Source organism: Falco rusticolus, chromosome 1 (genome assembly GCF_015220075.1).
Source record: "Falco rusticolus isolate bFalRus1 chromosome 1, bFalRus1.pri, whole genome shotgun sequence".
Lineage (NCBI taxonomy): Eukaryota > Metazoa > Chordata > Aves > Falconiformes > Falconidae > Falco > Falco rusticolus.
Genome location: NC_051187.1, coordinates 58,255,232 through 58,399,410, shown reverse-complemented (window position 1 = coordinate 58,399,410; position 144,179 = coordinate 58,255,232). Strand labels below are relative to the sequence as shown.

Sequence of the window (144,179 nt, the reverse complement as noted above, 5' to 3'; positions counted from 1 at the left end):
TGAAAGTGGCTTGATTTTATTGGTCATTTCACACCCCTTCTGTGAAAATGCAACAATTTTAGTGCTTGTTTGACATATTTGTACTAAAATATCCTTGATTTATATAAAAGAGAGTATTTCCAGTGAAATATCTTCTGTCCAGGAGCTATGATTTCCTTCCTGCTTGCCAGGGATGACATTTGTTGACATCTATGCTTTGTGGAAACCTCAATCTTTCATCCTTCTATGAAATATGAGGATGTATGGTTCTCCTGCATTATGCAGGAGTGCTGGGCTAGGATAAATCTCTGAAATGTATGGAACCTCCTTTTATGTTTTCTTGATGAGCTGTATTTGTAGCTTTAGATTAGCACTGTATTAAATAGTTCCCGCAGTCCTGAAAACTGCGATTAAGAGTCAGCAAGGTTTAAAATGATAAATACAACAAAAATTGGTATTCTTACTGAATGGATGTTGGAGTTTTCCTAGGAAATATTAAACATGGTATGTGTGTGCACTGGAAATGAAATTTAAAATGTGTGTTGGAAATTTTAAAGCAGAGGAATTGGGATTTTTGATGCATGTGAGATGAAAGCTGAATGAACCTTGGGGAGAGTCTTTCATCAGCACTTTCATTAGCAGTCCCTCAAATGTTAAATACTCACCCATTACCTTAGATGCAAGCGCTCTGTAGATCTTTAAAACAGACCTGAACAAATTTGTAACAAGCTTTCTGCTTTCCTGTGAGGCAGTAGAAAGAAAATGTATGGAGACAGTAAGAGAAGTTGCGTGAACGTTTGGGGGAACCAGAGTCCAAAGGAGCTTGGGCTTTCTGAGTGTGTCTAAAACGTGCTTGGTGTGCGGTCAGCTAACACTGCTGGTGCCTACCCCCAGAGCCAGACCATCCTCTGTAATCCTACGACTGCCTTCCAACCTGGGTGGTGCTTGTAAAAGTATGTTGGCCAAATCACCTTTTTGCTAGAAGATGTGTGCCTTTCAAAAATGCAGAGGACAAACACCTAAAACTTTCCACCTAAAGGACATGAATTTGTGGTTTATCCAGTTAAACCTCAGATTTCATAGCAAGCTGATGTCTCGCTATACTGCCTGGAGCAGTCTTTGGTTCTGTCAGCATCACAAATGACCAAAATATTTTCAGCAATAGAATTATCAAATTTTCTTTCCTCCTTTTTTTACTTTATGAAGACTTTCATGCTGAAAACTGAGAAACTTTCTGCTTGTGTATTAGCCTTTTCTCCCATCCGTGCACTGGCCGGTATGACCCCCCTAAAGGGAAAAGCTACCTCTGCCTAGTCAAAAGCTCTCTTTGGGGCTAACTCCCAGCCTTCATATCGCTCTCCACCACCAAAAGTTCACACACAACAGGAATGTTTCCTGTAGTCACAACATGACTCTGGCAAGATTTAATGAGGCATTTAACTTTTTTCTTCTCCTGAATTGTTTCTGTCTGTTTCTGTACAGTAACTGTGATTTGCTAAAACTAAGGGAGGTTATAACCCTTGGCAAGTGTTCTCCTCTCATTATTTGAAGTTTTTGGATTGGTGTCATTTTAATAGGAGTTTTAGAGGGCCCAGCCTTGAACATGGTGATGCTTTGGAGCAATTGACCACTGTAGTCCCACTATTGTCTTAATGGTGTTGCCTTGAGGTCTGTTACAACAGAATCCAACCAGCTGTTTAAAAAAAAAAAAGTTCTTAAATTCAAATGAAATCATGCCAGCTCTTTACAAGTCTTCAAGGGTTTTATGGCTTTATGTAGAACCCTTAAAGTGTGTCTTTGAGAAGCAGCCGCATTTGCCACACTTAAAAATCATTCCTATAATTTCCCTACTCAGGTCAAGCTAAAATAAAACACCTCTGTTGCTCTTTCTGAAACTTTCCACTCTGGATAAGGCCAATAAGTATTTTTGGAAATGTTTCTTAGAAAGGTTGGTATAATTAGGCTTGCTTTCTTTCCCCCCCCTCTGTTTATTTGTTTGGCAGAAGACCATTTTTCTACATTGATCTGAAAGGGCAATATTCCATCTGGCCTCAGACTTGGCATTCACCCCTTTCATCAGTCTGGTCTTGAGAAACTGTCTTGTACTGAATGTGAAAAATGAGCCTAATTCATCTCTCCGCTTATAAATAGCTACTTTCCAAGTACTGAGTTGTAGTGCATGTACTTATATAGCAGGTACTTGCTTGAGAAACAGATTTATTGCCAGTTCCTCTTTTCCAAACTCTTGTTGTTGGTCTTGTTTGCTGGTTACACTTGATATTAGTGGAGCTGAGTCTTCCACATGGTGGTGTGAGCGTCGGTCTTGATGCAAGTTCAGCTGGTGTCAAATGAGAGTCCTTTTAGTGGCACATCTGCTTTGGTGAAGCAAAAGGGGAGAGTGAATGTATTCCAGACAATACAAGAGAGTATATATCACATCAAGGTTTCCCATGAAGAGACTCTCAGAGCTGAAGTCTTCAGAAAGCATAGGTTTTGGGTAATGGCAATGAATCCTTGTGTTGCTTGACAGTAGCCAGGAAAGTGACTCAAAAAGTCAAACTCTGCCTTCTAGGCTGTTCTTGCTCTGTGATTACTGCACCTTGTCCAGAGCTGGCTTTTGTGCAAGCTAGGCTATGCCTCGTGAAGTGCTGCCTGTTCTGTATCAGAAGATAGATCATGTCATGATCCTGGCTGGGTTTCCCTAAGGCGATAGGGTAGTATGATATATAATTAGTACAAATGGATGATAGCAGATCTTTCTTTCCACAAAATATCGGGAGGGAGCAGGGGGAAGGCAAGTTGAAAGTCAGACTTTGTTTACTTCTATTACTTCTAGTGACCTGGGTAATTCATTTGCCTTCTGCATGCTTGCGAATTTTCTGTGTTCTCCAAATTTTCATTGAGCACTTTGCACTGTTCTATATAACTGTTTCATTTTCTTCTGTGAAAGAATAACTCTCAGAATAACTTTTTAAGAGAAAAGAATAAATGGTGGGGATAGTGAGGGAAGTAGTCTTATAGCAATGTTACTGAAAGGCTAGATTGGTTAGATTGGTGCCTGGTGGGAATCAGTGCATTTCACCCCTAGCTTTGATTTCTCTACTCCAAAGTTGCTTCTGTTCCTTTTTTTTTTTTTTTCCTGGAATGTGACTGGCTAGCCAGTTCTTTCCACCCTACCAAGTAAAGAGATGAAAACAAGGAAAGGAAAAGCTAGTGAGAAAAGTAGAGGCTGAACAGCAGAACTATTATTGAAATAGTAAAGGGCTTTGTACCAAACTTGAAAGTTGCCTGAACTCAAGGTTTCAGGCAAAAGGTTCTCCTAAAATGGCATTTTGGATAGTAAATGGGAATTACCCTCCTTATTTCAGTTTTCCTGGAAAAACATATGGAAAGAGGTGGTCAGTCATATTTTGGATCCAAGTAACTGCTTTTCCATATATATTTACTTCCAGCAATTTGAAATAATTCCACTTGGTAGGAGCTGCAAAGGAAAATCCGACCTTTGATTTGATGCCTTCATGCAGCTAGAGGTGTCTAATTCAGTTGCCAAGTCTGAATATTTTGGATGAAGGATTTGATTTTTGTAATTTGAGACTGAATCTCATTTTTTTGGCAGACATTAAAAAATTCTCAAATGAAAACCCCCAAGTTTATTCTAATTGCCCCAAGCAACACATCGCCTCTTAAGCTACCACATCAAATGCTCTCTTTTTTTCTGTCCCTCTCTGTAACTTAAAGAATTCCTCACTGTCATTTTGTTCCCCTTCTCAAATGCTGCAAAAACATCTGCACTGTTTCCTCCTCTTTTCTCCAGTTTCTCATTCACGCACTGCTCATGCTCACCAGAATGCATTGCAAAGTGTGCAGCGAGCAGGGGATGTGACCAGTTGTGCAACACTGGAGAGTGGAAACAGCTGGGAAGACTTGACAGTTCAGTTTCCTTGTCTTTGCAGAACTGAGTGATATTATAATGAATAATGCAAGTCACTCATGTCAGCATTTAGGCTTTTCTGAAATAGCACTGCCACTAGTGAACAGTAAGCTTTCACAGAACTGAATTCACGCTTCTGTTCTTCCAGATCTGTCTTGGCTTACTCTGCACGGTAACATCTCTTTCTTACACATTAGCCTTACCTAGTTTATACTGAGAGAGAATAATACCATGACTTACCTGTATTCATTGAAGGGGCATAATTAAAATAAGAAAACAAACGACCAACAACTCTGATTTTTGTTAGCATTTGGATAGTTGAAGTAATGCTCAAGATTTGATAAGTCCTATAAATCTTACTGAGCTAAGTCTCTTTGACTTATTTACCTTTGTAGTTGTGGCTTTGTTCTTTTCTTTTGTGAGCTATTTTCTACATCATGCACTCGGTTTTGGCACATGAATTCATTCAAAGATACTCTCCATTATAAGTGCAGCAGCTGCTCTGCAGATACCTATTTGACCTGGCCAAAGTGAAATCACCAGTTGTGAGTGAGTAGCATCAAGTCTGGTTGTTTTACAGACAACATGAAACTCTTTCATATTCAGTGGTCATACACATGATTGATAGACCTCATTATTTTTAAAGAACTATTGCACTGTAATGTTTCCAGATGTTCTCCAATAGAAGCTCATGTTATTACTATAGAGAAGTATCAATCAGTAAATAACCCGTGTCACTCATTGCCCTTCTATGCAATCACAGTGTTCTGGTCTTGTGGTTTGGCTTCCTTTGTAAAGGAATTGTCAATTCAAATAGATTATCATTCTGTATGTTACACTGCAGACCAGCAGAGGGATGGTTTGCGTGCATATGATCAGCCTCCTGTGAACTAAGTGGAGTTAACTGTGATCAGAATTCAGGTGAAAAATTATCAAGTAAAACTCAAATGCTGCAAAAATTTGTTATAATGAATCAGTAGAGGACATTAGACCACCTGTTCTCAACTTTGGCTCCACTGTTGTGCTAGAAGGTACTCTGCTGTCAAGGGCTCTTCCTCTCATGAAGCAACTTTAGTGCTTGTAACTAGGGGATGCAAGTTTGTTTGCAACAGGCTTTCTTTCATGTTTGCTAAAGCTGGCTTCAAAAGTATGATAGTAATTGTAACATGATAGTCAGACAGTTCTCATGTAAGTCAGGAAAAAGCAGAGGTGCGTTGATTCTTAGTGTAAGAACCAGAGGCTTGGAAGGGTTTTACTGTTTGTGGGCCCTCCCAAACTAATAAAGTCTTCTGTGTTGCAATTAATTTAAATAAAATCATCTAAAGCTGTTGCTTTGCAAATTTTTGTTTAAGAGCATGTAAAAAAACCTGTAACACCAAACCTAAACGACTTTGTCCAAATTGATTGAAAACAAGGATTGGTAACCCTTGTAATGTGAAATTTAGTGATACTGGTTTTTAACCGTTGGTCTTTAGGGTTGTTCTTTAAAAGACAGTTCAAGATATGTTGTAGGAAAAAGTCAGTCTATGGCATAAATGAAGGATGCCACTTGCATTTTCCAGTTATAATCAGGTTCAAAACCTAGAAAAATAAATTAAATGTGCTATGGTGAAAAATCAGATTCATTTTATGGGTCATACAGTTCAGAGGGACCTGGCCCATGAAGTTACAGCCCTTGGAAAATCCTGCCCATAGAAACTGTGTGCAGGAGAGGGATCTTCATGGACTCACAAAGCTTACTGATGCAGCTGTTTCCAGGCTTCATCTGTTCTAATGGTTCAGTGCCAGTTCCAATAGTTACCGTCCTCTCCAAGGCACAATGAGGCACAAGTAACCACTCTGGTAATTTCTATATTACCTGTGATAGGATGCTTTGCAGCCTTTGTTTACCATTGGGCAGTACTTGGAGTTTGTTCAGATTTCAGTTACTCCCTCTTAGCAGGATAAAGGGTAAACAAGTACATCTATTCAGTATCTCTGGAGTCACGATGTGAGTGGCAAGTATTGATTTGTCATGAGGCAAAGAACTTTGCCAGAAAGTTTAGATTTGTTCGGAATCTGGATTAGGGGTCGGACTGCTTTACCATAACTACATCACTGCTGGATATTTGGGGACTTCCCAAAGTAAATAGTATTTGGCAGCCATGAAGACCTGTTGTAAAAGAGATGTTTTGAGTGTATAGATTTTTATGTTACTATTGAGGGTCTCTAAGCCAAGGAATCTGTAGCTGCGATTGCCAATCTGGATGAAATGAATGAAAAATTTAATGCAGAGCAACTGTGAATCTTTTTTTTTTTAAACAAGTGTTTGTGTGGTTGGGTTTTTTTAATTCACATATTTTTATTTTCATATTTAATAATGTATGTTTAGCATACATTGTTTTGTGTACTGGTCTTGTATATATTTCTTTAACATTGTTAGCATAACTTTACCTGTTTGCACAGTTTCTGACTAGAAACAACCTTTTTGATCGTTGTCTTTTTAAATGCCATTATGTCAAATTTCCAGGTGTCTGAAATTAATACAGTGATTATATTTACATAGGCTTTTGGAAGGTCCATTTTTGATATTAATCTGTCTTCCTTTATAATTTCAAACATACCTGTACTTTGGAGGATGCTGGCAAGCAGGAGAATGACATACTCAATCTAGTATCCAGGTGCAGTGGGTATGGATCGCATCCATAACAAATAAACTCAGATGGGTTTGGGTATAAGGCCCAAGGGATATATATGTGTAGTTGGAGGATGACATACTCTAAATCCATTTGAAGACTATACTAGTGGGGCAATGGGGAAAGTAGACTATTTGGTTTTCCAGATTTGTAGTCGCCACCCTATTTGTCCCAAAGCTTAATATTTTTCACAAAACCAATTAAATATACTGTTGACTCTGGTTCATTGATGGTATCTATTGCAGATTCCTACACTTTCTAAGCTCCCTTGACTGATAAGATGTTATCTTTATCATTTATCTTTTATCATTCAGTAGACAAAATTACACTCCTGCCTTGTCTGCCCTTCACCAGTCTTTGTCAGCTTGTCATTGCACTTGGCTATCAAATGTAGAATTTGTTACATGACATTTTCATGAAGGAATGAGAGCTGCTGTTGCATATGCTGGGGATGGTGAGTTAATGGGGGAGTGCTTGGGTATTTGGACCATGTAAAGTACGAGTGTGTGAAATCTGGGTTTTTCTTCATTGCTTGTTACTATTTACCTGAAAGGAGCTCAACTTCTTGTGCATAGGGAAACAACTGGGACAAGAACAACGTGGCTTGAAACACACAGAACTGAAATGGTTGAGCTGATGTGATTCCCACCCCTGGGGTAGTCAGTTCCAGGTATATTGAACACCCCTCCATGTGAAAATAAACTGTGGCCTGCGCTCTGCCAAAGGAATTGAGAAAAATGCATTGGCAATGTCAGCTGTAGCACACCACTTGGCTGCCTTCAACTCCAGTTCATATTGGAGCTCTAATGGGTCTGATACAGCAGCACTCAGTGGTGGCATCACTTTGTTGAGGCCGCAAGAGTCTACTGTTAACCTCCACCCTCCATCATACCTTTGCATTGGCCATATGGGACTATTAAAAGGTGAGTGAGTCTTGCTGTTCACTCCTTGACTCTCCAGTTGGTGAATCAGCTCACGTGAATGGGAGCCAGGGAGTCTTGGTCTGTGCAATATTGCTGCTGGTGCACCGTCCTGGTAGCAATCAGCACCTGCTGTTCTTTGGCTTGCAGCAATCCAACAACGAAGGGGTCTTGTGAGAGGCCAGGCAGGGTAGATAGCTGTTTGATCTTCTCTGTATTCACACGGGGTACACGAAAAGCCCATCGGTACCCTTTCGAGTCCTTGAAGTACCCTCTCCTGAGGTTTGTATCTAGGATACAAGAGACCTCTGGGCCAGTCACAGAAGTGCTTTTCCCACTTGTCCCCTGTTAAGCTCACTTCAGCTTCCAGTACAGACAATGCTTGGCACTCTTCTGTCACTTCAGAGATCCAGTTGGGTTCTGGGCCCCTATAACTTCATGGTGCCAGGGTACACTGTGCACCAGTCTCTACCAAAGCCTTATACTTCTGTGGGTCTGATGTTCCAGGCCATTGAATCCACACAGTCCCATATACCTGGTCATCCCTTTCCTCCTCCTGGCTGAAGGCAGGGACCCTCTATTCCTGCTTCTGGTCAGAGGATTCACTGTCTGACCCTTGCAGTGCCAGATCAGAAGTCCCCTCACCAGGATCAAGGGAGGTGATTTTGGTTCTTCCAAGTCTGAGAGAGCGTTCATTGCTGCCTTGTCAGCATAGTTGCTGTAGAGAGACAGCCTTCTTGGGTGGCCCCTTCTTAACAGCTGTCTTCCCTCTCAGTTCACATACACAGGCTTCCAGCTTAAAGGTGGGTTCACCATCCCACTTCCTCATGTCCTCCCCCTGGTCACGCAGGGAGAACCACAGTGCACCACACAGCATGTGCCTGGAGATCCCTTTCTTTCTGGCTGGGGCAGGATAGGATTGATTTCTTGCTGTGCCTCTGACAACAAGGCACTGGCCTGTAGGGGTAAGGAGGTACAGAGATTTTCTTCAAAGTTTTGGAGCCAGGAAAACACTCTCTCCACAGCTGGTGCATCCATATTTGGGCTATACATCACTGCCAAGCTGTCAGAATATGATGCTGGGGCACTTTGAATCAGCTTCCTCCACGTGGCCCGTGTGCACAGGACATCCTCTGGTTCTCTGGAGATATCATTGTCTAGATTACTGTAGATGACTTCCAGCACAGCTAGTTCTCTCGGGTACTGAATGCCTTTATCTGTGGTAGTCCACTTTCCTGGGGAGTTTGCAAGCTCTTCCTTGAATGGACATCTTCCCTCACACTTGAGAGGAGCCATCTCCAGAGACTGCAGATTGCTGCCTCTTTTCCAATTCCTCTCTCAATTCCGTGGTTTCTAGTAAGGGATCCCAGCTGCTGGGCTTCCTTACCTTCCAACTGCTGTCGGCCCTGTTATCCCAGCATTGGAGCAGCCAGGCAGCAACCTGCTCACCTGGCTGGCAGCTGTAATCTTTCCATGTGTCTCAAAGTTCTGATGAGGTCGGGGACCGGGTAGTTTCCACTTCCCGTCTGAACTCCCTCACTTCTTCCTTCAATTTCTTTGTTGAAGGACCTTCTTCTCGGTCAAACCTTTCCTCTTCTTCCTCCTCCCTTACTGATTGATGATATGGATCCGTTGTTTTCCTTGTCCGCTGTTTGTTTTTCATGGCTGGGACAATTACTGTAGTTGTTGTTTGGGTCCCTGTTGCATCCATGGTGCCTTCAGGTGCGATTTGGGTCCCCGCTTCAGCCGCAGCCTGGGAGAGGACCAAGCTGCAGCTCGATGGTGCAGGCCAGGCCCCAGCACAGCGCCAGAAGCTGTTGGTTTCACTGGGGTAGGCAGGGCACCCTTCTGTTGGGTGGTGCGTCGGTGTGCCAGGTTGCTTGTCTGTTCGAGTGTAAAGTCCCAGGTTATGGGAGGTGATAACCATCCTAGGAATCTGTCCAAATCCTTCCACACACCCTCCCACCCCGGGACCAGCTGCCTGAGGGCACATTTCAGTATCACCTCACCCAAAAGTTGTCTTCTCTTCCGCCAGGATGAGACCGAATTCCACAAAACCTGCAATATGCCAACAGTATTAATTAGTAGTATTAAACAGCTCATGTAAGGGTGAACAAAGACCTCTGGAGCCTGCATAATAAACCCATTCACATCAGTCCTGGGTGGGGAGAGGGACATGTATTCCCTCATCTTCCCCACAAGACACCTCCCCCAGCACAGCACAGCCATCAATGCCAGGGCAAAGCGCATAGTTGTTTGTATTAACATGTTCCCAAGCTCAGCAAAATAAAGATAAGCAGCATTCTGTGACCTGCACAGCAGCTTGCCACTTAATAACTACCATAGCTGTAGCACACAATACAAAACTGCCATTGTCTCAAGCCCCATGCTGGGCAGCAAAAAAGACTGTGGTGGGTTGACCTTGGCTGGATGCCAGGTGTCCACCAAGCTGCTCTATCATTCCCCTTCTCAGCAGGAGAGAGGGGAAGAAAATTAGATGAAATAAAACCCTCACCGGTCAGGATAAAGGCAGTTTAATAAAGCAAAAGCAAAGGTCGCATGTGGAAGCAAAGGAAACCAAAAGATGTTATCCTGTACTTCCCAGCAGCAGGTGATGTTCGGCCACTTCCGAGGAAGCAGGGCTTCACTACATGTCCCAGTTGCTCTGGAAGGCAAATATAAATAGTGAATTCCCCACCCCCACCCTTTGCTTTTATTTCTGAGTAAATGTCATATGATATGGAATATCCCTTTGGTCAGTTTGGGTCAGCTGTCCTGGCTATGCCCCCTCCCAAGATCTTGCCCACCCCCAGCCTGCGGGGGTGTGTGTGGAATGTTTGGGAGACAGCCTGGAAGCTGTGTGAGCGCTGCTCAGCAGTGGCCAAACCATTGGTGTGTTATCACCACCTTTCTAGCTACCAATGCAAGCACATCAATGTGAGGGCTGCTATGGGGAAAATTAGCTCCCATCTCAGCCAGACCCAGTACAGGTGACCTTACCTACAAGACATCTGTCTGCATCATAAAAACACTACAACATCTGGAGTGCTTGTTTTGCTGGATGTGGCTAACTGTAGGAAAACTGAAAGATGTTACCAAAGCTGAACTCAATAAGAATTTTCATTAACAATAATCCCTGAACAAATATTTGTATATGGGCACAAACTACTTGAAACACTACATAAATGTTCCTTTTCATTAGACCTTTTCCTTTTCATATTTCCTTTGAAGTTTCTTAATAAGTTTAGAACTCTGTTCCCTCTGAGCCAACTGGGGGCAAATGCTGATTTCATTTGCACTGATTTACTAACGTTACTTTGAACAAAACTGATACATTATGTTTCTTCTGCAAGAAGCATTTTCCTACGGTACTTCACTACTTCCAGTATGGCTGTAAGCCAAAAATTAAAGATGTGTGTGTGTTTATGCACACACACAAACAGCCCAATTGACTACACAAATATATGAGAACCTCTCAGTGTTTTAGCTTGACAAAAACAGTGTGGGCTGTTTCTTAGAAATAATACAGATTTATAAAGTGCTTTCATTTTACCTAAGTTGATGGAAGTTTCTGTAAGGAATCTCTTTGTTGTAGACCTGCACTGGGTTATCGACCTTCACTTGCCTCTTGTGAAGGCTTTTTCTGTTCGTTGAATTTGCTCCATGGTTGTTTTTCAGAAAGCAAAGAATTTTAACTTTCCTACCACTAGAACCTGACTGGATCTGTCCCTGATTTTCTTAGCTATCTTTCCTTTCCTATATTAACTTCTGTATTCCCATCTTGTCGCAATCTCTTTGGTCCTTGGCAGTGGCAATATCTTTTCTTTCAGGCATGCTGACCTCTCCCATTCCCTTTGAAGCACTTATGATCATATCCAAGAGCTGCATTCCAGCTGTGGCGCCTTCTGAGGTACTGAATATATTAAGATAAAAAGAAATAAGCTCAGCTATATTAGCAAGAAGCTTAAGTGTTTATGCAGGCATAAGCTTTGAGAAGTTAGATACCCCAAAATAAAACTTTAATAGGAATGATGAAGTAACTATGCTGAAAGTTTGAAGAACGATGCTCTTTTTCATCATGTTCTGGTCCAGTCAGTGGTTGTATAACATTTATTACTACTGTAATTATTTTGATATCTAAGTGGAGGACACTTTTACAGAATGTAACATGAAAAAATTGCAAATTCTTTAGAAGTGCTTTGTCTTATTTTTTAAGTTCATTGAAATAATTGGAACTAACATCTATTGTCATACATCATTTCTCTTCTGCTTCAATATAAAAACCTTGGGGGGGGCGGAACTTTTTGTATAATCATAAAACAAATGCAAGGGGAATTTTTTCCCCCCAATTTGAGCATTACAAAGACTAGTCTGCTCACAGTCATACCTGGAAGCAAAACTGAGATGTGTAGGAGACCAAGGAGGAGCAAAAATGAGGAGGGATTAAATAAGACGGCAAATCCAATTTTAGGGTGCCCAGTATGGGCTCAGGTATGTCATTTGTAAGCATTATAAAGGCTCAGAATGATCCATAATAATTTTGCTAGTTGAAATGTGTTTGGAGAGGGTAACTTTGCCTTGGTGGGTTTCACTTCCTGGCAGAATAGGTGAGATCATGGAGATCACACGTTCGTTGTGCCTGTTAGTACTGACTCTTTGAGTCCTACTTGTGTGTTCAGAGAGAGAGGGGGAAAACTGCCCATGGCCCCATTTTGCTGTGGCATCCTGGGTGGCTAACAGGAGGCTCTCAAACACTCTTCTTCCAGCACACAGTAGCATTCAGGACTCTTTCTCAAAGCCGCATATAAAATCTCAATTTCTTTCTACAGCATAGGTAAACAGCTTACACAATGAGGAATGCTTCTGTGCTGTGGCTGATTTTACCTTCTTTGGCTGACTGCGAGGGTATCATCCTTAAGCACATGTTTACTGTACCTTATTAAATCAGAGTCAAAGAAGGTGTTTTTCTAACTCACAGCAGAGGAAAGATATATATACCTAAAACTCCAGCTTGGGGATAATCTTGTTTAAAACCAATACAATCAACTCCTATCCTTAAAGTTATGCACAAGTTTAAGTGCCTCAAAGAACTGAAAACTTCCAGTGTTTTCAAAACGTGTAGTTGGAACAGTTTTCAAATTGCTGGTGTTTAGTTTCTGTACTTAAAATTGGAACTGTTGTATTTTCATCATGACAGGAATGAACAAAAACCAGAAGTAAAGACTCCTCTGAAATGACTTCAGAAGTGATACGCAGAGCAGTGGGACTTGCCAAAGTTGTATTCTAACTCTATTTTTCTTGAGGGAACATGATTTTCACTGTTGATACTCAGAAAAATAAAACCAATCCTGTTTATAGATACCTAATTAGATTTTATTTTTCCCAAAACAATTCTTCTGGGAGGTCAGGGAGTGAGAGGGTTGTTAAGACGACTTCCTTCTATACAAGGATCATAAACATATAAGCAACAGGTGAAATTCCTGTGGTGTATAGGCCAGTATGTACCTACGCATTGTGTTAGCTTTAGGTAAACCCTGTTTTGGGGATATGAGGAATGGAAATGGCCTGAACATTTATGTGACTTTTCACATAAATGAAGCATGAACAAACAGATGAGCAAAGTAAGTGGAGAACATTAAACTTAATTAGAAATAGGTTTACCTATCACAAAACAGGCTTATATGGTTTTTGTCTAAGGGATGCGTAACTTCTTTTTTTTTTTTAATTCTCTTTTGGCCACAAAGGACTACTTTTTTTTTTTTTTTTTTTTATCTGCTATGCAAGAATGAAGACCTTAGACTTCAGATGTTGCCTTCTTTATTTCATTAATGTTAATACAGGAAATAAAAAAAGATCACAAAAACACTATGTCTCATTATCAGGATGTTTCTTTTGATTCTGAACATGCCAGCAAAGAATGCTTGATCCAGCAACATCAAAAGATGAAGGCATTTGTGCTTAGTCGGTTTGCCTTAGATATTTTTTCTTCAAGACAGAAGGTTTAGCTTTTTTTCCTAAACTCCAGAGCATGAGACTGCAAGTGTACATCTCTTATTGCATCTGTATTTTATGGGAATATCTTACTTGGAGCACAACAGATGGACTCGTTTTAGCCAAGACTCAGAATCTTCAAATGTATAGTATTAATGTGTGGATACACAGGCCTATACTTTTATTGTTGAGAGGCAGAGGCTGCTGATTTTAGTGTCTCTATGCTGAGGAAAAATAGCCAACAGCAGAAGGCTTGCAGCATTAATTTTTTATGTTTTTTTTTCTTTCAGTAACAAAAATCACTAAATAAGAAATAGTTGCTGTATCAATTGTTGACTATTTTTATATAGCTACTGTATTACAGTTTTTTTCCAACTGACCATACAAGTAATTTAAAATTGTTTTGGTGATCCTAGCTGTGCAGAAGTTGTCAAAAATTCCCTGCTGGGTTTCAGCTAATGCACGCTCCACCGCATTAAAACAGAAGAAAATATTATAACTAACACATTTTTAATTACAGCAATGCCTATGTTTTACTTCAGACCAGAAGCCCATGTCTGTTTCAAGTTTTCAGAGAGCAGTCTTGATAGTACTGTAGATGAAATAGAGTAGGTTTTTGTGTGGATGACCCAACAGACCTGAGAAGTTCTGTTGTGCAGATTTTAATGGTGCTTGCAATTAATTTGTATCTTAGAAATGAGCTGATGCAGTTCAGTAGCTTTAACTGTCCATACTGTATTGAAAGATGCACTGTGGGCTAAGTGTATGTTATATACACAGGCAGCAGAGTCTTACTGCTAAAATATATATTTTATCGCACTGTAATAATATTGAAATAATCAGATTTTTTGTTTGCGTGGCTTTGAGCCTTGATAAAGCTTAAAAGTCACCTGACAGGATTACTGTAGCTAACTTCAAGTCAGTGACAGCTAAATGGTATAGGGAGACACCTGAGAGCCAGTTAAATATGATGAAGTGTTGTTTTGCTTATTTTGCCAGTTTGGAGGGTATATATTTCACCTCTTGAAAGTTCTGCCATAATATTCCACATCTGAGGACAAATCCAAGGTGACAGTTGGAAGGCTCTTTCTATTGTTTCATGCTTTCCAGTATTCTTGGAGTGGATCAAGGTTGTAATGAATTCCAGAAAACCAAGAGAATTTCCATCATGCACAGTATCAAAATGTGGATCTGTACTCAACAAGAAATGCAATAATGGGATAGTCTGTGGGACTGGAGAGCATGGAGGGTTCATGATAGGATATGGACCCTCTTGTTCACCTTTTAAAATATGGACCAGGTGAGGAGCAGCTAGTAGATTTTCCTGTTAGTCAGCTCCGGGGTGGCCATTGTGAGAAGAGAGTCGCATGAAGCAAATACGCAGGCTGAGGGATGGAGGATCCAGCTGATCTCAGACACATGCCACATGCTTTTCCAAAGGTGGACCAGGGGGTCACAGGTGGTTTTGTAGGAACTGATACTACTGTACTACACCCCTCTCTGCCAGAAATGGCTGTGTGAGGAAGCAGCTGACCTTTTTGTCTCTCATACAGCTTGGCAGGGCTGGTTCCAGGTGCAGACAAGGCAAGCAGAGGCATGACTTTCAGCAGCTCCAGTGTGTCTTATTTCCCTGCGCCATGCCCATGGAAACCCCGAGGGTGATGCCAGAGCGTGCAGGAGGCAGCTAGAAATAGGGGTACGGAGGGAGCAGCACTTCTTTGGTGCAGCAGTTGGGTGCAGCTTCTACCTCCCACCTCTCTGTGGAAGCAGGACCTGCCATCTCGGCTGTCCAAATGGTTTTTGTCCCAAATTCCCCATTTGTGGCCACTGCCCCTCCCTTTTTTGCTTTTCTCATGAGTGTTTTTGGTACTGATCATTTGCTTTACCTCTAAGTAAATTCCATTTCAAAATATCAGAATGAAATGCCTCTCAGGCTTTGAAATAATGTTTATCGTGTCTCGTGGCTGTTTAAGTTGCCTCCTGAGAAGAGAGTAGGCCGGCATTTTAATACAACAGTACTACAGATTAAAAGTCAAAATATTTATTAATTCAATTAATTTATAATGTTAAAAATTCGGGCCACCATTTTTACACATCAGGCATGTGTAAAAGTTTTCCCAGTTCTTTTGTGAAGTTGCTGAAGATTTGCACCTCAATACATGGCTTCTTATCCCTCAGGATGCACATTTGCAATCTTTCTGTTCAGGGAGCAACAAAAGGATGGTTTTCAGGCCATTTTTTCTTCCTCTAATGAACATTATTTACAGAAACTGTGTGAATTATTCAAAGAAAAGTCTGAAATACTGATGTTTTAACATGTGCTGCAGTCTGAAAACTGAGGTAAATGAATCTATGCTGTGAATCTGAAGCATGGGATTGACTCCTTGAGGACCAGGATAGACAAATGCTGCCAACTGTATATCTCACTAGGGATGTGGGACCTGAAAACAACATGGTCTTGTTATTATGTGCTGATGAGTTTTAGTTATCAATACAACTTTTTTTAAGGGATTGTCCTGCTTGGACTTAACTGTACTTTTCTGAAGCCAGTTCTGTTGCAGGGAGCTTGGGAACCCTCGCACAGTGTTTTCATGAAGACACCCTAAGATGAAAAACACCCAACATTTTAGTTTATTTTAGTGATTTTGGATTAGTCTGTGATTCTACATGAAATTGTATTAAGTTCACATGATTAGGTAGCTTGAACACAACTACAGAAGACCTGATATCATAGCATTTTGAATTTATCAGGGTTAAACTCTGAATTGAAACTTTCTGAAGGGGCTGAAGGAAGGTGTGGGGTTGTGTGTGGAGTAATAAAGTCACTTTGGCAAAGAAATGACCAGAGAAAATGTTTGCCTGAGTCTGTAGACCATCTTGTACAGTTGTGATTGCTAAGCCTTCAACAGATCTCACTGTAAGTTTAAGATACAAATGGTTACCAATTCAATTTTTCTGTTTATACACTGAACTTTTTCTCCATCTCCCCCCCCCCCCCCCCCCCCCCCCCGAAATGTCTTGATAAGAAGTAGTAAATGCAAGTTGGGGTCACAAACATTATATTTTGGCAGGGAATAGCAGAGTGAGAGCAAATTTGAAAGAAAGTGTTAAGCTTTAAAGGTCTGCAGTTTGACAGGCTGTTATCTTTTATGCTTCCAGCACAAATCTTTATGCTGACTTCTCATGTATCCTTCCATTCCCTGGGGGAACTGGGGTTCACTTGCCTGTTGCTGGACAAAAGACAAAGAAGATCTGTTCAACACATGTAGAACAGATGCTCAGGGGAGGAGGGGGGAATTTTCCAGCACAGTTACTGTAATATCCATTGCTGCTGTCTTGCTCCCAGTGTAAGCACTGCTGGCCTCTGCAGAACTAGTCGTGGGGATTTTCCCATCTTGGAGATGGCCCACCCAGAAAGCTGCCCCTGCAGGCATTTGCATATCAAAAATACTGTTGTAGGGTGTCACCTGCTTCCTCACTGAGGGACCACTTTTTAAGAAAGAAGAATAAAACAGGCTGAATGGCTGGTTTCTCGGAGGCACAGCTTAGGGTATGCAAGAATATGAGGTCAGGAGAGAATACTTGCTACTTGTGGTCACTCATAGCAATGGGGATCAACAAGCAGGCATCCCTTTTTCATGCTCTGTGAGCAAGCTGTGGACAGCAGAAGGTAACAGAGGAGGTATTAAGAGTCAGATACTCATCTGAGGCATGTATGTATATAGTACAGTAGGTATATAATGTAGGCAGATGGAACTAAAAATATAGCTATATAAGAAATATAGTAACTCTTAGGGAAGTACTTGATCCTGGAGTGTGGAAAGGCATTGTGATTGACGCTGAGAGAGAGGAAAAGTAATGGGTTTTATAACTTGCCTGGCAACTCTTGTGCAGATCTTTAAAGGAATTTTCTGCCAGCGTGGTCAAACATAGGTTGAATTGCTGAAGATGCAAGGCATGGAGAAATTATCTGAGGCATAAAACATCAGCCAATTATGATGCATTTTTATTCTGCTGTTTATGAGGCCACATGGGAGCACAAAAAAAGTGGATGTTGAACAGAATTTGCCCTTCCTAATTAATGTGTGTAATGTTAGATTCCAGCCCAGCCTAGCTAAAGCAGCAAATACACACTCTGCTACAGATCACCAGAGGATCAAAAATGAAGTAAAAATGAAAATATAGTCTACATCACTGTTCCCCAGGCTCAGCAATTGCATCTGACCAATGGAACAAGCAATCACACTTAAAAAAAAGACGTACACCAGGCTGCTACAGAGTTGTAAGACTACTGAATGGCTTTATCGTAGTGCAATATGGCTTACTTAATGCTTGCATAAATCAAACTTTGGGACCCCCAATTAGAACTGGGATTTAGGGATTTGCAAAACACCTTTTCAGGTAGGACACATGTTTCAGGTAGAGAAATATTTGCAAAGATCCCAGAGCAGAGAGGTGTTTCCCTGAACATAGAAAATAAAGCAGAAAAAAAACCCAAACCACCCCAACCAAAAAACCCCAAAACATCTGGCCTTGACAGAAAACAGAAATGTTATTGTGACATGTAGCAACCTGGCAATACTGAGGAGTGTGAAACCTTACCACCCAGCCTGGAAAATGGTCCAGGCTGCTTCTCATCTCTCTGAGGAAAAAGCTGTGCACAGCTGTATTTTTGTATGTGTACAAATATATACAATAGGTTAATGAGTCTATTTTGTTCTCAAGAAATGACAGAATGATCTGCTCAACAGCATGTTTTCGCTCCCCTAGATGATTTGGGTTCATGAATGTCCTGGGACAATTGAGGCATAGGCTAAGGTGGATGAAGCATTTCCTTGAGGTTATTAGTTGCAGCATATGATTTTGTTTAGGTATTTAGGACCAGGAAAAAAGCATTCAGAGTACTTTTCAGGTAAACAGTGTCTTCCTACATGGAGAATATCTCAGCCAGCTTGAAAGAATCACTTGTTTCTCCCTCAGTAGTCCTGCCTTTTTACAGTAGTTTGCTATGCAATGTTGACTAAGGGGAATAAATGGCATGTGCTCAACAGTTACATTCATTTCTCTCTGAGATATCACAGAAGGCAATGTTGGATCCTTGCTCCTCTACCTCTGTTCTTATTTGCTACCTGGTTCTGTCTTGTTACAAGCAGAGTTACTATGGGAGGTGACGACTTCTGCAAAGTAAGTACAATCTGGCCATCTCTTTCCAGTAGGATGGAAGGGGTGTTTGCTGGGATATGCTTTGAGGTGCAATATCATCCACTTGTGTTGGATTAATTATTTCAGCTTCCTAATTGATGTACTGGAGCACCAAAGTGCTCTCAGTTCTGAATGAATATTGGGGTCAGAGGTGCAAACAGCAGGCTGGCAGTGCTGTCAGATCTCAAGTTAAAATTGTAGCTGTAGTATGCACAGTTTTGTACTTTTTGTGGAAATGAATTTAACACAACCTGTAACCAGTTAGGCTACAGCCATTTGTTTCATCAAAAACAGTGGAAAGTTTTCAAGAAATAGGTTGTATTCTGGTTGGGTTTTTTTTGTTAAGATGAGGGCATTAAACGTGATACTGAACAAAACATTTACTTTTTTCTTATGAAATGCTTTAAAACTGCTAGGCTCAGGACAGCTGAGTTGTAGTTTAAGATATTTTGATGAACCTCATAAATACGAACTACCTTTACACTACTACAGTGGCCAAACAACAAACCAGAATCTTCTTTGAGTGCTAAATACCTTTAATGACCTTGATAATTTTCACTCACTTTCAGTGAAATTGTTTATCACCTTTATTACTGAACCTGCTAGTCATTAAATTAGGGGGTTTATGACCTTTCCTAAAAAGTTTACAAAAATGGGATTGTAAATGGAGCTGATAACAAGCAGAAAACCCCAACAACTCACACCGGGAAAAAAGCTGTAATGTAACAATCATCTCAAAATTTAGTAAAACAAAATGGTGGGAAACTCAAATTTTGTAGAACATAAAGGATCTTTATGGCATGGAAATGTGTACATGTCTGAGTTGGGGGCTTTCTGGAACATATTTTCATAAAATTAATAACATGGTCAAGTGGCTTTACTCTCATGTTTTCCTGAGGCTATTGCTATTTTATAGAGATTAGTCCACCAGACATCCCAGGTTTCTTGTTATTCACACTTTACACTGTGGTTTAGACTAAACTACCCCTTGCCAGTTTTAGAAGACATTCTTTTTACTGTTTTGCTGCATCCTTATGTTATTACTCTATTAGATATCATGGTGAGTTTAATTTTTGAGAGCAATAACCTGCAAATACAGGGTTTTCTTTTTATTAGTCTGGCCTCCTGTTTAAGTGCATGTTCAGTTGCTGCTTTTTTTTTTTTATCACAGTAGAATTACAGTGCTTATCAGTTGTACAGTCTGCTTTCAAAATAAAAGTTACTTTAGATGCAGAACCTGCCTTTGAATCAAACTGGCAAGTTATCGTGGTTTAACCCCAGCTGGCAACCAAGCACCACGTAGCCACTTGCTCACTCCCCTGCCCCGGAGAGGTAGAGAGGAGAATCAGAAAGGAATGTAAAACTCGAGGGCTGAGGTAAGAACAATTCAATGATTTAAACAGAATAAAAAGGTAAGTACAATGATAATAATAACAACAACAGTTGTAATGGAAAGGTGGGGAAAAGGATAAAATCCAAAGGAAGAGGGAGAGAGGAAAACAAGTGATGCACAGTACAAGTGCTCACCACCTGCTCACCGATGCCCAGCCAGTCCCTGAGCAATGACACCCCCCCCCCCAACTAACCCTCCAAGTTTATATACCAAGTGTGACATCCCATGGTATGGAATACCCCTTTGGCTAGTTCTGGTCAGCTGTCCTGGCTGTGCCCCCTCCCAATTCCCCGTGCCCCTCCAGCCCTCTCCCTGGCAGGGCCTGAGAAACTGAAAAGTCCTTGACTTAGTGTAAACATTACCCAGCAACAACTAAAAACATCGGTGCCTTATCAGCATTGTTCTCACATCAGAGCCAAAACACAGCACTGTACCCCCAGCTACTAAGAAGAAAGTTTACTCCATCCCAGCCGAAACCAGGATACAAGCAAAGCACTTGCCCAGTTTTAATCACATCAGCTGAATTTCAGCCAAATCTTTCAGTGCTTAAAGTTCCTGTGTTTGAGCATCTTGGTTGTGATTCCGAGATCAACTTAATATGGTCCAGAAAGGCCTTGCATTTAAGTACCAGCTAGTTTTGGTTAGAAAGGATCATTTGGATCTTCTGTCACTTCAGCTGCCTTTCTGAGGGGATGATGTTCCTAGTTCGTATAACGCAGTGAAAATAGGCAGGTCACACAGCTGTGGTTCATATAAAGGATGCTGCATTGCCAATACTTTTACAGGATGTTTTTTGAACTTCTTGTTAGTCTAAGCCTCTCTGCCTTTTCCTGTGCTCCTGTGGTTGGATATTAATATATATATATTAAAATTTAGGAATTACTTTAAAAGTTATTTTTGAGTGTGATGTGAATACATATTCCTTAGAGGAAACTTGGTATTCTCATGCCTTTGGTATTACTACTTTGTCTATCTTGCCTATAAAAAAGGGGAGAAGGAAGAAAGGTTCATTTGACCCTGAAATTCCAGATGCTTGAGATTAAAAGAAAGGACTGGGTTATCCCATAATCTATACTGGCACTATAGCTGCTAAGTAATTTAATGTGAATGCTGTGGAAATGATGATGTATGCCATCAATTGCTGTGAACACAGCTGTGTTTCATCAATCTTTGTTTCCCGTAATGAGACAGAGAACTATCAATGACTTTTACATATTTGATGTCAGTATTTGGGTAAGTCTGAGGTTTAATTATTTTATGGAGTTTTGTTTCAGTCATTTTGGGTCTTTGTGTTTCTTATTGTTTTTATTCAGTAGCAAGTGAGGCGTCATTACTTTAATGGCTAACTAAGAGACTCAAATGAAAAAGTCTGCTTTGTTCATGGGAATGGAGATAGAAGACGACAATATCCCACTTTCAGACTGACTTTGCTGGTCTGTCATTCATCAGATGACAATTATCAGTTCCATTCCTGGCTGACAAGATATTCCAAGTCTGGGATGCTCAGCCATTGCATCCTTCTACACTAACGTTTGCTTGGCTGTGGATTTCTACTTCTCTAATTTTTTTTTCTCTCTCTGCTTCTTCTGTTTTCCTAAGGGATATTTATTTCCAACTCTTTATGCCTTCATACCATATTAAGTTAATTTCCAGTAATAACTCTCTTTTCCGTAATCAAAATTCTCCTAATCCTCACCTCAAGCTGTGGGGAGAAGCTCCCTTTAGCATTAGCTGACTGACAGGTAATAGTCCCAGTGGCAAGGGTGTCATGGTGCTGCAATAAATTGATGGAAAAATCCAAAATGATGTGGTTCTGGCGTCGCTATATTGTGTGTTTCAAAGTCACAGAGCCAAATATGGGGTTTGATTTACTGTGATGACATGGAACAAAAGCCTTGATCCAAATTGTTGTAAGGCAGTGGATGGTAAACTACCCTGTTCCCATGTTACTGGTTTTATGTAGGAGCTGCTGCCAGGTTGTAGTACAGATGCAATGTCTAGCAGAACTCCTGTTATCTAGATCAGGCAGTGATTTATCTTTGGTAGATGTTTTAAAGCATTTTTTTATATTTGTATATATCACCTTATTACAGACTAGCTCTATTTATATATATCAACTTCTCATCCATAAGGAAATAAAACTATCATATACTTCTCGTAACACCTTTGCAATGTGTATCATGAATGTAACGTAATTTCAACTGAAGTCAAACATGGCCCTCCTGTGTTTTATTTATATCTATCTATCAGAGGGCAAAGTAGGTACGTATGTTCATATACGCTTCATCATATTTTGGCTTCATATTAGACTGCATAAGCAACATGAAATCTCCACAGGTAAGAGAAAAGGTGCAAACTGTGTGTATAAATTTGTTCTCAGTTTAATATTAAAGATCCTTATCTGAAGCTGTCTTTTCAGGGGAAAAAAATGTAATACTCAGGTAATATTTAGGCATATTTAAGATCAGTGCGGGCAGAAAAAACCTCAGTTCTGCTATCTTGATGATAATTTGCAAAACTGATTCTTCTGTTTACGGAAGAATGACAGTTTCTGCCTCTTTTTTTTGATCACTTATACCTTAATCTCCCTCCCTCTTTGTCCAGAAGTGCCTAGTTTTGTTTACTATATAAGTGAAGAATGCTTTTCATTTTAATTCATTCTATTAGGCTGGATATTAGGCTGTAATATTTAGTATCCTGGTGCAAACCTAATGTACAGTACTGGTGGGATGATACAATGTACACAAACATAGTTTGGTTTTGAATCTCGTCATGAATTAATCTAAGTAAACATCATAATGTAGGTGACTCCACAAAGCACATCATAGTTGACAGTTGTCATGTTATAGCACATTGATGGACTATATGAACTTAGAGGTGGATTTTTTAGTAATAGCATCACATTTTGTAGCATGAATTATAGGCTTGAAAAAAGACAAAAAGGCAATAAACATTACATTATTTGTTCTTGTATGTTTTTGGTTTAGTACCTTTTTTTTTTCTTTTTTTTTTTTTAAAGTATTGCTGGGCTTCAGTCCAAATACTAGGTATGATTTTACCAAGCTCTTTGTAAATATGTGCCTCAAAAATAATTTCTTCTGCTTGTCTTTTGCTGGAGCATAGATATAAGTCTCCCCAAGTAAGCCCAGAAAGAGACACAGAAATCTCTATAATATGCTAGGATTTGACTTGCAAGGAGAAGTGAGTTATTAAAAGAAATAGATGAAAAATGAAAGAAAACCTATGCCTTTAATGAACAGAATAAAGGAGAAAAGAGAACGTTGATTTAATCTATTTATTTGCTGTGAAGTAAAAGAACAGATGTTTTCTGTTAGGTCCCTGGATAAAATTCGGTAGGCGCCACTAATACTTAAGGACTGGTGACTTCTGATAAGATTGAAAATTGATGTCTCTTCTATTGTTACCAAATGGATATGGCAGGTTACGCTGCTGTAGGTGTCTCATTTCAGAGTACTTCAATATAGAAACAATATCTTATTTTCCTAGACTGAGACAAAACCAAGAAATGTTTTGCCAACAGATTTCAGATCCAAAGACATGTCAGCCACGAAGAGTTTAATGCTTATGGTAGGCAGTGGAACACACAAAGCTCCTTTGTTGTAGGTATGCTTCCCTTTGCATGCCTAGAAAAAGGATAGATTATCTTTATTTGCCTTATTTCTCTTTTTCGGTCATCTCTTTGAATGTCTAATTCAATAATTAGCTACAGAAGTGTTTAGGGAGATGTGATAAAACTGTAGAGCTGTTGGAAGCAAGTCATTTTAACATTGGCCCAGTGTATCTGACTGCCTCTCCTTCGACAGATCCAAACATTAAACAGATCACATTTAATGGAAGTTCAAAGGCTTACCCAAAAGGTTCAGAAGGCTCTGTGATCAGGGGGGGGGGAAAAAAAGTTTCTTGTTTGCCTTCTTGGAAACCTCTTGAAGCAACATAATTCTGGAATTCAGATTGTCCCTTGGTGCTTTTTGAGAGGCCTGAGCAAAGTTTGCTGAGGTCAGGGTAGAGGGTCCCAGGTGTCTCATCAACTTTCAGGCAAGGAGAGCAGAAAATCCATGCAGAACACCAGTGAATTTAAATGAAGAACACAGGTTATCCATATGTGTTATACATGCACACACATCCACATGCCTATATATATGTAAGGCAAAGAATCTGAAATCTTGCTTTGAATGTGAAACCCACCTCGGATAATGCACTACTAGGCAGAATCTTTCTACGAGCTGACTGGAGTCTTTTCTTCATGCTTCTCTTACAAGGAAGGCTAGAAGGCCTTCCTTCTCAGCCTTCCTGAGATTTTGGATGTGGGACTTCAATGTATTTAAATACATGCACCCACCCACCATACTGTCTTGCCTTCCTGCTGTTCCTGTACTTCCTGGAAGGTGCTATAAACTGCGTAGGGAAGTATTTAGCTTTGCAGTCACTTTTGCGTGCAGTAGCAGGTCATTTCATACAGTGTGCAGTGTCCTAAAAGAACAGATTATTCAGATTTTGGTACCATATGCAGAAAGTCACTGTGGCAACTATGGGACTCATCTGCAGGACCTGAGATCTAAAACATGGTACTTGGACTCCAGCCTGGGGCAGATTAGTTCCTACTTAGGGGTGCAACTTGTGGAGAATCCAGAAAATCTATAAAAGGCTCTAAGACTCTTAATGAGAGACTTATGTAGCATAAAATGATTTTACTCTTTTAAAGACTTTGAGAAAGAGCATGGCATAGTTTTGATGTGATGTCTTAGGTAGTCAATATTTTTTATAAATCTTCCTTCTGTGATGCATTAGGTCAAAAATTATATTGACCTCCAGAACATTGCTTACTACTTAAAACGAGTCTCAGATATAACCCAGTTGACATATAATAGGCATTACAGAGTTGGAATGAAGTCAGATGAATGGAAATGTAATTTAACTTTCCAAGCTTCTTTTACTTTCAAAGTATTTTAAATGTTTGATTATAACAGATTCTGTAAAGAGTAGTTGATTCTCAGCTGTTAAGCAGATCCAAATCTCTAAAGAAGTTTTCCTGATGGGAAAGAAAAAATGTCAGGGAGAACTGGGCAATGTTCCCTATTCTTCTTGAGCATGCTGTAGGATTTTTAGCTGCTGTATGATCAAATTTACTTAGAGGAACATCTGTAACCTCCTATAGATTCTAATCACGGTCTTGTATCAGTATTACATGTAATCCCATCCTCAAATTTAAGCCATTCAGTTGTCACTGAAATTAACAAATAGAGAAGGAATTATTCACATGTTCAATTTGATACCAAGTATTCATAAATTTTTAAGGCCAAAAATTGCTAAAATCATCTAGTCAGGCTCTTTGCACAATTCAGGCTGTAGGTCATTAATCCACATTTTCTACAGTGTTTCAGGAGCTGTCGGGGACACAATATGTATTTTTGAAGAATATCCAATCTTGAATTAAAGGTTTCAAGTGACGGACAGTCAATGATAGCGGTGTGTTGCCTGGTTGAATGGTTAACCTTCACTCAGAAAAAAATACACTTCTGATTTCTAACCTGGATTTTTACAGGTTCAGCCACTGGGTCTTGTGTTTTATTTGCTTGGTTTCAATAGCCTTTTTGAATCTCCTCCTTTTCTTCTCAGATAGGTATGCAAGGACAGCAGTCTACTCCTCCTTTTGAAGAAAGCAAATGAACTGAATTTCAGTGAGACCTTGAATCATTCTTGTACTTGTTTTGATAGCCCCTCTCAATTTTGTTACGCTTCAGATGTGTTTGCTCAGTCTTCTAAATTGGGAGCAACGTGCCTTGTCTGGAGAGACAACTTTCTGATGAGCAACAATTGTGTGATGCTCGGAAGCATGAGCAGCTTGGTTCAGATAGGGACATAAAACCCCAGACTTGTAAACAAGACTCATTCCAAACTCCTTATGCGATTTCAAATATGCGGTATCCATCTAGAGTCTGCATGAGAAAAGCTCCCTGGTGTTGCAGCAGGGATGCAATGGAATGTACTCAAACCGACGATGGAATACATGGAACTGACAATAGTTGCACACACAAACCCTTACTTCTTTTCAAGAAGGAGAGTAGGCCTTACTGTGCAAGGTTTAAGTCCTGTTGATGTCCGTGTTCAATAAGCCTTTGAGGCTGCATAAAGTCTTGCGAGGCTGGGCCCTATGCTTACAAAAAATTGAACTAGAAACAGTTGTCTTAAGCGCTAGCTAGGAATTCACTGGAAAGGCACGTGCTGATTTGTGAGCACTTGTTTATAGCCTAAATCTGTGTCAACAGAATAGCTTTATACTGATGGTATGACGCCAGTCATATGACTGAGCTTTGGTCTAAGACCAATCTAGGACAAATTGCAGCACCCTCCAAATTCCAGCATCCAGTTTTCCACATGCGGAAGCCCTGCCCACCTGTCCTATCTTTAGAGCTTTTCCCCTGGAGTTCACGTCAACCATTCATACGAGGCGTGCACTAGAACCTGACTGAACTGGCTCGAGTTTCCTGCCAGGAATATAAATGTATTATCATGAGGGCCTTGCAAGGCTGTTGATATAGCTGATGGTCACAGTCAGAGGTTTGGTTATCTTCCCACTGGATATCAATTCACGCGGATGCTACTGTCTTTAAAGGGACAGCCGTGCCCGTGCCCCTTGCCGTGCCCGCGGGAAGGCAGGCTGCGGTTCTCCCGGCTGCCGCCAGGTGGCAGTGTTTACTGCACGTGATCCCAGCGCGCCCGGGCCAGCAGCACGGCAGCGAAACAGCCGGGCTCTCACAGGAGCTCCGTGCCCTTCAAAAGTGCGTTCCTCTGGTTTTGGGTGAGGATTCGGACCTGCTGTGGTGATAGAGCTGAGATCTTCTGGTAATACACAGAAAAAGAATCGCCTCCCTCTGATGTGTTAAAAGCAGGTAGCATCCCGCTGCCCTTCTGCGGAGTGGAAAAACTGGAGAGCTTGCACCCTTCTCAGATGATGTCCACGATAGCCACTGGTACCGCCGGGATCCTGGGGGCTTCCCCAGCGCAGGGAAAGGTTTGGGGGGAGTGGGAGAAGGTGTCTGGCATGCTGATCTCTTGGCAGGCAGGCCAAAGTAAGATAACCCAGACCCAATGGGAGACATGCAAGAGCTGTAAGAGAGCTTTGTAGTCCTAGAAGTGCCAGAATTCAAACTAACCCACTGGCTTGTAGAACCAATTCCTATTTAAAGAACTAAAACCTAAAAACCCTAAAATAAAATTGCAGAATGGAGACGTTATTGATGAAATTAAGGGTCAGTTTCCCCATAAGGTAGAGGTGTTCACTGTGTTTGAGTGAAAAAAATTGCAAATTTGGTGTCCAAATAAGTACTTAGAGGAGGAAAAAAAGGTATAAATGTAGCAGATGTCAATTATCTTTAGGCTGTGCACTTGAAAGGTGGTATGTTTTATCCATGAGGAGTGAATGCGTCTGGCTTTGCGTGGCTCTGGTCCCTCAAGCCAGTTTGGGAACACCTACATTGAATTTCAAGATATGATGTGGAGTGAGTGAACAGCTGAAGTTTGAACTTTCACATTTCCTTTATTTTATGGTTGAAAAACTATTTACACTGCACAAAAATCCATAGCATTGTTTCAACAAAATCTTTGCTCTAGGAATATTTTTACTAATAAAATATAATTTATGATGTCTTGTACTTCTGATCAAGGAAGAATATGCACCAGACCATAACCGTGGAGGTGACTAACTTACTATTTGTTTTAGAAAAATACATGAATACTTGTCTTTCATTGTGATCTGTCAAAAATCTATTTCTATTGAGAAGAAAGACCTTTCACATTGTAATTGCAGCAACCCGTGGGCATACATTTTTCTCAAAGGTTTTCATCCGTCTTTTTAACCCATGAGCCATTCCTGTATTTTTTGGTAGGCATATTCCACGTGAAGTTAGATGCAAAATTGTACAGCTCCTTTGCATATGAACCTTGGACCTCTAAAAGTATTTTTTTAAAAAAAAAAGAAAAAAAAATCCAAAACACTGTCTTTTGGGTTCATATTGTTACGGGATATAATATAGATTAAAAAATCAGAATATAGTTGCATTGTTGTAGTACAAAACAGGCAAAGAAGGTATTTTCTTCTGCTTTGTTCTCCCTGAAGGCCAATAGTATGAAATGTGCAAAGTCCCAGCTCAGGCTGGGTGCCTCTGCAACAAGTTACTCTTGTCAGCAGGGGAAAAAAAGAAAGCAAGAAGACATCTATGGTATAAAATATTCACAGAAAGCATGCAGGCTATGTGTAGAAGAGCTAATTTTATTGAATTCTTTTCTCATAAGTAATCTAGGGTGGTATAAAATGTTAAATGTTATTTCCTATTGTGATGCTTTGAAGTTGTTCATGTAGGAATGGTATAGGATGGGAATCACAGCTTTGAGCGGTAGCTGCAGCTGGGTGGGAGCATTATCACACGGGAATTTTACACAGGCAATCTCCTGATACTTGTCGCCCTTCAGAAGAAACGTCCACAGGGCTAAGCTTTAAAAAACAGTTCAAAATCGTAATTCATTGATTTATAGGTCTGGCTTAAGGGCATATTGAATTTGTCTTGCAGTCTTTTTCTGAAAGTAAAATAGGCTTAATTTCAAAACCCAAAGATACTTTCCAAATATCCTATCAAATCAATTGTAATTAACCATAAAATCTTATGCAGAGAACATCCTTAGATGTGCTTTCAATTTGATAATGTGAACGAGCACAACTTTTGGTTTAAGCTGCTTAATCCATTTAATGAAATACTATGAGCAAAAGGGAGAGCTGACTATTGTGATACATTTTTTGTCATTGATTGTGATGGGTTAAAATGGAATTGCTGGCTGTTCCTGAGTATCACCCTCTCAGGAGCCACATATTTGCCCTCAATCTTTGAGCTCTTAGTAAAGAAGATGACACATTCCTTTCTAACATGCACTTTAAATTAGTCGCAGCTCACACTTAGAAGAGGAATATTTGCAACTGAAATTTTTTGTTTTATTATTTCTTTTACTGATTTGTGAGGGCTTTGATTGAAGACTTCCATCGTTTTGCTTTGTGCTTTAGCAATGGTAATTAACATTCCTGTGTGATTAATGTAGCAGTCAATCTGAAAGAGGGTGGTGATTAGAATAATTAGATTAATGTCTTTTCACAGAGACCAGATAATTTGCAAGAAAAAGCACGATAAGAACAAGAATTAGAACCAATTTTCATCCCGATGGAAATTTCTAAAGGGTATCTTCTGCAGGTGGCCAGGCCATTGGGAAGGGGCTGTGCATGCAAGCGTGAAGGCAGATCCTAGGGTCAGTCCCTCTTGATGCATGTTGCTACTGACTGGCTTTGTCGTCCTCAGCAGGCACTACTGATCCAAGTTAGTGTTTTATGCTCTCCTGTTGCTACTGCACGGAGCTTTGAAGTATCACAACTTGAAATACCATGAAGCTTTTCTACGCCAGCCCAGATTACTTATGGGAAAAGGATCAAATAGAAAGCATATAGGTACTGCAGTTAGCAACACTGACATCATCACTGGTCCCCTTTCAATCCCTCTGTCAGCTTTGATTCTCCTACTTTGCTTTATTATTTGGAAATGGTATTAAATGCTGATGAAGCAGCATATATTTCAAGTCATGAAAGCCCAGTCAGTCGCTTTTAGGCAATCAAACCTTTCTTTGGGGTACCTGACATTAACTGCTCATGATATGGTGCCTGATCATGGCCTGGAACCTATTTCAATACTGCTACATTCCTGCTCTGAGAAGTTGGGTAAATTGCCATATCTTTTATTCCTCTCTCATAACTGGATCATGAACTGGGTTTTTACAGCTGAAGGACACTGAACAGAACTATAATATTGGTGTGTTCTTCTTCAAAGTGAAGGGTGTCATGGCTTTAAGTTTCCAAATTTAAATCTCATTGAAGCTGAGAAATGAAAGGTTCAGTGATCTGGATACTCCTCCACATTCTCACCTGCACTTCATTCTTAACTGAAGCTGCATTTTTGTACATTAGGGGGATAGCTGATGATTGCAGCAAGTTAAGAAAAAACGTTACAGAAGGCAACAATTGTTCTTCGTGTCCCTTTATCCATAGTAAGGGTACAGATGTCTGTTAGTGCAAATTGTTTGCTAAATCCATTTCCATTCACAGAATCTTGCAATAGGCTTAATGAGTAGCAACTCTGAAAATATTTGCTGAAAAAATTTATTACACTACCTCCCATACATGACTCTGCCTTCACTTGAAACCTATTTTGAGCTGGATAAGAATATTTTCTTAAGACCTGAGAAGAAATTTGATGAAAAAGCAACAGCATGAAACAGATTCTCTAGCCCTTTTGTAAAATTAGTGTCTAGTAGCAGACACCAAGTTATGAAATGATAGGGTTTTAAATTATGTCTTTGCATTATTGCTGCTGCTTTGTGTCTGATTTTCTGAACCAGTAGCACTATTTCTTGGAAATAAACAGTAGGGAAAATGGTTATTATGTTTCTTAAACCATACCACACCTGACTTGCTGATCTGTACGCAACACTGGAAGAATATAGGAGAATAAGTCCAGTCCAGGTACATTCATATTATATCTTCTATTCAGTATAAGGCTCTAAGATATTGTTTAGCTTTTCCCTACTCACCTAGCCATACTTTTGATTGTGAAGCCCAGTCTCCTTTACGTCTATAAAACTGGCTTGGATCAGTAATTTCTTTAATGACTGTTACACTACCTCCCATGGCAGTCTCTTAGCAGAAAGCAAGAGAACTTCAGCAAAGATGCTATATAAACCCCCTTATTAAGAAATAAGACACTTTTATTCAGAAATATCTGTCCCAAGGGAGACTTTAATCAAGGCAACAAAAAGCATGGAGAGAAATTGATTTTGGAAACTAAGTGCAAATTTTGTCTGCAACTAGTTTTGAATACTTTGGGAATACGTTGCCTCAGAAATCACCTCATTCCTTCAGTGGAGTGACCGTGTTTGTTACGTACGTCTGAAAAGACCAAAAGCCATTTTGGATGTGGAGCACAGGCGTGCAGAGATCATCACACCCGTCAGCACCAGGTTCTTGTTGTTTTATGTTACAGCTATGTAATGTTTAAATAAAAATAAATTAAGTGTTAAGCAGAAAGTCTTCCTGCCTTAGTACAAATAGCAACATACTCCTGGCATGACAATATAGCAGTTGTTTGCTCTGTGCTGGAGATGATCTCATAGCTGGTTTAATCAAAAAGGGACATACTCGGTTAGTAGGCCATAGCTATGGAAATTGAATCTTTTATCGTTTTGCCAAGAACTTCCTTTGTTGTCCTTTGGGTCACATTGCAAGGCTCATGCTGTTGTACGAGGATTTTCTGAGTGAGAAATCTGCAAAGTTTTGATTGTAGCGTCTCAGAAGGCTTTTCTCACGCAAGCTGGGATGCATTAAAGAAATGAGTGGACTGGTGTCGTATACATGCCTACTCTCTCTGTTGGCTCTCTGCGCCTTTTTCCCCCTTGCCCCCTTATCTTCTTATCTACTCAAAATTCATTACGTGCAACAAGCAGCTGTGCCTTCATACAGTGTGTGTTGGAGCATATACTACAGTATATTTTGATATAAGATATGTCTGGAGTACGTTTTGATAGATGAGACGAATATTGTCTTTATGTGGTTTGAGCACTATTACTTTCCTTTAAAGAGTTAAAAAGTGTTCAGTAATTTTTATTATTATTTTCTCAATATTGGAAAGCCACTGAGGAATCCACAAAGTCAAAAGCCTGCTTGTAAAGGTCTCTAGTTCCTTTACCCATGTCTTTGTAACTCAGAAATCCTGTGCGTTTTTAGAACAACTGCTGTTCATGAGCAGGATTTTCCAATCAATTATGAACAGAATGTTGAAACATGAAAGATACACTGTAGTTGCATCAACTTTATTAATTCTTGTATTATTATTTTTTTTTATACTGCACTTTTCAAGTAGTTTTCTGTTTCTGTGTTTTCCAGGAAACAGATTACATTCTATGAAGAAAAGGCTGTTACTGCAGTTTAGAATAAACTTTTCTTACATGAAAAGGGAAAGAAGCCTGAGGTGTCTGATGTGGGAACCTCTAATACTCTTACCTGGAAATATAAATGGAAAGTCAGTGTGATCCAGCAGTTACTACCAAAGAAACTAGAGAGACAGGAAAGAAAGAATCCCTCTGACCACTGCCAGATGCAGTCTTGGGACCTAACATGTATTGCAGGAATTAAAAACATCCACAGGTGTTGTAGAAAATCCCCTCATTTGAGTTCAGATCCTATTTGTATGGTGTTCAATAGCAAGACTCCAACAGATTTTGAAGGTGCCATATCGGAGCCTTATTTCATAGCCTGTGGGGGTGAATCCTCTTCCTTAAACCAGTTTTTATGCATATCTGGGTATGACCTCAAACCTTCCCACACGACTTTATGGAACAGCAAAATCTTGCACAAATGGCAATGTAAAGCCACACACTGCAGTTTTATTTTGCTAGGATATGCAGTTCTGTTTGGTGTTAAAAGAGTCATACAACAATTCAGCAGACTTATGGCTTCACTGAAAACCGCGATGACATACCCTTGTACTGCATAGCTCTTGGTCCAACATCTGGGCCTGTGTCCAGTACTTGATAACCAAGTTATCTGCAAAATTATACAAACCTCATTTTGATTTAATGCAAGAGGACATTCTTCTGTCAATTAGTATAAGTTAAAGGTCCATAGGTGCCTGATCCAGCCAGACGCTTAGGCGTGCTTATATCTCTGGGCGTGCAGCCTGGGCAAGCCCCTTGCTTGCAGTCCCACTGACATCCATAGGACTCAGCACTGGTGCATATCTCCAGAGCTTATTGGTGCTTTCAGAAGGTGTAAATCAAAAACAGACATTCAGACAAACCATGCTCAATTCCAGTTTCATGAGCCACACCTTATCTTTATTCCTTGTTAATAGGTTTCTTCCTAGGTATTGGCTGTATCTCCTGATAGCAAAGGACCATATTTCACTTTGAGAGAGTTGGGACTATAACTGCGTCTCTTGGCCATACTTTTTCCCCCGAATGCCACGCTAGGAATGTATTAATATCTCTTTGATAGTCCAGAGGAATGTGGAATGTGCATACTGACAGGGAGTTTAGAGCCTGGGGAGGGCAAGTGAGGAGAGAGGCTGGGCCGATGGAAATCCTCTTCCTCGCGGGAGGTAGGAGCGGTGGAATTTGCTGTGCCACGCTTTCATACCGAGACTCTTCTCCGTTTTGCTGGTGGCATCCCTACATAATGTTATATCATCTGTTCCCAACCCTTTGCCAACATCACCTTTTGTGTGACCTTGGGGCAATCCTGGGTGAAATGTAACTGGAACTGGGTGATACGGTTTCCTCCTGAGCTTGCAAGATATAAAACCAAGCTTAAAAACAAAGAAGCAAGAAAGAAAACACAGATATCTGTTTTATGCCCGTTTTCTTTATATAAATTTAGCTGTGATTTATACTTTTATGTTTGCGTTTCTCTAGTCCTGCTTGAAGAGCCATGGGTTGTTACACGTTCTCACTGATTTAAAATGTGATGTATTTTTCTGACAACTCTTTTTAGGCTCCTTACACTTTGTGGTCTAACTGTGGGTGGACTCTTATCAGCTGTATGTTCCTTCACGTGCCTTCTATTTCTGCTAAATGAAACAAAGGTATATTGATATGTATCTTGTACTCTTTAGTCACAACCCCACGTGGCTGTTGGTTTTTTTTTAAACATGGATTATTTCTCAATGTTATCAGTATTGTTATGAAAAATAGTTGCTGTCTTCGTTGTCCTTGTAGCTCTTTTCCACTTAGAGCATTTATTCAATTCCATGGACAGTGTTACAATTCAAGCCATTATTAATACTGGAAACACCTAACTGAGGACAGGCTCCTTCAAAATGTCTGTATATATATACACATACATATATATGTATTTCCAATTAGTGAGCCATTAATAAGAACTCCTTGAATACGGTGTTTCATCTAGTCTGTGTCTCCCTTGGTGGCTTATGAAAATGTCAAGGGAGACAGTACTAAAAGGCTTGCTCTGCTCACACTGTACAACATTTATTACATCTCTACTATTCACTAGGCATGTATCTTGTTACAGGAGAGCAGTTTGGTTTGATGTGACTTGTACTTATCTTTTTGTCTAATTTAATTTATTTCTGTAAAATACCAACATTTCCATTTAGTATCATTGCATCCCTCCTTTCTCCAGTTCATGTTAAGCCTTCTACTTCAAACTCTCAAAATTTAAAGCTATACATGTGATATTTGATCATGCTGGAGAGTGTCCCTGTTATTTTTCAAATGTCTTTATCAGTAATAATCAGCAGTAACTCAAAGCCTGAAGTCCTTGCTAACATAGACAGAATCTCACTAGTGTCCTTGGGTATTTTGTCTTCAAAAATGATCAAGCAATAAATGTCAGGATTTCTATCTTTAGACAGTAGTTGAATGAGTACTGGGGCAGAGTACTATTTAGGTTGTCAACTCTTAAGTTTCTCTCCCCGCCCAAGTCAGAGAACTGTTTGCAATTGCTGCTACATAAAGGGCTTGGCCAACTGTGGGATGCTGAACACTCAAAAATCCCATTAATTTGAGAGGGAATTGTCGCGCTCAGCCTTTCTCTGGACTAGGCTGTATATGTTTCTAGCTGGATTGCTCCAGAGACCTGGCAGAGTCTGGAGGGTATTTTCCTAGGCGGTTACACAACATTTTGCTCACAAATATGCAGAATATTCCCAAAGAACTAAATGTTGTTGGTAAGATGACACACCCTCCCACCCACCCCCAAAGAATAATTTCTATTAAACCCTTTTTAATTTGTTATGGTATTATAGATCCTGAACAGTGCATATTCACAAAACAGTTGTGAAGCCACTGTCCTATCCCATTCGTCCCTCAGAGGGCTTTGATGCTCTTGGTCCTATTCCGTGGCTCACTAGTGTTATTCAAGTCATTATTTAGGCTTTGCAAAACCTGCCCTCAGGCTCTCAACTTCTTTGAACATGCCTCAGCTTTTCCAGTCTCCAAGTCCTTTCTTCATACTCTGTACCATGGAAGACTGTTGTGAAACACATTTTCTGCATTCTTGCCCCTTCAAGGGCTTCCATATTGAAATGTTCTCCAAACTGCTTTATTTGAGTGTAAAGCTCAAAAGTTCTGAAAACTCTTCGAGGGGAAAACCAAGTAGGACCTTAAAGGGGATCATCCTTTGCAGAGTTTTTGAAACAGCAGGTTTTGGGGGTGGTTTAGTCAAAAAACAGGTTTTTCAGTTAAATGGCTGTTTTAAATGAAGTGGATAACTCTTGTGACATTTGCAATAATTCATTGAAAAATAGTATGTTTCTAGTGCCGTCTTATTTGGGGCTTTTAGACAAATACATGAAGATATTTTTCTGAACAACTGTCATTCAGCTTCTACATATTTGATCAGCCCTAGTATTGTTGTCTTGGCAAGAGTGAGAAAAGGAGAGTGGCATTTTAGAGAGGGAGGGAAAATTGAGTAGCTGAAACTATTTTTTTAGTGGAAAAGAAGGTGAGGCAATGGATGGTTAGAAGAAGAGTTGTTGAAATTGTCAAAACAATTTGACTTGTTTCAGCTACAGAAGGCTGAAAATTGAGGGAATCATCTTCAGCTGGAACAGCTGTTAAAAAGACTGGGGTTCAGAGTAATTGGAAGCAAGACTTGAGGACTACATTAGCTCTTCATTGGTGAAAATAAAGTACATTTAGTGTTTATCCTTAGTGTTTATTTTGTCCTCTGCATTTCCCTCCCTTCACACAACAAAGTTAAATACAGTAGATGGAAGCAGAATTTACCTTTAAAATCTGGTTTGATGGAAGGATCTTCTGACTGAAGAACGTTTAGGCTGTTGATCCCTTTCTCTGTACGTATTTAGTGGTACAGGATGCATAAGTATAAATGTTGGGCAGCTGGGAGCTGTTTGGTTTTGGAGAACTGGAAGCTCTTTGAAAACTGCAGAAGTAGATATGTTTCTGAAGTTTTATTTCATTGTTTGGCTTTCTGTCATCCAGAAGTGCAGTGTTTACTTAAATGTTATACAAGCTCAGTGTTGTAAATTAATAAGTACTGTTGTAAATTAGGAGTCTTGGCTTTAAGCTGTTGGACTAAATGTTATAATTGAAAACAGTTCTACAAATGTTCAGCTGTTGAGTCCTAACTTTATAGAAATACCTTGATTTCAGAATGTGACATTCCCAGGCAGTTCTAATTGTGTGTTAGGCTAAACCTGAGCTTTATATTTGAATTTTTGTGATCAAATGAAACCTGCCACATAAATCTGAGATATCCACACAATCCAGCAAAGTATGCCTTCCTTTTGGGGCATAGCTCCTGTGTAGCTGCTGTGTAAGATCTTGTTATTAAATGTGTGTACAGTCCCAAGAAATAGATTTTAATCTACATGGCATAATTAAGACTAGTTTTTCTTTCTGAAGGAAAATTTGTCACATTGACCTTTGAATTTCAGGTCATGTTTCTCTATCATGCCCCATGAAAACACAGTCACAGTAAAAGATGGAAGCTCAGAGCAAGAGAGAGGAAAATGTTGGGGGTAAGGTAGCTCTATGAGTGCCCTAAATGAGTTAAGTTCTCCCAAAGAAGTGTGATATGCAGTTGAGATGTGATGGAGTAGAAGGAACACGAACAAGTCAGTATACTAACACTGTTTCAAAGAGTACAGCTGCAGGCAGAATCAAATAGGTAAAAACTATAAATAAATAAATAAATAAAATCCAGGAAGATCTTAATAGGTAGGAAAGACATCAGTGTGCACTCTTCATACAATGATCCCTGTTCTCACTTCCCTTTAAAAAAGGATGTATACATTTTATCCATAGCTGATGGAGGTATTTATTCGAGAGGACAGCAGAGCATGAACAACGGTAGTGGAAATGATTGAGCAGTAATAAGACAGACATTTACCATATGGAGTATGGAGATCCTTACAGCAGAGGAGGCTACATGTTTTCTGTGAAGAAAGGAGATTTCAAATAAGGGGTGTAAATCAGAGGTTGCTTTAGATAATGTAGCCTTTGTGATGGTTTTCCATGCTGAACTCATCACCAAAGAAGCAGGAAAAAAACAAGTGAGTTAAAAAAGCAAACCCCCTCTCCTAAAAGGTCTCCAAGGTAGGCAGAAAGTGTTCATTGGTGGACCCTGCCAGAAAGAGAGAGCTCCTGTAGTCATCAGATTTGGTGAGGGATGGTAGTCAACAGTTAATAAGTTTTTAATTCATCACTTTAGTAAATGGAATTCAAATTTTGCCTTGTCAGTTCTCCAGTGTACAGCTGAGAGTAATACTCTCATCAGAGGCATTAAGTGTGAGGCATCACTTGATACCCAAGATGTTTCAAAAAGTAAACAAATGTGTTCCTTGTTTCTTTCCCCATTATGCTAGAGTGTTAGATTTTGAGGTTACTGAGTTTGGGAAGGGATGTTAGGAGGGGAACATGCCATGTGTTGCTTTGGTTAAAGAGAATGGCTCATGCATTTTACCTCCAATTCCTGAAGAGATGAGTTCCCACAGTTGCGTACATCCTGTAATAAGCTGGGGCTAAGCTCCAGGCAAAATTGCTGGTATTGCTAGTGTTGCAATTTCACAAATCATGAGACAAATATAATTCATTTTTGGGGTTTTATTCTGATATTTGAAATTACAGAGACAGTTTCTGTGCTGTTTTTCTGTTTGTACATTAAAAAACAACCAGTTTACACACATGCATGGTAGAACATGCAATGTGGTGTTACTTCTGGGTTTTTTCCTCCCTTGTAGGAAAGATGGTATGTTCCCCAGCTGGCTCCTGCTTTCCTCTCTACAGGAGCTCTCAGCTCCCATCCCTCCCATCCTATACCTTGGAGCAGGATGTGGCTGAGGCCAAAACCACCAAGGGTGATTTTGCAGCTTGGAATTTCCTCGTGGCTGTTGTGTCCATCTCCGAAGTATAGCAGGAAAAAAAGTGTTTGTCTCAGCAATTGCTTTTGTTAAGGGATGATTATAAATGGTGAACACTGCTGCTGTGGACTCAGCTTCATGACATTAAAATGATGCACCACGATTTGATTAATGAGCAACTGCTCACTTTGTTGGCTTATGCAGAGAATTTTTTGTGTCACATGTATCTTCAGGAGACAAAAACACTCTGTGTGAGCTGCCGTGCGCTATCCTTCAATTTTTCATAGCAAATAAAATGCTTGTTAAACCACAAGTACCTCTTACAATGAAGTTACATGTGGACTTAAAGGGCAGTATTTACATGACTTCTTAATGTGAATGGATCTGTTGGTGACTTTATTCCAACACCAAATAGTCAAGTGTTAGTCTTCACATAGAAACAGGCCTTTTTACATTAGATTGTAGAAGCTTCAGTGTTGAATTCTTGCAAGTAAGGAGGCAAACACATTTTAAAGAAGGTTAGAAGAAATCTGCACTTTTTTAAAGCCTCTGTTTAAGTAGGCTTCTTACTAAGAGAAATTATGTAATTCTTGGCCTCATTAGAGGGAAGTCTAGTCAAGTAATTCTACTTTAGTAGCCAAGTAAAAAAAAAAAAAAAAAAGAAAAAAATATTTAAATAATGCGATTACTGTTGGTGAAGTTGTTCAGGTTCCAGAATTGTTCATAATGCCAGCCTGGCAAATGACAGCGCTCGGGTATGGTCAGTTCTGGTGCAAGTTTAATACACCTTAAGAAATGCATTTAAATATTTTTCCTGCCTCTATTTTTTTTTTTTCTGTAATAGACCATTGGTCTGCATGTGCAGCTATGAGTGGGATCTGATATAGCAAAGCATGTGATAGGGTGTAATCAGAATTGCTATCAGGGTGAGGAACCATCACTGACCATCACCTCTTCAAATTAGAGCTCTGATTTTTCATCTTTCAAGGTGTCTTTTTTCCTGAGCAATGCTAAACATCAGATCTTCACAGCAGTCCCAGCTCTGCTTTCAGTGATGCTCATGGGACTTGATTTATCAATAGGGAAACTAGTGTTAACCTTCCCTGCCCCATCCGTGCCTTGTCCTGACTCCAGCAGTTTGTTCCAGTCCCATGCTGGCCCACAGTACTGCTGATGCTGCTGTCGTGTGGCATGGCAAATAAGACCATTGGCCAGCTCTGGGTTAAAATAACCTTTTTTTCTCTCATTTATGTAAAATTATTTTTGTAAACACTTGTGCATGTTTAAGTTTGTGTAAGATTAATTTCTTCTGCTCGTTTCCTATGTGGCCCTATGGACAGCTGAACCAGCTCAGCCGAGAGGTGGCATGGGCAAGCGGGAGCAAGAGGCAAGTTGCTTGAGCTGGCCCCAGTGCTAGCAGATGAAAGGTTGGAACTGGAGCTTGGGTGTGTAGGTCTATAGCATGTTGGCTTTAGTGACAAACTGATTTCCTTGTCCCTGCTTTGTCCCACCAGCGTTCAGTGACTTTCCTATCTCATATGCAATCTGAGCTTATTTCCTAGTGTTAGTAGTAACTTTGCTACTGTGCTTGTGGACTTTAAAGTAGAGCATATAAAACATCTAAAATTGGTCTACGTTCTTATGGCTTTTTATATGTGAATTCCCTGTGTCTAGCATTGGAATTCAAGGGGGAAAATACTAGAGCTTCCTGGGTATTATGTGTCTAACAGTCATCTTTCCTGCTGTATTTATTTTACATATCAATGATTTTATGCAAGAAACTGGAAAACAAATGTATACTTTGTCTGCACTAAGGAGAGGAGCAGGACGTACCTGAGCCATACATGAGAGCCTGGGGCACTGCAGGGGCTGACACACCGCACACTGCCCGGGGACGTGTCCGCTCTGGGGCACTGCAGGGGCTGACACACTGCACACTGCCCGGGGACATGTCCGCTCTCCCGCCTGCACCCCGTGCTCAGCTCATGCCGCAGGACTAAACGCTGACCGTATCCACTTCCACCCTTTGTCAGGCTTGCTTCATGGCTCAGAAGCAGCACGTGGAGGGTGGAGGGGCTTACATTTCTTCATGCTTGTATTAGCCATTGGCTCTGGATCAAGAAACATGTGAGCAACGTTTATTACATATGATCAACTGCAGACCTGTAGGGTCGTGTCACTTTCGCTAACATTTTTCCGTTTAAACTCTTAATTCTCCCTCCTGTGACCTCAAAATGGTAATTTATCACAATTTGCTAGCCTTTGAACTTTTCTGATGTTTTAGACGGAGATCTGTGAATGTTCAGGGCCCAGATGATCTCAAGCCAGGGCGGCAGATCCTGGTTTCCCAGATTCTTGAATGTGAACTTTAGGGATGAGTCTTACAAAAGGGACCATTCAGTTCAGTGGAAGCCAGCTCCATTTTCAGGGTCACGGGCTGGGGCCTGTGCCTGTACTGAGCTGTGTAGCAGGCGGAGGGGACACCCCCACCGAACGGGCCGGAGTGGGGGTTGAGGGAGGCCTCTGCTCCCGCACACGGGATACCAATCCCGCACCGGCCGTTCTCTCTCCTGTGCTTATTTTATAATAACCTCAACCATATTATACCTGGTGATTTGTTAAATATGCATTCACATTTGAGTCCAAAGCTGAAACTGTGGCCAGGCTAAAGTCATTTGGAGTTTTGCCTTTGCCTTCAAAGGGCCACACTTTTTATCCGGGTCTACAATTGCATGAGTGATTTGAAGGAGCACTTTTTCAGCTCCTCGGCAGAGACAGGTCTATTTGATGTACAGCTCTCTGCCACAGCAGCAGAATCTTTTCTCTAAGACGTTTCTGTGCTCCTCTCGCTTATTCCTTCTCCTGAAGTCATAAATCTCTGTTTAGGGCACCAAAACCCTTCTCCACAACAGCTGGTATTGATTTTAAAGATGCTCCAGGTAGAAAAAAAAGAAAAAGTCAGTGGAAGAAGTATAATTCCTGTTGGCAGGCATTTTCCACTAGATATTAAAAAAGAGAAATGGATCTTTTCTCTCTGTCATGCTCGCTTGTTAGAAGAAAAAGCATGCAAGAATTCTCACCCCCATCCCTCGAGCAGTGACCATCACTGCTCCATCCTGCAATGCAAAACCCTTCCGGGGGATGTAAGGGAGGTCAGAGGACTGAAGAAAAAGGTAGTGGGAGGGATGCTGGACTCCCCCAAGGAGAGATAGTGTAGATTCCTTTTAATGTAAATTTTAAAAGTCACTTACAATAACTTTTAGAACAATGTGGTCCCCCTGCAATCTCTGTGACTGGTATACCTAACTGCAAATAGGCAGGATACTCAACAACTTTCCTTCCTCCTTCCTCCACTTCCAAATTGTTCTGGAGGCCCTGGCTGTTCTCTTAGCTCAAATAATGTTTGACAGTTCAGTAATAAGACAAAAGACAACCTTCTTTTTTTGTCTTTTTAAATCCAGATAATTTAATACAATAAGCAGAGACATCAAAGCAAAGAAACTATATACATTGTACAAAGCATTGTGAATCTGTTCTCTTTTCAGAATTTTGACATGTGCTATGTAGTGTGGTTAAAGCTATTAAGAAAATACAGACATCTTTCCATGCAGTCTTCTTGCTATTTAAAACAATCATGTGAAATCTGTTTTGATGCTGCACAGAGACACACAGAGCTTTATTTCTGTCTTTCAGTGGAGGTGGGTAGAATATGTTGGCCTTGTACTTCATTAGAGCAAGAGCATGGCAGTTAATTCTGAATGAGATTAGATTAGATTTATGACACAGTACAAGTTTTGTGTATGTAGACTGCTTTCTTGTTCCATCTTCAGAGCTCTGCTTAACTTCTTTTGAAGCACATTTGATTATCGTTTATTGCCTGGGGAGGGTGTTTTCAGAGGCTTTCCTGTCCTACACCATAAGGCTTACGTAGGACCGCTATTAGACCCAATATGGAGATGCACAGGATCTGCCCTTATGATCTCTCTTATCTACAGGGCAGCATATGACCCTGTGCCAACATTGTCTCTGATCAGCACAACACTTTCTGAAAGAGTTGATGGAGAGGACAAAGGCTCTAACATTGCTTTTAATTTTAGAAAATATCTCTTTTATGGACCGGGTGATGGTCCATAAGACTCCCAAACCCCTGTCTGCCTTCAAGCAGTTAAAATATACACAGACTTGAACACAGCGGGTAATGTAATTTAGTCATCTCAGGAGGAGAGGTTGAGCTGTAAGTTATGTTCTCTACTGGGGCTCCAAATATAACCTTAAGCCAGGTATGCTATTATTATTGCTCTCCTCCAACATGTTTATGTCAGAGCTATGGAAAGACCTTCTTGAAGGCAGGGTGAGCTGCAGGAGCTCAGTAGCTTTGTAACCTACATGCACAATTCTTTAGGCTGGGGCATGGACAAACAAACAGAATGAGAAAATTGCCAAAATCATTCAGAGAAAGCTGGGTGGCTTGCTTTTTTTGAAAGTTGAGTTCAAGTTACTTTAGACCACTATGATTATGCTTACTGGGCTCAGGGTATTTTGATAATTATCACCCCTAAAACTGTTTTAGAACAGCGGGGAAGTGGTGCTAGCAAATTACTAAACAAATTAATGAAAAGGGCGGGAATACAAGGTTTTAGATAGGGGAGAGATGAATGGTAGTTGCTGTGCTGTTTTATTTTGCAGTTTATAAATTGATTATTTTGCCATATTATATTACCTGTTTGCAGGTTTAGGTGATGTTATTGTCCCAAATAAAGCCTGAAGAACATTGTCACACAGAGTTAATAAGGAGACACTGACAAATTCCAAAGCTCTGCTTCTCGCTTAAGTGAGAAGGTGAGACAGCAAGACTGATACTAAAAATAAATACGTATTTGTAAAAATGATGCGCGCATACACCAGGTCAAGGTGCTTTTTGGCAAGATTTCCAAATGCACTGAGTTATCTTAGGATCCTGAACTTTCTAGTTTGGTAGAGATACCTGGTAGGTAGGGAAATTCAGCAGACTGTTGTCAATACAGAAGAGTCTTCCTTCTCGAATCTAAATGCACTTTCCCCCTAACTTGTTCTGATTTCTGCTTCTGGGTGGAAGTTTGGGAAATAAACATTTATCCATTATGAAGGCTTCTAATGTGAATAGTAAAACTTTGTGGGGTTTTTCCTTTGGCTATGACCCGTGGTGGGCTACCCAAAGAAAGGAGACCATATTTGGTAAGAATTGGACTTTGTTGCTAAGAAATACATTTTGTTCATATAAATAATGTATTTTATTGCTATAAAATATTGGTTAGAGAGCCAGGCTAGACGTTGGCTAAAGAGATAGGCATCCAACAACAACAAAACTGTGAAACAGACCAAGAGGATATAAGCAAAGGAATGGGGTTGTTTTCATCTTGAAACTTTAGATGGATTCCTGAGATTATTTAGTGCTTTTTTAGCCACTAAAGTTCCCACTGGGCTCTGATTTGTCTTGATCTGGTCCAGTCCAGACATTATGACTTGATCTTTTACATATTCTAAGATGTCACTTGTATTGCTAACCAGCCTCTTAATAGAGACAGCATAACTGCTGTCAGCCATTATTTCCCCTGGAATAACTACCTCACTGCATCCAGATAACCATGAAGATCATCGGTTGTTGCCCAACATGGAGAAGTTCCAACTACTACTCCAGTTGGGAGGACAAAGTTTTCAGACAGCAGTAGTAACTGCTACGTAAACTCCGCCATAGAGGAGATAGGCTTACATTAAAAACATATTTATCATCTGCAGCTATTCCCTGTGGAAAGGGGATTTTGGGACTGATGCATCTCTTTAGGTAGACGAGCCCATAAAATCAGGCTAAAATATGTTTGAGCCACCAGCTAAGTGCACAGCTGAACCTAGCATAGCTGAAGAAAGACTTCATGGAAGTGTATGGGTCAAGAGTTAATAGCTGGGAAATATGCCAAAGACTAACAATTGGAAAATACATTTGCTGTGCTGCTTTTTGGTATAAAGCTGGTAACATGTCAAAGTAGTGAGTGACAGTTACTTGTACTGCATAAACTGGATACAACAGTTCCTCATTTGTCACAAAAAAAAATCAATTAACATTTCAAAAGGCATTTTATACTTTTCAGATGAGACTGACATTCCAAACGTAATATTTAATCTGTATGTCAGCAGCTAATTTTCCTGATGTATTATGTCATTTTCTGAGCATATCTAGAGAAACAAGATTAATACTAAACTTCTATTTTTTTGTTGTTGCTTTCAGAATAATTATAGTGCAAATTTTATTAATTATGGAGAACGATAATCATTATCATAAAATAGGAATCACATGTTTCATGCATCTGTAATTCCTACAAAGTGAATAGGATGCTTCATTATTACCATTGGCAATAGCAGCAGCAATTCTTATTCTTTTCGTATGAATCAGGCTTTATTAGTATCAGGCCAAATATTATGTACTATGACAGAGTAAGACTCTCTAAGGATGTGGGTAATGATGCATTGCAGGGGCACGAATGAGCAAAAAGGAACTGTGGCAAGCTTTGGGTAATCCTGTGCTTCAGTCCAATCCTGTAAACTTTTAAGCACATGTTAAACTTTACTCATGTAAATGGTGAAGCTCTTGACTGAGGCCTGAATTATCTAGCTGGAAGGAGAGCATTGCTTTAAAGTGGGAGCTGCCAGCCTGTGGCATAGAAGGCACACGTGGCCTTTGAAAGATCTTGATGTATTTAACGAGAGCCCACTAAGAGGAAGGCTAAAGACCCACCAGCCGAGCATTAGCATGTTATAAACCTGCTGCAAGCACTGTTTCCCCAGCACTGGCAGGGCTCCATTTCCAAAAGGCTACTGCATAAAAGTGGACAGATGATGCAGTCCAGAAGGGTATGATACAGAAGATCCTTCCTGAGGGCCTCATGCTAAGAGATGCTCAGAGACATGCCTCAGTCTGCTTCGCTCTGTGATGTGTAGGTGGGGAGAGCTTATTTCGAAAACACAGAAAAGCACATCCAAGCTATAACAGCACTGTGTGTATTAGTGCAATTATTACAGCTCCTGAATCAGTAACGTTCTGTCCATTTATTTCTTGGGTTAGGAATTTTTTTTTCCCCAAGTGGTATAAAAATTCTGATGAAAATGTTCTTGATGCACTGAGCCTTTATACTTAGTTGGAGCAATGGGACTTCTGTAGTTCCAAAGTCTAGCTTTGCTTTAAATTTTGCTCGCTGGACTAAGTATTTGTGATCCCTAATTCAGGACATTTAATTTCCTGCCCTCAAAACCGAGACTTGTGGAAAACTACATGATTCTGAAGGCTTGCGCTCAAAGCGCGTTGAATACCTTTGGGAGAAAAATAGCACATGGCAGTGTAAAGAAGCATCTCATTTTAAAATGAGATGACAATTTAGCAAGGTGCAGCTGCTGTGTAGCTCACTAGAGGGCATGTGACCGTACTTTATACTCCCGAAGATACAGAAATTCTGAGTTAAGAGGGGTGGGGGGAAGAGAAAAAGGTATAAATCAGATATAGCTGCACTGCAAATAGAAAACGTTAGACTTGCAGCCCACTTATTTCAATTGCTCGTTCGAGTACGTTTTTTGGAAAGGAAGTTTAGATTAGCCTTGTAGTATACATACAGTGCCTTTTCTTTACTAGGGAACTGAGGCAGAGGTATGCTCTGCAATTTACTCTGAATTAATTTTATCCACTTCTTTGTTCTTACTATTTTTTCTTAATGTTTCTCCGGGGAAAAAAATGTAGATACCATACTGATCCTTTCTTATGGAAGCTGCCAGAATAAGCAACTCAGATATTCGCTATGAATATTTCGGAATATCTAGCATTTCTTATTTGTAACCACTTAATCTTGTACACATGTTAAAGGAAATAAATTTTTTAAAACAATTATTTTAGATTTAAGTTTTCTGTAGGCAATAGAACCTAGAGGACCTGGTTATTTTTAATATATAAACTATGCCCCTACCTTGGAGCTTTAAAATATAGAGGCATTTGGGTCAGTTGTTTTCATCTGCTGTATAAACAGCCCTTAAATCTTCTGAATTTCCTAAGTATTTCCAGTTGCTTTCAATTCTGGGGTTAAAAAAAGGCATAATCCAAATAAGTCTAGCAAAACAGGTTTCCCCCTCATTTTTCTGTTCTGTCTTGTATTATGCCTGAGTGCAAAGCCATTTATGTCATCTACAACTGCAGCAACTTTGTATTTGCTGAAGGTGAGAGGACACACGTATAGTACTGATTGGTTAAGAATAGATGATACAGCAGAAAAGCATTGCTTTTGGGAGTCCTGGTCCAAATTCTGGACTTCACTTAGGTTTTGTTTTAGTTCAGACTCTTACTGGTACAGACAGAATTTCATTGAGCAGTAGCCTGTGTTTTTCCAAAGCATTGTTCTTCATCACCTAGCTCCAAAAACTACATCTGAAAGAGAGCAAACAAACAAAAAAGTCCAGCAATTCTCTTGGACTTGGCAGTGAAGAGCCCTGCAGAGGGACTCTGTAACTTCATCATTTGCTGAGGTGGTTTGTTGCATCCCCCATCCATCTCGAAAGAGGCAAGAGGCAAAACGTTTGTGTGATCCATGAGTGGCCGCTGGAACCTGCCAGCTCCTCTCTGGCATGCAGTTCAGCTGAAACACATCTGCTAATTTTCCTCCCTGATCCATGTCACTGGTTGTGGCATTGCTCTTTCTGTTTTTCATTTGTGTGCTCCAGGTACCAGTGCCTAGTCAGCATCCAGCCCCACTTAAGTTTCCAAAGCTCTTCACTTTGCCTTCCACCCCTGACGTGGGGTGACGTGTGCTCTTATTTTTCTGAGCTTGCTCCTCTGCTCAGCCACTGAATCACCCTGGATCTCCCTTCATACGGCTCACATGGCTTTTCTCTCCCTCACTGTTAGTGCTCCCTTTGTGAACTGATAACTGTATGTTTTATGGGGGAAAAAACACAGTGCATCTGTGCAGTGAATGTTAAAAACAGAGGGGAGATAAAAAGCTGCACTTTGGACATGTAATAACTAAAAATTAAATTAAGCTATCCTCCTTAATCATTCCTTGGCGTTGTCTTTTGCAACAGTGCCTATAAAAAGCCTCTGCAAGATGATACGGTGGAGTCACAGAGGAGACTAGATAACACTATGTCTTTAATTACAGTGCAAAAAGATGTAAAACGTTAAGTATATGAAAACTAAACATCAGTAGCTATACACTCCCCCATACCCTTCATATGTCATTTTAAACAGTCTCCTATTTGGGCCAGAACCTCTGGTGGCACCTGCACTGCAGGCTGCAGCCCGGTGTGCAGCAGGGGCTTTGGGACGTTGTGTCAGCCTGCCTGGTGCTGGTAGCAATGCCGGTGGGGCAGCTGTCAGCCCAGAGCAGACCACAAAACCACTTGAATAACCAGGCCGGTTAACCTGCTGTCTTCTGCAGCCAGCACCTGGCCAACTCGGTTAAAAACAACTATTGTAGCTTGATACCACGCTACCCTGTGCTCGCCTAGTCACATCCACTGTCCAGTGAAGGGACGTGAGGCTGGCCAGTGCTGCCAGGTGGCACAGCAACAGCAACGTTCGATAAAAACCTGCTCTGGGAAGTGGGGCCAGTTGTTGCAGAGGCGCTGTGAAGCTCATTTGACATGTAACAAAAGTCCTCGGGTATGCTCTCCGTCTCATCTGCATTTAAGATGGAAAACAGCTGGGGTTAAGCTGGCACACTTCAAAATTTTAAGTCAAATAGTGACATTAATGAGGGACTTATACAAATCATCCCCCTACATTACCTTACATTCTGACTCAGTAAACACTAAAAAATCTACTGTTCAGCCATAATTAGATTTTAAAAAAAAAAAAGGGGGTGGGGGGGTGGGTGAGGAAAGCAGCAAGCTCTTTACTGAAGAAAACAAACTCAATGTATCAAACTGGCAAGAAAGTGGGTTGGGTTTTTTTCCCAATGTTGTTTCTCTTATTAAAGAAGAACCCCATTCTGCATCTGCCATGAAGATTTGGATGGTGGGTTGAGATCACACTGAAAGTCAGGGTGGCCTACATCAGAAAAGTTGCATTTCACAGAACATTTGCTATTGATATGTTGGGAAAGTGTCAGACTCGCGGGAGGACTGGAGAGTATTTGCATGATACATTAATAAGAAACAGTTTAGTATACTAGATTACTAAAGCATGGTTAATTTTGAAGCCAAAGCCCACACATTCTTAACTTTGTTTCCCAGCTAAGAGCCAGTATACTCATGTATTGTACAGGAACTGGAGCATTATTCTTTGAAAGCAAACCCAGTGTTTAGAAAATCCAAAATTGAGCTAACAGTGCAGCATATAGGCATCGCACAGGATGTTATTTTAAGCTGTAGTGCAGAAATGTCAGTACACTTGATATCTTTATTTGCAGCATGTGTATTTTGAGAAAGCAGGTTACATACTTCTTGCTTTACAGGTCCTGTGACACTGAGAGTTTCATTTGTCTTGGGAAGCTTGGCATCTGACAGACTGACAGAAGGTCTATTCAACAGTTCGGAGAGGTTTTAAGAGAGGCAGGGAGGTATGCTCCTCCAGTTTTGAGAGGGACCTGCTTTTTGAGACTCTTCTCCTCATCCCAGGATCACTTTGAAAAACAAGTTCATTTCTGAGCTTTGGAGTTTAACTGAACTTAACTCAGTTTAACTGAGTTTGCTGTACAACATCCCCAGCTACCACACTTGTCTTCTGGAAGCATTAACCCCCTTCCCCACCTTGAAAAGAACGATGGCCCTATAGGAATGTATGTCCTCTAGAGCTAATTTTAAACACAGTATCGAAAAAGTAGTCCTATTTCCTAAAATCATATGAAGAATTAGAACTAGAGTAGATTAAGTGTATTATTAGTTTAGTCAATGTAGTCAAAAAATAAACAACTTCCAGGACAAAATCAGTTCTTGCAGCCATGCTGCTGCAGAATGAAAAAGCTATCAAATGCTGCCATAATTGGCTGGTAATCTGTAAATTCACTGGTTAGGAACTGAGCAGTCATTTTTATAATTTAAAGTCAGAGCGAGAGAGAGAGAGTGTGTGTGAGAGCTCCTCATTTTCTTGATTTTTTTTTTTTTTTTCAGGAGGGAATTTCTGTCTTTGATAATGAATGCATGGTAACAGGCAGTGCCTTTCACTGAAGCAGAAGAGCTCTGCCTCCCAGCCACTTTGGGCTGGGTATTTGCCTTGCGGTTAATTTCACTGTTGCTCCAGTGAGAAACTCTTGAGTTGTAGATGGTGTCCTCTGAAAAGCGTTCCAGATTCTTGCTCCTTCTTTTAGTTGCTTGGGGTTGGTTGTTTTCTTTTCTTTTCCATTCCTGTGATAGTAACCATCTGGATTGCTTTGATGGCTTGCTACTGACAATGTGGGTTGTATGTGGTAGCAAATAAAGAGTATAGTCCCTTAGCCTTTAACAGGGTCACAAAGTAGTACCATGCAATTTGGGAGGGGGTTATTTCCACAAAGATACTCCTCACTCCTGCCCCAGTAATACTGAGTTGATGATGATCTGTAAACCAGTGGGGACAGAGATAACAAACAACATGTGTAGTTAGACAATACGTATGCTAAAAAAATTAAACCCCCAGATAATGTAACAGTAAACCCGTATTAATTTCCCTTTGATTACTTACAGAATCCCTGTGAAGAACCTTCTCTTACTCAGAGTTTTAAATGAAGTATTATGGTTTTATCACAATGGTATGTTTGTGATGCACAGAGACATGGATATAAAAGATTTTTTTCAGTAATTTTATACAGAATTTAAAAAGTAGTTACAGAATTGATGCTTTGCTTTAACAAGAAGCCTTACATAGAAGTTAGTACTTTACTTTTCTTTCTTGTTCATTCCCCCCTATTTCAATTTTGCAGACTATTTATTCTTATTTTGTGGAAATTTCCTCTCTGAGAAAAATTAAGATTTAGTATGTGTCAGTAACAACTTATTTTCATTTTGTATGTAGAATTAGGAAGATTGCATGGCCCAGACATGAAATATGGGGTAGAAGTGAGGCATTCTTTGCACCTTGGCAGAGCCAAGTCTAGGCAGGTACACAGAAGTAAAACACTTGAGATTTTAAAAGTGTAAATGACGTGTCCAAAATTAATCAGACTGCAAATGAAAACAGAGTCAATGTGTTAAGTTACAGGTTTGAAACCTTGGGTTAAAACCTATTAAAAAATAACCATAAAATGTTCCTGGATTATTAGCTGTTTTACTTCTTCCTGTTGACTCTCTTAGTACTTGTTCCCTTTCCCTGTTAGTTTTTGCTCTCTTCTTCATAATGTGAATTCCACTGTTTTAGTAATTTAATCATTTGTTCTCTCACTACCAGTACTTTATACAATTTTGATGTGGCTAGTAGCACCTTTTGTTGCAGTCAAGTACTCCTATGTGGATTCAAAATCTATCATTATTGACCTGGGCAATATGAGTGATTTCAGTACCTACTGTGTCAGGATACAAGTTAATATTTTGGACTATGAACTAACACTTCAAGACTCTAGGGAAGCCTAAAAGGTCTAGCCCGGGCTGAAAGAATCAGAATTATTAAATGATAATCATTCTAAAACCTAACATTTCCATGTTTCCATTAATTATGTTTTGATTTGAAAAAAATGGAAAATCAAATTCAAAGATCAAAGTCCACATAGCTTTCTACACACAAACTAGCATTTCATCTAGATTATACATGTAAATAAAGTTGCAGCTTGCTCCTAAGACATAAAAAGCAAAGGTCAGATGATGGAAATAAAGGGAAAAACATGTAAGTCTGTTTGTTCTGCATTTCTTGGCAGCCAATACATTCAGTATTCTGGTACTTGTTATGCAGAAAAAAAAGGAGCTGCCTATTGTGGATAAAAGCAAAAAAGGCAAAGGACCAGTTCTGTTCCTCTTGTAACTCCATCAGTGTCAATGGACTTAAACCAGGAATTTATTTGGCAGGGGACTTTGAGTCACCACTTGAGGTTCCACTCCTAACTTCTTCTAAGACCCAGAAAAGTTATGCCTAGTAAGGCTTGCCGAAAGGTCTGATTAACTCTTTCAGCTGGAAAAATCTGGGACAGAGCAGACCCTGGAGCACAGTGCTAAGAAGAGCCAAGCTTTGGGAAAGAAGCTTGGGCTGAGGTTTACATAGTTATTGTCTTTGAATTATCAAAGGCCAGAGTGGGACTGAGTTACCAAATGCCAGAACGGGAGTAAATTTAGATGCTCCCTGGAGTATTTGTGTTCTGAGCCGTGAAGCAAGCTCCCTTCTCTATCGCACTGGGCTGCACACCAAAGAGCAGAGGCTCCCCTTCCTTCCCCTTCTGATCGTTTTTGTCGTTGTCTTACACTGGGAGAAAACTGGGGAAACAACTGTAATCAGGGAACGGAGTGTAAACATACAAGCACAAGAGGAAAATTGCAATACATTGTTCTCACCTGTAGCTATTGAGCTTCACAGTTGTTCTTAATCACCTGCACAACTAGCCAGGAATGCAGCCTGCCTAGTTCATTGAGTGGCTACACTAATTTTAGCCTCCTTGAAGATTTTAGGGGGAAAAAATGTCCCATAATTCTGGATTTTGCTGTAGCTTTACTGAGCAGCCATATAGGTAATGTCTTTAAAACAATACGGATTTAACTTTTCTTTTTCTGTCCACTTTCAGCAACAGATAGAGAAATGAGATGGAGTATATTCAGTGCTAGCTGGAGGTTCTTTTACTCTGCTGTGCAGGATACTAATTTGTTCTTTTCCCACTTCTATGAAAATTACATATGGAATGCTATTTTTCTTCTTTCACAACAAACATCATGCCCACTGAAAAAGACACCTTTGTAGGTGGTCAGAAAGCAGTCATTAAGTTGGCATTTCAATGAAAAAGCTGTCAATTGAAACAAATAAGAATTTTAAAAGATTTCAGGAATGAAATCAATTTGAAAAACAAAATGTTCCGTTTTTTTTTCCAAATTACTTTTTATTTAGACATTTACTTTATATATCACCAATTATTGCAAACATATTTTAATGAAAGGACTAAGTTGATCAGGAATGACATGTAAAACAATATTTCATTAAGAAGTGAGATGTACCTTTATTTGACAATTATTTATGAAGTCTACTTTTTTTTTTTTTTTTTCCAGAACACAGCCCACCTGGAGAGGCAGCTGGTAAGTGATCAATACCAGATTCTTATTTTATCAAATGCAGTTGTATTAGCCTGTTAGTAGGATGGATTTTGACTCTATTTAATGAACTAATCAGCATAAATTCTTATATTGCAGATAAGGAATTTTTGCCATGTCATATTATCTCCTGATTCTACAGCAACACACTTGTGCTAAAAAAAATGGCATGGGGGTTTATGTTCTAGAAGACCTATGTCTCTATCTTTTAATTGTTTTCTTAGGTAAAGATGAAGGGTAAAATTGAGCAATCACACAGAGAAAGAAACAACCTCCCTAACTCCCATTTTTTTTGCAAAGCAGAAGCTCTGTCCTTTCTCTCTTTCTCTGAGAGGTGGATATTTGTTACAGCCTGTAGATACACCATCCTAGGTCCAAAACCATTTGTTTAAGGTAGGTTTGCAAGGCAAAGCAAATGATTGAAGATACTTTTACATTTGTCTTAACATACAGTCTTCAGATGTGACTGCATTTATTAGAAAACAGAAGATAAATGTAATAAACAGCAATCAGCTTTTTCAGTACTTATTATAGCTAAGGTTGCACAATGATTTCCATTCTGACTCCCTTTTCAGCCTCATAATTTTCTGCTGCTTTCATTCCTGAGAAGGGAATTTTCCTTACGGTTATTTTTCTTTGGAAAGTTTGAGTAACTGGCTTCAATATTGCCAAGAATATTGCAAAGAAAATGGGTGTATGTAGACTTGCTAATTATAAGAATTTTTATTGTTTTAACAACTCTTCAACATATGCAGCTGGGGGAGGGAGGCTGAAATTTCAGCTATTTTCATATCAAGTCGTCCGTCTTTCTGGGCTACCGCGAATTCATGTTTTGGTTTGTGTGTTGTGATCCTCTGGAAAACCACGTGCTGTGCATACACAGCGGAGCTTGCATATGTCTTCCTTGCAGTGCTTGGTGCTGGGGACCATTCTGGTGGGGCCAGCAGCAATCCTGCACGCGGCACGGGAGGAGGGCGAGAAAATGCTGCCCGGCCATTGCTGCTCCTCTCCCTCTTGTGTGTGGCTTGCTCCTGGCTGCTCCCGGCAAGGAGAGGGAGACCAGAGGGTTTAACTTGTGGCCTTCCAGGCACACGGCCCGCACCTTCACTGCGTTTGGCTGAAACCTTTCCTTTCAGAAAGTACTTTCTCTGATAAATGCTGAAACATGTATTGCTTTGGGAGCATGGTCAGGCTGAGTTTAGTCCGGTGACACAGTGAAGGTGTTTTGGAGAAAATAGTGAAGGGGCTTTAAAATGTTTTGAATTGACTGGCTGTCATGTAGGCTTTTGACGCAGTGTTTATCGATGGTTATTAATTTTGCTGGGTGGGTGGTGTTTGCCTTTGCTCTTCTCCCAAGAAATCGGTGATTCCCACTCCGAAGGGTTAATGGTTGTCAGAGGGGTTGATTCAAACCCTGAACTGTGAGCAACTAAGCTACTGGAAGCACAGTCGTTAATTAACTGTGACACCATCCTGGACTGTTTTAATCGGGAAAAGGAGGTATTTATGAGGAATAACAGTGACATTCAGTACTCGCCTTTTCGAAACTGAAATCAGCAGGAGAAAAATCATAAATACAGATTTCCAAACAGTTTTATTGCATCATTTGCCTTCCTGCTCATGAGGAGCGTGGCATTAGGAATGAGACCGAAAAATACAGAAATCAAAGGAGGCGATGTTTCTTCGCCTGTTTCCGTGACCGGGGCCGCCCGCCGGGAGCCCGCCCGCCGCCCCGCTCCGGGCTGCGGCCGTGCCTGCCGGGGCCGCGCTCCGGGCTCCGGCCGTGCCTGCGCTCCCGCTGCCGCCGGGGCCGCCCGCCGCCGCTCTCCGGGCGGCGTTTACCGCGGCGGCCGCGCTCGATGACAGTTTTGGGGGGAGGGGAGCCTTTGGGGACAGGCCATCCGTGGCCGGGCCGGGCAGGCGCCATGGCGGCCCGGCGGGTGTGCCAGCCGCCCCCCGCGCCCCCAGCCGCCCCCCGCGCCCCCAGCCGCCGGCGCCCCTGCGCTGTGCGGGCAGCGCGTATCACAGCGCACAGCGGTCAGGGATGAAGGCGGAGGAAGAGCTGTACCCGCCTGGCAGCCTGTGCCGGCGGCTGCAGAAGGGGGTCACAGGGGTATGGCTGCGGCTTTCACCCGTCCTCTGGCGAGAGGGGAGGAGGAGGAGGAGCGGGCCAGCCTTCGGGGCAGAGGTCGCACCTACGGACTTCAATGGAAGCTCTGATGAGCCGCTCCCCTGATGCTAACAGAAATACTGGCTGTGGAGAAGAGCTTGGCGGTGGCTGTAGGCTGCATTAGCACGGGGTCCTGCAGCCGACGCCCACCTGTCACGCTTTTGGGTATCGCGCCCCAGCCCACCCTCTGGGCGCCTTGCAGGGGCCACGGAGCACCCGGTGGAACAGGCGGGGTGAGGGGATCCCCGTGCCCTTTGCCCCCACCCCACAACGCATGCCTGCACTGTCTCGCCCTTGTACCGCAAGGGGAGGGTGGAAATTGGAGGGAGGTTTTGTTGTGAGCTGAATACTGAAAAAGGAAAGAAATGAACCCAAAATGCATCCCCATAGAGAGCTGAAGGACAGAGGGGAAGAAGGAGCTCCTTAAATATGCTTTTTAAAAAGAAAATGTTGCGTTGTTGAGCTGCAGCCTTAGCAAAGCTAGGCATTGCTTGATAGCCCTGCTTATTTTTTTTTCTTTTCCCCCCCCCCCCCCCAGAAAATTAAGTAAAAGACAGAGTAGGCCCCAGGAACAATGCTAAGTGAGATTTGGCCATATCCAAGTTGTGAGAATTGCTGCAAGGGGCAATGGAAATTCTGTGCAGCTGGTGAACCTGAAAAATAATAACAGAAAACAGTACACCTCTGTGTTATATAATATCTTTCATACAACATGTATCCCAAAATGCTTAAGATAGAATTAAAAACAGATTTAATTTGAATAACAGGTAATTTTGTTTATTTAACGGAAAGAAAAGCATAGGACATTAGACTGAACTAAAGCTGGTGTAAATCAAATACGGTTCAATTGAAGTCAAGTGGCTTAAAATATAGATGCTGTAAAATACACAAGGATTGTAATCTGGCCTATAATATTTTACATTTACAGTGTGTAGTTTTGGCCCTTTGGAGGAGGTCTGGTAGAGGCTTTCCCAATTTTCATTCTATTTCCTTTTTGTCCTTATATTGAATATATTATTTTCTTGTGTTCCATTATTTTTTGGTTTTGTCTTGATTTCTGCTAGAATCTGCTTTTTCCAAAATTCCCTCTTTCAAAAAGTTTCAGAGGGAAAAGCCGGGGAAAAGGCAAAAGGAAAAAAGGTGCTCTTCTTTTCCATGTCTTTCTTGCCTCCCTAAAATCCTCCTCTCCCCCAAGAAAAATGAAAAAAGGTCTACAAGAAATTTAATCAAACTCCCTGGCAAATAATATAAGGGGGAAGTTCATATAGAAAAGCAGAAAGGTAGTAGAAAAGCAATTAAAATGTTGATATTTTTCAGTGCAAATACTAACGGTTTTTTTTCTTTCTTTTTTTACGTTTTTTTTAATCTTGGCAAGAATAAGTAGTGAAACTGGAAAAATTCTACAAAACCTTTGTTTAGGGCCACTCATTTTTTTTTCCATTAAATTTATAAATAAGTTTAATTAAAAGAAACACCAAAACATTTGTAAAACAGAAATATGCATTTGGAAGACTTAAAATTCAAACGTTTGTTCAGTGTGAATACCTGATTTAGAAATAGTACAAGCTTTACTCTGTGGTGTGTCTCCTCTCTATGGGTGCAAATAAGACAAAGAACCCCCCTACTTTTCTTACAGAAAGTACACCCATTTATCCTGAAAGAGATACAAATGTGTATTTCTGTATTGATATATATATATTTTTTTAACATTAAATGTGAACTGAGTACTTGCAGCTCACTCCTGTAGTTCTCTGTGCTTGCAGCTGGAGGTCTCACTGCTGTTTAACGTTTGCCCTTTTGCCTGTCAGGCTTCCGTGACTGGGTTGTAACCTCCAGTAATCCTTCTGCCTACTGGAAATCTGCAGGAAGAATTAGCAGTTAAAGCTGAGCATGGGGATATTCAGACAATCTGCCTCCTAATTTGGGGCGTAAGTGCCACCTCTGGAGGATCCTAGGAAGATTCACGGTTATGTACGCAGTGGTCAGGAGCAGTTTTGGTCTCTGCAGTATGGTACATGATGAGAGATTGCTAGTGACCATCCCATGGCATGTCCCACTGACTGGTTGTCGGGGTAATGCTTCTTTGTTCTGTATTGTTAGTTGCAAAATGTCGTTTGGGGCAAATGACTGCACTGCTATGAAATGTTTGACTAACCACAGGCACACACACACAAAGTGTGAGGGCCCTAGCTTCTCCAAACTAGGCATCCAAGCTTAGTGGTGAACTTTGTGGTAAACTCTTTGCCTGATCTTCAGCAATGTGACAGCCTGTGCTTAGTGCACTTCATGCACCACATGCAATTCATGCACCACAACTGCTGGGTTTTGTAGCTGGTTCCTCTGGTAGATCCCCCATGGCATTTAAATGTTTTAGATGCCCTCAATGTCTCTCAAAATCTAGGTTGTAGTGGCACAGCCATAACTCTGAAATGCAGAGATGCTTCTTGTATTTTTGCCTCCATACCATCTTATATGAGTAGATATTGTGAAGTAAATCTGTGTCTTTAAAGGACATAAAAGTTGCTGCAATGAGAAGCGTACAAAATACACACCTAGGTTTGGAAGTCTGTATTTGACCAGCTTGAAGAACCCAAGTCATGGTCTGAATGCTAGTTAAAAGTGGAATACACACCCACACACCCATCCACCCCCAATACTAAATAGCTTGTTTCTCTACAAGTATATCTATATATCATGTTTTCATTAAAAAAAACCAAACCACAACAACCAACCAACCAACTCCTTCCCAATGTAGATTTAGTGTTCTGCCCATCTATTTCTGATTTCTTCGGTCTTGAGCAGCATGTTGGTCTGGCAGCAGCTGCCCTGCAGTGAAGTGGGTTGTTGCTTCCTCTGGAGACAACCCTATCAGGGTAGCGAAGCAAAAACCTGTTTCCATTTCCTCAGAGATGCTGCAAAACTATCTTCCCTTCAGAGCAGTGAGGTACAAGGTAAGCCTTGCCCTGTTGGAAAGATACTCATTTCCATTCCTAGTAAATAACAATTAATGCCTGGAAACTTGGTTGAATCCAGCTGACTGATGACCTTCATACTTAGCTGAATCTGGACTGAGTTGAAAAAATGAGTTTGGATACCTCTTCTTAAAAATCAGAAATGCTTTGAGCATTCCTCCCTAGTTTTTTCCAAATTTCTAGTGGTTATGAATATATGGGGACTTGGTTATTTACATCTAAGGAGTTGGAATGTGGCTTGATTTTTATATGTATTAATACAAGTAATAATTTTAATAAGGTATTAATAGGTATATATTTAACTAATTTAGACAGAGCCTACTTACAGTCTGGTCCTTTAGGTGCTGTGTGCCTCTCTTTAATACCACACATGTCCATTTATTTCAAGAAGGGCTGAATGATAGTCACATGAGGTCATCATACTGTGTTTTTATTGTCATGGATTCTCTTTGCATGTCTCATCAGTTTATTTTGTCCTCTTTGTAATCTTCCCTTATTCAAGGCAACTCTGGTGGAGAATACTCCACCAATGAATTATTAATTTCTGTTCCTTCCTGGGTAAGAGAAACACAAGTGAGATAACATCCCAAAAATTTGTAATTTGAGGGGGGTTGCAATTGCTGTCACCAAAGTTAACAAATCAGTTAATAGATTCAGAGCCCAGTTAAATATATCATAATTTCTGAGTTGTATCAAGCATTTTGGAGAAGGGGGCTGTTTGAAGTGTGAATTAACACAACCTCCCATATATTTTGATCAATAGTACAGACCCACTTATAATTTTTTCAAATGTCTTAGGAATGAGAAAATGTCATTTTGCTTGTCCGGTTTTTGTGGTCATCTTGCAAAGCCTGCTGACTTGATGTTTTTACAAATTTGGCACCATCCATGAAGCAGGACAGATCAGGGCTAAGGCTTTGTGGTGGCATATATGGAGAACACCAGGAAGAGAGATGTGAATTGTAACTTAAGTGCAGTTTATTTGTCCCCAGCAAGAAAACACAATGTGACTAGGGCAGTCCATTATCATAGGAAGAGGAAATGCAGTATTAACTTGTTAGAAATCAGAGAGCTGTCATCAGTTTGTGTTTCTCCACTTGATCCTACATGAATGGGTGGCTGGACATCAGCCCTCCCGTGTTTGTGTGCGAGGCTGCATATGCACGTGTGTATATACACCATGTATGTATGTCTGAGTGGATTGCTTGATTTTCTGTGGCTGTGATTACCCATTTTGTGTGTGTCTGGTGTTTATATGGCTCTCTGCCAACTTTCTATGAAATTATCTGTTAGACCTTTTCTTGTGGCCCTGACAGCTGTTTGCTTTTGGGTTTGGGAGGGGTGAAACACCAGGAGGGCTAGGTGACAAAAGTCAGGTCAAAAACAATCAAAAAGGATTGGCTTTTATCACTTTCTTGTGAAATTGAAAATTCCTTTCTGATCTTTTAGAAACATTTCCTTACAAATGTCTTCAGGAATTATCAGAGATGAAGACAGAAACATAATTTTATTTTATTTAAGGCTGCACAAAGATGGAAGAGAGGAAATGCTGTGAAGGAGGCAAACTTTTTTTTTCTTCCATTCCTTACTCCTTGCAAAGCTAAATCCAGGAATTTTGATTCTGAACCTAATTGTCTGAAATCAACTGTTAATAAAATTGCTTCCAGCTTCAAAGCCAGTAAATGTGAGCTCATTTGAAGCCCAAGCCAGAGCAAAGGTCATGTTCTGTAGAACAATTTAAAATCAAATCTGGTATTGGGGGCTGATATGTCATTTCATTTGTTATTTTAAAAAATAAAATAAAAATCAGTAGTAATTGCCTAAAGTAAGAGATCATTAGATAAAGATTTAAAAAAATAAATCTGCCCTGTGAGATGGGATTAAATCCTCCCAAAGAATTCTAAGGTTTGAGCTGTGGAAAAAGCTGTAAATTAATCTACTCTTTGCAAGATGCTCTGTTTAATACAATACAAGCCCTAACATGAGAACACGTTGCTAGCAGTCACATGTCGATAGACAACATTTTATAAAACTTACCCAAGGTGGTGTGGTTCATGGAGTACTCCCTGCAGAGAGCAACTAAGACCCCAGGACGGCTTCTGCTGACTGAGTGGGAGTAGAAACACTGGAGGCCAGGAGTGCCCAGCTTCTTGCCTTAGCAACTTCCTTTTCCGTGGCTGTTAATTCAGAAGAAATGAAATTTCAGGTGTGCATTTCTTCTTCACTCCTTCTGCCACGTAAAGAGGTAGCGTAACTGGAAAGGATAACTGGTGAGATGCTTAGAGGAGGGACCCCTTGGGAGAGGTGGTAAACGTGAAAATTCTCTGTACTGTTCCCAGCCAAGGTAACGTTCGTACATGAACCTGTGGGACAGCAAGAGGGCTGCTCCTCTCACCATCTTTTTTTCCCTCCACCCCACTTTCACATGTTCAGGGGAAAGACAAGGGCTTGTAGCTGCGCAGTACACAAGTGCCCCATAGTGATGTCCTCTGCACTAAATCTTTTGCAGGTAACAGGGAAAAGGAAAGAGCTGGGTTTACCCAGTTCTGCTAATTTTGTGCTCCGCGTGCCTGTTTTTTCTCCGTGTACCTTTCTTTTTCTGAAACACAGTGTTCTGGCGCTGCGGCAGGGAGCTGCAAGTGCCTTGGAGCGTGTGGGTGTAGTTATTAGCACCTGGATGTTTTTGAGCGATCAGATGCGTGTGCACGTCAAGGACACGGAGCAGGTGGCTGCACAGTAAGTCTCTGGGGTGGGCAGTGGCACTGCGGTACTAGAGGTGTTACGTTTAGGAGTAGCGCGGTGCGTTAGTGGCTGGACGTGCCCTTTAGCTGGGCAGCGGGCTGCAGGCGCGGCTGCCAGATTTGGCAGGTTTGCGCCAGCCCCTTACTCGTACCGCAGGCAGGAGTAACGCGCTCTGCGCCTCTGAGCATTTCGGGGAGCCGGAGCAACTCCACCCCCTGCTCCGGGGGGCAGCGCCGTGTGGGGAGCCGGCCGGCACCCCTACCTCGGGGCTGGATGCCGGCGCCGTGCGGCCCGGGCCGGAGGGACGGGGAACCCCCCAGACCGGGGGTGGGACTGGCGGGGGGACGCGACGGGAGGGGGCGAAAGTGGCTGCGCGGCGCGTCCCTCCGCTGGGCTGGGGCGAGGGGACACCCGCCGGCGGCTGTAATAATAAGGGGGGCAGCGAGAGCCTGCCGGGGACCCCCGAGTGCCCGCCGGGGGTCTGCCCCTCGGCCCCGGCGCCCCCGTGGCGGGTGGGGGCCAGCCCCGGGTCCCTGCTCTGCCCGCTCCGCCGGAGCCCCCGGCCCCGCACCGGGCGGGAGGAGGAGGAGGAGAGCGGGCGCTTTCACTCCTGCTGGCTGCAGAGGCTGAGGCAAAAGACAGAAAAAGAAGGAGGAGGGGAATAAAAAGTCAAGAGAGGGGGAGAGAGAGTGAGAGAAAACTAAGCCCAGCTTTTGCCGGTGCTGCTTGGATTGGATCTGGTTTGAGTTTCCTCTCTGCTGGCTTGTGCGGCGGGAGAGGAGGAGTGGGGGGAAGGAACTCCGCGCTCCCTCCCTCCCTCCCTCCCTCCCTCTTCCTCTGAAGCTCAAGCAAACGCGCTGGTGGGGAGCTGCCCTGGGTGCAGTTGCCTCGTAGCTTATTGCTCTCAGTTATTAAAGAACCGCCTGGACTTCTTGAGGACCTGGAGGAAAAAGCCATCGCTTCACAGACCCGATAGTTGCTCAGTGCCTATAGACTTGACACATCTTTTTCCTAGGAGATTCTTTTTTTAAATTATTTTTCTCCCGTGTCTCTCAGAACAGCAGTTCCTTGAGTGTGTGGCATTGAAATCCGTTGCTTCGTTAACAACTTTGGGAGATACTTTTCAAAACTTTTTTCCCCCCCTCTCTTTTGTTTTCTTTGCCTTAAAAAAAAAAAAAAAAAAAAAAAAGCTAATCCTATTGGGGGGAGGGGAGATGATCGTGCTGATGTGGAATAAGTGCTCCTGCTGTCTCCTCTTACTAGCCGCGGTCCTGATCGTGGAGAGCTCCCAGCTAGACAGCTCCAGCTCCAAGGTGAACTCCATCAAGTCCACCCTGATGGGGGAGGCTCCAACTCAGGCAACCAACAGATCTGCAGGCATCCACCAGGGACTGACGCTTTCTAGCAGTAAGAAGGGCAAAATGCTAGAGCAGATGGGAAAACCTCCCAAGCACTATCACCGGCAAGGAGAGGTAGGACATCGCTTCATTGCTCGAGTGTCTTGTCCGTCTGCGTGCTATATGCAAATAATTGCTAGTCTTGCCCTCACATTGTTTTCAGCACTTTATAGTGTTTAATTAATTAATTTACTTCATTGGGATTGTCTGGGACAATATCATCTCATAATTGGTGTTAAGAACTGTGCGAATGGGAGTTGGAAGGTTTTAAACCTTTCATTTTTCTCTGTCGGATGAATACCTGATGGAAGAAAGAGTAACCGAAAAAACTGTAATCTTCAGCATTTCTCTGACTCCTTCAAAGGGCTGCTAGAAGTAAAGGAAGACATTTCTTGTCATTCTTAGACACTAAGTGAACTGAATTTCAATAGGTGAGGAAAATTTGAGCATGAAGCGAAAACTGTGTTTGCGGCAGTGAAACAAGATTGGTTTTAAAAGTCACACCTAGAAAGTTGATCTCTGTTGTCTTTCTCCACGGTGAGAATAAAATACTGTCCCAGTGGTATAGTTTAAGGCACATTCATTTGCTTAATATGACAGAAAATAAGTTCCTTGTCCAGAACATGCTCCAGTGGTTGTGGAAGTTACGTTTGGTTATGTCTAGTTGAGATAAGCAGGGAGTAACAGCCCTGAATTTGAAGTTTGAATGTTAGGAAGAAAGAAAAGATTATAGAAACTTTATGAAAAAAAGACCCTGAGTTGTATATGCAGGCATCTTTCCTCTCTACTCTGCTTGGAATCTTGGAAGTCTGATAGAACATTATCTTTGTTCAACTATCTTTGCGGTAAACTCTAAAGCAGCATTTTAAGCCATCAGTTCTCTACTTCCTTATCAAGTCTCAACTTGGATGGTATGAATGTTGCACATTGTGGTGTTGAAGGTTGTAGTCTTCAGAAAGTACAGATTTTATACTACTGGGTATTATTAGTACCTCCAAATACAGCTGCTTTTCATAAACAAGAAACAGTGTAGCAGCAAGGGAGCTGCCAACAGCACTAAAAAGGCAAAACACTCAACGCCTGAAGTGTCTGTATCTTGCCTACATTTTCCTTAAGGCAGCAGAGAAGCTGCAAATGAGTGAAAGGTAATCCACTACATTTGCTAAAGTCTGTCACATCAGCTTCCTAATAATTGAATGTTATCATTTGGGTTTGTGTGCAGGCATAACAACAGTGGTGGTAGTTTTGGGTTTTGCGTGTGAGAAATTTGTTTTTAATCTGCTCCAAGCTTTCTTTCCCTAGCCACTCAATTGTTGTATAATTTACCCAGAATCTGGTTGCCTCTCCTTACCTCTGAGCAGTTTAGTAACAGATGCTGTGCTGAAGTTTCATATTACTGAAGCACTGTGCTCTTTTCTAGTGCACGTTGCAATAATTCCTATGTTAAATCACCTTGAGGAAATACAGGAGCATGGGACCATTTCTTATGTGTTCTCCCTGGGCTTTCTTTTGTTTTCTGTGTATTCACAAAAAACCAATATATAAGACCTATCTTCCTCCTGAGTGTTATCTCTGCCTCATGAGTTTCAGTGTGGGTTCTTGTGGGGCTGCGCTGTACAGCCCCAAACACAATATATAATTTTTGCCTCTTGGGGAAGTCTTGCTGCCTTTCCCTATGTGCAACATCTTTAGCACTTCAATGTGTATTCAGCACAATGTTGAGAATGATTGATTATAATTCACCCAGTTCCTGGAAAACAGGTTGCACTGCCCACCAGTCGTACTTGCAAGATTTGCCCCTTGCCAACCTGGATTGTTTGCTGGGGACTTCTAGTTACTGGCATGAACTCACAAGGTACACTGCAAGTCAGAGACAACACTGTAAGTATCTGTAATGGTAGAAGAGGTGGCATGCATGTTAAGATGTCCCGTTTGTAGCACAAGCAAAGACCCCTGGAGAATCAGCGACTTTGCCTCTCAGGGAGCAAAGCCTGACCTCCCGTCAAGGGCTGTCAGTGCTGGTTCCACCCTCCCTGGGACTCCATCCCTGGCTTCTGCACAGGCTCATGCAGATATAGTCCACGTAAATGTTTTCAGCCATCTGCCTGAAGCAACACAATTAACACAGAACTACAATAAAAAGAAGAAAAGAAAGGAAGAGAATAGAAAAACAAACAAAAAAAACCCTTTTGTGATAATTCTTTATCTTTAGTAATACTTCCAGTTGCGGGGTTGGTAAACTGCTGCATTTTTTAACAGCAGTGTCACACGTCTCAACGAATTAAGACATGAAATTTTCATAATTTTGTTTTAAAGTATCCTCATATTAAGTTAGTACATGATTTGTTTAGATTATGGGACTTTGTGCTGAAGTTTTGCATGCTGTTTGCTAAAAGAACAGGTTTATGCTTTTCTTCCTAAAACAATCTATTGCATTAGTTGAATTTATAATGTGTCAGAAGTGGGAGTACCTTTTATATCTTGGTAACATTAAATGGTGAGCTCAGCATCTTGTTTACAACTAGGAAATAGTCTTAGTAGGGACCAAGGATATGCAGCTTAAAAGAAAATTAATAGAATTTTGCTGTATCAGCTCTGAGCTGTGCGTTCAAGTCTCTGCAGATATATGTAGTGGAAATCAGAGGGCTCTCGCTAAAACTGATGAAAGACCATCAGCCAGCAACCTATTTGCTTATTCGGTATGGTAAACTAATGCACTTTCAGAACATTTCTCTAACATGTTAATGTAAGAGTTTCAATTATGTTAATTCTCAGGACTAGGAGCAACTTGGGGGTCTTTAATCAGCAATAAATCATAAGATACAATAGTTCATGGCTTATCTAGAGTGCTGATATATTTCAGCTGGTAGTGTCAGTGCTTCTGCCCAGAAAGAGAAGGTCCAGCACTCCTTCATCAGGCAAAGTTCCAGTTCAAATTAATGAAAATACTCACAGGAGCAAAGCAAGCTGATCCCGCTTGCTGGAGGGACTGGCAGAGAAAATGTGGATTTTAGTAAGACTTGCATTTTTATGTCTTTCTGAGGAATATTATATATTTTCTGTTCTTATTCCCTTTACTACCTTGGATCAGTAGAGAATAGAAGCACTGACAGGCTAAATCAGTGAGATTTCACTGTCTTCGCTTTCTTCACAGTCACTCCTGTTTTCTCCTTTCTGCAAACCGTTAATGTTCCCCCAATTTCACAGAGAATTGGAAAGTACCTACAGCATTTGCACACGGGAAAAATATGCTCTGAAATAGGAGTGTACAGTGCATGTTAGACTGGGTTACTTTTTTGGGGGGGCAGTACTATATAGTGTCTGCCATCAATTTCCTTTCAAAACTTGATTTAGAGAAATGGCTTCTAGGAACAGCTAACACTTCAGTACTGTAGCCACTCTGAGAAATTGTTCTGGATATATAATCTTTCTAGATAAATATGATACGGTAAATAGGATCATATATGAAAAAGGACAGATTAGCAATGATGGTGGCTTAGATTTTCTGCACGTTGGCTACAGCTTCCATTGTGTTAGGGCAAGCTCTTCCGTGTAAGTGCTCTTGCTCAACTATAGAGATGCAATTTGAAATGGAAAATCCCACGTACCGTAGCTGTGAGTGAAAGGCATAGCCATTCCATAAATTCCTGAATGATGGCTCTGTAGCATCTTTAATTCACTTCACCATCTTTTTGACTGCTTGCCTCTGGATTATAGTCCCCTCTCCTCTCTGAGGCTTGTCTCCTCCATCAGTGCTAGGGTCTGCATTCCTTCACAGTCAACCACCTTTAATGATCTCGTAGGCTGAGACCTACCAAACGTTATTTCTAGCCGTTTTCATTCTTTAATCCATGGGCGATATTATCTTCTGCCCTTTCCAAGTCCTGGCCACAAGCCATTGTTTCAGCTCTTTCCCCAGCAAGATGTGTCTCTTGTTCCCTTTGCTGCTGCATAGCTAGTTGAGTTTGTGCTTCCCACTGGGACTGTCCCTCCCACTTCCCCCACATGCACGAAGGGCGCAGCAGCGATGAAGGGAAGAGCTGGGACAGCCAAGAGAGGGGACCGGCACAACTGTGGGGCTGAGTAAGAAATGAGGTCTGGAAAAGGGAGAGAGGAGTGAAAAGCTGGGACAAGTTTTAGCACTGCAGAGGCACAATAGACAGATCTCAGATAAATCTTTCTATTCCAAATGTACTCTGTTTAAAATGTACTTTTTTTTGTTTAAACTCTATCGCAGCTTGAGCTAAGAGGCTTGAGACCACAGAAGCCAAACTAAAAAGGCATTAATCCAAATGGCTAAGTTGACACTGATCTCATACCTATCATCGCATGGACATACATGTGTTTCTTGAACAGGACGTAGTTACCCACAAGGACTTGCTAGAAAATGCTTGGATGATGCTTTGTAGCAAGTAAAACAGCATGAGATGTAGTAATTGACTGCAGTGCCCTGAGAATGTTACAATAAAATGTACCAAAGACACCAAAAATGTAACCACAATATCTTAAATAGCTAGCAACCAAGACAGTATAAATTATTTCTCCATGGAATTAAAAATAAATTAATTACAATACCTAGACATTACATCCAGAAACAGCTTGCTTTTTTTTTTTTTTTTTAATACTACTAATAAAAAACCAACAGAATTGCTAAATCTGCAGAGGTCACCAGAGAATGTGTTCTTTGCTCTTGCTGTTTGCTGTTAGGAATCTGGGAGGCATACTGGTTTACTGGCAGCAGTCTTGCTAAATAGCCGAGTGGCTTGTCTCTTGATTGCAAAAATGGGATGCAGAGTATTATCTCCTTCCTGGGTCATGCTTCATGTCCCCTTCAATTTGTTGTTATTATTTGACTTCTTCATATAGAGCAAAACCTCCTATAAAGTGGCTTTACTACAACTATTTCCTATTAATGTTGCATCAATGCCTAGAAAAGTTCCAGGACCTTGATGTGCTATTGGGTGTGCAAATACTTAGGAAGAGTCAGTCTGGAGAGTCTGTCAGAGTCTAAGGACAACACAAAAGATGATGAAGAATGATTACATTTTGCCCTCAGAAAAATGAGTCTGATTAACTCATTATGTTTGATTAACTGATGTTTTGCAGATGCAAATACAGCACAAGTTTAATTTCGATTTTAATTATCTCAACACCGGATGTATCTTGCAAGCACTTCATATCTCATGGTTTGTCAGTTGAGCCTTTGGTCCTTTTACAGTTGTACTTACAAATGCCTCACCCTGGAAATGTCGTTTAGGAGGAATTTAACTCTGCAAAGGAGGAGTCTCATGAAGCTCACGCTTCTGTTTGTTTCTTGAGCATTGCTTTCCTCTTCGGGTTTTGCGTATCTGAGGTTTTTTAAAGTATATCCAAACAAGTTTTATATGTATGTAAAAGTGTTAATTTGGACAACACCTTCAAAGCAGAAACCTTCCCTTCCTGCCTCGGCTTGCCAAGCTCATGCTACCCCTACATTTACACACTGGTTGTGGCTGGCAAAAGTCAGGGTGTAGTGGGCTGGACTTGGAGGCAGCAGCCCCCACTTGGCTCCATCCTCGGCACATGGCTTGTCACCACGTCCTGCTCCTGGGGAGCTTCGTGTTGGTGTCAGCACTGCAGTTGTTAGACATTTGATTTGAGGAGCTGAAGTTTGTATGTCACTGCAGAAATGGGGAAGAAAACCAGAAGCTGCCTCTGCTTTTCCTGCATCAGTAAAACTAGGTGTATTTTAGATATTTTTAAAATATTTATTTTTTTTCTTTTAGAACTGAGGATAATTCTTTGGGTATCCTTGTTTTACAGTGTTATGTTCTAGGCCGTGTTTCTGGTACTTTTAGGTTGAAAACAGCTTCTATGAGCTTCATATTCATGGATGTGAAAGGCCCATACAAAAGCTAGGAAGATCAGAAGGTTTGTTTTGTTACTTTTTAAAAATTAATTTTGCCTGCAAAAGTTTTTATTTCTACTAGAGAACACGAATATTAATCTCTTCTTTTTTGATCAGTTATAGGATGCGCAATGACTGTATGTGTCCCCAAAGGTTGCTTTTCTTCACTATAATTTTCCCCTTTCTGATTGAAAGGCAATCAATGGAAAATTTCATGAACACAAAGCAATTTTCAAATCGCAATGAAATGCAAAAATAAGTGAATTTGTGATACTTCCAAGTTCATTGCAGAATCCTTTGTTCAAGAATGAGCTACAGAAAGTAGTGTTAGAGAGAGAGAGATGGCATAGAAGGATACATATGGTCATACTAAATGGCCAAAGCACAGCGATTTTCAAATAAAATAATGAGTTTTGTTCATCTCAGTTACAGTATTGATGGGATCAGCCCTAATCCCATCTATGATTTATACAGTTGTGTTCACACAAACAGAACTTGAGTTATGAAAATTAATGGATGTGAACACAGTGGGGATGGGGAGTTCACTCATTTAGCAGCTATTTTGTTCTTAGTAAAGGAAAGACCAGGGCAACGCTACAAAAAAGAAAATCAAGTTTAAGAGTTGTTGGATTTTTTCCCCCTCAAAGTGCATAAGCACACAGTTCAGCCTCTTGGGACTTTCTTAAAGCTAAGCTTTGATATGATTGAATTTTCATATGCACAGTAATGAATCTTGGAGACATGCATGTTGCACATATGTAGTGCAAATGGCACTGGTTTAGCATTTTTAGCAGTTAGCGAAGGTGGACTGTTCTGCACATGCTTGGGAATGAGGTGTTGCTTCACTCTGGAAGCCCTCTGCCTCATTCTCTGTGCATCATGTAAGTGTGAATCAGGCTGTGCATGCTTTTAAAAGTGTATTTATCGGTCCAGTGAATGAGCAGACAGGGTTCAGTTCTACACATTTTGGCAGCTTGCGTTGAGTAGAAGCAGTGACTTGCTGTCAGTGTGATCTCTTCCCTGCAAGTCTGAAATACCTAAAGCGGAGATCTCTTAAAAGGAATTGCAAACGGAGTATGTTTATGTTGCAGCAGGAAACTTTTACTCTTGGAATCTCATTCTTAGCTAGAATGGCATCAGGGAAAGTAATGCATCTGATGGGGACGATGCTCCTTTATTTTTCCTTTTGCACAGAGCAGGGTAGTTTCCAGAATTTTTTCTTTTGCTATGTGTTCTTACAGGAAGTGGTGCACCTCTTCTTGACAGCCTGCAAAGGTCCTAAAGCTGGACATTTTGCTGTAAAACAAGGTCTCTGGAAGCCAAGGAGAGAACCGTATGTAAAACCACTGACAGAAATACAAAATGCTAGTTCTATCTAGTAACTGCTTTAGTTGGCATTAACTTAGTTAAATTAATTCTCAGAAGTATCAGAAAAATTTAGACTGTGTAAAAAAAAATAATAGAAAAAAGGTACTGACAGATATGCTACCATCTTGTATTTACCCTCTTTTGCTTCTGTATGACTTTCTCCCCTTCTTTTAGCATTTTTTTTTTTTACAGCAAAAATCTAGTGTTTCATGAAGTACAGCCACGGTACTCTAGATGGCCAGTCAAGTGTTCATGTCAGCTCAAAAGAAGCCATAGAAATCTAGGACCTGGGCTTGGGTCCCACCTCAAATAGCTTGTTTGCTGAAGTCACTACTGAAAATAGATTTTGGGCTTCCCAATGCTGCAAGTTCTAAGGAGGACTGCACCTGCACCCACTCTTACAGCTAGATTTGCTGGCATGCCTGAGTGCTTTCCCTGATTTTCTTACCGTGGGTGTGTCCATATGGACCATAACACAGAGATGCTTTGGCTTATATGGTCTCTATTCAGGGTGAGTTTTTATAGAGCATGAGTTTAAAGGAGGAAAAACCTCTTTCCAATATGACATAGAGCTGCAAGCAAGAGATTGTGTTGGGGAGCCTTGGGCTTGGCAGAGAGTTTGCCTTCACAGTGTGTCTTCGGTAGCAGCTGAGTGAAAAACAGCCAAATGAAGCTTCTGTTGTTCTGACCTGGCAGGGCTAGCACAGGCTGCAGAACGTGCTGTATTTCTTTGTTCCTTTGCTTTCATCTTGAAAACGAGAGAGCAGAGCCTGCCTCCCATCCAGTTCATTGTGAATTTCCTGGGAGACTCAGGATCTTAAAAGAGAAAAGTTTTTGTTTCTATCTTGTGGAGCATTGGGTTGTCCAGGACACAGAGTCAGATCTGTGGATCTCCTACTTCTCCTCTGGTAGGAGGAGTACTGAGGTGGATACTTACTTTCTTTTTCAAACATAATCTCCCCTGTCATTCTTCAGGCAGGAGGGAAGAAGAGAGGAGATGTCAAATGACCATTTCCTCCTTCAGAGGTAGACAGGACAACGGCATTCCATACCAAAGAAGGAGTTACAAATTGTGATTAAATAGTTAATGTACAGCTTTCACATAGAGAGAGAGCATATGGTGGGTAACATGAAGGGATAATCATAATGGAAGAAGCAGAAGGGAAGAAAAAGCTGGCTACCATCCTGTGCTTGCGTCAGGGAACGGGGTGACCATTTGGCAGGCTAGAGCAGGTGGCATGGCTGGTATGTTCTCTGATGATAAATTCATGGGAGATAAACAGCGTGGTGTCATTAGTCTTCTCTTTGTGGGGGCATTATCTCATTAACTCCCTGGGGTGATGGGAGCCACCAAGTAGATGTGAAGACTGTTTCCTTTATTTAGCATAGCCTGAAAGTTTTACCAGACTTGTCATTCTTAAATTTCAGTTTGCCATCCACTCAGGTAGCAATAATTATACCATCTGACCCACGTAACCAACCACATGCCCTAATGTCTGAGCTGAACACTATGGGGTTGCCCAGCAAGACTGCAAGTTGTTCCTCCAGACTGACTCAGTTCCTATTACTCCCCCAAAAGCTACATTTGAAATGTATATAATTCATAACCACATAATTCAACCAACTTGTGTGGTGGGGAGAGAAAGTGGATGTGGGTCAGAACTGAAGAATGGAAATCCTGGGAGCTGTGGAAGGACTGGGAAACCAGGGGGTTGCCACACCTTTGCCAGGGTGGAGCCAAGTTTTGATGCTGTCTTGTGTGTCATAGTTAGGGTTAATGAGGAAAACTGCCTATCAAAACTTAGGCTTAAAAGTCTACTTTATATTTTGATGGAGGGGCTAAACTGCTTAGCTGCATAAATTGTCTGAATTGTAATTGTTTGAATAAATAGAGGGTTTTTGAAATGCTGTTCAGGAATGCTTGCAATCTTCTGTGCTTGGTTTTGTCGCTGTTGCTATCTTACAGACATCCCACTCCTCGCCAAGGAAATGGCTTTTTAACAAGAAGAATCCTCTGGAAATTACTTTCTGAGGGGGTCCTTGCCACAGCAGCTGCAACAAATTGAAACTGAAATTCAGTTCCAATTGTTTTTTATTACTAAAAGGATAAGTGACCAAGTGAATACTTGTATTATAGCTTCACGACAATTTATTAAGTATCAAATTGTAGTGTGTGGTGGTGTCTAACCAGAAGATTAAGGTTTTCTCCATGGAGGGAAATTTCTCTCAGACTTTGTACCAGTGCTTACGCTGAAAGAGGCTGCGGAGGTCTTGCCGATCCCAAACTGTCCTGTGGTTAGGCCAGATTAAAGGTTTCCTTCCACGGAACCTTCCATTGAGCCAGTGATGTCAGTGCAAGCAGTGTACAACCAGCACGAGGCAGCCCAAAAGAGAAGTCATGGCACTGCAGTCCAGTGTGTGCTGATCCACTCCCCACTGCGTAAACAAGTCCCTGGGGGACATTTTCTGAGCAAGCTGGTTTTAAGTAGCAGCATAGCTTTAGCATAGTTCAGATTATGTTAATTGGGAAGCATTACTGCGTGATTTTCCACATAAGCAACATGGAGTCCAGGGAGGTCAAGGAAGGATGGAGTAAAAACTTTGGATGGTACAGACTGCTTCCTTGTGTCTTTGAGCAGGGTTTGCTAGCTGGAAACGAGTCACAGGTCCACTTGCCTTCCCCTCAGCCTCCCTGCTCCAACTTCAGGGTCATAAAGGTAGATGAAGGACTCTAGAGAAGCGACTAGCAGGGGAAAGAAGATGCATCTTTTATTACATGGGAATAGGAGGTTCTACATTTTGGTATTGCACAAATATATAAAATGTATTAGTGCAAAATTTTCTAAGGACTTCAGAGGTAGGAACTCAGACTTTCTTAGCCCGTATTTATATGCATAAGAAAATCTTGGTTTAAGTATTATCTAAACAACAGTGATAGAGATAAATCATAAATCAAAATGCATTAATATTATTTTTGAAAATGCAAGAGCTTTTTTTATCTTTGCATTTCAATAGAAGTATAGAAGAAACAGCTGGCTAGAGCACTGACATGGGACAGTTATCAGGTGGTTGGAAGAATGAGTTTGAAAGTCAAAGTTTCATGTTTAACTTTTCCCTGCTTGCTTTCCTGGTTTGCCAAACAGGGAAAGACATATTTGGCCCTGTGCTTGACAGGAATTTTGGATGGCTTTATTAAAAAACATTTGTAAAATGTTTAAAGACCTTCATGCATGGAGAAGCCTGATAGGCAGAATATGTTAATTTGAAATGTAATGTCAGTTACTGGTGCACTTCAATGGATTCAGGTTATGCAGGGTTTAAATACGAGACAGCAAAACTAGAGGCACTCTTTAGTCCCTGGGAAAGCAGATTTTCTGATGAGCTTCACGGGTCAGGTTCCCTCCTTCCCCAGGCACGCTGGCCTTACTGTCACTGCTGTAGGTTTGGGATTTTGGTTTTGTTTTGTTCATTACAGTTGCAAGGATGGTGCCTTTTCTTAAACACTGTCCTCTTAAGTTATCAGTGAAAGATAGATAAGAGAATCTTTATTACAGGCACACATGTGCACCGCAGGTGTGAAGGGAGCTCTTAAACTGTTTATGAGTGCACAAAGCCCCACGAACAAAGCAGCAGAAAAGAATGTTGTCATTTTAAGGAAAAATATGTTTTAAGGCCCTGTTAAAAATAAAGCCAAAAAGGAATAGCGAATGGGCTGCAGATTGCGTAACAAGGATTAGCACTGTGAAAATCTTTATATTTTCTGAACAGGTATGTATCACAGACAGGGCCAGCGAGCCCAGATGCCACTTGACACTTGCAGAGCTATCCACTTTCAGGCTTTTGTCTCAGTGAGTTACCCACGACGCCCCCACCCCCGCAATAGGAACAAATGGACAAAGAGTAGGACAGCACTGTCTTGGCTCTGTTCTAAAGGTTTTAGATGAATAGAAGTCAATGCATACGTTGTATGAACAGGTATGATAGTGAGGTGCGAGTTCTAGGTCTGGGGTGCAGTTGTCACTCTTGAACGTGGTGGGGCTAAAGTCTATTTTACAGCTAAAAGGTCAGAACAGAAGGGTCAAGGATGGGAAAATGGGAGAAAACCCGTTATCTTCTATAGCAGCCATATGATGATATCTTCACTTGTTCAGGAACAGCTTTCAGGTCCACTGAGGGGAACGTCCCTAATGGTGGTGACAATTCAGTACTGAAAGAAGTGATGTAACTCAACTCCCCTCCAGCACTGTTTCCCAGCAGATGCACCAAAAAAATGTGGCCACAGATGCAAGCTCATGCTGGCCAGAAATGCCACACTTTGGCTCCTTACTCTGCAAAATGTGCTGTCTCATTGCCCGTCTTATCCTAGAAAAGCCACATGCTTCTGCGCAGAAAGCCATCTCAAAGGTTGGGCCCTGTTTATAGATAGGATGAATCTGAAGGACATTTATGTACCAAACTCCCTGAATGTTTTCAGTGGGAATTAGGTTCTGCATGCCTTTAGGGAGTGGGATCATGGCATTTTCCACACAGGAGAGGAATTCTGCTCAGAGGAAATCATCCGGTTGAGACTCCCTTACTGGAAAGCAAGCTTGAGGACAAGGAGCTCTCGCATCTTTCATCGCCTATGTAAGACAGTCTGCATTTGGTCATCAGAATAATTTATTGTAATTATTATCACAGAAGAAGTTAAATCAGAATAATTTACGCTCTTCCCTCAAGATGAAATAATGATATGAAAGATCAGTGATATATCTAGGTCTAAGGTACCAGGCACAGTTCTTCTGGCCTCTCTGTATGGGTTTCGATCTCCATCCAGAGTAACCCTTTTCTTAAAGCAGCGCTTTTTTTTTTTCAGTGTAAAACTGGACAAGGATGCAGAGATGTTGCAAGCAGAGCTGTAGCGTTTCTCTTTAATGAGCCTCTTCCTGACCCACCCTATGTAAAGCAGTTGACACATCATGTGTTGTGCAGCTGGGACGGCTACCCTGGCACATGTATCTCACACATGAACGTATTCAATGTGGCCTTTTGGAAGCATCGGACCCATGCTGTTCTCCAGAGATGTATCTAAGTCATTTCCCAGATACTGTGGATATAGCAGCGGTAGGAGCAAAAGCTGAAGTAGAATTTACTAACTCAGATTTAGCTGATTCTGTGAAAACAGATTGCACAACAGGGACTGACACTCAGTTTCTGGATTTGATTTCCTATCTTTCCCTGATTTAACCTCCAGTGCTCCTTCTGGCTGTTGGTCAGGATTCATGTCTCAGGTTGTAGATTTTGTGCGTGTGTGGGTTTTTTGGGGGGGGGGGTTGGGGAGGTTGTTGTTTTGGAGGGATTTTTTGGTTGCTTTCTGTAATGCAAGACTTTTGCGAGGCAACACTTTAAATTTGAATTTTACCCCTTGACTGAAGGGCAGACCAGTTTCTATGAGATGCCAGCTGGAGGGCTGTTTAGGTGGCACAGGGTGGAATTTCAGCCAGAATGATCCACACTGCTGAAACAGCATGAGCAGATAACACCAGCCATGAACACGGTTTGTACACTGTCAGTGGTACCACACATGTCTGTGTTACTGCAGGACAGGGAGCTCGGCTGCTCCTGGTGCCGTTGCGTTCACTGGAAGTCTTTGTGCTCGTATGCTTTGACCACTTGTTAGTAAAATATCACACTGCTTTTACTTTTGATCCCCTTCTGTCCTAAATGACCCTATTGGCAGGAAATTAATTTAAACAGTAGCTACTAAAAGACATTTTGTGAACATTTGCTTCTTCTAAAGTTTATTTTCACAGTGTGTTTCACCTGAATATTTTCCAGAACAAAAAACCTCAAACACTCTGCTGTCCTGGTAACATGTGCGAGGGTGAGGCTTCCCTCTTCATTCCAGCCTAAATCACAAAACACTCTCTTAATACACATCCTTAATCATATTTGTAAAGATAACATTAAGGTTAATGTTTCAAAACAGCACTCTCTTAACAGCCTAATGACAAATCAAAATCAAACGACACCATTTCTGGCAAGTAATTTACCAGTGCTCTTCAAATACTTGTGTGAATGGAGCTATAGCTCAAGTACAAAGAAACTGAGATGCCAAGGGATAAACCATTTCATAACTGATTAGAATAACTAGTGCCTGAGCAGTAGACAGGAAAAAATAAGCAGGACTAAACAGTCAGCTCTCAGAATGCAGCGTGTCCATAAGCAAAGTTGCACACAAATCTTTTAGAGACTGATGCTGTTCAACTTACTGGTAGATTGTCTGGAAAATGGGGGATTAGTGAGGCACAGAAGTTTTTAATGAAACTTATTCAGAACAGTACGAACTTAAACGGACTACAAAGAGTGAATTGCTGGGAATGTCAGTGTACTGAGCATCTTAGAAATAAAACCCAGAGCTAAAATTCCATTTCTATAGGTATAAAGCAATGTACATGGCATAATGTGATGGCAGTTAGGCACATACAGTGGTAACTGCTAAATTAGAGTCACTTCAGCTATCAGTTCATGGTGATGCAGCAGCAGAGAGAGGCAAATTTTTTGTATTTTTTTCAAAGTGCTAAGCAGGGTATCAGGCACTGGAAACAAAACAGAAGGCATTTTTGCACTACTACTAAGTTCATGGTGCTGAGTAACTGTTAAAAGGATGCAGAAGCAGTCAGGGTTAGATGGGGGACGAGGACAGCAGGGGTGATCAGAGCAACAGGAGAAATTAAATAGGATACAATGTTCCTGTTTGAAACATAGATGCCCATGGGAGAACAGGACAGAGATATAAAATAATAAAGAGTGAGGAAAAGGTGAGTGGGGAGCGATCAGTCAGGATTTGTCCTAGAAGAAGAGCAGAATGTGAAATTATCAGACAGCCAGGAGCTACTTTTTCATATTGTATAGCTCATTGCTGCATGATGCTGTGGGAGCCATATGGAACTACTCAAATGGAGATGAGACAGATGCAGAGACAAGAGATTGCACTGGTAGGTACTAAACACAGTGGTAATACTTCCAGCTTCAGATGTGTCTAAGCTGTTATTGGCTGAAGCTGGGAGAAATCCTTCTGTACTTGCCTGTGTTCTTACTCCTCGGAGTATTTGCAACTAGCAGGACACTGGCCTGACCACTTTGCTCTGACACATTATGGCAACTTTTATGTACTTATGTATTTTATCAATAATTTATTATGTTTATCAACATAATAGGTCAATATCAATTTTATTTTATCGATACCATAAATAATCCAGCTTGTTACCTCCATTTATCAGGAAACTTAGGCATATGTGTGTGGTTCAATGTAAGTGTTTGTGTTGTCTTGTTTACCTCAGTTAGGATGTGCATATATCAATATTAGGTAAGTACTTAACTACTTTGGTGGACTTGATCTTTGGGTCTAAGACAGTGGGCACTGATTTTCATATCCTCTGTAATGCCCATGGACATCAGTGTGAATACTCCCACAAACAGCTGTGTGGTTTGTTATCCAGAGAGACTTCTAGGCAAAATGTTAAATATTCCAAAGAGATTGCTGCAGTGAATGGAAAACATGACCATAATGAAATGGAAAAAAGAGGCTTAGGACAGATTTACAAAGTATGTAGCACGCACAAGTCGGGGGAGACATTTTCAAAGAATTTTCCTACCATTTAGTCAGCTACAGAAGTAAGTACTTTCAGAAAAGGGTCAGATTTTCAGATCATTCATCACTCAGGATGAAGGGTTTTGGTTTTGGGGGGTCTTTTTGCTTTCCTTTGTTACTTTCTTAAGCATTTTTTTACTCATGATTGAAATCTTCCCTCCCAATTTATCATTATACATAGGGCTGAGTATCTTCATACTTTACAGAAACTTCACAAATACATCCTGTAATTCTGTAGTTAGCTTCTATGGTAAACTCTGTATAACTCAGTGAATTGACTTAAATTTACCTTCAGAATCCACCTTCTTTTTCTTCTGCTCAGACTCTCAGCTGTTCTGCATGCACAGTTATCTTTGAAGGCAGAGTTTGCCATAGGCAAGGTCAGTAAACTTGGACCTGACAGCGGAGTGTCACTTCCTTGCTAGCTCATGCCCGAAGCAGCCAATACTTCCTCCTGCCTTTGGTGAAGTATATTCTAAGATGATGAAAATACACAACTCTGGAAGCAAAAATGAGATTTTCCTCTTTTAAATATACTCTTCATTTCAGTACTGCATTAATAGAACACTTTGCTAGTGCAAATTATATTTATCACCTCTGACGTTAGAACAGCCTTACAGCTTTTTAAAAAGTCTAACATACCAAAAGTTGCTACGGTTTTGATGGAAATTACTCTCGTGCCAGGGAAGTACAGGGTTGGTAGGCTCCATGTGCAAGTAGATGGAGACAGCTGAGGACAAAGAGCACAAGCATCTCCTCCTTTATCTTTCAAATCTATTTGACCAGAGATTTTAGGGAGCCTAAATAAAAGTCACAGCGTTATAAGTGCTGGCAGGGTGTGCGTCTTTCTCTGCTTTCACTGGATCTCCCTCTGCATCAGGCAGAAGTGGGGATCTGCAGTCTGACAAATCCTGTGTTCCCTTGGCTGCTCCCTCTAGCTGCAGTCTCCAATAACCAACTCTGACTTAATGAATATCAATAATACTAAAAAAACCCAACATTTAAAAACTTAAAAAATCCTCTTCCACCTGCAAACTCCAAACCAGTTAAGAGCCATGGTTAACAAACACGTTTAAAATACTTTAGCATTCAAACCTGGATTCCAACCACCCAAGTTCAAAAAAGAGCTTGGCAGAGCCAGTGCCTCTCCCTGGCACTTGACAGCAAGATGTGATGTCTTGTGAGTAGTTGATTGATGTGATCAATCTTGTCACATTTATGGGTAATGCAGTACATGTTTTTTGAAAGAAGTGACAAGTCCAGTCTGCTCACTTCTTTAAAGCAGAACGGGAAAGGATTTTGCTATCCTAAACTTGACTGCTTGTTAAAATCTCTGATTTTGACACAGTTTTTGCTGGGAAAAAAAATCCCAACTAATGGTCTGTATTTGTTAATTCTGCTGGTTTTGTGCATATAGCATATATGCATTATCTGAGCACACTGTTTTTAATGGGCACGTGATGTAGTGTTTACACGGGCCACAGATGACTGGTTGGTTTGTTGGTTTTGTTTTTTTTAGACTGATGTGGGGCTGTCAGGTCCCTTTTACATTTTTAGGTACATAGTCTGATTTTTCAAGTTGAGATTCTGACAATACTTCTAGGTTGTAACTGGAAGGCACTGGGTGCTTAGTCACTTTTGAAAATCAGCCCACTTCTCTAGATGTGTGGAGAAAGCCTGAGTCACAGCTCCACTCCGTTATCTGTGTCAGTTCTTATTTTGGCAATTTAAAAAATCTATCAAAAACTCCAAATTCTTCCCTTGTGTCCTCTCATTATGCCTTTGCAAGACAGTATACTTAAAAAAAATTGAAAAAAGTTGTTAAATAATTACAAAATTAAAGTGCATGAACCAACACTGCACAAACACGTTCAAGAAACAAAGAGAGTTGGTATTAGACCTCTAAAAAACCCAAACTTATCTCCTCTATGTTGATGGACTCAGGAATGGAGAAGTTCCCAAGCCCTTTCTAGCCTGCGTGCAGTCAGCCACTGAAGCCAGTACAGGTCTGCATGATGTGGTAACAAAAACATTGGTTCGCTGCTTGCACCTTGACATCGCAGCATTGCTGTTGCTAATAGAAATACATTAGTGAGACCAAGAGAGATTTTGGGTTTTGGAGATTGTTTTTGGTTTTGCAATGACATTTCTTTGCTTAAAAAAAGATAATTTAGAAATTGTTTTTATGACACAGAATTTGAACTAAGAAGTAGGCACTAATTCCCCAGATTTGGAGCAGAAATCCACCTCTCTTTTTCCTAAAGATATCTACCCAGGCTTTTCCAAGTCTCTTCTTGTGATTCAGCAAGACTTCCTACATAGGCAAAAAGAAAGATTTTAACTTCAGTGTTGTATTACCTTCAAAGCATTGTATTATTAGTATTAAAGGGTGCAGGAGCAGAAGTTAAACTGAAATAGAAGAACCGAGTCCTTTAAACAGTCTGAGCGCACAAAGTATTGGAGAAAGAGTGGAATTACCTTCACAAGACAGGCCACTGCTATGTGAGTATAAATTAAACTAAACGCAGTGAAATTTGCTCTAAAAGCTGTATTCAGTAGATGACCATCCCATTCAAAAGTGTAAAGGGACCACTTGATTCACCCATGAGTGGAAGCCTGTCATATTAAGCATAGTATTTGTTTGGCTCGGTTATGCTAAACTTTTATGGCATTGATTCCAAAATCTTGCCATTGTATGCCCTCTGAATTTCCTCATTATATTAAAACACACTTCTCCGAGACAAATATATGATATTTTAAAGAACTCAAAACATTTGGAAAATGATAACATAGATGACCAATCCACACATTTACACAATGGGAAGTGGAGTATTTTCTGAGAACAAAACCAGAGGTGAATTTAATAAAGAATTGTGTTGTGTCATAAAGTTTAATAGGAAGTACACAGGTTGAAAATGATACTGTTTAAATCAATATTCCTTTAAACAGTAGCTTTTCTAAACTTGCCTTGGATATATTTGTTTTTAAAAGATGCATACCTAACATATTTTCTACTTTTGAAACTCCATTTTTTGACAAAATGTTCTGGTTCCAGAATTCCAGAAACATCAGAACATAGTGCTTTTAGTGCTTCAGAGGAAGCAGAAAAAAAAATAATGGAAAATATAAGACTTCACTGGGACTGCTCCCTTTTCCAATAAAAATTCTTGGGATAAAAAGCTGCTTTTTTCTTTTTAATCCAATGAAAAAAACGTGCTGTATTAACATTTTTTACAGATTATAAGCAGAAGAATATCACAACTTATTGCAGATAGGAAAAGTATTTGCTTTGGGAACCTGCAGTTGCTTTTGAATAAGCAGGTTACTGCTGCATTCATTTTCCATCCTTCTCGGCTTTCATGCCCACTCATCCTTCTTTTTGCAATGTTAAATTGTTTAGTTTAGGAAACTCTCGAGTGTATGGAAGTCTAAGTTCCCAGGACTCTGAAGTAGACTGGAACTCAATTCATCTGACAGACTTTTGAAACTGGGGCTGTAATTCCCAGTTCATTTAGATACTTAACAATCATTTAACCTCCTGCCTTCTTTATACTTGCTGAGTTGCTTTTTAGGCTGTAGAAGTCAGTCAGTCTTCAGATTAGAAGCATGTGGTGCCCTTCCAGCAGACAAACATTTTCATCAACATTTTGCAGAGATTAAAAATCTAAATAAGTAACCCCCAAGGCTGAAAAGAGCCTGTCCACCAAACATTGGTAAAATAATTCCACAGGAAAAAAAAATGTCCAGCAAAATGATCTTTCGTTTGAAATTTGGATCCAGATTTTATAAACTGAGTGGGGTGAACAATTGTGTCAGATTCAGGGCGATGCGGTTTGTCTGCAAAGTGTGCTGCCACAAAGTGGTAATGTTCTGCTTATGGAGAAATGCAATCTGGACAAAAAGCAAACTGTTCCTCAGCGGACTGTTGAAACCATGATGCTGTGAATGCTATCCCTCATGAACTATACGCAATTCATGTACATGTGCTATCTACCAGCTAGTTCAGAATAATACAATTCAGGACAGATTAATCTGGCAATATATCATTTTGAAAATGAAGATTTCTGTTCTTTGAAGGAAGATGGTAAAATCATCATGTCTAGAAGGCAACAAAAATAGAGCACAATGAGACTTTTGGGAAAATCAAACATTCAGATCCCTGTTTATCTTTTGTTCTAATGTCGTTCCTTGTTTAAATTCATCATTATTGCCTCTATATTCTCCTTTCATGAGGAAAAGAATTCACTTCTATAGTGGAGCTAAATTTAGTAGTAGCATCTTATCAAGGATGGAGGAAAGTAGTGCAGGGACTTAATGGCCAGTTATTCTATTAAAATGCAGCATTATGACTCTGCTGCCTCTTAAAGCAGCCATGTGAATTTGAAATCCAAGGTTCTTTTGTGAAAAAACTTGGAAAACCTCATTCAGCCTGAATTGCATTGATCTGGTTCCACCTGTGCAGGTCCTCTGAATTGAAAGGAAATTTCAGCAATACAATACTTGTGAGTCTGTGATATTTAAAAGGGCTAAATCCAGTAGCTTTGTGCTCCAGGCTAAGGTGAATTTGTGCTGCAGTTGACTTAGGAAGTGATTGGTCAGGCTGTGGAACAATATTTTCGGAAGGTAACTAAAGCATTTCTATCTTTTGGAATATTCCTTTCAGAATTTTAGCCACTTAATTTTAGGAGTGGTATAGTAAGGAGAATGTCTCTGGCTTTTCCACTGTAATAGTGTATTCTGATTTGGACTTGTATATTATTTTTAGATTATATCTGGCTTATATATCTCCTCACCTATGCATATATATACTAAAAGTGTTTATGGTATATGGATTAAGCAGGAAGGTTATGATGTATTTTCTGTTTTTTAGCAATACTCTGATATTACTAGAACTGATTTTGAAATCTCTAGTACCAGGAAATGGAAAAATGCCATAAAAGAACATTTGTTTGAGAAGTTTTGATAAAGACACAAAACCTTCAGTCCTTGTTAGGGGAAAAAATATCTAGAAATTAGGTCTCTTCAAAACTATCTTATTCATAATTCTAGATTTCATTGTTCAGTCTTATTCACTGCTCAAATGATAGCACATTTTTTTTTTCTAAATAGCTTTTGGGGATAAGTTTGAAGTTTGGAATTAAAGTAAAATTATTGTGAAAGAAATTTCTTTAAAAATGGCATGATGTGCTTTTATATGGATTGTTTTCCAGCGTTTCAATTTAGTCAGTTTACAAACAGGATGAGGATGACTGTTGGAGATTAAACCTTTCCTGGGATCTGGCTGTGCACATTTTCTGGTTCGCTCATCACCAGTAATAATAATTCTGTGATTGTTAAGAATTTTGCCAGTCATGCACATGCTAGAAGAGATTTCAGTTATTTAGCTGGATCCATGTAAACAAGAGCAATAAATGGGGGGAAATATTTACTGTATTAATAAAATTCAGAAACCAGCTGATTCTAGATGGATCTGATGGGAAAATTTAATAATCCCTTACTTCAGCACCCTGATTTAATGTGGAAAGACTAATTAAGAGTTTTGAACTGCAAAACTAGTGTTTCTTTGGTAAAAAAAATCCCTGTGACAACAGTTGTGTTTTTCATTTTGGAAAACAAAGTTTAGAGAAAAACTTTGTTGTTAGCACAGTGCCAAGAAAAAAAAAAAGTATTTGCCATCCTCTTTTCCCTAGACTTTTGTCATTTACCACCTTGCTCAGTTTTGTGGGCTGGGCTTTTCTTGCTTCTGTAAGGTGGAGTTTCTTCTGTAATATCTTCAAAGCAATGGGCAACTTTTAATTTTCTTCTGTCATAGCCACAGGGCTTCAAGTGGAGAGACACTTACATGGGACTCATTGGAGGACAGGGCATTTTCTCTGCATTAAGACTTTGAGGAAAACCAGAAGTAGTGAAAGAATTTCCTGAGTGCTGTTGAATCAGAATATAATTTCTATAGAATTGCAGCTCATCATACTGCCTCCTGTTTTAGAGGAAAGCTAACACAGGTGAGACTGAAGATGGCTAAAATACATATACTCTTCTCCAAAGCCTAGTGTTAACTGATTCCAACTTGCAAGCAATGCTTTGACTTTGACTAAGGTCCCCCAAAAGAACAAACCACAGTAATAATAAGTGTAGTTGATCTTGTATAGCTATGCAAGAAATCTGGAATGTGAAGTACAATTTAACTACTTGGTGCAACTTCACATATTCCTGTGGAAATTGGTGGGAGACTGCTGATTCCCACCAACAGAGAATCTAGCACTGCAAATAAATTTATCTTCTTTTAATTCCTATCGCTCCCCAACTACAATGCCACAAAACAAACCTGCATTAACTGTTCCCTCATGTAAGTGTGTATCTTGGCATATCTGACACAGAACAGTAGTTAGGGATATCAGCTGGCCTTCCATGTCTGGTTTTGTAAAATCGGATGTCAGTTGAAATTGGCATGCAAGTACATGTTGTCTTTGTCCTACTCCTCTGCTTCAAAGTCAAATTTTAAACCACGGCTATAATACTTGTTTGCTGGTAAGGATCTGTTAGCTGGCGTTGCTTCTGTCTCATGCTTCATCATGAGAATGCATTGGGAAACACAGTTGTTGGTTACACAGAATTATTTCTAAACAACTTCCTACTTGGTAAGGTAAGGATGGGATTGATAAAACAAAGAAATGTCTGTTTGGCATGTGGTGCTGTGACTTTCTGGGTAAAACTATTTGTGCAGTGTGGCATCAGTAGGTTTTTGAACTACATCAAGGAGATATTTATCAGCACTGCTGTTTTTGTGGCACTGAGAAAGGAATAAAGAAGTATAAAGGAACAGCTTTTTAAAGTTCTTCTAGGAGAATTTAAAGCCCATATTTTCCAACAATGTGAATGCGGCTGCATTTGAACACTGAACCAGAAAGGTTTATAGTGCATATGGTACCTATTTGAATTTTTTAAATGTCTAATTTCTGCTGTGGAAATGGAGGCCAGCTTGAGTTATTTATTGTGGGATGCAGAAGGAAATCATGACCCTTTGCAGGGACACGTTAGAATCCCTGCACCATTCAGCCAGTTTTCTCCTGTCACACCTACTTAAATTTTCAAAAAGACACTTTAATGTATTGAGTGTGCTCTGGATCATACTAGTTCCTGAGCACTTATGACAGCTTTCAGGGATTGCTGGTGGCTCCCAGTAGATTGTAATTCTAGAAACAGGAGCCTGATGCTAAGCATCACCACCTGTTCTCTATTATTTTCCTTCAGAAGAAAACAATGCAAGTATAAGATTACATACTAATGGAACCCATTTTCACTAAATAGGTACATTTGGTCACATGTAATTTGGTGGCCCATAAAAGAAAAAAAGAAAATAGTAAGCTGTTTTCAAAAGAGAGAAGCAAATAAAACTTAAATGAAGAGTTTCCTAACTACGTTAACTAAACCCAATTCTTACATGGCAGGTATACCAATATGCAGTATGTAAGTACATACAGATCCCTTGTTGGAATAGCTGTGTTTTCAATTTGATTTGTTGACATATCCTAAAAGACTCTGGACCTCATTCAGCTCTTTGTAAATCCACTACAGAGCTAGATTTGAACCCTTCTGGCATTTACACTGGAATTCCTAGTTCTACTTTGCTTAGAACAATGCAGGTTTTGTCTCTAACTGAGGTTCCTTTGCTTCCTCTCAGTAGAAAAAAAAAAGTTTATAATATTGTTATGATGATACTTGCAAATTACGCAGTAGTTTGCTATATTCTGTTATTTGCCATACATCAGTATGATCCCATGTTATCTCTCTGCCATATGTTCATGTGACATATATTTGGATAAGTGAAGGAATATTAAAAATGAAATCATCAGTGCATTTCTGTATAGGTTTTAGCATGTGGCATAGGTAGGTAGTACATTTTTCAAGCCTGGAAGTCTATGTATGTCTTCCTCCCCTGATAATCCTGAACATGGTAGCATTCATTTAGAACCTGTGACAGCCTGGCTCATGGTAGTCACCAGTCCTGGTTATGGATGCAGAGCAGTCTTTAAACAGTATCTATATCGACTTCTTAACGTTTTTTTTTTTTTTGCTAATTTTCCTTTTGCCAATATGTTATTCCTAAGGTTGTTATAAAAAAACAGTTGTTTGGTTTTTGTTTTTTTTTTTAATAACAAAATTCCTGCTTGTGCTGCTTGGCGATTCTGCTTGGAAAGTCCACATCCGACTGTTGGTAGCCTTTCTTGGTAGCAAGAAGTACTGCTTCTTGCAAACTCTTCAGTAAAAGGTGATGGGTTTTTTTGAAAGAATGTTGGTTTTCTGAAGTGTATTAGTTACTGAATTTTGAAAATGAGATTTAGCAGTTAATTGAAAGGCAGCAAATGAAAGGTCATGGTGCTTTGCCCACAGCTTTGCACTTTTGGGAAGATGTGTTACCAGCAGCGTTTGTTTGCTGTGTGGTGCTCAGGAGGTGCCGCCTGCCTGTGCAAGCCCCATGCCTGCAGCTTGGTGCCCTGGCACCCTGCTCGGGGCAGCTCCAGAGCTCCCCTGGCAACAGGCAGCTGCTGGGGACAAGCACAGTTTTAACTCCTTGCAAACAACAGTAAAAGTTTGCCAGTCACTTTAGGCCCCTCTTTTTTGGACAAAACTTAGAATCTGGAGAACTAAAAGGTTTGTAGTGCAGACTTTCCATGTGATCCGTGGGAAGGCATCCAGCAGAGACCTGTGAAGGAGTAATGCTGTGCACTGAAGTTAGAGCTGACAGTAGACGGTAGAGATCCAGCCCCCTTCACAGCCGGGGCTTGATTACAGACCTACAGTTTTTTTCCTGATATTTAAAGTACAGAGCTCCTGTATCCCCTCATTTAGGGCAAAACCTTCAATCAGTCAGCCCATCAGAATCGATGGGGCTATGCGTGTACTTGGCACTTTGTAGGTGCTTTTTCTGGAGTAGGTTTGGTGGCTCTACAGAGCAGCTTAGATGTAACTGCTGTCTTAGCCATAATTACCGATGGAGAAAGGTTTAGGATTAAAAAGTAATCTGGTTTATGCTCTCAGATGTATTTGTTCTATAGTATCGAACTGAAGTCTTAACTCTGAAATTGGAACAGATTTTGCTCAGAGGAAGCAGAAAAAATAGATTTATGGAGTGCTCTACAGCTGATTTTTCTAAATGCAGTAATGTTTTTTAAAGTATTTTTAGATTTGAAAATGTGCCTAATGACTTAAATATTTATAGACTTGGTTTGTCTACAAAAGCAGATTATTAAACACTTTGAAAGCATTTAATTTCAGATGTACAAAATGGATTTTTGAAGATACTGTTAGACCACGACATTACTCTGTGCACAGATGAGTAGACGTGGTGTTTCAGAAACATTGACGCAGTCTTGGCTTTTCTGTGAGCAAACCAGACCGTTCATATGTCTCTTTTCAAAAGTTTGTCCAAACTGCTCTAACATAACTTAAAGTGAATGCTTCCCACTAACACATAATTTACATTTCATAATATTTTTATGCTGTCATGTATTGATGACCTGCTCTTCAAATTTTTAATCATGTGCTAAGTCTTTAATAAGTAAATCTGTTGTGAAGCCCAGTGAAACTATGGGATTTTGCGAGGACTGTTTGCATTAGGGAGAGATTACACGATCATGCCTTTCTAGCCTTTTGATTTCCTAAATAAATTAAAACCCTTGTTCTGAATTTGGCTGGAAAGCCCCTTTGTTGGCCAGCCACAAAATTTCCATTTGTTTGCATCAGATTTTTTTTCTCACAGAGCAGATAACAGCAGTGCTGGATTGAACATCTAAAAGGCAGCACTCTGGCAGAGTGGGAGCCTGCACCCCAGCAATGAGCACTGTACAAATAGCTTTGGTGTTATTCATGTAGCTTGCTAATGAAAACAATGATCCGGCAGAGTCATGAACAGAGTTCTGCCTAATGGAGTCTCATTAAAACAGCAGTTTGCTGCTTTTCTTTTGAACTTTTCAAAAGCCTTTCTTGAGTTACACCCGATAGGAATGATAAGGGTACTACTGCACGTTCCTCGGCAAATCTGTAACACGCAGGCGTTTTTCCATTTGGGGGTGTGTGTGTGTGTGTATTTACATGAAAGACAGGCCTTAGACAGACTCTCATTTCCAAACCAGATGTACTTTGACTTTAAGACTTCAAGATGATGAACTTGAGTTTTTTGGTATACAATAAGCAACAGTGGCTTAGCCATGAGTAAAAAGAAGCTGACACTGAGAAGAAATGAGGAAAGCAGGTTGGCAAAGGTTTGTATAAATAACGGGAAGAGGTGCTGAGGAGGATCCAGGTATTTGTGTTTTGCTCCTAGCATGCAGTCCCTACTGGCCGTCACTCTACAAACAGCTGGGTTTTCTGGGTGTCACAGACTGTTTCACTGCTGCTGATGCCCATATTTGTCAGTGCCTTCAATTTCCCTTCACTGAGTTTCATAACGAGGACTTAAAAAATACAGGAGAGAAATAGTGAGGTCAACGATTGCAAAGAGGGGTGTGTGTAGACCAGCTTTGTCCTCTGTTTAAGAAAAATGGTCTAACTGCATTAGCATGTGCTTCTTCCTTTTTTTTCCAATCTCATGATCAAGCAGGGTAAATCTTGTTACTACAAGATGAGGAAAAATCAGAAAAGTTTTGGAGAGGGTTGTTTTGGAGCAGAGCGATTTTATTCTCTCAGGATGTTCTAGAAAAAAATGTCAAAATAGCAATGTGATTGTATTTGCACATTCAGATAATATTCTAAAGTATACAGAGGCCTAGCTGATGAGCAGTACTTGTATGATACGGCTTACTGAGGGGCTTTTCTCACTATCTACACTGGTATCAATGATCCCGATGCTCTTTTACACATTCAGCCTGTAGGCTTCCACATGATTACATTGATTTAATTGAGAAAAAGAATCTCTACTACTGAATAAACCTGGATAAAAGTACTTAAACTAGATGAAGTCTGTGCTATCTAAAACTTAAGCTAAGTATCAAGTTATTCATACGCCCTATTTTTGCAGCTCAAGATAGCCTGACAAGCTCAAATGAAGAATTTTGACTGTTTTAATTATACTGATGAAAATGTACGTTTTCCCTTTAGTGACAAAGCTTACCTCTCTACAGTATATCTCCTAATTGTTAACCCTTTAAGGCAGAGCACTGTCTTGCCTTTGGGCCAAGTCCTGAAGTGTCATGTTTAAATGAGGTTCTGTTGATTAAAATGAGAACAGAGCACCAAAGGGACCAAGTATAGGTTTTCATTAATAAAACTAGTGTTTGCTATGCAACATACCTATATAAGTAAAACAAAATAAATAAATTTGTAACAGCAGTGCTCTAGCATGGCCTCAGAGAGTCCAGGCTTTGGAGGAGGCTTTACAGGACTATTCAGAGCAGCAGCTTTCCATAGTGGGAACTGGGACTCTCTAGGAGCTCTTCCCTCCCCTGCAGGGCACTGAGGGTGGAGGGATTCATTCCTCCTTCCTTTAGCCTTTGCATTCACAACGCAGCACATGTAGCACTGGTACCTGTAAAGCAGACTGCAATAGAAGCTGATAGCTTCTGGGCCACTGATGCCAGGGAGAGCAAATTGCAATGAAAATGGCATTTCAGCATTTCCCCGGAGCAGCTTTTCTACTCATACTCATCTGGACAGGGGTCAAAATGCAAAGTTGTAGCAGCAAAGTACCACAGAGGTCTTGTACTCTCTCCTCTCCTCCCTTCCTATGCATGTAGGAAGGCCGGCAAAAGAGTGGTTTAGGTAATGATGGCAAAACCTGATGTTTGCCCTCTCTCCACTATATTCTGGTGACCATTTTGCGTCACTCGGAGGAAGCTGAATTCCTGAGTTAATGAAGCAGTAAGTGGCTGTAAGGCTGTGTCCCAGCGCCTCTGTTTTGAGAGATCCTCTTAGTAGGATAAGTGCTGTTCATCTGTTGAATTGGTTTCAAGGAAAATGCACCTGGTTTAGGAGGCACTAAAATTTTAATGCTGATACTTTGTTATTTTATGGACATTTTCCTAGTTGGGAGAAACTTCTGAAGCCAGGAGGAATTCTGCCTTTTTTTTTGGTCTGAGTGGTCTGTGGGAAAGGGCCTATTTTCTGCTTTTTTTTTCCTGCATGTTTTCACAAAACATGCAAACACTTGGGTGATCTTAGACACTTGGATACGCAAAGAGCTGCCTAGTGGTTTTTGCAGCTCTTTCAGCAGAGCAGGTGTGTAACCATCACTGACATACCTGTTGGTTCAGTGCAGGTGGAGAGATCCTCAAGCCTGAGTGCTCGTCAGAGCATGGTGCAAAGGGCACCTTGCCAGGGAAATATGCTGTCTCACTTGTTTTGAATGCAAAGTATTCTGTGCAGTCCTGTCTCCTGGAGAATTAGATGAGCAGGAAAACATAAGGAATGAAAAAAACCCAAACAAAACTAACAACTAAACCCCTTAAAATCTTTTCTGCCATTGTTTGGTCCTGCTTATGTAGACTATCTAAAGAACTGACCATGTAGAATTATAAGAAAGCACAGCAGCTAGACATTGCCTCTGGGTGTGGTTATAACAAATAATACCAACAAGGAGTTCAGATATGAGTTGACTCTGTGTTTGTACTCTGGGGCATCTAAATCTGAAAAATCCTTGCTCACAAAGCATGCAGTACCCTGGAGAATCCAGCTCATGTAGAATAAAAATTGTCAAGAAGGTGGTGCAGTATTACCATGGTTCCTGTTTCTTTGGCTTTCCTATAAAGTATCAAATATACATGGAAGTTTTCATTACAATAAAGTTGCGTGAACTAAGAAGTAGTATCAGGTTGCTGCATCTGGCTTAACTTTAGAAGTGGAAATACAGTAATGGGATAAATGAAAGGGCCACCCACTATAAAGTGTGGGTGACCAGTATTAAGAAAAAAAAATAATTAATGGATATATATTCCAAAGGCTGTTACAAAGAAACTGCTCTCAGACTGATGTAGTGCCAAGCATAGAGGATTAAACTTTTTAATGACTTTTTGTTGATCAACATCCAAGACATCTAGGAACAAAGAAGAGCTTCCGTAACTCCACAAAAAAAATATTATTTTCAGGCAAGAAGACAGTGCTTGAAGACTTAAGTTCAGAAGATACAGTAAAATGTAGTAGGGAAGAGGGTAAATACAAGTCTCAGCTGCAGAACAGCTAATTTTGAGGGTGGAGAACAGATTTATAGTTAATTTGGTGTTAAATGCCAGAATCCTAGGTAATTGCATGCTGACAACAGCTAGAATAGGACAATGTCTATTTTGGCTTGATTCAGATATTGCACAGGATTATTCCTGTTTCTCTGCACTTTTGGTTTGGGGGGGGGGGGGGGGGGGTTGGGTGGGACTTTTTTTGGTACCTTTTATCAAGAAATGACTGTCCTTTGTATCGAGCGGACCTGAGTCTGGATTTTTCCCCCCTCTCCTTTTTTCTCTCATTTCTATGACATTACTTGTTTTTTCTATGAAATATGTATTTTTTGAAATCCTGTTGTCCTGTGTCTCTTCTGCGTTATGGTCCCTAGCGCTGAAGGAAGTCTTGCCTGAAAATGGAAAGGGGCCCATAAGATCAAGAAGAGGGTGTAGTCAGAGTACAATGTCTGGAATGAAAGATGGTCCCTCAGTGGCTATTGCAGACTGAAACTAAGAGCAGTCCCTACGAACGCAGGGGCTGCAGACATAGATGTAGTCTGAAGCCACCCTGTTCTTGCCTCCTGGACTGCATGTGCTCAGTTCCCTCTTCTGAGAATTGGGGCCTGGGTTTGTTTGATTTAATAGTGAAGTCATTACACTATGTAAATATGTTAGTGTTCATCTGGTTTTACTCACAAGTTATTCTTGCCTTGCTGTGTTATTCCTGTTTTCTTGTTTGTGCAAAATTATCCGGGAGCATTTTAAAAGAAAAGGGGAAAAAGGGTAAATAGTGTTGAAACCTTGATTGCTGTGTTATTTACCACAGGCTGAAATTGGGTAGGCAGCTCTAACTTAATCATATAATAAGAGTACAATGATTTTTTATTTTTTTTTTTTAATGATGCTGTTAGGGGTCCTTTCCTTTTCTGCCATCTTTGGCCTCCTGTGAGTAAAGTGTGATAATTTGCCTTAATAGCCTAGTATTATATTTTTTTCCTTTTACCCTTACTGTGGAGCCAGCTGAACAGTAATATGAGTCTAACTACTTCACAGAGGTTGCCTGTGCCCTCGGGGGGCTGTGACCCAGCACTTTCCCAGGACAGCTGCTCTTTTGCAGGTAGCCCCACTGCATGAGCACTGCTGGCTCCTTGTACAACTGTAACTGCTCCTAGAATGAGTCAGGATGAGGAGCTGTGTTCTCATATTGTAATTCTTCCTGCTGTTATAAAGGGGGAAGCCCCAAGTTGCATTACTGACTCGTCCTGCTTCTCAGTCTCACTTATGCAGACCAAATGTAAATACTAAAGTAGTACCCCCCCTTTTATTTTTCCTTTCTTTTTTTTTTTTTTTTCTTCTTTACATGTCCTTAAAACACATGAATTTCTGTGCCCATGTCTCTGAGTTCTCTGTGGTGGATGAGACTGGAGAGAGGGAGCTGGTGCAGGTGCCCTGGTGTTGTTTGTTTGTTCTGATATTAAAGCTGGGCTGACTGATTTTTGATGTCTGATTTCAATTCTCTGTAGAAGCTTTGGACTTCAAAGGACTTGGTCCCTCTCAGTTCCCCTTGCAATAGAGCAGTCACAGCCACCATGCTGCAGAGGGGCTTGTGTTGAGCAGGAAAATAGGGATGGTGTTTTGAATATCAGATGGCAATGATGTTTTCTGATGCATAGGGAAAGAACTGGGGATTCAGAGAGGTGTATGAGCCAGGTGCTCTCACATAAACGACCATCAGGGAGACAAACAATAATGCTGACATTCAGTAACAATGTTAGATTGCAGTCAGCAGTCTGCTGAGGTGGACACTCTTTGTTCATCCTTCTCAGACATACAGCATCTGGCTGTCTCTCCAGCTGACACAAACTGACGTTTTCAGGGCTGTCCTTTTAAATGCGAGGGCCAGAGAAACTGCATTTGGTGTCTTAAATGCTTTGTATTCTGCAAGAAACACCTAAGAGTCATTTCCAGGTTGAGGTGCAGATGCTGTGCAAATGTTTATAACCTGGAAGTGTTCTCTTTCCAGGCACTGTAGCAGACAAAGGGAGTTTTTGTGCCGTCTTCAGTAATACAGGGTTTCCCCCTTGCTTTTTCTAGATTGTGTAAATGTTTAAAAGCAAAGGAAGTTTACTTCCTTAATAGCAATACTACAGAAGGTAAAGCTGTCATCTCATTTTTCTTGCTGTGAGCGCATGCTTGTGAAGATAGCTCTCAAAAAAAGCTCCGCCTTGAAAGTCCATCATCATTTGGAGATGTTCAGACCCAGGTGTTTAACAGTAACTTACCGTCAGTTCCCAGCAGCGTTATTCTACTCCCAACCACCATATCTGAGTATCTACCTGTGGTTTAATGCTTGTTGCTTTGTGAGCCATAGGATCTGCTAGTATTCTTAGATTAATAGAAAACTCCATACTTCTAGAGTTAATAGACCCAGAAAGAAAACTGGTTTTGGCAACCTATTGTTCATCTAATGCAGTAAACGTGTCGATCAAAAAACCAGCAGAATTTCATTCTGGAACAGGTAACAACTAGCCAATTAGAGACAAAACTAAAAAGCAAAACCATCAGAAAAGGGGTGGGGAAAAGGCAAAAATGAAAGGGCAAGCATAGTCTGCTGAAAAGGCTGGACATAGAACAAAGTGTGCATTAACAAACCTTTATTCTTTGAGTGGTAGGTGATGGATTTTAAAATGACACAAAATCAAGACCTAGAGGCTTCCTGTCACATCTGCTGCTACATTGTTGATTTCAGAGATTACCTAATATCACTTGGATGATCTCTGTTGTAATGCTGCTGCTGGTAGTTCACCAGACAATAAGAATCGTAAACATTGAGAAAAAGTCCATAAAAACTGGGGGTCACACTGACTGTTCACCAAAATTCTGAACCTTCTTTAATCTTGCTTTCTGTATCCCATAGTCACAATACGAGGTAGGGAGCAAAAGGTTGAGCACCTGTGTATGCACACTGTGTGTGGGGCAGGAAACGTTGCACGCTTCGTCTGAAATAGCAGAAAATTCAGCAGAGTGACACCAATATGGAACCAAGGTTGATAATTTACATTAAAGGTGTGGTAGAACAGGAAGACCCATGGCTGTGCTGCCTTGGGAACTACAATGTATATGCTGTGTCCTGGTGATAGCTTTATGCTATTCTGTTGTATAAACCACATACATCTGGGCAGAGTATGCTGCCCTTTAAGTCATTTGGAAAGGTAATTCATTTCAGGTTTTACCTAGATGAGGAATTGAAGGTGAATCAAATTGAATAAACTTGTAAGGTGGGTTACTTTAAATGCCTTATTAAATCTTTGAGTTTATACTTTCATAATACATGTAAAATGCACTAAATTACGGTCACTTTAATTCAGATTATAATATCTACCCAGGAATTTAAATGATCCGCTTGCAGTCTTTCAGATTATCTTCCCTGTATCTCCTCATGAAGCCACGGCCAGCATTAAACAGACACTCCCTCCTCCCAGCAGGATGCAAAATGCAGGCAGTTCTGTAAGAAAAGGTGGTGAACTGTAAGCCGTGGAACAAGAGGTTCTGCTGTAGAACAAAAATGCTCGTTGAAATTCACCATGTGGACCAGGAGATCATGGAGGGTCAGTCACAGTGTGAGTGTGATTTCCTATAGGAAAAGTCTTTGGAGGATTTCTGTCTGCACTGAAGGAGGCACCGCTTGCACTGGATACCTCTGCTTGCAACGGGGCAACACAGCTCCTGTGGTTATTTTAAGGTATTTGACTGCCTTTCCACCACATGCAGCTGCACATTCCCCCTAAGCACAGCTCCCTGCACAACTGCCTTCCACTTGCGGAACAGAGAGTTGTTTTCCATGACATTTTTGTTGGGACAAGGAAAGCCTGTGTCAGAAACCACCTCAGTCCTGAAGCCTTGTCAGTTCAGAGGGACCTCAGTGAGGTTTGTTTTTTTGATTGTTAAGATCTGAGTTTTCTTTGGCTCTAACAAATCGTGAGAGCTGGACTACTCCACGTTTTAGAAATGTTCTTCCCCTGGTGGTCTATCAGTGGATTGAGTATTACTTTGAAACATGAATATTTATTGTCTTAATAATGCAGGCTTCTGGGGCTATTAGCCACACAGTCTGAAGGAATGATCTTTGGAGGCTGTGGTGTATGTATCCATGATGTAGCACTCTGTGAATCAGACCTCGTGAATGAACAGCTTTGTTTTAAGTAAATTGAAAAGTTAAAAATAAGTTATTGCTAGAAGAAAGTGCCTGTGCTTAATCTAGAGGTGGAAGATGGTGCTCTTCTCTCTGGGTCTGGCAGAGAAGTGGGTCAGAGATGTATTATTTTAACAAGAAGGAGGTTTGGTGAGAAAAATTGGATTGTTAAACTTGTCATGGCAGCTGAATGGAGTAAATCTGTTCCATTGCAGCTACTGTGAATTTTGCTTTCAGAAATGGTCTGTGCCACAGCAGTCACTGAGAGTTGCGAGTTTCTGGTGAGATCAGTCTGAGACAGGATCCATTTCTGGAGCTGTCTGAGAGCACAGCATGATTTCCTCCATGGGATAAATTAACCATGGCTTTCTGCTTGTGCACAGTGAGATCCCTTGCTATCATCTATGCTTGTTTTGAGCTAAGAATAGAAAAAAGCAACATCAGCAGTGCTGTGGGAAAATTGCACTACTCCAGATGGCTGCTGATAAACTCTTTTCTCATTTGGGATTAAAAACAAAATAGTAGTAAATGACGGTCATTTCCCCATCCATATCTTAATGTACATGTTTGCTTAGCAGCCTGGAGAAAGCTAGGCTGATTTTTTTTTAATTAGACATGAATTTGTCTGAATACACTTGAGAAGCTATCAGAAACTAGTTTAATTGCCTTGCAGGGAAAAAAAAACCCAGCCCATGAAGAGTTGGGAAGTTGGTTGGTTTGTTAAAAAACTTTGACTTTCCCCCTCTCCATTTTGCTTTATCACATTTATGTGGTTCTGAATGAAGAGCTGTTATTTCCATTGTCACAAAGGTTTGTATCCTGTGATTGTGTTAGGTCTTCTCGTTGACTTTCATAGAGAGGATCTTCATTCTATCTCCAAACAGGCAAGTGGGACAAATCCCACGTGTGATGTATTCATCTAGCTCTACAGGTGATATGTTGCCTGCAACTGTCCCATCAATGTTAATCTGTTAAAAGCCCAAACAGATTTGAGATTCCAACTCAGAATCAGGCCCAACCAAGGAGTCAAACAATTACTTGCATTCTTTGTAATTAGTCTTGACAGCTAGCTATTTGGTTAAAGCATACGTTTGCATTTCCTCATTTATTGTCATGCTTTTACTTTGGATTGACTAATTCTTCAGAGAGAGAAAAGCAAAAGTTGACCTGGCACCCCTGTGGCTACTCCATACGTTTGCTCTATGAGGACCAAGTCCTTGCTCAGAAAGATAGTTCTGTCCTGTCCAAAGCAGGATGGGAAGGAGAGGCTTTCACCGTGGTTGAGCCAGTTGGTTGCTTCATCATGCCTGATGGCTGTGGAATATTAAGCAATATGCACATTCCCAAGACTAAAGGGCAAACAAGCTCTAACTTTCAGCTCTTATGTGGAGGGTGGAAACTCTGCCCTCTTGCCTATAGTTCAAGCCAGTTTTGATCATCTAGTTAGCACACTGGCTGTAGATAGATCAGCTTCCACCTCCTTTACAGTCATTATTTTAAAATTTATAAAGGTGTGATGAATTGAAGTAGAGCAAACAACCTTTTTTCCTGATGTAACAAATGAGTAAGAGACTGAGTTGCAGTATAAATTCATTTGTGGTAAGCTGTCTCACAGACATGGTATGAATATACCAGGTTATGTGGATGTGATATAAAAGATGAGTCTTTTAATAGCAGAAAAAGACATTTCTGCTGGATGTGATAGAATAACCCAGTGGCACAGGTATTTGCATAGGGTATTAATAACTAGGGATTCTGTATGTACAAGACTGTGACTAGTAGCCTAAATTTGATTTCTAACACACTGGTACCTAGGAAACAAGATTATTCCTGGGGCAATGTATGTGTCCTTTTTCTTCAGCCATTTGTCTCACCTTTGCAATAGCTACCGCCTCTTCACCAGGTGAGACAGAGTGATGAAGGATTGACCAGATAGCTCTACAGTGCTCTTACTTTCTGGCTGTACAGCTAGCTGTGGCTTTTGTCCTGTTCTTCAGCTCAGTCCCCAGTACCATTACAGGACAGTTGTGTGAGACAGAAGCTGGCCAAGCGTCCAGTACAGTAACTGGAGTGATATTGTCATTTATGTGGTACCTGACACTTTAGCTCTCCCCTAGAGTGCTGCTCAGCATCCAAGTGAAAGGGTAATGAATAACCTCCATGTTGTTTCTTCTGCTGGGAGTGGTAGTAGCCATGATCTCCTGCCAGGACTGACTCTGCACTTGGACTTTATGATGTGTTTAAAAAGAAAAAGTTAACTGCTTCTGGAGGAGTCACTACTGATATCTTTTCCACGAAATCACTTATTTAGGCACAGCTCCTCTCAGCATTGAAGGTGGGTCTGAAGCCAGCAGTGTCTAGGACTGCTTCTGCTGGATACGTGATGACACAGCCTAGGTAAAAATGCCAGTGGGTCTTCCTGCCTTTCTCCGACGGACTCAGGTAGTACGGCATGGAGTCGCTTCAGCATAAAAACAAATAAGACATCATAACACGAGCAAATGAGAGCCTGGTGACTAAGATGCTGGCTGGGAATATTCTCTTCAAATATTTGCTGGAGGCCATGCTGAAATTCAAGCCCTTATCTCCCAAAGCTCAATTAAGCGTGTCTGCCATCAGCCTGCTGACTCACCCTTCAGCACATTACAGCAGCTGTGTTACTCTCCCTCTGAAGTGCTTCTCCATTATGTTTTATAGTGCCAGACAGAGAGACTCAGACTGACTGACTCCATAGCACAACAGCCCCACCACTTAGTATGGCCCCAGCTTGCGGTGACACTCTGTGGTGCAGGATGACCATATAAAATGGATGGCAAACGACTCCAGCAAAAATACCAATAAAACTTCATTGCATCAAGAAAAAGTGTGAAGTTCAAACTCCTCTGCCAAAAGGGGAAGAAAAATGTAGAAATAAACCCCACTCCTGCGCTTTCTTCAAATCAAGGGAATGGCGTTAGCCACTTAGTCGCAATTGTCAGTCCTTTCCTCAGCATCACTGGGAAGTTCATACAAAAGGAAAAGCCTCAGCAGCCTCGTAGCAGGACTTGCTCAACTATAAAATTCCCCAGCTTTTCTCCTCTATCATCTGCATAATTTTACTTGAGTATTTCTATCTTGTACTCTTGGCATTTTGAATAGAAATTCAAGAATAACAGGAATGGATATTCATATTCTCTCTCCCAAAAAGAAATGTTTAACATGTGTTGCAAAGGTTAGTCTTGGTGGACTGATGTGGTGGACATCTTGGCACAGTACGAGTGGCACTTGTTTAAATATCTAGCCTGAATCCTCCAACAGGGCAAAAAATCCAGTACATCTTTGCTGTACATTTTTGGACGTGCATTCAACAGTATCTTTTATACAAGGATACAAAAGTAAGTGGAATGACTGAGGAGAAAACTCAGCAAGCAATGCTCTTAATCAGAGAACACATTCTGAAAATGCAGCTCATTATCGCAGGCAAATCTAGTTTATGTCATGCTACGGGTGACTTGATCGCCTGTAATCTGGGCTAAAAAATTAAATAAGATTGTTTAAATGCAGCTTCAGGGAGCGCTACATATTTTATCTTGGTTTCATCTGTTTTCCCATGATATCAAAGCTGTGTTTAGTGGATAGAGATTTACAACCAGAAAATGATATGTATAGCTGAAGAATGTGAAGGATGATGTGCCTTGTAGAATTAGTTATCGTTGCTGGGGAAGTAGAGCTGGTTTACAGATTGCTTTTTCCCTCTCCATCTGGGACTGATCTGCGTCTTCACGTTGTATATAGGAAATGTTCTCTGCAATTCTCTAAGCATAAAAACTGTATTTCAGGCACTGTGGTGTAGGAGATTTTGAAAACCTTGACTCATGTATACACAATTGTTAGCATGTACATTTTTACAAGTATTTTTTCTTCATCCCATATATTTTTTCTAAAACTATACATATTTATACCTAGATTGGCTCAGCTACTGCCAACAATGGGGCAATTCTGAACACTTTTCCCCTTGTGTTAGCCAAGGCCGTGTACACACTATTCTGTTTTGGTTTTGTATTTTAATACTGAATGCTATGCAGTGACAGAACTTACTTTGCTGGGAGCAGTTGTTCCAATGAATGTCTAGAGACTAGGAGATAGACACAAGACTACGTAGGCATTTTTGTTCCTAGCTCCTTGTGATTGATAGCTAGGATATCAAATGAATGGTGGTTTTGGAAGAAAGATCAAGGCAACTGATGGCATGAGGCATTTGCAATAGGATTTTTCATATAGCTGGCTGGCAGCTGGTCTTTTGGGGCTTTGAATGGACTTGCCAGTTGTCTGAGCTACATGTAACACAATTATTTTTTGATGTGCTGCAGTCATCTGCCTTAGGTAGGTCAATGTTTTGGCTTATTTTTTTCATTTTAGAAGTGTCATCTTTATTCAGGATGGGGCTCTAGAGTGGGACTAAAGGCTAAGTTTATGTCACTTTCCTTGGCAGTTTTTAATGTTGAAATTCTCTTTTGTTACTTTTACCATTCTTAAAGACAGAGCTGAGAGTTGGCAATTAGATGCGTATCTTAAGCTAGCCTTTACATGTCACTCAGCCTAAAAGCCAAAAGTAAAACTGGCACTAGATATGGTATGTGAGAGCATTCATTAGCACCATTGAGGATCAGGGAACCCTTTTTTTAAAAGCTGTTTGAGGAACCAAAGGAAAACTGCAAGTAGGCTTCTTGCTGACAAGTTGCAGGTGTATACCACATGCCCATATTGGAAAAAAGATGCAGTTATGAAGGTCTTGATGACAGACAAGGGTCTAAAATGCCTTCATCTTCAGGTTTTAGCTAGTCCATCTGTTTTTTATTTGCATTTCCCCCCGCTAACAGTATTAGTATTTTCCAAACTCGGTATAACCATTCACAGGTCTATGTAAAATCGCTTTTCTGTATTGTAAGATCCTTAGTTTAGAAAGGTCTCATTTAAGTCAGGGAAGTCTTACTTTTATGGTAACTGTATCATAAGTTGTAAGTCAATATTAATGATTTATTTCTGGAGCAATGAAGGAAAGGAATGATGAGGTTGTGGGGAGAGCACTTCAGATCTGCTTTGCTAGAACAGGTAGAATCCACTTATGCCTTAAAACTACTGACCAGGTGAGTGCTACTGTCTTTTATTGCTACTCCTAGTTAAAAGATCTGGCCTTCTTTGATGTTCATCCTCTCGATGAACTCAAGGATGGACTCAAGCGGAAATGTTTATTCTTCAGGGAGAAAGACGTACACATACGTCAGGTTACTCCAAACAGCTGCACTCCGGAATCATTCTTCAAAGGCACATATTCAGAGGGCAGAAGTAATGGGGCAGCAGTACTTGGGAAATATCCAGCCAGCACTTTTTGTACTGTAAAGTATATTTTGACAAAGAAAACAACTAATGAAATCACGTGGGAAATGGCATGGTTCTCCCTTCCACTGATGGCACTGGAGAAACTTGCTTGGTTTTATTATCAGACCTCTTGTTTTTTCTGCAATTCTCAACAGAATGGCACAAAACAAGAGAAATAAGTTCTCTGTCTAAAAGAACAATTTTCAAAGCAAATTCTCAACAGCCTCAGAGTTTTTCTTTTCTGAGAACAATATAATTCAGAGGCCTGAACCCACAAAAGCATGAATTCTTTTGTGTCAACATATGTTTGAGGCAAGAAAAGGTGAAATCATGAGGAAGCTGGTTGTATCTCACCGGCTTTTTAAGCAGATACATCTTCACCAGCAGCATGAACTCAAGGATTGTTATATGGCTGCAGTGAAGCATCCCTACCTGCATCTCCTGGCCCCAGTGAGTGGCATATCAACTGCTGGTTTCTTTGTGTGTTTGGGAGTTTCAGTGGTGGTATTTCGTGTTTGTTTTTTTTCAAATGGGTGGCGTACATGTCTTCTATGAAAGAGTGCTTCACTGTGAACCTTTCTTTAACCCACCAGGCTTATCCTTGTACCAACGATAAGGAATGTGAAGTTGGGCGATACTGTCACAGTCCTCATCAAGCAACGTCTGCATGCATGATGTGCCGGAGGAAGAAGAAGCGTTGCCACAGAGATGGCATGTGTTGCCCTGGGAACCGCTGCAATAATGGTATATCAATAATTTCTTGGTTTTCCTCCATAAAATCAACATTTTGATAGCATCTATTTCTCTGAGTGTTCCCAGGAACAGTATTTTTTTCTGGGTGACCGTGCTTCTGTTTCTAAACCAAGAAAATTTTCATTTTCTACTTCATTCCACTCCATTTTTTTTAATAGCATTTCTATGTTTAAGGCTTGTGTACTCCTAGACTTTTTCCCATTTTGGAGTGGGGAAACCCAAAAATGGTGCTGCTGCTGACTGAAATCACAGCACTATATTCAATGTGGTTTGGTACAGAGCTGTACAGAACCCATATTTTTGAGGAAGCAAAAGAGACTTAATGAATCCTTGATCTACACTCCCGGGGTGGGGGGTTATAACCATCCTGTTTGCATTCCCATACTCTCCTCCAGAGACTGGAGAGAGATGTCTACAAGGCAATCTCCAGGTACTCGGACCATAAAGCCAGAGAGAGTGACAGCAAGACAGCCGGGCAGTGAGCGAGGCAGAGCTGTAGTGCCATTAGGTGCCAGGGATCAGGGACAGAGGTTGATTAGAGCTGAGCATCACCAAGGCCAAGCCCCAGCACTTTCATAGTCCTGGTTCTGATCCTGGTCTGTGTACATCTCTCAATTGCTTTTCCTCTTGTTCAGATCTTTGACTGGCTGTTTTTTCCTCACAGGTATTTGCATACCAGTAACTGAAAGCATCCTTACACCTCACATCCCTGCTCTAGAAGGGCCACGCAACAAGAAGAACAGTCATTATGCTAGCAAGGATTTGGGATGGCAAAACCTAGGGAGGCCGCGCTCCAAGCTGTCACACATAAAGGGTAAGATCACGTTTGCACTACACTGCTTTGTTCCTTCAGGTTATGAATCATGTTAAGATAGAGCTGTTAAGATACAGCAATGCAATCCAGAAATAAGCAGTAATTTCACAGGGAGTGAATGTCTATCGTGAGAATTCACAGCATGACTCAAAAAGTAATATAACATCAATCAACAGTTCCTGTGATTGAAACAGCCTCTGCTTTCCTCTCTGTATCAGGGGTGGACTGACAGTCCATTTTTCAGCTGTGCAAGATTGCACACATCCTCCTCTTATAATAGTCATGTAATTAAGCACTCTTAATTCTGCTTACAATCTCGTAGCTGAATTTCTCCTTACTAAATCTTATGGCAGGTCTCATTAATTATTTCCTTGAACCTTCCTAATTCATCTCTTCCCTTGTGTTTACATCCTTTAAATAGCCACAGATGGAAACACAATCACTCCTTTTGCTGAGCTTCATTTGCTTGTCAGTCTGCACTGAATTTGCACTTTCACATTTTCCCATGAGGTAAAATAGTTTGGTTGCTCTTTTTAGGACATGAAGGCGATCCCTGCCTGCGGTCATCAGACTGTATTGAGGGACACTGCTGTGCTCGCCATTTCTGGACCAAAATCTGCAAGCCTGTGTTGCATCAGGGGGAGGTGTGCACCAAACAGCGCAAGAAAGGGTCTCATGGACTGGAGATTTTCCAACGGTGTGACTGTGCCAAGGGGCTGTCTTGCAAAGTATGGAAAGATGCGACCTCCTCTTCTAAATCAAGACTTCACGTATGCCAGAAAATCTGAATGAGGATTGGGAAGATAGTATTAAGTGACTGTGGATTTATGTATTTAATGCATTATGGCATGGTGAGAAATAAGGACTGCAAATAAAAGCAGAATGGCTAAAGTAAAAGTTAGGGTAGGAGTAGAAGTCACACCAAATGCATTTCTTTTTGAGCTGGTGGTAAACACAAGCGCAGCTGGAGTTCTCCGACTGTGCAGCTCTTCTGTAAATAACTTCTACGGTTTGTGGGAAATGCTAGTATGCAAACAAGAACAGTGGAAATTAATGTCACTTACCTTGCTGTGTTGTCCCGTGATGTTTCAGGGGTTCAGTGTTAGGGCTGCAGTGGGTTTCCAGTGTGGTAATGACTGCTAAGTAAATTGTATACATTGTACTCCTATAGGAAGCAACGCATGCCAGGAAGGCTCATCTGTCAACGCATTATTTGCCACATTGCAGGTGTGAGAAATGGAAATATAAAGTTACTGTGAATGTCCACACACCCTTGTCATTCAGGGCTCACACCAGCAAAGAAAGCACTCCTGCAGGACAAGAGTGCTGTTTCACAGCCCTCGTGAAAGAGGTGAAAACTTGCCATCTCACAATTTCAAGAAAGCAGCAGTTTCTCTAACAGGAGGCATTTAAACAGGGTTTTGTTTCCTATACATAGGTAAATTGAAATGCTTTATGTAGTTCAATGTCATAGTACGGCACTTAATCGCTTTTATTTGCCTCAGTTTACTGCTAGTATACGGGGGGTTGAACAGGTGAAGCAAATACGTGCATGCTGAATCCAGAATTATATACAGGCAGTCGCTCATTATTCCTAAATATACTTTCCTTGCCTAAGCATACTTGTATTATAGACATTTCAAGAAGAAGTAGCAGAGTGTTGAAGTGCCTAACACGAAGAGCTATGAAGTTGTTTCACTGTTGCTGTTATAACAGATGATGTAGACATTTGTTGAGGTATTTAGAGCATACTGTTACAAACTCAAATTTTTACATTTTATTAGTAGCAACAGGCTGCTGCTGGCGCTCTGCAGAAGTATAATGGATCTGTTTCTTAGAGGCAGCAAAGAAAAAGGAGCTGCTGGCTCTTGTGAGCACCTTCTCTCCTGCAGAAAAGGATGCAAGAAGATGGTACGACTGCAAATGCCTTGTTAAACATCATGTGGTGTCACACCTTACCAGCCTCTAGCATGTATTCAGCCTGAACTTGATGCCCTCTCCGTCTGGACTGTTCTGCCAGGAATGATGGAAGTACAGGGACTGTGGAAACAACTGACAACTCTACGTTGTTTGTGTACTGGTTACAAAAAAGGACAGTCTCTATCCCTTGACTTGTCTCCCAGATCTTTTCAAACTTTTTTCATTTTACTTATTTGCAAGTATTCCTTTGTTGGTAAAGAGACTGATATTTCTTTAAAGAGGTATGATTCTATAACTGAGCTACTGCTAAGTTGTAATTACCCATTTTCATGTTTTGTAATACAAGGGACTTTTCCGTTCAATCTGAACAATGTTCAGATTCTATTCTGAACAATGCAGGTAGACCAGTTTGTAGTTTAATGTTGAAGACCATGTTACCCATACCTGACACCTTCTTCCACCAGTGGATGTTTTAAAGCTATAGCTTGGCTACACCACCTATTCAAACTTCCTTAATTAGACCTCAGCTACATTGCCTTTATCTTTCGTAAGAGTCTAAATAAAGAAGAGTATTTCACATGCCTCTTTTCCCTACTGGGGTTAAGTTTTTTATTGACCTAGAAGCACCGCTCAGAGACAGAGTCTTCTTCGTTTTTATTAGTCTCAGTCAGAGTTTTATCTTGCAGTCCTATCCTTGCAGCTCTGCTTATTTCAGCGTAACTGAAACTTAGAAATAGCATAATTTCAGGATATTAAACAAGTACAGGTACCAATTTTGCAAGTGTTATTTACAATGGCATAGCACATACTCAGCAGAAGAGCTCTATTACTCTCGTTGTGACTACGTAAAAAAGAAAATGATACCCAGCATGAGCGGGTGTGTGTGTGCAAAAATTGGCTTTCAGCAATTTTAAGCTTTTCTTATCATTGGCCTATCCCCCTTTTCCTCTTGTAAGACATAGTTATTTGGGATAATTTATTTACAGGAAATGTTTAATGAGATGTATTTTCTTATAGAGATATTTCTTACACAAAGCTTTGTAGCAGAATATATTTGCAGCCTGTTGACTTTAATGTAGAAAAATGTATAATAAGATTAAATATATTAAATGTCCTTTCTCGGTCCTCCCCAAATATTTTACCCATATTCTTTTCCTTACCTGCTACTTAAGAAGAGTAGTTCTTTCTGGAAAGATATGCAAATCTATTGGAAAAAACCCCATATATTTTAGCTGTACAAGAAAAACATCTGATTGTACTTGTGTCTCAAAGCTGAGTTTTAGGTAAAACAGTAAAACAGTGAAGGTCATCTTAAAATCCCCATGCGTCTTTTCTACAAAACCGGTTTAAGTGGCATCTATCTGTATTCTCTTGATATTCAAGAATGTGTTTTGAAAAAAATGCGCCTGGATGTATAATGTTCAATCAACTGGGTTAAACAGGAAACAGACGTGTTCCCTGGATAGTGATACATATCAGAGAGACTCACGGTAGGTACAGCTGGTATTCAAACTACATGACATTTTGCTATAGGTTACAGCAGACATATGCACTGCTGCAAGATCTGTAACTAGCAGTTCTGAAAGGGCACATAATGGCATTCAGCTCTAGTAACATATAACAATCCTTATGACACAACTGAAAATATTGCTAACTAAAACCAGCCAAGTTCTGATCCCAGGAAAACCCCTGCAGAGCTCAATAAATATTGCAAAATAATGGCTGTGGTTATTGAGCAATGGTCTTAATATCCTTGTTAATTGTTTCTGATAACCCTTTGCTCAAACAGATGTACATTTGGAGGATGGAACAGTCTCCAAGTAGCACTAGTATTTGTACAAAATAATGAAAAGGTTTTGCTACTGTTATTTGCAATATTTGGTTGGTAGGCCTTTGAAAATTCTAATGCTTTTAACAACTACATAATAAAGCTGTGAGCATCTTCAGAGCCCAATGACTTCAACAGAACCTGAGACTGCCCAAGCCTTCAGAGGCTTAATCTGGGAACAAAAACAATAGACACAGGCCATTCGTTGCACACCACAAATGCTGAGCAACATAGCTGAACCAAATAGCATGCAAGCAGTTTCGCAAAACTGAAGTGTGATTGTTTAGAGGCTATTCAATGTTTTTGGGAAATATACATCAGTTTGAGAATAAAAGAACAGCTAAATTTGGGGATAATTGCTCTCACTCACTGTGTCATCCATCAAGGGAATTGAGAATCACTTTGGCTCAGTAACATTTCAGAAATCTGCTGTCATGACACAAGCACTGAAGAGATTATTGCTGAACAATTCAAATACTTTTCCTATTAGCCTAAAATAGCTTCACAGCAATGCAACATCTCTTTGGAAATACTTACTAATGTTCCTAAAAATAACAGATTTCTACTCTATAGCAGCGTATATTTGATTTACAGTATAAATGTGGGTGTTCCTCTATTACTGTACTATTTGCTTTGTCTTACATTGTTTGCAACCTGTAGTATTTATGATTTGAAACATTTCTAATGAAAGCAATTAAAATAAATTTATGTACTTACTTGTATAACAACACTTTCAACAGCATACATGCCACACCTAAAACACAATTCAAAGAATTCAAGCCATCTTCTGCATATTCTGACTTTCCTGCTCATTGTCTCAATAGCAGCAAAAAACCCTACTCACCAAATACCATGAACTGTCTTGGGCAGAGGTTTGGAAGAGACATTCCTAAACTGTTCCTTGTCTCCAACCTGCCAGCCCCCTGCTCTCACTTCAGAGACCTGCATCATCACCCCAAATAGGAAAGGTAAAGGCTGTAAAAGAAAAATTCTGTTTTTACATCCCTTCCAGATTCCTTTCCTTCTAGATATCCTGAAGGTTAAAGCCAGCAGAAACTCACATTGCAGGTACTCTGCGCCAAGGCTTTTTGGAGTCTTGAGATCTATCTATCTTCTAACTTTCAAAAAGTTAATTGCTAAGGAAGTTATGTAGATAATAAGACCGCATTTACAAAAAATAAACAAACATAGCTCTTTGGATTGTCAATCAAGTGTTCTGAAAATAACTGTCCACAGTGGGGCAAAACACACCAGCTTTCACCCTCCCTAAAACCCCATCAACCTCACCTGTAGACCCTGACAAAGGGAATGCAGTTGTTGGTTTGTTTGTTTGTTTGTTTGTTTTTTACACCAGGCACAGCTTCAGTGAACACAAAGCCATCATTAATTTTGGTTTTAAATCACACTAATAATAAAGTTATGCTTTCTGACCTAGCTCGCCAGTCTGATGTATGGTGTCTTTCAGAGGCTGCATTAGACAGAAGTGAAGGAACAGAGTTAGCATAGAGGTCTGCACCCCCTCTTTTAAATGATAACATTTCTGCTCAAGTGCCTTATTACCTAATACAATTTTTAACACACCCACCACCACCAAAGTGCGCGTACAGTTCAGGACAGACCTTACACCCATTCTTACCTTGTGTTTTACCTTCAACTTTATGTGACAGTTGTCAGCTGCTGGAGTGTGGCAAATGTCTGTTGCAGCCCTCTCTTACCTCGCTGCTCTGCCAGCTTTTTACAGACCTGCTCAAGGCAGCAATGCAGGAGGTAAGGAGAAAGCACAGAATATGGTAGTTGGGGTGGGGAGGGTGGACTGAAGAGAGCCAGCCAGAATCTGGAAAAGGCTGGGAGAGGAGGAAATCTACCTCAAAATTTAATTAGATGCTATTGCATCATATGCATGTGAACGTTCATCGTATCCCACCCAATTATCAAGAATGAAGAAAGGGCAAATGTGCTCTGCCTGTTCCTGAGCCGCATCCTCAACAGCACTAACCCAAAGGCAGGGGGAGGCCTGATGGAGTGGTTCTGGTCCGTCAAAAGCTAAAATGCTGAGCCGATGTCACCCTGGCAGCAGTGTGCCTCTCACCTTGGTCCTCTGTGCATTCAAATCCCAGTCATTCCAGAGGCTTTGGATTTGTCACCAGCCCTCGGACAGATTATTCAGACAACTTTGCTATAGCTCACAGCTTGCCCATGCCTAGGGATCCCACTGGAAGACTGCAGAGAAGGAAGGAAGGAAAAGACAAAAGCAGGAGACAGCTGCTGCATTGCAGAAACTCCAGCTGGTCCCAGAGCTATTATTTTGACCACCACTGATGGACTGACCCTGATGGATATACAACATTGGATGGAGCTCATTGCAAACTTGTTTATTCTGGCAGCTCCCTGTTTTTTTTGGAATTGCTTATTGTTATAGCATGACTGTCAATTACTTATTTACAAATGTCTGGTACCAATAAACTCTTTGTTTTTTACAGTACTGGCTTGCAGCTTGATTTAGAAGTGGTTTGCTGCATGCCAACTTCCTGAAGCAGAGGAAATAATCTTTTAGAAGAAATCAACATTTTAAAAAGCACAGGCTTTTCCCTTTTTTTTTTTTTGTTTGTTTTAAGAAAAAATATTTAGAAAAAGAGGAGGAAAAATACATAATTAACACAAAAGGTTCCCCCAACACAAATCTTAGTCTTTGAGGCCTTGGCAAAACTCATACTGTAATTCTCCCCTGCTGTTATCAAAGTTGGCCAAAGAGCAGTCAACAAATCAGAAATGTATACCTGTGTAGCTGCAATGACATGCATATTCCTGTTTTATATTCTTTATACGCTATTCTTTATTCCTGAGAGTATGTTATTCATCAATATTCACTTAACAGGCTTGCAAACTTTTTTTTAATCAACTATTAATCAAATATGCAATGATTCAATACAACTCTAAGTGTAGGGCTCACAGATATTGTTTCGTTCCCTAATTACAGTAATTTTTAATGGAGCCATTAGATCTCCATTAGAAATTCATCAGGATGACTGCAAATAACTGAAGCAAGAGGCCTTCCGTCTACTACAATAGCATTTGGTGAGACCTCAAAATATATCAAAACCTATGAATATATCAAATTAATTGTCATTTCTCTGCACCTCTGGATTTTTACTTCTGGCGTAGTCAGATGTGGAAATGCCAAACTGTAATTCTCACCATATCTCCAACCTGACAACAAATACATATATATATATATAAAAAATACTAATAATTCCCATTGTAGAGCCTGTTTTCATGAGGTTTGCAGCTCAAAACATGTATTCAAAAGGTTCAGAAGTTTTGAAGCAGAATCCAGTATTCTTTATATTTATTCAACACCAACTTGCAAACATTTTGAGATTCACTTATTAAAAGCTCTTGTAAAAACATATGTTTATACAATTGCAATCACATACCATATTGTGTAATACACAGAATAAATACATCTTCCAAAAGCAGAAGAAATTAAATGAAGAAATTTTCCCTCTACAGCTTAATGCTGAAGACTAAAAGTCACCAATGACAGAGTGCAATCATTTAGTACTCGTATTGTACAGGAACTCTCTTAATGATTCAAACTAAAAATATGAAAGTGCTTTAGTACAACTCCCCTGAATGCTTGAGTGACACCATAATTCTAACGTTGTCATCAGGGTGCACTGCTGCTTACCTTTCAGCATTTACAGCAATAGGATTTCACCCTGGGTGCATTGCGATAATTACTTCTTGAAAATAATTGGTTATAAACAGGCAGTTCCCATCGTGGTGTCATAAATCTGGCCATGTAATTTATGTATCGACAGTCATTATCACCGCTGGTGACAGCCTCTCTGAATAAGTGAGCAGGAAGACACTCATACGAAGAAATCTTGCTTCGCGTGCAAATATTTTAACAAAAGATGGAAGTACTTAAGTTGCATCTTACCTTTATTAAGGGTCATCTTCCCTAGTGTTGTCTTCCCCATCTGAACCGGGAGATTCATTTCATGACCAAACATGTATTTAATGAGCTCCTCAGCTGTGTTATCAGAGTAATTTTGTGTGTCCTAGAAACAACACAGGAAATTAGTTTTCATGCAAGAGTTCCAATCTAATTTTACTTTTGGTTATTAATTCACATTTCTGCCTTTTAAAAACAAAATAGACTGTTAGAATTTGCAAACTGTTTCAGGAATATTCCACCTCTAATTACAGAATTTAAATCAAAGTAATTGCATGAACTGTAGAAGAAACCAAAACTGAATGGTTGTTTTTAATATTTACTGAGCACTAACAAATCGAGTAGACAAACTGTCAAGGAAATGCGAGATGAACTTTGCAACAGCTTGCGATAAATGTTAAGATTCCTGATTCTTACAGCATCTAAGTATTTCCTAAAAGACATCTCTGAAACACTAACACTTAGGCTACGTAGAAGCTGATTTACCAATGAGCCCCTAGGCAGAAAGTCCTGTAGAAGTCAGCGGCAGCAGCTGAGGTTTAGCACTCCAGTAATGTTAGAAAATGTCTGTGTGTCAGCATGTGGCACAGGTCACCTTTCCTGAAAAATAAAAGTAAAACCAGAAAACACTCAATGCAGAACTGAAAAGACTTCAGAGATGGGCAGTAACAACATTGCAGGAGCAGAAAACAGTTGCAGGAAAAGTTTCACAGAGGAGAATAAGGAAGATTGGTTCAGGGATCAAGGTTTTATTGACTATTTTAGAAAGAAAATTACTGTGAAGATGATGATGAAGTGCTATAAAGTAAGAAAAGGTTGAGGGAAGGAAACCTGATGCAAGAATTTAAAACTCTGCATGTCAGAAAGGAAGAGTAGGTCATTGTACTAACCTTGTGCACAGCAAGCCACTGTATTTTACCTGCTTAGCCCCTGTAAACACCGTCATGAACACTTCTCTAAAGCACAACTCGCACACGATGTCAAATAATATTTCCCTCAAAGTCATCTCAGTTTGAAGTCACCAATAAAGGAGGTGGCTTGTTCTATATTTAAATACATCTGGATTATCCCCATTTGTTTTTATTTGGATTTTTTTTTCCAGATGAAGGAGGTATCTAGTACCTACTAATTTCTCATCATCAAGCTACTTCAACACTGAATGCCACTTATAGTTCATTCTCCTTCTCAGCCTTTTTATCATGGTCCTTTCTGCTAAAAGCATGTATTAGCATTATAGAATAGCTGAAGAGAGGTAGCAGGAGGATTTTGACAGCTATACTGGGGACATCTGAGGCTTTTCCATCTGGGGAAATTGGTGAGACTGTTTGGGATTTTGGGACAAGCATGGTAACTGCTAAAGTGATCAGCAGTTAAATGCTCATATCAGCTTTGTTGACATTTAAATTAGTATCTGTGGAGACACTCAAATAAATGTTGTAGTTTAAAGCTCATCAGAACTAGAGCTGGTGAAAAAAATCATGGAAAAGATTATTTTTTATTATTTTCTTTCACTGCTTCCATTTTGGGGTAGAAAACCTGTTTGATCATGGATTTTTACGTTTGGTCAGTTCTAGATAAAAATATATTTTATACTAAATGCATTTGTTATCGTGCTGCTCCGTTTTTGCAAAAAATAATGCTGCAACATTGATATTTAGAAAACTTCCTCAGTTCATAGCAAGAACTGTAGACTCCAGCCCCCCATGTCTAACCTCCCATCACAGAAATGGTTTCCAGTTTGTAGGAGGTAACATTAGCAATGGGAAACGGATTGTAATTCTCCTTCATTTAACATTCCTTTGTAAGATTAAGTAAGATTGTAACATTCCTACGAGTGTCGGAAAACACATCATCTCTAAGAAACAGTAGGTTTGGGTATCCCTGGGAAATTGAAGTTTACTACATTTTAAGTTGTTATTTTTAACGCCTCAAAAAAGTATAGATACTTAATAAGGGCTTTAGTCAAAGAGGAGGCCTGCACAGGATTCCGTTCAGCTAATTTTAACTGTCTGAAGGTTAGGTGTCATGACAAGGTTAGTCACACAGACAAGAGACGCTAAACAAATAATTCACACACCCCTCCACGTTAGAGCCTGCTCCTGTAGATGACGGTGTGCTGCTTGCCTCTTTCTCCACTCAGCAAAGGCAGAGCTCTGGCACTAGTTCATACCAGACCTATGGCTTTCAGGTGGGTAGGGACAGAGGTGAATTGTAGCTTGGTGCAGAGAAAGGAGGGGTTTGGGCAGTGTACAGACAGCAGGGAGAGCGGGTCAAAGACTGCCTAAGATAATATTTGAAGGTCAATCACTACCCATAATTTAAGCTCCCCATAGCTGAGCCTAGAATGGTGCAGTTTTTGTATGCTTCTGACCAACATTTCACAAACTGCCTCTCATTGCACCTGGTTCTTGTTCTCCACACCTCTACCAGAGTGCAGGGCTGCCTTGGCCCTCGAAGGACAGCTCTCATGCCCTCCTGAGCACCTGTCCCTCTGGCTCCGGTGCCTGGTCCGATGATGCCCCTGTCATAGACTGCTCGTTAAGTTTTCAACCAGTTTCCACTTTCATTAACCCTTTGTTTCTGGAAGACACTCCTTGTAAACAGCCAGGACACCCACAAGCATCTCTGACAGCAGCTGAACCACCAGCACGGCCCTATTGTTTTGTTTCACCCATTCCCCCCACCCCAAGTCTGCAGGCAGCTCTCTGTACTTGAAGTCTAAACTCGTTGATGCTGGGACTGACTTTTTGTTCTGTATTTGTACAGCACTTAGCACAAGAGCATCCTAGCTCACAGCTGAAGGTCTATTATTTTTACTACCATACATAATTGGAAACACAAACATCAGATGGGATTATTTTGTTAACAATTCCTAAAGCAAAATGAAAACACAACACTGTCCTGCCTCACACCACAAAAGTTTTCAGCTTGTAGTCCATCTCTGAACTGCATGTTCAGAGAGCTTAACCTAGAAAGCGTGCCTGTTATTAGTAAGTTGGAAAAAAATTAAGTTTGCATATCAAAAAGAGGCTAGAAAAATACTGTACTAAACCAAGAGTGGAAAACCTCATACTCTGCATAAAGGTGAGCTTGTTACAGGCTCTGGGAAGTTACTCCATCTTCTCAGCAAGCATGTGAACCAAGCAGCAGGTATCTGGGAAGGTACACACCCTGCAAATGCAAGCAAGCTAATGGCAGTGCTTCGGTGTCCTCTCCCAGGAAGGTAAAACTGCTGCTTCTGTGGCTGTACATTTCCATCTATAACAACAATACTTTAAAGCATGTCTTGCCATCACACTTGATACCATGCCAACTGCAGAAACTCTTATTATCTGCTGTTCCCATCCCATGAAAAAACTTATGACCTTTTGCTATACTGGAATTACAAACTTGTCCTAAAGCAATCAGTAATTTATATTCCATCTCCCAGATGGGCAATGCAAACAAGCAGTAGATGGACCTTCCAGTTAGTCTTTTTTTTGTCTTTTTTTTTTTTTTTTAAATAAATGATGTGTGACAGTCATATGCTAAACTCATTTGTCAATCTCATTTTTTTATCTATTGCCTGGAAAATGCAGCAACCTAACCCTGGACTGATGGAAGGGAGACTTTGGGGCTGTGAATTAACAACAGCCTGCTAGGGGGAGTGAGGACAGGTGCAGGCTTTGGCCAGCTGTAGAGGTGGAGGAGTTGATTGTGAGAAGGGTCTAGACAGGACCGTTAATTAGGAAGGAGGGAAGGACAGGGCACTTTGTCAAGCCAATTTTAAAACCCATGAACTTTCACCTGAATCACCCTGGTCCAAGTCCAGCCGTGACCAAGAGGACTCCAGCTTGTCCTGATGATGTGATGGTAAAATGCTTTGCACACACAGTGGTTGGTGGTCTTGGACCTATTCCCAGAGAAGTAGACTTCCCAGCTTGGCTCAACTTTGGTCCAACTGGCAATCCTTGTTTTGTTATAATGAGGCCCAAGGTGGAAATAAGCTGGAGAGACGCATTCTTTCTTTCCTCCTGACAGATGCCTCTCCAAGGGGCCACACCAGTCTACAAGGAGCCATGTGAGTTGAGCCAGAGACATCACCTCGAGCTGCACCACGCTGAGCAAGGTGACACAGCCTGGTCACCACACAGCCCATGAGGAGGGGTCTCCTTAGGAAAGGAAGAGGCTGTGCATACTGTGGTTTTATTAAAAACCCTGACCAGGCCCCCAGGAGCACGGTATGTCATACATGGAAAAGCAGAGTGATTTTGTTCATATCCAACACAAGGCAGCCCTCAAGGAGATGTGATGGATAAGCTGAATGGTGCAGACCAGTAGAGCTGTTCGTGTCTCCTGGGGGGAGAAAAGCAAGTGCCTCCTGCACGTAAAGGAGGTTATGGATGTGTGTCTCCCTGCTCAGACAAAAAGGTAACTCTGACACTGACAGACCCATACAGGTGTGGTTCTGCATAAGCCCACTGGGGCTGAGCACATCAGGCCCTGTTGACCAATGCCATGACTCCTATTTGGTGCCCTGTACACTACGCTGATTCATGTTATTAAAAGCCATTCATCTACCAAATCAGGAAAAGGAAGTAAGTCAAAATAAGTTTTGTAATAAAGGAACTTATTATATGATATGAAACATAACAAGATCTAAAGGAAAACAATATTTGCCACCCATAAATTAAATAAACACTGCATAGTTTTTGACCCTAAAATGATGCCAGTCTTCAAAAAGGCAAGTTGGATATGGAAATATATTTTGCATATGGCTGTCATGCCCCACCCCCCCCCAGCAGAACTTCCCTCCTCCTTCCCAATGCTACCAGTCTTTCCTTTACTAGCCAATACCAAATAATTAAAAAAGAGAAATCTCACTGAACTATCACATCACTCCTGCTCCTGAAGGGGCAAGATCTCTGCTCATCGTATGTTTCTTGGAGCTTTGACCTTGAAATTGCTTTATTTTTAGTTTTTGGAAAGCTGCTTTGCCTCAGGATAGTTTTTCCTCTGTTCTTTGGTTGATTTTGCAGTGGAAAGGGAAGGGGTGTTTAAACTCACAGACCGTGAAGGTCAGTGCTGGGGTGGGAAGGGCCTTTCGGGTATTTTCTATGAAGTCAGACTGCATCTGCCCAGCGGCTTTTCTTTGCTGGTATTTACAGACCAAGCCTGGAGCTCTGGGACAATACTGCACCCAGCTATGCTCAGATGGTAGTAGGAGACTGAGCTTTTACATATTATCCTTTACCTATTCCTGAGTTTACAAAACTTTCCTTTTTTAAGGGCATTTCACAGAAGTCTATGTATCAGAGGAACATGAGGTCAATGATTCATAAGGAGTTTATTTGGAAGCATCCCTTACTCTTTGAGCCAAGCTGTACATCTATTATCTTCACCATTTTCAAAACAATCCTAAAAGCACTAGAAATACACAGAGGGACAAAGTCTACAGTTCTCGTGGTTTTGGCTAGGATAGAGTTAATTTTCTTCCTAGTAGGTGGTACAGTGCTGTGGTTTGGATTTAGTATGAGAAAAGTGTTGATAACACACCAAAGTTTTAGTTGTTGCTAAGTAGTGCTTACGCAAGTCAAGGACTCTTCAGTTGCCCATGCTCTGCCAGTGAGAAGGTGCACACGAAGCTGGGAGGGAGCAGAGCCAGGACAGCTGACCCAAACTGGCCAAAGGGCTATTCCATACCATAGAATATCCCGTCATGATCACTGCCTGGGGAGTGGCTGGGCATCGGTCAGCAGGTGGTGAGCAATTGCATTGTGCATAACTTATTTTTTGGGGTTTCCTCTCTCTCTCTCTCTCTTTTTTTTTTTTTTTAAACTTTATATTAAACTGTTCTTATCTCAATCCATGGGTTTTACCTCTTTCCGATTCTCCTCCCCATCCCAGTGGAGGGGTGGGGGTAGACGTGTGCAGCAGCTGCGTGGTATTTAGTTGCTGGCTGGGGTTAAACCATGACAACAGTTCATTTCAAATCCTGAGGTAACTCACTCAGTTCTCAAGATAAAAATATAATGTCAGAATTAACATTTTTTTGTTTCTTAATCCTCCATACCATTGTACATCTGCTTATATCACTCTTTCCACTAAATAAACCTAAAAATTACTTTCCCCTTTTTATTTGCTTCTGTTAACAAGCTCACTTCCCTCAAAAAAAAAAAAGTCTTAAGGACCATGCTTCTACATAATTGAAACAATTTTCAACAGCTTTTGAAAATTTTCAAACAGCGACATCGTATTTTGCCATGGTTTAATGCCAGCTGGCAACTAAGTGCCACATAGCCACTCACTCACTAACCCGCAGTGGGAAGGGGAGAAGACTCAGTAAAATGGTAAAACTTATGGGTTGAGATAAGAACAATTTAGTCATAGAAATAAAATAAAATATAATAATAACAACAATTGTAACAAAAAGGAGAAAACCAAGCAATGCACAACACCACTGCTCCCCACCTCCTGACCAATGCCCAGCCAGTCCCGAAGCAGCCATCGGCTGGCCCCAGCCACCTCCCCCCAGTTTATATACTGACCATGACATTTCTATGGTATGGAATACCCCTTTGGCTAGTGCGGGTCAGCTGTCCCGGCTGTGTCCCCTCCCAATTCCCCGTGCACCCCCAGCCCTCTGGCTGGCAGGGCCTGAGAAACTGAACAGTCCTTGACTTAGTATCAACATCACCCAGCAACAACCAAAACCACCAGTGGTACCAACATTATTCTCATACTCAATCCAAAACAAGCACTGTACCAGCTACTGAAAAGAAAATTAAGTCTATCCCAGCCAAAACCAGGATGTATTTCTAAGAAAAAAAATACAGTTCTACTTCTATTAGTTTCGTCCCTTCGAGCTTTTTTTCATTGTTTTTTAAATGCATCTGACCTAGAAAAAACAAGGACAAATTTCAGAAATCTGTATCTACTGACACAAATGGTGAAACACTATTTTGGAATTGGTTTTGACTGGTGAAGGGAAAGACAGCCACTTTAACATAATACACAAAAAAGTTTTTGGAATATACTAGACAATGCACAGGATGAAGAAAGATCTTTACGCTACTTAGCTGTTCTCAAGCAAGGCATGTTCTTAGCCAGAATCTAAAAATACAGATCTAACAATCTAATATCCATATTTTGAACTTAATAAAAAAATCTTAAGCATTAAAATTAATTTCACCTTTTATATCAAATATTAAGGGCTAGGTTTCTACTGTATTTTTCCTGTATATGCAGTAAATTGAACTAATCATCTTGTCTGTGAATGAGATCGCATTAAAATGGATGTAATGATTTAACTGAATTTACAATTCTAGGGAAATAAACCTCCCAGTATTTGTTACTGCATGACAAGTGCTTGGCAGAGACAAAACACTTAATGTAGGAATATGTATTCAGAAGTCCTAAGCTGCCAGTCCTGAAATGGGTAACCCTTTTGATTTATCATTTGGCTAAGTTGTCTAAGGAGGACAAATCAGGCGAGGTTTTCAGAGATGCTGACTTTTTAGCAATTTTCTTGGCTTTTGAGCTGAACTTTTCAACAATTTTCATTAAATAAATTCTTTGTATGACTGCTGTAATTGTTACTTTGCTGTTGCAACATTTGCACCTGCCATATCATTAGCAGACATACTTTCAGAATTGCAATTTGAATTTAAATCCTAACAATAAACATCTAATACACTGCATTTAAAAAGAGTCCATTTACTTTTGTAACACTTAGAAATCCGGTATACTACACCACACTCTTCAATCAAGTGCAAGGTACTTTCTGTGCACTTGAAAGCCTCAAGCTTTCTCAGTCAAACTGGGAGAACAGCTTTTCAAGGGCTCAGTCCAGGGGAAAGGAGAGGGTGGGAGTCCCAGCTGCTGCAGTCCATTCCCCTGCCACACAGCATGCCGTGCCAGGGGCTTGGACAACCCACTGTCAAAGGCAATGTGTGACCCACAGAGGTCATCTCTCAGTGAAACCTCTGCAAGAAGAAAAGCAAGGGAACTTCCTTTCCAGGACTTCTGACAGTGATGAGGTATTCTCTCAAGCTGAGCTCTGACAGCAAGTACTATGGTCTCACCATGTAGAAAAATTCATACCATTAGTCATTTGACTTAAAAGGGAGAGCTGTCTATACTCCTAGCACAGGCTATAATTCTTCATTTATGGCCTAATAAGAGGCATCCATTTCTGATGTTTACTACCTTTTCTCTTTGAATTTCTCCTTACTACTCAGATAGTACAGCTACAATACTTGGTTTCTTACAAACCCGAAAAAATAGAATACAACCGAGACTTCCAATTGTCCCAAACTCCTGCATGTTGTTGATTCATGGTGTTTTTAAACTGAATAATTACACCAAGATCCAGATAATTACACCAAGATCCAGATAAACTTTGTAACATAATTATAGCAACACCTCAGATCATCTCAGCTGTGCCAGGATATGCTTATCGGCATATACTTCTACTACAGAAACTTAAAAATAATTTACTTTTTAAGATATGCGGGGTAAAGTCAAAGATCCCTAGAATGCTACAGAGCTTTTGCCCCAGAGTCACCAGACTTTGCCAGCTTGTTGGAGAAATCTGGTTTCTGTTCAGTTTATAAGTTAAAAGAAGAAAGATGCACAACGGAAGATTAGACAGTATGAGAAGAGCACAGCATTCCGGAAGCCTGGGAAACTTCCTTCAATAAAACTATAAAACAAACTCCCAACAGTGTTTGCCAGGTTTTGTAATGTTCTTACCCATTAGTTTTCTGAACAGGCACTTATGGCTTTGCAGGGCTTCCGTTTGCACCAACCATCATTCTTCTGCCTGGTCCTATGCAGCAATGACCAAGACACCTGTACCGGCAGGTCTCAGTGCAGACCCGTTACTCAGTCCCCTTGCCTCCCCCGAGCCATGACTGCAATGCGCAGCGAACCCTCTCACACCAGACCCCTCCCCTCTGACTCCTCAGCCTCCTGGTTTCTTGCCTTGCCCTTCCCTGAACCGTCTCTTTTACCCTCCTATGGACATCGTCCCCTTGTTATTACCTGCAATAGCCAAAAGCCCTGTGGGTTTTTCGCTCTTGGCCATGTTTCCAGTTTCAGCGCTTCCCTTGCTTTTCGCTCTCCACATGCTAATCAGGGGTTCCCTAGTGGGGTCCGTGATCTAGATGCCTGTTTAACTTCTGTCCTCAGCATTTCAAAACCATTAGTCAGGGGCTGGACTGTGGCCATCAGAATACAAGTACTGTAAGGTAAACAGTAACTTCCATATTTTCTTCACCCCCTGCATCTGGAAGACAAATAATGAGTCCCCCAGTGTACTGTTTATTCTCATCCCATATTAATTTTAGTTATAATGATAAGCTAATGGCTGCTTCTTGGCTATTAGGTGGAGCACAGCGAGGTACCACAAAGCACAAAGATGGGTACCCTGAGATGGGAGGACAGCAGACCTGTGCCTTCATGCACTTTGCCATATTCTGAACCTTCTCTCCCACTAGCAAGCCTGGTCATTGTCACTCTAATGAGTTACCCGTGACAGTCTGCATTACCTGAAAGACAAATACTTGATGCAGACCAACCCACTGTCAGTGCAAACTTCTATGAGTAAAGACCCATTAAATCCCCAGGTGATCATGCCTTGAGCTGCATTGCTATAAATACACATCTATGCTGTTAAGCAGCCCAACTGCTAAACTCATCTGCAAGCACCATGCCTTCAGCTCATCACCGTTAACTCATTCAGGTTGGCCTTGTCTTTGTTTTAGATAATGTCAGGTTGCTTCTCCCTTGGGTGAGATAATACTTCATTTAGTAACTCCCAGTTTGTGGGAAGGAGAGAAGACAACATGAGCTTGTAGAAGACAGAGACAGCCAGAGGAAACCTGAAGACCATCTGCAGCTCTCCTGTCAGTCTCAGGCTCAATACACAGTCTATTGGTTTGCTTAGATTTTCTTTCAGTGACAGCTCTTTCCTAAGGTATCCTTGATATGTGCACACTTTCATATGTGCAAATCATAACATTTTCCTTCATTTTAACTTGTCCCTTTGCTTGCCACCATTACATTTTATTGCAGATCTGCTTTTCACTCTGTATTATGCTCACATTTAGACTATATAAATTACAGAAATATGCTATAGTTTAATAAACTATGTTAAACTATAGACTATTCAAACTACACACAATTTACTAAATATTCAACAAAGTTTTAGGGTCTCTTATATTCATATCCATTTACCTAGCAAGCCTATCCATCTTTTTATCATAATGACAAAACCTGGTCCTCAGCAAGTGCCAGTGATACTTAAATGCATGTAAATTGATTGTATTTCATCAAGATAATACCTAACCTAGTTCTGGTATACATTAATGGTGATCTTCATCACAAATAAAACGCATGTGAACATGTGAAAATGGAAACAGATGCTTTTCTAATAACTATAATTGAGAAGACCAATTTTCAGACTAGAAATGTTTGTTTGCATGATCAACAATGATGTAACAGCTACGTACTATGATGTATGTTCTGCTATATGTTACAAACTTTTTTGCTTTATGATAAAGTATAAGGCTCTTAACCAAATGGGTTGAAGAAAGACGAGTGAAGGAATTATGCAGAAGCAGGAAAGAGAAGATACCACAGATCAAAGAGAAAACTGAAAGAAGAGTAAGAAAAAAAATGACCATAATTTGATGGTGGGGAAGACAGGACAGAAGTAAAGAAATTCTACTAGAAAGTACTTCTCTGGGGCAAAAAGGGGGGTGTTTGCATAGTCTTCATACACACATACATTACATGGTCTGGCTCAGTAGTGGCCTTTTGAAGCACTTAGCCAAGCTTCAGTTCACATCTGAGTACAACCCGGACTCCTTTTGGATAATACTGCGGTGGCAGATGTATTCCAACAGCTAATGGGCAGTTAGTCCATAGGAACAAGCTTATCCAGAGTAACACTGTGCCCTCTAAAATGGCCTCAACACCGTCCTGTTCTACAAGTTCATTTCTACTGGACGCACTACTTGGCAGGGTGGAAAGATGAGAGAAAGCTTGCAAGGGAGGATGATAGCAGTTGGGTTAAAATGAGTTACCCAAGAGGCACTATTCATTTTTGCTACTTCAAGGACAAATAAATATCCACAAAGGAAGCACATGCTTTCATGAAGCCGAAGAACGTACCAGCATGCACTTAACTATGATACAGATGTATAGTAATTTCAGCGAACAAAATATGAGTACCAATCTTTTCTGACCTAAACCTCGTAAACCACAACTCAGAACTATGTATCTTGTTTTGGTTATCCACTAAAAAGATAGGGGTTTTTTCAGTTTTATGCTTACATTGTTTTCAATGTTATAGTCTTTGTCATCCACTCAAAAAAGAAAAGCAAAAGCAAAATGTTATAGAGGATGAAATGGTATTTTTGGCACCATCTATCACTATTACAAAGGTTATAGATTTTAAAAATCTTGGATGTTGATTCATGCTTATACACCACACGAAAGCTTTCCTTCAATTGCATTGGAAATCAATAATCTCTTAGGATAATATTTCTTTCTAGAGCATATGTTCACTTTCATCATGATTCGACATGGGGTTGCTTTGATGGAAAATCAAATAAACAAGAAATAAAAGGAGCAGAAAAATGTAACTATATCTAGTATTTCAGCAAGAGCCAAGACAAAGACTTATGCCTCAAGACACTACAATCTAAACTGCTGTCACATCTCACTCACTAGATAAACGGGCAAAAAACTCGTGAAGAGGTAGGAGCATAAGACCACAGATGAAAACAGTTTTACTGTGAAAGCTTTACACAGAAGAAAGTTATTTCAAGGACAGGTTTTAATGACACAAAAAGAGTTCCTTTGTGCCTGATAAATTGAAGGTCGGACAGCACAGTAAAGATTTTAAGCTATGAAAGAGAAAAAACAAATTAGAAAGATGTTACTGACGATCAGCAGAGAAAAGCGAGTAAAGACTCTCTAGGGACGTGCACCCCAAGCCCCTTGAATTTAAAAGGAAATTAAATTAATCTCTGTGTAACTGAAGCATAGACTGAAACCCAATAATTTTGCCTTTAGCTTCAGCGCTGTCAGGATTTCTGCTTACATCTATGCATCATAAGCCCAACAATGAATTTAGCCTTGTGGTAAACTGTTCAGTCCACACTAGGGAACGTCATCCAGAATCAAAGCTGGTACTGAGCTATGCTGATTTACAGCACACAGGTCCACCAGTTTCAGACACAAACCTTCAGCTCGGAAATATTAGGGGGATCCATGCTTCCTACGAAACATTTAAACCAAGCACTCAAGTTGGGAAGCTGGGCTCCTGACAGCACTGGGAGGAAGATAAGCCCTTAATTCAGGTGGTCTGAATCATCCCCTGGCAGCTCCCCCCGCTCTGCAAGGAGCACCGGCACCAAGGCTCAGCAGCCCCTCCATCATGTCCTTGGAATGTCCTTCGCACAGCCATGGAGGTAACAGAGCATCATGCGGATCCTCAGGTTGTACTGAACACCTGTGCTTTTCCTCTGAACATGACTTTATCACTCTTACACCATAAAACACATTAATGAAGAAACCTACATAACTTCATTTAACATGGAAGAGAACTGCAGTCAGCTCTCATTATACAGTTTGAGCGTTATGTAGCTTGTGCACTGAGCACAGAACAACTCTGGCACAAGTGTTTCGTTGGATTTTCTCCCCTAAGGAGCAGATTCTCTCTCTCTACTCCCCCCAAACGGATGTAGTAACGAAATAAACTATCCCAGGCCAGAAAATGCAGATGTGCTGCTCTGTGTGCTATTGACACCCAATGCCGCATCCACCGAGAGTGAAGCCAGAAATGTTCACCACACCCAAGACAGCTCTGAAGAGTTAGACAACTATGCCCTTCCTCTACCAGATAAAAAAAAAATATTAAAAAAAAAAAAAATTACTGGGTTTATTAACTGCTTTCTCTGTTTTCTCCTTTCTTCCCTGGCAGCTCATTTACCTGAATGGAGGCCTCACCAAACATCGTTTCTAATGAAAAATATTTCTTCTCAGAGACACTTAACATTTTTTCCAAGAATTACACTTGGGCTTCCCCATGTTCTGTGCTCTTTCGTACACGGCTCATCTTAGAGTAAGCAAGAAATGACAGTGGTTGGGGGGAAAGGGATGCTAGAACAATAATAAGGGAACAAGTGACTTCCAGAAAGAAAAAGAAACCATTTCTTGAAGTACAAGTCCAGCTACTCCTCCTTGCTCCCTCTCCCTCCCTGCCTGCTTCTATCTCACACACACATGTATGCTGTGCTTTGGGCAAATTGCAGAGCTTTGCACAGAATAAACAGCAGTTATTCTTACTGACAGTACTATGTGGAGCCAATAACTGGGAGTAACTGGGGTCAGGCCCTTTGGGAAAAAGGTCAGCAGGATTCCAGGGTGTTTTCTCTTTCAGCACTAAGCAATCTATCGGGAGTCAAAATTTATCATTATACTGGATTCATGCTTGAACCTACCAACTTTTTCTTCCAGGAACTTTAGTCCATCTATAAATATAGACTACAAATATTCTTACATGCTGAAATGCTTGGCTTTTGTTTCTGAAACAGGCATTCAAATATGGTTGTAAGAGAATAAGTATACATGGACATACGAGCAAGAGTGTATAAGACACAAATCTATGGCCTAAGTAAAGCAATTTTTTTCTAACCATGTGTAACAAAAGCATAAACATGATTTTACTGAGAAGTTATATTTACACATTTGACATTTGCATGCAGTATTATGAAATTAATCTAAGTTTCTTTATAAAATAAAGATAATTATTCAGCTGTAGGATTCTGCGAAAACAGATTTTTTGGAGAGAGAGGACAAAAATCACAGCTCTGTCTATAACTGTGCATGTGGTCAAAAAGCTAGAAGTTACACACAGGGCTTCATTGATAATAAAATAACATAATAATAATGTTAGCTTGTTGCTTCCCTTTTCACAGAAGAACAGCAGAAGAGACAAAAGCTGAACATTTGCTGAAACACACCGAAAACAACTGCAAGAACTGTGCAAACACACACCCACCCACCCATGGTAGGAGGTATCCAGTTCCCTTGTGTACAACTGCCCCTCAGATTTGCTCTCTAATACTTTTTTCCCCTCCAAATGATAAAACTTTCCCTCATGACTGAGATGTTTTCCTTCCACGACTGGAAATTCACAGATAACTAACACATCCTATCCTATTTTAAAACCAAAATCAATAGCCACAAACTTCCACAGGTTCTCAGACACTCATTCTGAACCACAGGCCGGTCATTTACTTTCAGTTCGGCATCAGTCCAGCAAAACACTTGCACATGTAGTTAACTTCAAGCACATGAGCAGTCTCATTGATTTCAGTGGGACTTCTCACAGGTTTGATGTTAAGCAAGTGCAAAAGTGACTTGCTGGCCTAGCGCCATAGTCTGAAAATTACCCCAGAGACTGAATATTTTCATGCATGGAGCACCTGTCCCATTTTGTGTGAATAGATACTTAAAGATAATGATAATAATCACAAGAACCTCTGCTATTTCAGGTACGATAGGGAATGGAAGATTTTGCTGAACAGAAAAGAAAACAGTCATCCATCCAAATGGGTATGACAGCCACTATCAGGTGTTGTTTCTGTGTTTCCTAGGACAACGAAAATAACATTTTTGTGTTTCCACAGCAATGTAAATGTATTATGTCATGATGCAAAATACATTCACAGTATGAAAAGGAAAAAAAATACCTTATATATAGTAACATTACAGATGAAAGAACCCTCTCCAGCTCAAGTACAGTTTGTCCTCCTAGTAACCTGCATGATATAAAATCGATCTAAAATTTACATTTATCTGTTCCTGCTCTGTGCACTCTCCCAGTTCTACATCACGTCAATGAAGCAACCTGCACTTTGTTGGGTTTTGTATATAGGTTCTTTGCATCGTACAATTAATGATGAGTATCAGCCAGAAACGGTCTTCCTCTGCTTACACATGTAGCTTGGAAATGCTTTTCTGACCCATTCATTACTTGTTATTTGATAAACGTGTAGTACTCCAGAATGGACAAAAAATCAAGCTTGAAACTGTAGGCACATCGATGATTGACTGGGGGCTGGCTCTGAGACTCAGCCCTAAAGAAATCACTGCTGTTTACGTACAGACCAGCACCATGGTGCATGCACAGGTAACCTGCAATGTGCAGGGAGTGCAGCATACACCAAGTGTGCTAAGCTTCCTCAGTACACCAAAATCAACCCCACACAGCGTGCATTAGGCTCAGTTCCAGGCTGGATTTGCTGGACCCATATTAGAACCACATTGCAGGGATGATTTACATGTACAAAGGCTGTGTCATGCATATGCAATGACACTTACTCTCAGGTACACAAAGGTTCACATCCCATGTACCACAAGCACCCACATCTCTGTTCAGGATGCCTCTGACACAAAAATAAAACAATTAAACACCACAAACAAAACAAAACAAAAAAACCACACAAAGAAAACTGTCACTCAATCCTTAGCAGAGGTGCCAGTAACTGAAAGGGCTGGAGCTGAAAGAACTGACTTTCCCTATGAAAACACTGAGCTGGATGATGGCTCCTGGAGCTGGGCCACCCACCACTACTCTGAAACCTGTGAAGACCAGGAGAAACTGTGTTCAAGTACTACCAGTCCACCCACAGATGAACCTGTGATCCCAACAGGATTTGATCACGTGTGAGTGGCATGTAACTGAACAAAATTTTTGCCTGCTTTCATAAAGTCATAGCCAGCATCTTGCTAGAAGGAGTAAATTCTTCCTAGCCGTGTTCTTGATTTTACTGTAAAATGTCAGCTTCAGGTGACAGTAAAACTGAAATAGAACTGGTGGGACAATGTAGCAAGGGTTGGCTGGCTGACCTGTTTGCGAAATATAATTATTTCATTTTTTATGAGAAAAGAGAGATCAGGGTCATCAATACAAGTATTTACAAGTGCAAGCTATTTTCTTAAGAACTGTAGGATTTAGCTAGGGAAAAATACATTTACTGGAATGAACACTGACAAGTAAAATATTTAATCCCCAAAGTTTTATTTCCCCCAAACATAAAATAATATTACTTTGAATGGTTCATAAATAATATTAATGGAGAGATATTGAATGGGAAATCTCTAATGATATATGAAGGAGGACTTAAATAGGTTTAACTGGGCTCTTTCTCAAACTTGGCAACTGTGTTACAAATGGTTTTGTTTTTTTTTAAAGCAACGTTATAATCTGTTATCTGTTTGGATCAAATCCTAAAGAAGCTTTTTATTCCAAATTTGCAAACACCTCCAATGCAGAAGCAAGTACAGGAAAAAAACGTTTTTATTGCCCTACCAAGTTTAGAGAAAATATTATTCTAGTGCACTGTGGTGTGAGCTCTCTCTCTATGCCAATGACTAGGTTATGCAAAGCCTCATCTGTGTTTCAAAATGATGTACATAAAGGAAGGCATCATAACATAGTCCTGCCTGCAGAAGATGGACAAGCTATTTGTCCAGATTAGCATAGGAATGTTTTTCCTCCCTAGCTGAGGCCTTTCTAGTTCTCAGCTCTACGCCTCAAGCAAAAGTAGTAATACTGAGACATAAAACACAGGTCAAAATTTAAGATCATGTAAACTGACAATATTCCCCCAATGTGATAATTTCAAGCAAAATAAAAATTCCATCAATGATGACTCATCAACAGAGGTTAAGTTTAGGATTAGAAACAGGAATAAAATTGTTGCTGGAGTGGGAAAAGAGACCAAACCACTGTCTCAGAAAGCATGCAATGGATTTATGTGATAAAGACTTTAGGCACTCACCTTCACAGTAAAATTGTGCATTAATCTAACATTCTCTAGTCTGCATGCTGAACAATTTTGAACCCAATAAGATAACTGTTAACTCTACTGAACTGATGATACATGTATGCCATGGCTTACTCCATTGAAAAGATAAAAATTCTAATATAACTTAGACAAATAATTCAGAAAAAGCATCTAGAGTATAAGTAGCAAATCTAAATCTCTCTGACTAGCAACGATTTAAGCATATATAAGAAGGAAACTGTTCAAGAGTATAATTGGGGAGGGGGGAATTCTATTATGTGCAACAAAAATATTAAAATAGCCTAGATTATTTAGATTTGTATTTAACATGTAGTCTCTCAGTTAAAATGCCATATGCAGGATTTAGTTTACTACGTCAACATTCAGGTACCATAATTTCAGTATTAGTAGGAAACACTACTAAAAAAAACATTAAATGAGATTACTACTCTGCTGTAAAATTTCTGGGTTACCTAGATTTTATGCTTGATAAATATTTCAACACTGTGAATACAAATCAAGAAAAAAAATATGGAGAAGCAGCAATTTTTCTGCTCCCCTTTCTATAATATACACTTCCAGAGTAACTTTCTTTAATCCTTAGCAAATTTGTGTTTGTATTGAATGTATTTTGTAGCCCAAGATTTCTTATCTGATGAGATTTTGCCTGAGAATTGCAAGTTCTGAAAGTTTTATCTTTTAACCAGCACTGTTGTGAAATAAATACAAAATAGTAACTGTGTGGATTAGTAAACAGAAAATCTTTACACTTACGACAATGAGCATCTTTGAAGGCTGAATTGTTCGTTTTCTGCTATTTTTACCAAGTTTCATAACAGCATGTTTAGTGTGGCAAGTAACAGTTGTAACATAATGAACTTACAGAAACCACATACATAACCTAGTTAAAATCTTTCCTAGAGATCCCAGTTTCAGTGAGATATTGAAATAAAGGGTTTTTGAGCAATATTTCTGACTGCTTGAAATTACAGTCAACTGAAGTACATGGGTTTAGCGCAGCTAAGCACGGGCATTACATTAAGCACATAATTACTTCTTTCAAAATAAAAGGAACAAGGTATATATTTGGAACTTAATTATCCATTTGCACAATCAGGAAAAAACAGAATTTCTACACAAATCAAACTCCTGTGCAAGGTATTCTGTAACAATAACCATAATAGTCAGCTCAAATGAGATCAACTTGTACTTTTACTATATAGATATTTTATCTCCCCCAATCAATAGTACTTACCCTTTTTCTATTTCAGTGTAATTTATCATCTAGATAAGCTAAACCCTGTCACCAATGAAATCAGTTCTAGGAGAGTCAAAATATTATTCAATGGATCTGTTTCTCCAAGTGTTTACACTCACAAATATCACTCCTCTGAACAGACTTACCCAGGAACACAATCACTACAAAAGAAGAAACCAAAGCCAGTGTGTGAACAGACTTTTTGCAAACAGGCTCTCACTGCCATTGGTTTTTCTCACAAAGTGGAATGGAATTTGCAAGGTTTCTTGTTCTCTAACAGCCACCATGAAATAAATACCTTCAGCATCATATTTTTTTCTTTTTAATTTTAACTGCAGAATGGAAATAAAAAAGCCATCACTACACAAGATTTTGTCAGTTGCTGAGATTCATATAGTAATAAGGACAGTAATTACTAAGAGAATATTAACAATCCTCCCAAAACCAAAAACATCCCTCAGAAGCCAAATTAGAGATAGTGTAAATAATTTGTACTACAAGTCCTGTATTAAAAAGAAAGAACTTCTATGTAAGTTTTAAATATTCTTATAACTTCTCAATCTACTTTTCATTTTACTTTTCACAAAGTTTTGTATTTTCTGTGCTTTCGCTGAAGTTCTTCCATTGATCTTGCTGTGTGTAATGATTGCTTTGCTCTCAGATAAGGAAAAGCATTAAGCGTTTTCAGAAAACTTAAGTCTCTGAACCAAAAATGAAGGCACATGTCCTATCCCACCAAAAAAAAATGTGTCTGCAAAGCCATTGAGGTAAACTGATTTAGAGGGGGAGTTAATATGGTAAGGTTGAATAGAATATTTGAGAAGTAATTAAAGAGAATGAGATGGCACATCTTTTGGAAAGGCTACAAAGAATGTACACAGAAAAAGAGGGCAGCCAACACACTATATCATAGAGTCAAAAAGCTGTAGAGCTAAGGAAAAAAGTCACCAGCTGTACTTCTCCTTCAAAGAAACTATATATCTTATATTTGTTTTAAATCATCAATGTTGCTTCAAAGGTCAATCTACTATATGAATATTTTTTCCTACTTAGAAGAACTTGCAATATCTCCTATTTTTTACCAACTCAAAAGAAACTACATTTCTGAAATTAATATGTCCTAATATATTATGCTGATGTTCTGACATATGCATCTTCAGTCCCCTTGGTAGAAAATATTGATTATTTAATCAGCTATTCAAGGCAGTGACCTTCCAGCGAAGTACAGTACACTTATTTTTGTTACCATTTCAATGAAAGTACTTAAAAAGAAAGAAACTACGAAAAATTACCTATACCCAAATACTACCGTTCAGTTGTCTTTGAACCACATTAAGTTATTACCCCACAAGTCCCATGAATAATGTTTGTGAGCCTCCCTGCAATAATAAGTGGTATGATTAAAGCAGTTCCAAGCCCTTTAGTAGAACAATGAAAGTCTTGGTTATAACTCTGGAAAAAAACCCTTTGTTTCGTGTGTAAATTTTGATCAGATTTATGAGACGTTGTTATAAACCTCATTTTAATACTTTGTTTCATGGAAAGTCCCATTACGGTCACTTTTTGTGGAGTAAAGAAAACTGTTCTGCTGGTGGAAAGCTATCAGAATATAGCTCTTATTTTTCTCCCAGTTCAAAGGCCCTGTGAAGTGTTTGCTGAAGGTTCAATTTTGCAACACCTTGAGCCTGATTCAGTTGCACCTAAATTCAATGAAATGGTACCCCTTCCTTTGGTTAAGTGTTGGATCATACCCTATCACTGGAGAAATTATTCACATGAAAAGCAGACCTGTCTTAGTGCCACAAATAATTTGTACAAAGGATTGAAATACTGCTGATCAAGTATATCATACAGATAAAACCTTATTTTTTATCTATTTGTTTTGATTAATCAGAAATTCCAATCTGGTATCCCAGAAGATTAAAGTTTCCTTATGTCTAACAATGGCAATAAATCATCCATATTTTTAACACAGAAATGTTTTTTAAAAGTGTTGAGTTCCCTGTGCCTCGGTCACAGAAGTTCAGAATTTTCCTGCATTTAAATTAAGATCTTTGTCATTTCCAGCCTCCTTCAGGAATCTTTTCTCATAGGACAGATTAAGATGTTTCTAGTGTGCCAGAACTATCATCTATTTTTTGTTTGTTTGTTTAAATGAGCATTCCTGTAGGAATTCTGTAATATGTCAGTATAAGAAACTTTATGTCTGTCCTTTGACTGGAGCAGGGCAGCTTGAAAATTCCTAAATTCAACTGCAACTAGCAATTCTCTTCCTGCAGGGATTCCTGCAGTTCATGTATTCCTGGATTTCACTTAAGATTTAAGCTGTTACAGATACTATTTTATGAACTGATATATCTCCACAAATACTTTACATGCATTTTGTGCTTCAAAATATTTTGCAGATAGAATCCTCCTCTTTCACTCAATCTCAGAAGTTTTTCACATCTTCTTACTTATCTATTTGTTTAGCTTCCCAAATATACTTTTGAACTATTTAACTGGAAAAAAAACCCAAATGCCATACTTCACAATGGGCTAGAGTATGACCTCACTCACACTATATAAATCATGGATAATGATACCAAAATTACTGCACTAAAACTGATACAAATTCAGTTGGATAAAAATGGACCGTCTTCATATACTTTGATTTAGTTTCTCTGCTTGCTTTTTTAAGGCTTGCCTGTTAGCTGATGGTTCAAATCATACCTTGCTGCTCACTTGTCTTTCAGGAGATCAGCCCACCTTCTGTACTTGCTTTTGTTGTGCATTTTCATTCCTCTATCAGCCTATGAAGCACACTATAATTACTGGTGGCTTTTGAGTGTACTTTCAGCGGTGACTAATGATGCGCTGATGAAGCAGAGCCTGGAGCCCACACTGAGTGCATGAGTGGGAGAAGCAAGGTTGATAATCCCAGCCGAGGGAGTCTCATCCAGAGGCAGTGGTCTGCTCCACCTACTGATTTTTGGTCACAAAGCTACAACATAACTGGCGTGCTTACTTCAAATGTGAATTATTTATCCCCGCTCAGAACCAAGGACTTCTCATCTGGTCTGAAACGGTCAGCCCACTAAGAGGTACTAGCCATAAAAAAAAAAAAAAAAAAAAGATGAAGAGAGAAAAAGAGAAAAGGGGGAAAGGGGGGGGAGGGGAGAAGAGAGGGGCTCACAGCATCCAACTTTATGTCCAACTTTATACCCCAGTCCGCAGCATCTCCGGGGCTGGACTCAGGGTCTTCTCTCTCTGCCTAATTGCCATGCCTCAGATAACCACCTGCAACTCAGGGGATGAATCTCCCTTTGTGAAGGAATAGGAATCTTTCCAACAACACCAACAGGTGCTGCATCAGCCCCTTAGTGAGGAAAACTACCAGAATTGCTAAAAACATTCTAGAGTTCTATCTCTAAATGGAAGTACTGTAAATTAAGGTACATTTTCTGCCTTGCAAAGGACTTGCTCAAACTTGTGTAAACCAGCACAGTCCTTGGCTCACACTATTTTAATAAGACCCACGTGCATTAAACCAGATTATATGACACATGTTAAGGTTCATGTTTGATATCAAATTAAGTATCTGGATGATTTATGGAAAAGAGTTCACCTCCCTTTCCCCCACGTGAGGTTTAAGACTAATCTTCAACCAGATCTTCCAACACTTTCTGCATTTAGGCCTTCTCCACTTGAAACCTTCAATGTTGTTTTTATTATCACAAGAGACCGATACCCAGCCTAGCATCTGCTATTATTCCTTTGCCTTCCCTCGCTGGGAGAATGTATGAACCTAACATATATCACTGTGATTACTGGATGCTGCTAAATTCCTAGAAAAAAGAAGCATTGCTTTCCTCTGCCTCGTCGAAGGATTTGATTGCACTATTACTCTATGCACTAATGTGCTGCTTGGCTATAAAGGGAATTGTTGAGTAGTTTCTTAAAAAAAAACATAGCAATAAAACCCCCACAAGTTCCATAAAGTAAACGAACACCCACCATTAGCTCTTACCCACAAGAATCAGCATGACAGCTGTATTGATAATGACAGACATTTGGCTGGAATCACTTTGGGAGGTAAAAGTGTGAGTTATGCCTCCCTCCCTCCCTCCATCAAGATGCTGTGCATTAGCATCTGTTACCGAAAGAAAAGGCAGGTGATGCTATACGTCATTCACCCCCTCTTGTCATTTCCAATGACAGAGAAGTTTCACAGGTCACCAGGGATATTATCACAAATGATCTCCTCAGGCTGAAACAGGAATTCACTACTTCACCAGATAACTTCAGCCTGCCTGTTTTACTCTTTCTGTGCAATCAGTGCCATGCTTTGACTTGCATTTACCTGTTGCAACCCTGAAAATGCATTTCCATTTGTTCTTTTGGATGCTGCAGTAACCCAATTCCTGATGCCTTTAGTTAGGGCTTCCCACTGTAAATTCCAGCCCTGGCCCTTCTCCCACCGCCTTACTACTGATTTTTGTGACACTTGCCCCAGTGCTTTTTTTTTAAAAAAAGAAACATGTCTGTAAGTATTTTGTCAATGCCCTATTGAAATCTGATTTTGTTTTGGCAACATATGCACATTTGGCTTTCCACTGCTTTCCATTTTCCTTTGGTGTGGAAACCAGGCTGGTGAGGATCCTGATACATAACTTTCCTTCCTGTTTGGAACATGGTATAAATAGGTACAGACAGGTATGTCACAAGCTCCCATAAACAATAGTCTTATCCAGAGAAAATAGTTTCAAAACGATAAATACATCTGAATATAAATGCAGCTACAGGCTTGTGTGATTAATTTGAATCAATGCACAGACCTGGCATTAACCATGTGTCATTAGTTTCAACGGACCCCGTCCTCAGCAGCTGCCAGCAAACTCTAGTTCTACTCATTGTCTGAGGTATTACATGCCAAAAAAGGTGTTCCAGTAAGATTTACTGCCTCAACAGCCAGACTGCACTGAAACCTTGGTATTTACATGGGATTTCAGTATATGCATATCGCAAGGGTCACATCCCTCTTTTATGGATGGCTCTTCCAAAATAATCTGACAAGTTGCTTGCATGCTGAGACCACTCGCTGTCCTGTAGGCAAATACTCTTTTAGTAATCTGCTCTACTGTGTACATACATTTTTCCTTGTCTTATGCAATGATGAGAAAATCTTAGGGTCACAGACTGTCTTTTTGTTTTGCATTTTGTAGTACTTTAAGCAATGGGAACACACTGAGTAACTAGGGTGTACAGGCCAAACAAATTACTAATAAATAGAAAGTTCAAATTACTGGACTTAAAACACATCAGCAAAGCCCAATGAAAAGGCTGTAACAGCAAAAGACCTTTATCTATGCTGTGTATAAACATAAACTGCCTCTTTCCTCAATGCACCTCAGAGATTTGCCCCTTCTGTCCAGTATCTTAGACTGAAGGGGTCACAGACTGATTATACGGAAAATGTCTACTCCACGAGGTATCAGTAGCCTTTCAACCTATGGAACCACTTAAAGTGGTATCCTGAGCCTTTAGGTTTATCTACTCTACAACTTCTATAAATATATTCACTTAAAAAAAGTTAGAAACAGCCCAACAAAATTTTAGGAACATTCATTATGTGAGTTTTGCTTGCATATCTCCATTAAAAACAGCTGCACAGTTAAATACTATCTATTTCTGGTCCTGCCTTTCATTCAACAAAGCCATTTTAGAACAATGTTCTGTTACTGATAACAATTTTATTCTATATGCTTTACTGATAAGACTTTAAACAGAGGATGACAGTGCATATTACAGGCAATATATCCAAAGAATTACAGATGACATTTTATCTGTTCACAGAATGCTATGCACATTTCTTTAAACTATGTTTCAGAATCTAGCCATCATCATCTAAGTATTTTTCAAAATCTTATTTTAATGAAACACATTTAGAAGCTCATTTTAATGAAACACATTTTACCTTTGCATGCACTGAAATAAAGTAGGGGTTTGCCATACTGCGTGCTCCCTTTAAAGGAATCAAAGGCAGAAGACAGTTTCATCACAAGGGCAGTAAAACCACCTGCACTTCCAGTTGTCTATCTCATCCCTCTTTCATTTCCTCTGCCTGACAGCAGGACACTTTATATGCCCCCCAGATGAAAAATAAAGGTAAACTGTTCTCATCCTTTGAGATCAGGACTTAATTTTGTGTACATTTTATGTACTGAACTGTCAAAGCCCAGTTGGCTAACAGAAGATTGCCTTTTGCACTGAAGCACTTCTACTCAACTGGGTAGCAATTAAGAGATAAGAATTAATATTTTTAAAGCATAGTCATGGCTATGATGAAGCCACCTATATCCTCCCAAGCCCGTCAGCCGCAGAAGAGCTGCTGACCGCATCTCCTCCATATGAGGTGCAATGGTGAGGAAGGCAACTGTCCTTGTCTGTGGGGAACCTTATACTTACACTCTTAACCAACACACAAATGCAAGACAGACAAGTACTACAGCAGGCTCTAACTCTGCAAACCCTTTAGCACATGTCTAACTAACCAAAGGCAACTACTCAAGTTTTCGCAGGAACAGAACCTAGCTGATTACAGTCAAAATGGGATCACAACCTACCTATGGCCAGTGTGCACAGGACCAACCCTACCACAGTCTGAACAATACACAGCCACTTAATTTCTCCTGACTCATACCCTAAATACAGATATGATTCAAAAAACACACATGTTCTCTCCTTATATAGAGCCTGATCAATGTGAAATGAAGCACAGGAATTTTATTTTAATAACATATTTGAAACTCCTTCCTGTTCCATTTGTAATCTATTACAGTTGTAGATAGGAAAATTCTAAATAAAATAGCAAAAATATTTAGAAGATAAAAGTAAAAAAAAAAAAATTCCAAACAAGCCCAGTGTCAGAGAGAAAAAATTTGTAAATGCTCTTATATAAAACTTTTTACAAATACTTTGTAAAACCAGAGCATTGCCCACACTTCCATTACTTCTGTACTGAAATGTCCACAATGAATGGAACACTGCTTCCTAAAAAGATAATCAGGAGTTATGAAGACCTACTGAAAGAACTTAATGAATAAAAAATGAGAAGAGATACAAGTATGACAAACAGGAACTTTACTGGATGCAATAAAAAAGATACATGCTTACATTGCTCAGACAGGACTTCCACAAAGACTGCATGTTATTAACGACCTAAATGGGAACAAGATCAGACCAAAATGCAGAATTTTTATAGATCCCACCTTCTTCAGAAATTTCCCAGAAAATAACTTCCTTTCTAGGCAGAAAAGCAATCTCTGGTAAACTGTATACAAATCGACTCAATTTGGCATAGTTCTCTGGTATAATCTTTGTCTTCAGTCTCCAAATATAAAAGATGGATAGATCTTATTTATGAAGGCCACTATATTCATTATACCTGTATTTTATGATATTTACCCATTAGTTTTTATTGCAAAAATATTATAACTCCACCCAACCTTCATTATAAAGTCTTCAATTTCTCTTATTGTAGGTCCAGAGGACCTAATCAAACTCCAGGAAAGAAAGTTATCAAATGATTTCTGTAAAGAATTTAAAAAAAAAAAAACCACACAAAACATCCAAAAGCTCACTGCTGAACACACCAAATGAACTAAATAATGGGAAACACATTTACAATGTCCTTTAATGGTAAGCCTATCCAATTTGTGATTTAAGAGGTCAAGCTATTGGTTATTTTTGCATTCCTGGTAATTTAAGAAGCAGCAGACTGGGAAATGTGTACTCGCAGGCCTTATAAAACTGCCTTCCTTATTTTGAATAATAGACATCTATTGTAAAAAGCTTGCTAGTGGAAAAGCCCCACTCCATGTTTACACACTTTGGCTGGAGAGCCCGCTGCCCATGAGGCTCACAATGGAGAATGAGTGTTTAAAGAGACAAAGGAAATCAGCCACAGAAAATCCTGCCACCCATGTGTCTGGAAAATATGAATTGCTCCAAGAGTTGGGACAACAAGAATTGCTGACACCAGATGGTAACGTTCTCTGTGAGAGTATCGTGCCATGATCTTGAGCTGAGAATGGGGGTTTTTCTCAAGGGCCCGAGGGTAAGCCTAACGATTGGGCAGGCAAGAGGAAGGAAAGGACGAGATGGGAACACAGCTACAGCTCTCTGCTGAGGCAGCCCCGAAGCCTTCTGCCCCCGTTGCACCATGCCGGCTCCAGCCAGCCCACCCACAGAAACCACCAGCTTGGTCTTACATAGGCTTAAGACTATAAGACTTGAGGGTTGTTACGTTGACAAAGTCAGTGGATTACCATCTTCTATTTAGAAAAAGTAAATTGAGGCAAATCGCAACACATCTATAAAATAAATGAAACTTTAAAAGTGTATGAAATGCTTGATTTCTCTCAGACAACAAGCACACACACTATATACCTAATATACCTGGAAAGGTAGCTGCAGACCTAAGAAAAAACTTGCACAAACCATTTAGCACTTTTCAGGGAATGGAATTTGACTGGGGAAATCAAAGAGCAATTAACAGATTTTATTCACCTTTCTATTGTCAGTTTAGGGACACAGAAAGTTTAATAATTTCACAATTCAGTCACACAGCATTATTGTTCGATGAATAGTGCTAGCTAGAACATTTCTAATTAAATTTAATTTAGTCACAGCCAAATTGGACATTGCTCACTTGAGGTTTTACATTTCTGCATGCATGGAATATAATAGGCTCATAGTTAGGACACTAACTTGAGGTGTGGAACGGTGAATTTCAGCTCCATGCGCTGCCTGCTTTGGGCTGATCCGGCTCCAGAAACAGCAATTAGCCTGAAGGCAGCCAGCAGCAGTAAATGGGGTGATGTTCACCCTGTATCTACACATTTAAGTCAATCTTAGTCTTCAAAAAGTAAAGCCAATGGATTCTATGTTCATGTTTAGGTCATTTCCAGGCTAAGTATCAAGATAATTTTAATTTAATGGTTGGCAAAGCTGAAAGTTGAGCACAAGGTAGTTTTAACAAGTTCAGAATCACCCAGACACTGAAATCACATTAGCAATTCTGTCCGTGAGGGCTAAGCCAAAACACTGACTATGTTTGCTCCTGCTCGGGGCAAGAGGAGAGGCAAATAGCATTATGGCCTTAACTCAAGGAAACGCCAAGGCTGATATTGCCTTCTGTGCACTTTAAATCAGGATCAAAAAGCGCTGCTCTTCAGACAGTCACCTTTCACCTTTCTTCTTTAACCTTGACCTCTGTCATCCACCTTAGCCTCTGAGAACAGACTGCACCCAAAAGAACTGTTTGTTTCTTCCAACCTTATTAGCTCATCTGATACTTCCCTCTGATAAAGTCAGACTTGCTAAAAGGCAAAAACTAAACCCAAACCTCAGTGCTCCCTGAGGTGAACTCACATGGCTGGCCGTGGGGGTCTGTATCCGCGAATGGCGGGGAACACCTGCTTGGGTTGTGCTGCTTTTAATTTTGGTGGGTTACATAGGGGCTGAGCCTGCCAGCAGGGAAAAACCTGTGACGATGCACCCATTGCTTTTGCAGGGGATTGATCAGGAATATCTCTTTCCTTAACTTTTCTTTTAAGACAAAGCAGAATGCCAAGTGAGATGAGTTTAAAATTGTTGCATTTATCAAGCAAATATTAATAAAGTACCTAAAGGCTTTTAATAGCTAAACAGAAGATATTTTGTAAGTATTTTATGCTGTTTTCCACCTTTTTTTTTTTTTGGGTTTGTTTTTTTTTTTTTGGTGGAGATGGGTACACTTTCTCAGATCTGGGCAATCAAAAGATTTCCTAGGGTGGTTAATCTGTCATGATGTAAAGAGAAGTTGTAGTAATTTGACAGGCCCAGAATAACCTAAACAGATTATGAGATTATACATCCTTAAACTACTGATATCTGAAGTACATTCCTTTGTTATACAGCAAGTGTGGATAGGGACAATGCATGAATAATGGCAAAACTGTATTAAAGCAAGCAAAAAAAGTTCACCGGTTGTCACCTGAGTAATGCACAAGCTGTTCTTACAGTAAAAGCTTACATCTAGGAAATATGGTCTGACATTAACTTTCAGTAGACTGAACTGCACTGGTTCCTTTCTGTGACTCCAGAGGAATAGGAGACTTAATTCTTCTCTTCTACGCAGCACGCCCAGGCTGTGTCAAGCGTCGGTGGGAAATGAAATGAAGTTATACTCATTATTTCCAGTCAAAAGGACAGCGGGCAGGAAGCTGAGAGACCCACACTTTGTATCCACTACACAATCACAGTAAGCAGGGCTCAATGTCAATGTGTCAGATGCTTCAGAATAAGCAGAAAGAAAAACTCCATGCCTGCTCGGTGGAGAGCTGACCATGGTTTTGTGCTCTCAGCACACCTGATCTGTTCCAGTTCCCCTGACCCCACAAAAATTTACAACCCAACCCAGCACAACTTCAGGCAAGATAACTTTCTGCAAGCTGCATCTGCAGGAATGAAATTAGCAGCAATATATCCTTTGCCTCAAAGGACTGTGCTGAGTCTTCGTTAGTCAAGTCTGTACAGGGTTAGAGATCACTGGATAGGAGTTCTGCACAAGTGCAAGGCGTTACGACATTACATACTGCAAAACTTTGTTGAGCTACAATTTTTGTGGTAGCCTGGGGATTGTCGTGGTCAGAACCAATTATATCACTCTGTACTTTTGGTTACTAAGTAAAATAAACAGATCAAACTATTTGGTTTTAGCAAGGTACGTAAGTTTACTAGTAATTTTATTCACCCCTTACTTGCTGTCCCTCTCTCTTCCGCTGTCCTCATTTACGATCAGAGACCCTTTCAGGCTGGAAAGGACTTTGGGAGCACATCCTCCCACACAAAGCAGTCCCAAGTCTGAATTCATACCACATTGCCCAAGGCTTTCTCCAACTCAGTCTCCTCCAAGGATGGAGACCGCATGGCGTTGCTGGTACAATGGTTGAGTGTCATAGTAAAACCCATTTTTCTGTGTCAAACGGGAGCCTGTCCTGTTTCAATTTACGCCCACTGTCTCTCCTCCTCCTGCCATGTACCTCCTTGAGGAGGCTGGTGGCATTTCCTCAGTAGCTTCCTTGTAGTCACTGGCTGCCATGGCGTCCTCCAGGGCTGCCTCTCTTCCAGGCTCAACAAGCCCAGGTCCCTCTGGTGCCACTGCCAGGGCACCTGCCCCAGTGCTCCCATCATCCTGGTGGCCCTCAGCTGAACTTGTTCTAGTCTATTAACATATTTCTTGTCCTGAAGCCCCAAAGAGTACTCCAGATGTGGTCTAATGAGCACTGAGTAAAGTTTTCTCTTTCAATCTCTGCCTCAAAAGTGATCTAACATTTCCAGCATTGACGGTCACTAGCTTCAAAGCAAGAATCACAAAGAACAACTGCAAAAAACTCCCACTGAAACAGTTTAAAATCTTTCAGCCCTTTAATGAACTTACCCCTGGAGAACCGTTTCAAATTCAATAGGCTGAATTTCAGCAAGAGATTACTTGCAGTTGATAATTTATATTTTTTTTAAAAAAGAAATACAAACCTTGCCCTAAAGTCTGCTCATGTCTCCGTACGCGAGTGCACATACACACCGTGGCAGCTCTGCCACGTGCGGTGGAGCCGCTTTCGCAGGGCACTGCTGACCAGCTCAGGTGCACTTGGCGGAGTTTGCCCGCAAGGAGCACCTCTGCCCGTCCCCATCCTCCAACAGCGCCAGTCGGTCGCCATTGCTCATATCCTGTCTGATTTATGGTTTTCCTCCAGGGCAAAGACTTCAACAATTGACTTTGGGTTTGGGCCTACAATCTGACATATGTTAAACATTACTTAATTTTCAGGTGTTATGGGGTATAGGAACTGTGCAAATAATTACTTTTTTTGATCCGTGACTGAAGTTATTTTTAATATGACTTTGATTTCTCAGCATTTTGGACTATTTGTTTTCATTATGCTTGTAATACATTTCTGGCAACTGCACACACCTTCCCGTATATGACAGGAAAATTATGAATGGCTTGATCATACAGAATGATTTATAAATCCGTTAATTAGTATCATGGATCAGTTATTTTAATCCTAAGGCTTAGCTGAGCTATACATTGGCACAATGAACAAAGGGAACAAATATATATGAAAATAGTAGTTATGTTACTCATTTAGTTTTAATATAAGCTGAAATCAAATCCTTGTCTGTTCCCTTGACATAATTTTAGGATCAGGGTGGGACACAATTGTGAATTGGAAGAAACTGTAAATACCTGTCATTAATTTCAAAGGATATTAGGTACCTTTTACAATTAAACCTGAGGCTTCTTACTCAGCATCTCCGAGTATCTTTTTAATTATATTAGATCCATTTATAAAAATAATTTATAATGACAAGGATAGCAAAGGTTTGCAATACTGTGTTGTCACACTGATACCTCTACGCAGCAGCCCCTTTCCCTTGCTGGATTACAAATGCACATTAAAATTTCCAGCCATTTAAAAATAATCGTTAGAAGGAACAGAGAGAATATTCTTACTATCCAGAGACTGTCTCCGTCTGCCCCCCAACTTGTCTGGGCTTCAGTACAGCAGTTTCCATCTTCTCTGCCAGACTGCCTGGGTGTCAGCAGAGAAAACATTTGGTAGTTCTGCTTTGATTTTTTTGTCTCCAGTAGCTTCTCAAAAGATCACCTTCCTCAACAGGTCAGCAGCTGAATCAGTCATTTTAACAAAAGCAGATACTGTGCTTTACCTTAATTCAACCTTGAAACAATTCAACCTTGAAAATCTCAGATTAAGTTTTGGAACAAGTGAATTAATTTGCCTGAAATTTATTTTCTTGAACAAGGAGGGTGGAAGGAAAGAAATGAGGAAAAGGCTGAGAACTCAACTCAGAAGTCTTGAGTTTAACAAAGAATCTCTACTAAAAGGACCTGCTAACAGGAAGCATCAGACAATTAAGCAGAATAAGTTATTTCTTCTTTACCTATGCAAAATGAAATACAGGAGCAGGAAACTGGCTCTTTAGGCTATTTGCGTGTTTTAGGGTTTTTTTCTTCACATTCTGCACCTTTTCTTCCCCTGAATCCTCAATACCTGTAGGATCTAAAGAAATTAATTTTTCTTTGGCACACTAAATTTCATATATGGCTGACACTGAAATGTAACTTTAAAAAAATCATTTTCTCATGTGGTTATTGTCTCATGAGTGGAAACTGGCTACGAACAGCCTATTTGAAAGGCAGACACATGTGCCTACTGCTGTTAATGTCACACTAGAAACGTCAGAGTCAGAATTCTTTTGTACCATTTGAAACTGCCTAATTTATTTCCTAAATGCGAGGAACTGGTGATGAATTTTAATCATCAAAAAGCAACTTGGCATGACACAGTGTGTTCTATATACTTTACTAGGGGGCACACCTGGAAAGCACATTTTGCCTTAAGATTTAACTTTTAAAAATTAGTGCAATACATAAGCTAATGCTTTATCTAGCAGTAGTTTCATAGGCCGTACAACGTTTAGAATTTTAATGGCATTTTCTAGAGCACATGAAGGAACAATATATTTGGAATGCTTGGTATTATCCTCCAAATGAAACAACTTTATCCATTGGCATTGCAAGTTTTTCCTGAAGCTCTGGGAGCTAGCAAAACCACTCAAAACAAGGTATCTAATCTGGCATCTGTACAAAGAAAGATTACACAGTCAAACCAAAGAATGTGTCGATCATAACACTGGAAATATAACAAGTTTACTTTTTAATTCACTGCACATGAAACCTCTTTGCAGTGTGTTTCATATCACTGCTGCTCATCCCAATTATCAAAAACCCTTTCTTTCCCTATTTACAAGCATGAAACACTATAAGCAAAACTGCAGGTGTTTGCCAAAGAAGTTACTTCATTGTGGATATTAGTTCATAGTTTCAAAATTAATATTTACTTTGGCTTCCCTTAGACTTGTTTTGATTTTTTCCCTGACCATTTCAGAAGGACTTGTACAGAGTCACCTCAAGACAGCATGCAAAGCTGATCTTAAATTACAATGGAAAAAAAAAAACCCCATCAATGGTAATTAAGTTTGCTTTGTAAAGAGCTTTTAGGTTTTTCTTTTTATTTGCCCCCCTTCCCCCCCCCCCCCAGCCCCCCCATTTCTCCCAAATCAATTCTTGGGAGCTCTCATGGTACAGCTGGTTGTTAGCTTCAGCTACATATAAAGAAGTTAAAGCTAATGAAGACTCCTTGACTGACAATTATTAGGAGGTGATTTTCAGGTGAGCAGATTTTGCTTATTTGCTTATACAGTGCAGGAAATGATAAACAGAACACAAGTGCAACATAAATCATTCATCTAGGTCTCTCTAACTGAAAACCACTTTGATTTTTTTGCTTTCATTTTTTAATTCCATGCCCATTTGACAGTCAAAATTTATTAGCATCCGAAATTATTAGTGTCAGCATCATGTTGTTAATAATAATTTTGTGACTTCTGGAAAATCATGGATTTTCTTATTTTTAAAACACTTTGGTTGCTGATTTATCAACTGTAAATGTATCAGCCACCTACTAAACCACCAATGTAGCATTAAAACTAACAAGTCACCTTTCACCCAAATTTCCCTTAGATGAAACATTGGCTGAAACCACAGACAGAGCTGGAAAGAAGCAGGTATAGCTACATAAAGCATATGTCAGATACCTGACTAATTTGGATAAGGTCCTTTTGGTCATTCTGCTGCTGTGAGTTCACACAAAGAAAGCATCTCCTCCTGCATCATCACCAGAAATATTGTATTTAGTCATTAACCCTTTCCCTATTAGGTGGCATTTTTTCTGGTGAGGGAGTGTTAATGATTCTCACGTTAACACATGTGGTGGCAAGCACCCACAAGTGATAGGCAAGGAGAGGGTTAAAATTAGTTTCTTTATGCATATGGTTCCTGTCTCAGCTGTGAGATCAGTTATAGGTCCCCGGCCAAAGATAACAGCTAAAATATAACAGATGCTGGTGCTTCCACAGCTGAGATGAAGTATTTCCTTTCATCCTCACTAGTCACTGATAATGTCCCAATTCTCTATTCACTGGAAACGTCAAGGGCACGAGCAGGTTATTACAACGTGAAATGAATGGACTGTTTAAATTGATCCCATGCCTGCACATGGTGTGGTGTTGCTTCAGTCCTAAGAGATCAAAACTCAGACCAGGGAAGACAATGCTGCACTGGCAAAGGTGGTCGTTGGATGCTGAAAACCGGGGTCCTTTATAATAGGGTACCAGTGGGGAAGAGGGAGTTGGTTGTCATCGCCAGGCCTTCCTGCGGAGCCATCAGTGCAGGGCTGATGTGCAAAAACTTCCTCCCTGTGGCTATTGCCAGTCCAACTGGGCCTGTCACTTTCTCAGCCCAGTCAAAACACAAGTATTTGAGTAAGTAGCCACCCCACATGGACAGCAACGCTGTAAGAGGAAATAAACTAGCTTCACAGTGTTTGTACTTTTCTAAATATTTCCAGCAGTTTAGAGCGCTACCTGGCACTCTTTCATACTTTGCATTTTTATAGCCATTTGAATGCATCTTAACCTGCAGGGTTGTGTGTTTTTCTGTGTTTAAAACACAGCCACAAAATGTTTACACATCTAAAACCTGGTCTACGGAAAAACCTTTTCCAAGCAGCAATCAAGTTGCTCTTCATCAGTACAGTTGAAATAACTTTATAAGATACACCAGCAGCAAATGCTTGCTCCTGTGCAAAAATATTCAGTACACATGCATAAATATATTCATACATCAGGGGAGTTGGGATATACATAGCTACACAAATTTGGAGAGCAACTTTTTTGCTGCTTTCCTGCACAGATGTTTGTATAAGGCCAGCTTGTCTTTATTCCATTCCCCTCCCATTAAAAGAACCAAGTCAAAACTGGTAACATTGCTACACCATTAAGGAAAAAAAAAAAAAAAATTAGGTGCAAGATGCTCCACAGTAAATGAGGATGGAATGGGTATGTACATTTCTGTACTAAAAATAACCTGGGAAAATGTGGTTTTAAGTTATGCTCACGCATGCAGCTCTAGAGTGTGATTGTTCAGAGCTGCTATGCCAGGAATCAAGATGACATGAGATTACTGAGGTAAGGAACGTTTCAGTAAAAATCACTTCAAGAGAAAAAGGAGAGTATAACCAAGCAGAAACTAACAGGCTGTGGTGTTTATTGTCTTTGTATGAATGAAAGCGCATCTTTAGAAGAAAACAGATTATAAAGCCTAGATTTCAGCCTAAAGTATTTTCCACTCTGAAATCACCTTGCCAAAAAGCCACAGAGGTGCAACAGCAACACACACAATTCTGGATTTCTCAAGACCATCTGGCCACAGGGTTTGTATGCATCTCAAGTTCTGTTTTTGTTAAACATGCATCTTGACTGCTACCCAAACTAACAGAAAAATTGTATATCCAAATAAACCAAACAAAATAAAAAATGCATGAAAAGTCACTTAAAAAAATAAATCAGGGAACTGTAACATTCACTAAACCCAAGAAAATCTTCTATCAGATGTAATGTTCTGTTAGTGGGAGAGGGCTGCGTGAGCTATATAACAAGATAAATCTGTATAAATATTTGTTGTCCTTATACTTCCACTGGGAATACCTGTGTACAGAAGCTCCAGCCAGTGTAAAAAATAGCTGTCTATTTGGTATCTGACTCCCAGAGACCAACATTTCCAGTGGAAAAACATTCATTCAGCCTTAAAACTGTCGCTGACAGAAATTGTATTTTTTTCTCAAGTAACGGTCACATTTCTGTAAAAACTATCAGCTTTCCATGGGAGAATCCTGATAGGTCACTAGAAAGCATAATTAATGAAAACCTAGAAGCAAATCTATACTGGTAAAGTATGAGCTTTTGTTTATATGTGTGTAACTGTGCCTTGTGGAAGTTGCCAACCACACTCCTCTCCAGGTTGGGCTGCATCTCTCATGATCCATCTGTTCTTCTCACCAAGAAGAGAGGCTGTTATTTATTATGAATATTGTAGTATGACCAAGAAACATAATCCATAGAGGAGAAGGAGAGCATGAGACAGCCAAAGTCCATTTTTCCACTTGCGAATTGGGCATTATTTCAGAAAAATCTATTAGTCAAAACATGAAATATTCTCAGCTTTGTTACTTTATTTTCTCTTTTGGCAATAACATGACAAATTTTTTCTTTCTTTTTCTTCTTTTTTTTTTTTTTGGACAGTTTGAATTACTTTTTATAGTTCTAGATTGGCTGCATCGGAGGCCATGATATGTGAGCTGAAGGAAATTTTGATTCAGAAGTGTAAAATTTCACCTTTCTTTCAGGAAAAGATTACCTTTTCAGTTACTCATTAGAATTTAATCTGTGGGACAGGAAATCTGCTTCAAAACTTAGAATTTCTGAAAACCATATCAAAATAAAAGGAGGAGGACAGGAAAGAAATACAAGTGCATATTAATGCCAAAGGCTAAATATAATATCAAAAGCAAATAAGGTCAGAAAGCAGTGGGGGTTTTCTTTCAATATTTAAGCCAGCATCTAGAAAAGAAGAAGTTGCAAGCCATTATTGTTTATTAAGTAGTACTTTAAAGGAAAGTCTCTATTTGAACAGCTGCCCTGAGATTTACCTGAATCTGTAGGAGAAACTAAGCTCTGAAAAG

The 144,179-nt window shown here is 40.3% G+C and overlaps 1 protein-coding gene across 1 annotated transcript; it reads left to right on the top strand.

Moving 5' to 3' along the window:
- Positions 1–60,986: 60,986 nt before the first annotated feature.
- Positions 60,987–105,213, top strand: DKK2 (dickkopf WNT signaling pathway inhibitor 2). Its single transcript, XM_037380723.1, has 4 exons — positions 60,987–61,603; positions 99,705–99,855; positions 100,529–100,678; positions 101,216–105,213. Exons 1-4 carry the CDS (start codon positions 61,346–61,348, stop codon positions 101,464–101,466), a joined length of 810 nt encoding a protein of 269 aa, XP_037236620.1. The 5' UTR covers positions 60,987–61,345; the 3' UTR covers positions 101,467–105,213.
- Positions 105,214–144,179: the final 38,966 nt, after the last annotated feature.

Coding starts and splice junctions, on each gene's coding strand:
- DKK2 (XM_037380723.1), top strand. CDS start 61,346: ATGATCGTGCTGATGTGGAATAAGTGCTCCTGCTGTCTCCTCTTACTA. Junction 61,604..99,704: donor ACTATCACCGGCAAGGAGAG/GTAGGACATCGC, acceptor TTAACCCACCAG/GCTTATCCTTGTACCAACGA. Junction 100,679..101,215: donor CAAGCTGTCACACATAAAGG/GTAAGATCACGT, acceptor TGCTCTTTTTAG/GACATGAAGGCGATCCCTGC.